This window comes from Punica granatum, chromosome 3 (assembly GCF_007655135.1).
Source record: "Punica granatum isolate Tunisia-2019 chromosome 3, ASM765513v2, whole genome shotgun sequence".
Taxonomy (NCBI): domain Eukaryota; kingdom Viridiplantae; phylum Streptophyta; class Magnoliopsida; order Myrtales; family Lythraceae; genus Punica; species Punica granatum.
This window is the reverse complement of record NC_045129.1, coordinates 28,793,373-28,925,781: the sequence shown is the minus strand read 5'-3', so window position 1 is coordinate 28,925,781 and position 132,409 is coordinate 28,793,373. Positions and strand designations below refer to the sequence as shown.

The 132,409-nt window shown below is 37.8% G+C and overlaps 7 protein-coding genes and 1 long non-coding RNA gene across 17 annotated transcripts; 6 read left to right on the top strand and 2 right to left on the bottom strand.

Moving 5' to 3' along the window:
* The first annotated feature begins 42,968 nt into the window (after nt 1-42,968).
* On the top strand, nt 42,969-49,274 carry LOC116201405 (lipid phosphate phosphatase 2). 2 transcript variants are annotated; one of them, XM_031532634.1, is made up of 9 exons: nt 42,969-43,276; nt 44,705-44,744; nt 45,563-45,783; nt 45,886-45,973; nt 46,074-46,183; nt 46,288-46,381; nt 47,993-48,181; nt 48,267-48,326; nt 48,884-49,274. In XM_031532634.1, the coding sequence occupies exons 2-9, from the start codon at nt 44,720-44,722 to the stop codon at nt 49,096-49,098; spliced, it is 1,002 nt and encodes a 333-aa protein (XP_031388494.1). In that variant the 5' UTR covers nt 42,969-43,276; nt 44,705-44,719; the 3' UTR covers nt 49,099-49,274. The 2 variants fall into 2 exon arrangements, with proteins under 2 accessions (XP_031388494.1, XP_031388495.1); XM_031532635.1 differs by lacking the exon at nt 44,705-44,744 and having other exon boundaries at nt 42,971-43,276.
* Nucleotides 49,275-56,464: 7,190 nt separating this feature from the next.
* Nucleotides 56,465-56,899, top strand: LOC116200505. The gene has a single exon (XM_031531354.1). It carries the CDS (start codon nt 56,465-56,467, stop codon nt 56,897-56,899), a length of 435 nt encoding a protein of 144 aa, XP_031387214.1.
* Nucleotides 56,900-59,197: 2,298 nt separating this feature from the next.
* On the top strand, nt 59,198-60,342 carry LOC116199030. The gene is made up of 2 exons (XR_004155458.1): nt 59,198-59,644; nt 59,747-60,342. It is a non-coding gene; the product is annotated as an uncharacterized LOC116199030 (long non-coding RNA).
* Nucleotides 60,343-64,699: 4,357 nt separating this feature from the next.
* On the top strand, nt 64,700-90,086 carry LOC116199459 (amino-acid permease BAT1 homolog). Of its 4 annotated transcripts, XM_031529806.1 has the most exons (10): nt 64,700-64,772; nt 65,266-65,392; nt 74,086-74,346; nt 86,941-87,201; nt 87,992-88,010; nt 88,102-88,321; nt 88,412-88,593; nt 88,734-89,023; nt 89,147-89,276; nt 89,583-90,086. In XM_031529806.1, exons 1-10 carry the CDS (start codon nt 64,751-64,753, stop codon nt 89,934-89,936), a joined length of 1,866 nt encoding a protein of 621 aa, XP_031385666.1. In that variant the 5' UTR covers nt 64,700-64,750; the 3' UTR covers nt 89,937-90,086. The 4 variants fall into 4 exon arrangements, with proteins under 4 accessions (XP_031385666.1, XP_031385669.1, XP_031385665.1 ...); XM_031529805.1 differs by lacking the exon at nt 64,700-64,772 and having other exon boundaries at nt 65,138-65,392; XM_031529809.1 differs by lacking the exons at nt 64,700-64,772; nt 86,941-87,201 and having other exon boundaries at nt 65,135-65,392.
* A 2,129-nt stretch (nt 90,087-92,215) lies between these two features.
* Nucleotides 92,216-93,697, bottom strand: LOC116199288. Its single transcript, XM_031529594.1, has 3 exons — nt 93,052-93,697; nt 92,855-92,935; nt 92,216-92,784 (listed from the first exon to the last, which is right to left on the bottom strand). Exons 1-3 carry the CDS (start codon nt 93,086-93,088, stop codon nt 92,447-92,449), a joined length of 456 nt encoding a protein of 151 aa, XP_031385454.1. The 5' UTR covers nt 93,089-93,697; the 3' UTR covers nt 92,216-92,446.
* Nucleotides 93,698-95,713: 2,016 nt separating this feature from the next.
* On the top strand, nt 95,714-103,283 carry LOC116198736 (amino-acid permease BAT1-like). Of its 2 annotated transcripts, none has more exons than XM_031528958.1 (8): nt 95,714-95,957; nt 97,287-97,547; nt 100,282-100,300; nt 100,382-100,601; nt 100,701-100,882; nt 102,036-102,325; nt 102,421-102,550; nt 102,768-103,283. In XM_031528958.1, the coding sequence occupies exons 1-8, from the start codon at nt 95,812-95,814 to the stop codon at nt 103,116-103,118; spliced, it is 1,599 nt and encodes a 532-aa protein (XP_031384818.1). In that variant the 5' UTR covers nt 95,714-95,811; the 3' UTR covers nt 103,119-103,283. The 2 variants fall into 2 exon arrangements, with proteins under 2 accessions (XP_031384818.1, XP_031384819.1); XM_031528959.1 differs by lacking the exon at nt 95,714-95,957 and adding an exon at nt 97,662-97,732 and having other exon boundaries at nt 97,370-97,547.
* A 7,154-nt stretch (nt 103,284-110,437) lies between these two features.
* LOC116200504 lies at nt 110,438-112,003 on the bottom strand. The gene is made up of 2 exons (XM_031531353.1): nt 111,113-112,003; nt 110,438-110,713 (listed from the first exon to the last, which is right to left on the bottom strand). Exons 1-2 carry the CDS (start codon nt 112,001-112,003, stop codon nt 110,438-110,440), a joined length of 1,167 nt encoding a protein of 388 aa, XP_031387213.1.
* A 7,598-nt stretch (nt 112,004-119,601) lies between these two features.
* On the top strand, nt 119,602-123,795 carry LOC116201937 (putative zinc finger protein At1g68190). 5 transcript variants are annotated; one of them, XM_031533407.1, is made up of 6 exons: nt 119,602-119,754; nt 120,559-121,258; nt 121,763-122,146; nt 122,306-122,539; nt 122,696-122,925; nt 123,502-123,795. In XM_031533407.1, exons 2-6 carry the CDS (start codon nt 120,716-120,718, stop codon nt 123,620-123,622), a joined length of 1,512 nt encoding a protein of 503 aa, XP_031389267.1. In that variant the 5' UTR covers nt 119,602-119,754; nt 120,559-120,715; the 3' UTR covers nt 123,623-123,795. The 5 variants fall into 5 exon arrangements, with proteins under 5 accessions (XP_031389267.1, XP_031389266.1, XP_031389270.1 ...); XM_031533406.1 differs by having other exon boundaries at nt 119,604-119,754; nt 120,537-121,258; XM_031533410.1 differs by having other exon boundaries at nt 119,606-119,754; nt 120,570-121,258.
* The last annotated feature ends 8,614 nt before the right edge of the window (nt 123,796-132,409 follow it).

Genomic DNA, 132,409 nt, shown 5'->3' with positions numbered 1-132,409 from the left:
GAAAGACCAAATGGGAAAAAAAATTAATAAGATATGAAGTTTAGAAAATATTCTTTCATGCAAAGAAAGAAAACCTGGGAAGAGAAACAATTGATTTGGTAAGTATGGAAATGTGCCCAAACCAACAATTGATTTGATAGAACCGGAAAAACAAATTCAATGCGCTTGTCTTTATGGAAAACGAAAAAGACTGAGAAAAAGCATTTGGATTTAAATTTAATCCCGATTTAGTGTTAATTTGAATTTAGAAGTTTTATTTTTTATTGTAAATTTTTGGCACATTGCGAAATAGATGGTGACGGTGAAAAAACAAAAGGCACGCGTAATTTTTCCGGTGCGGCATGACCCCAGGAAACTAGTTGAGTTGGCCGTTGAACTGTCGGGATGATCTTGAACTGCAGTAATTGACGACTTGATGTGCGTGATCTCGCTGGAATATGTGTGGACGTGAGAGCAGTGGATCTTGTGCTTCGGAGCAGGAGGTGGGACCACCCGACCCGGCTTGACTATGAGTATGACTCCTGTCTTGTTTGACAACCGGGACGGTGGAAGGAATTAGCTGGATTGCGGCTGCCTCCAATTCAATTCAATTTGCATTTTCATTTTCCTATGCTCGCATCACATGTACCCTTTTTTTTATATATAACAAAAAGACATTTTATCCTCATTCTTTGACGCTTTTGCCCTTTTGGTCTTAAATCTATTTTTTTTCTTTTTTTTTTGTCATTCTTTTTTCTAACGTTTCACATTTTGATGCAAGACCATGTGCCTCAATGCGTAGGATAAGTCCAAGCCTGACGAAGATCTAGAATAGCTAGTGGAGATATCATTCTAAAAAGAGAATATATTCATTATTATTGAGTTTACGAAGAGAATTTTATAGTTTCCTATTGTGCGTTAGAAGAAAGTATCTTAGATATCAGTTTCTTTTTTATATTAGGAAGTCCCTTACTTATTAATTTCATATCTAAGCGTCTAGATAGTTTGTCTTTAGTCTACAAATAGGGGTTTACTCTTATTATAAGAGAAGACATGGTTGATTAATAATATTGAAGTTTGCCTTTTGCATTATTTACGTTTTGCATCTCTTGGATTTTCCTTGGGTAGTGAACATCGTTACTATATCCTTGAATTGACCTCCCAAATGTGGTGATTCGGCTACACGATTCTTAGAGTTGTCACATATGTATCTCTAAGATAATGTTTTTATTCCGACTTTCTCTTTATAAGGTGGTGGTATCTATATCCTTAGAGTTTGAAGTGTCTACCCATTTCTATATCGATCATCCCGTACCGTTTCGGTTTCAATTTGGTATCAAAGTTGTGGCTACTAGGAATCCTATTCATGGGCACTATGTGAAGAATCAACCAGAAGAATATACTTGTGATTTGTAGATGGCCGAGCTGTGTCTTTAGATTGAGAGGCGGCAACGACGTCTCCAAATCACGAGCATCTTCTTTCAGTTGATTCTCCACAAGCGTCCACAAATAGGATTCCTAGCAACCATAGTTCCAATACCAAATTGATACCGGGATGGTACAGGATGCTCTATGTCGAAATAAGGTAGACACTTCAAACTCTAAGGATACAGATAAAACCACCTTAGAGATAGAAAGTCGTAATAGACACACTACCTTAGAGATACACATATCACCACTTTAAGAATTGTGTAGCCGAATCACCACATTGGGAGGTCAATCCATGGATACAATAATGATATTTACCACTCAAGGGAAACCCAAGAGATATAAAACGTACAAATTGCACAAAGCAAACTCCAATATTATTAATCAACCATTCCTTCTCTTACAATAAGAATAAACCCTTATTTATAGAATCAAGACAAACTATCTAAACACTTAGATAGGAAACTAATAAGTAAGAAAGGTCCTATCATAAAAAGGAAACTGACATCTAAGATATTCTCTTCTAATGCAAAATATGAAACTATGAAATTCTCTTCCTAAACTCAATAGTAATGAATAGGGAAAAAGATAGCAATGGTTAAAAGTTTGCTACTTTTTGAGTTTCAGTCCTATAAGCATGACTTTACAAAAATCAGTCCTAAAACATTTAGAAAAGTGATAGATTTGGTTTATTCAGTAACCAACCGTTAACGGTCGTTGACGTGGACATAACACCGTTAAAAAAAATCCCAATTGGCTGTAATCGGTACATGTGGATCAACCATCGCACGCATTGTCAATTATTCTTAAAGATATATAAAAAACAATAAAAAAATTTAGAAAACTAGAATAAAATTAACTAAAATTGAATACACATTATAAAAATGTAAGAAAAATAAAAAAAAAAGTAAAAAGTAAAAATAAATTGAAAATAAATAAAATTAAAAAACATTTTGGCATTTTTTTATAAAAATCGAAAAAATTCATAAAAATAGAAATATAATTTGAAATTTTTATAAATAAGAAAAAACTATGTAAAAAAGCAAATACAAAAGAATTCAGAAAATGAAACATTAATTTGACATTTTATAAAATAAGAAAATCAAATAAGAATTAGTAAAATGTAAAAAAATACAAAAATAAAATAAAAAAGGGATGACCTAGCCCCTTTGACCTCGCCGGGAGAGAGGGGAGGCCGGAAGGGCTCCCCCTTTCCGATCTTCCCTCCTACATCCCAGCCCCGATAGGATAGGGCTAGGTCCTTTTTTAAAATTTTTTTTAATTTATAAAAAATGTCAAAATTTATTTTTTCATTTCATGAAATATTTTGAATTTTCTTTTTTAAAATATTTTTTCTTATTTTATAAATAATTCAAATTATATTTTCATTTTTCTTATTTTTTGATATTTTTCATATAATATAAAAAATGCCAACATATATTTTAAATTTATTTATTTTGAAATCCTTTTACTTTTTTATTTTTACATTTTTCTATTTTTTATTTGACTTATTATGGTTTTTTTTTATAAATCTTTAAGAATTATTGACATGGCGATGGTTGATCCACGTATATCGATTGACGACTAGCTAGGACTATTTTTAATGGTGTTATGTTTACGTCAGCGACCGTTAACGGTCGGTTACGTAAATTCACCAAATCTATCACTTTTCTAAACGTTTTAGGATTGTTTTGTACATAGTCAAACTTATAGGACTCAAACTCAAAAAATAACAAACTTTTAGGATCATTGCTATCTTTTTCCCGTAATGAATATATTCTCTTTGTAGAATGATATCTCCGCTAAATATTGTAGATCTTCATTAGGCTTATGATCCTGCGCATTATGGCACATGCTCCCGCACTATACTCCCCTTGTTGGAAAAGACTCGACCTCGAGGCTTCCTTGATCTTTCTTGATCTTCACGAAAGAGAGATTAACACACTTCCGCTGCTTTCTTGCTTGCCACTTGAATGCCTTCTTCTCTTTGCAAACTCATTTTTTTATTTCTTCATAAATAAAGTTCTGTACACCTCTTCGCCAATGAAGACTTTCACTGAATCTTTACTTTCTTGATCAAGTCATGTGCACTTCATGTTTCGGCCATCCATTTTTTCGTTAAAAAAATACGCCCAAAAATCAATTTTTATAATAATTATAATTATAAAATATTAAAAAAGAAAACGGAAATTGAACATAAAGGAACAAGGGAAGAGGGTGAAGAGGGCCCTAACAAGCGGCAAACCACTGCCCCAATGAGGGTCGCGACGACCAAGGAGATTGCTGGCGAACCCTAATTGAGGGTGTGGTGCCGGTGACTTCCCCTATCGTTCGTAACCCCAAAGAGGCGATGGGATGTTGCCATTAAGTCCTCTGCCACCCAAATTAAAAAAAAAATGGAAAACAAATAGAGAAGAGGTAGAAAGGGGAACTGGTGGGGAGCCTCATTAGCTACCACCCCTCGAAGGCGATAGTTGTCGGTAAAGGCCCTCATTTCTATTCCCTTTTTTATGAAAATTTTAAATATTTTTAGATTTTGTAGTTATTATTAGAAAATAACTTTTAGATGGAAAATACATTTTTAATGGAAAAGTGGATAGCAAGGTCAAAACAACAAAAATACGAAACATAGAGGACAATAATGAAAAAAAATATTATCTGTCAGCACCCCATTTCGGTCCACCGGCTCCAAAGGGACAAAATCGTCACTTTGTCACCCCGTATGAGGGAAGTATTTCTAGTAAATTACTCGAGCATTCATGGCCTTTGAAAAATGGCATTTTTCTAATTTTATATCAATTTTATAAAAATATTTTTACGAGGTGTCTTTGAATTTCGCACGCGTCGAAGTCAATTTTCAAATCCGGGAAGAAAACTCAAGGCCGGAAAATATTTTATTGCATAACAGTGATCCGTAAATTTTTCTGAACACAATGCCGGTCCCGGATCAAATTTTGATCATCAAATTGCAAAGACAAGAATTTTGATTTTTACGCGCATTAATTTCAAAAAAAAAAAGGAAGTCAGAAAAGTCAGAGTCGATCAGAACCGGTCAGAGCCTGTCTGACCGACTAATTTCAAAACAAAAAAGGGAAAGTCAAAGTCTACCACCCCTTCCCCTAGCTTCTTCCGTTTCCTGTTCTTTTTTTTTTCTTTTTTTTTTTCTTTCCTTCTTCTCAGGATCAAATCTGCCAATCTCTGGCAAAAATCTCGCCGATTTCGATTCCCTTTCCTTCTTCTTCTTCTTCTTCGCGAAACCCTAGCAGGAGGCGGGGGGACGAAAAAAAAAAAAGACCTAGCCGCGGGGGGGTCAAGGATCCGAAAAACTCGGAATGAGGATCCTCTAAAAACCGGGAGAACTCCCACAGCTCGGGGCTCGATTCTCCTTCAGCTCGCACTCCGAAAAAAAACACGCTAGCTCTCTCTCTTTCTCTCTCTCTCTCGGGCGGTCTCGAATCCGAAAAAACCTGAGCTCGTGAGATCCCAACGGAACCCATAATTCCCCCACAGCTCGACCTCCGAACACCCAAGCTCGCAGATGGACATTCCTTCGGCCCTCATCCTCAGCTCCCCGTGCCACGACCCTGCGACTCGTCCCCGACGCCCACAGCTCGATTTTTCTCCCGGGACTCCGAGTCTCCCTCAGTCGATTTTTGGAAACTCTCAGTAGCGGTCCGGCCCAACAACAACAGTGGCCCAGCGGCCTAATTCGACCCAACAGGCCCGTTCGGCCCAGCCTAGCCGTGCCCAGCAGCAACAGTGGCCCAACTCGACCCAGCAGGCCCGTTCGGCCCAGTACGACCCAGCAGCCCAGTTCGGCCTACTCCCCAGCAGCCCAACTTGTCTGGCGAAATTTTCTTTATTTACAAATCTGCCCCTATTCTTCTCCAACAAGGTAAATTCCCGACTTAGTGGCATGTTTAGGGCTCCATTTTTGAATATTAATGTTTGCTTGGATGTATCTCACGTGAAATGAGCATTCTTGGGTTGTGTGGGTGATCGGATTTGTCCCGAACTCGATTTTACAAACTTTCCATTTTGTCTCATTTCAGTCCTGAGGATGCATTTTATTTTTTTTAGATCTGCCCCGAATTTTAAAAAATCGCTTCAGTCGAGTCCCGGCCATTTTTATTATTTTCCAATCACTCCTTAAATTTTTCAGAATTTTTCAATCATCCCAGGGAACTTTTCGAGTTGTTTCAGTTTAGTCCCGGGGCTATTTTCTGCCTTTTCATATCTACCCCGAAATTTAAAATTCTTTTCAGTCAAGTCCTAGCCATTTTTGCCATTTTTCAGTCAATCCCTGAATTTTCAGAATTTCTAAACCTATTCCGGGAATTTTCATGTTGTTTTAGTTCAGTCCCTGGGGCATTTTTCACTTTTCAGATCAGCCCTAACTTTCAAATTCATTTCAAAAAAATCATGGGACATTTTCAGTAATTTTTACATAGTCCTTAATTTTTCTAGAATTTTCAAATCAGTGCCCCGAACTTTATCCAAATTTTCAAATTAGTCCTTGTTCTTTTAAAATTATTTAATTAAGTCCTTGGACATTTTCTAAAGACACCCAATACTTTCCTACCTGGATTCCCGACGTGTGTGCCCCGCTCAAATAATTTTGTTTCAATAATCATATGTATATAACATGACAATGTGTGTTCTTTTATGTTTTTCTGCTTCCATGAGTCGGTGTCGTTTTATCGATTCCGTCAATATTATGTTTGTGTATGTTTGTATGTTTATCATGATCATGGCGGCACCGATTGTGTAAAAATATGTATGTTTATCGTGCTTGACGTGATTATGTGCTCTTGATCCGTGTTTTAAACGCTTTATTTTCTCGTTTTAATCGAAACCTCACATGAATCGGTTTAATCATGCAAACTCGGCCTAAAATTAATTTTTAAGACGGTCGGAAATTAGAGTTTACCGGGCGGTCAACTAATGGCTATTCCGACGACTCGAAATCCGTAGATTAAAGCATTCGGCAAATTCTTTAATTAACCTAAAATTCTACATATGGGATAATCGAGACGTTAAATTTGGCTAAATTAAATCACTTGACTTCTTTAAATAAATTGTACGAACTAATTAACAATCTGTAATCACGTCGACAGTTCAAGAACTGTTAGCTATGCCCTTTTCAAATTCACAATTTCAAAATCACTGCAACGTAATCTTGATTTTCATGCACACACATATTTACCGATTCAAGGGCATGACTACCGGTTCTTGTCCTGCCGTAACCCTAGCGTAGGTTTGTGCGTAGAATTGGTCAAAACATGGGAAAACAAATTAATCACAAACTCGGCATAATCAAACATGGGCAAATAGTCAAGTAGAGGGTTATGTTTCGGGTTTTAGGTGAAAATACTCTTAATCTGTAAAAGTCATATTGTCATGATACAAAATAATTTAAAGATAACCCACACATTCAGGACTTGATTATAAACATCATGTCTGTCGGGTCCGTTAAAATAATGCTGAATGCTACATACCCTATCCATCATCCCTTTTGTTTGTTTTAAGGTAGGATTTGTATGCCAAGAAACCTCATTGTTTTTTTATTTGAGCTTGCTTGTTACATTTTTGCACTTGTTTGTTATGCGGATCGAGCCCGATCCTTTAGGACTCGATTCACACTGGGTCCAATGCCCATAACCGTCGATCACGGGGTCCAATGCCCCCATATACCGAGTGCGCATTTAATTTAATTTTCGGTTTTTTCCAAAACCCTACGGTGAGCATGAGTGAAATAATGGCCGAATGCGAACCGACCGGGATTTAGTTATTGTAGCTTGTCTTTTATTTATTTGAGAGAACAATGTAAGGGTTTATGATGTATATTTATTCATGTAATAATCCCGGTCGGAGAGTGGACGGTTCAAGTGTCTCTTCGAATTTACGGTGTCAAAACGGGCGAGTCGAGTGCAACCTTAAATCATATGGTAAATAAATAAAATGGCAAGCCTAGCAAGCTAGAGTACCGAAAGGGCGTGTGGGATATAGGCTCACACGTAATAGAACCCCCGAATTCGGAATTTTCGGTTCCGTACAGACCATTGCCTTAACATACTAGGTGTATCCCATACCCCTAGACCCGGGCAACTCACCGGCCCTCGACCTTCGGGTCGTAAACAAGTAGTGGCGACTCCTTCTCACGTGCGTCCATCACGCGTCCCAGAGAAGGTGGACACTCCCAAGCCGCGTTACATTTAGGCGGGTGCATGCGTGCCCCGATGAGACGAAATTCGGGTGCGCACAGCTTGGCGACTCCACTAGGGATACTTAGAGGGTTCAGGCTCGTTTCCGCTTGCTTTGTTTGCTTGTTTATTTATCGCTTTCCGCAATTTTTCTCTTATCTACTTTACGCACTTTTATTACCCGCACACGCATTGCATATCATACTAGCTTCTAGGTACCTATGGGTCGCGTCCCACGACCAGTAATAGGAGCATAGGTTAGATAGGGGTTCGAAGTATGGGTACGGCGCGCAGTTCGACTGCTGCTTAGGCCTCGAAAAGAATCACGCTCGGTTTCAAGGAATTGACACCCTTGAGTCGGGAGCCTCCATCCTTACGTATATCGATTGACGACTAGCTAGGACTATTTTTAATGGTGTTATGTCTACGTCAACGACTGTTAACGGTCTGTTACGTAAATTCACCAAATCTATCACTTTTCTAAACGTTTTAGGATTGTTTTGTACATAGTCAAACTTATAGGACTCAAACTCAAAAAATAACAAACTTTTAGGACCATTGCTATTTTTTTCCCGTAATGAATATATTCTTTTTGTAGAATGATATCTCCGCTAAATATTGTAGATCTTCGTTAGGCTTAGGCTGATCCTACGTATTATGGCACATGCTCCCGCACTATACTCCCCTTGTTGGAAAAGACTCGACCTCGAGGCTTCCTTGATCTTTCTTGATCTTCACGAAAGAGAGATTAACACGCTTCCGCTGCTTTCTTGCTTGCCACTTGAATGCCTTCTTCTCTTTGCAAACTCATTTTTTTAATTCTTCATAAATAAAGTTCCGTACACCTCTTCGCCAATGAAGACTTTCACTGAATCTTTGCTTTCTTGATCAAGTCATGTGCACTTCATGTTTCGGCCATCCATTTTTTCGTTAAAAAAATACACCCAAAAATCAATTTTTATAATAATTATAATTATAAAATATTAAAAAAGAAAACGGAAATTGAACATAAAGGAACAAGGGAAGAGGGTGAAGAGGGCCCTAACAAGCGGCAAACCACTGCCCCAATGGGGGTCGCGACGACCAAGGAGATTGCTGGCGAACCTAATTGAGGGTGTGGTGCCGGTGACTTCCCCTATCGTTCGTAACCCCAAAGAGGCGATGGGATGTTGCCATTGAGTCCTCTGCCACCCAAATTAAAAAAAAAATGGAAAACAAATAGAGAAGAGGTAGAAGGGGGAACTGGTGGGGAGCCTCGTTAGCTACCACCACTCGAAGGCGATAGTTATCGGTAAAGGCCCTCATTTCTATTCCCTTTTTTATGAAAATTTTAAATATTTTTAGATTTTGTAGTTATTATTACAAAATAACTTTTAGATGGAAAATACATTTTTAATGGAAAAGTGGATAGCAAGGTCAAAACAACAAAAATACGAAACATAGAGGACAATAATGAAAAAAAATATTAGCAAAATAGCAAAACGTCAAAAGTTGAAGATCAAAAGATTCTTTTTCCTTTTTCTTTTTCGTGGATCATGCCTGCATCAGCACTGAGTAGCCGCACCTCCTTTGAGTTTTCTCAACTTCCCAGTGAGCTTCATTCCTCCATGACTTTGGTGAGTCGTGCCCACAAGCTTTGATGGGCCACCCACGGCTCTCTCTCTTCCTTTTGACAAGGACGTCACGATCCAAGAGTCGTCCCACCGTGCGAGCCATCTCTCAGACCCTCATATTCTCTCGGGCCTCCCTTTACCTCTCACTCGGGTCCCCCCCAATCGGGTCAGCCCGCAGCCTAGCCGCGCACATGCCTCCTCTAGTCGTGCTTAGGAGTCCCTTAGCAACCTCGTGCCACCGTGCACGGCCCCCCTACGGCCTCGCCTAGCATCCTTTTCTAGCCGAGCTCTCTTTCAGCTCAACCCAGTCACCGGACCCCCTTTGGTCCTCCACCGAGCCATCAAGCTCTTCTTCACGCCCTGAGGTGTAGGTATAATATTCCCTCAACTTAGAGGAGTTATGACTTTTAGTTTCTGAGTTTTGTGGGGTGATAAGGTGGTCCTCGATCGACTCAATCCTTTGTTTAAAAATGTCGTAAGTTTGTTTATATGACCATATGATAATGTGTTACGTGCTAGCATGACGGGAGAGGGTCAAAATCAAGGTCGATGAGGCCATCATGGCTCTCTTGAGCCTGTGACGGGTTCTTCTTCTTCGATTTTTATTGTTCTCCGTATTTTTACATTTCTTCGTTTCCTGTGCCGGTGCCGTTTTATCAATTTCGTTTTATCGTGTTTTATACATGTTTATGTTGTTGCATATATTTCCCGCTATCATGGCGTTACCGGCCTTGTGCACATTTGTCATTATCATGTTTAATGATTGGATCATACAAGAAACGATTAAAATCGGGACAAAGAGACCACACGAGACTTGAGGCGAGTCCATGGGTTTCTCAGCCATTCCCTAGGGGAAGTGGCCAAGAACCCCTTAACCTATCTTGGGTCATGTGGTGGCCTTCTCCTGATTTAACTTCCTTTCTCAATTTTTATGTAATCTTGTTTCCCATGCCGACGTTAGCTTAATGATTAATCGCACCGTTAACACGCTGTTAAGTAACTTGCATGGATTTGTGTATCGAAGACGGTCATGAGCCTATGATAGTCCAAGAGAATCTCGGTCATCATTGGCCGCCTGGTCCCGGTCCTTGTATCACGAGCCGCTTTCGATAATTAAAATGGTCGAGGATTAGGACTCCATTCGGGCAGTCCACCCATGATCGATTTGGTGATTCGGAACCCACAAATTCAAAGCGTTATGCAAATTCACTCAATTTAATTAATTTCACTTACATAGTAATCGGGACGTATCACTCGGCTAACTAATCCACATGACATTTCTAATGAATTGCATGAACCGGTTAACTTGTAACGGAGTCGATAAATCATAAACCGATAGCCTTGCCCTTTTCAAAACTCATATTTTTACAAAACATCGAGACACATGACATGCTTAGCATGGACATCTAGGTAGAACTCGGGCATCATGGCTCGAATCTAGGCCCGATTTGAGGTGGCTCGAGTCGGAATGCGGGAGTTCTCTTAGACTACTTCCAAGCAGATCAACTGCTCCCTTGGGGTCCCCACAACCCAGATGGGTATAAGGAATCGATCTACACCAGCTACCGACTTTGACAGTCCGCATCACACAGTCTAAATTTCTTTTCACGAAATACTTTTTCCATCATAAGGGCACGACCATCGTTTCCTGACTTACCGACAATCCTAGGGTTACATTCCGAGCCACAGAAAGAGATGGGATCCCATGTGGGCGCAACTTTCATCTGCACAATCCTCTCTTTCAGACTGAAGTGTTTCGATCATTCTAGCATAGATCGAGGCGCTTAGGAACGTGGACTAGATACACGAGCAGGGCAGGCCCGTGAAAGGTTGTCCGGTCCTTTATAGAATATGAGTAGAGACCTTGGCATCTCCGTGGTGTTTCACGTTCCCATTTTCCTAGGTTCATGTTTAGATCGATTTTATCCATCATAAAACACAAAGCCAGACTAATCCACACCCGACATAATCAAACACGGGGAAACGATTAGGCAAAACCTCAAGTCATAGGATCTTAGCAAAACACACTTTGTCATAATCTATTAATTTCTCTGTGTCACAAAATAAAAGAATTTAAAACAAACACACATTTAGGGCTTTACTACAAAATATCTTGTCTGTCGAGTCCTTTCTAAGCAAAGCTGAATTCTACATGCCCTTATAGGGAGGCCCATGGCTGGGTTTCACCGAATGCTCATTTTGTTTTGTCTATTTAGGATAAAGACATGTTTATTAAGTAACCCCGGTTCATAACCTGATAATCACGTAAATATGGAAATTAATTCTCACTACTTATTTGTTTTACTTGCTTTTATTTGTTCTTGTATGTTTTATGACGACTCGAGCCCGAACTCATAGGACGCACTTAACATGGAGTCCAACGACCCCACATACCAAGCGCGCAGGACTCGAGCGCCATGGTTGTTAGAATCGTGATTCGAATCGTAGAATCTTACGATTCTACGATTCCAGGGGTGACTAGCAATTCCGATTCCATGGCATAAATCAAAAAGGTAGAATCATGGTTGAATCGCGATTCGAATCGCAGAATCGTAAAATTAGACCGATTCTACGATTATGGTTTCAACCCAAAGTTGTATTCCTCCCCTCTCTCCCTCCTCATCTCTCTCATTGTACGACAGTATTGCTCATTGATTCTCTCATTTTATGAAAAGTTTGAAACTTGTCTTCTGGCTATAAGTGATAGGGATTTGGAAAGTTTCTAGAACTACTTCAAATTGGGTTCTGACCGATTCCTGATTGCCGTCTGGTTTGAGATGATTTAGGCTGAAATTTTTTTAGACCTTTTTCGGTGTAGAGGAAGATGATTCCAAGAAGGGACAGACCAAGAAGAAGTTAGGGAGGAAAAAAAGTTTCGCCTATAGGATCCGTGACCACGGTACTATATTAATTTTCATTGGAGGTTGTTATAGTGGGAGCGCTCTCTTGTGAAGACTAAACACCATCAGATTTTGACGAACGAAGTAGGAAGCAGCAAGATTTATCATTTGATGTTTACTTCTACTATTTCTAACATGAGATTTGGTATATATCTATATATGTTGTTTTTTTAATTACAGGTATAATATTACGATTCACGATTCGATTCTACAATTCACAATTCCACAACCCTCGATCGATTCTAGGTAGGATCGCGATTCTAACAACCTTGCCGATCGCGGTATGGGGTCTAGTCTCAAGTCATCGTTTCGACCCGAGTAGTATCTAAGCGGACTTGGGTCGAGACGCGCGAAACGAGTTTAAACATTCACCCGGGAGCTCGACCGGTCCCGCAAACATCTCGAGGACAACTCAGTCCTAATGGGACCCGCTGGTCGGGTTGAACCCGACCTCCGACTCTTATGAGTTCGCGTCGCTTTTATTTCAATTTTGGTAATTCAAACCTCATGGCGAGCGCAAGAAGAATATTAGCTGGACACAAACTGACTGTGATTCGGTTATTGTATTTATATTTATTATTGAGAGTACATTGTGAGACATTTATTAGTGATCCCAGTCGACAAGCGAGAAGTCCACGAGTTGAATCCAACCAAGAAGATTAACGGGTCCCCAAGAAGAGCGGGACCACATGAGTCACGGGCCCGGTCCACGCGGTGAACTGGCCATCATGGTTCAGCTAGCTGAGACGCGAGGACGGTGGATCGATCTCCTGACACGAGGATTCGCCCTTCTTTCGGTTTCTTAACCCGAATCGATTGCTTACACGAATTTATGGTGTCAAACAGGACAAAACAAGCGAAATCTAATCATGCGGTAAATAAATTTAAAACAACAAATCTTAAACAAACTCGAGTATCGACAAGGCATGTGGGATGTAAGCTCACACGTAACATAACCCCTGAATTTGGAACTCGTGATTTCGGAAGACCATATGCCTTAGAACTAGGTGTATCCCTTCCCTTATCCCTAGACCCGAGCAACTCACAAGCCCTCGATCTCTGGGTGGTAAGCAGGTAGTGGTGACTCCTTCTCACGGGTGTCCATCACGTGTCCCTCGGGAAGGTAGATACTCCCAAGTTGTGCGATTAGCGAGCACCCATTCAGGCCTCGACAAGAGAAAATTCAGGTCCGCACCATATCTGATTAGTTCTTAGGCACATCCCAAAGTCTCCACTAATATCCTTAATTATAAGGGTGGGCAGGCCAAGCCCTAATAGGCCTTACTTAAGCCCATGTCTCAACTTATCATTGGGTTGAACCAATCACATAGAGAGTAAGTACTAATGTACCAGTTGAGTATGAGGCTAGAGGAGTGACTTAGGACATATTTAATCCATCTTCTCGAATGACGAAAATGCCTCTACCTACAAATAGCACACTAAGGCTGTCCTAACTTTGGTTATTACCACTATGTAAATAGAGCTGCACTTCGGCGTTAAACATTGTGTTAATTACAGAGGCCTATCGTGCCAAGCACAACCCTTGTCCTTGACCTGTAAATGTCTCTGCATGCTGCATCTCTAAGCAACACTCGTAATCGAGGTTAGGTCCCATATGGCTATCACCTCTTCAATTATATCTTGTCATTGCAATATTTCATCCAAAGGGCGAACATCCCTAAGTGTATTACTCATCTCCCACTGGCCAACGACATGACCCGAAATCACGTCACTAAGGCCTTAGTTTTTGGATGATCAACTAGCACGACCCAAGGGGGAGATTATTCTGAGCCAGTATTCGTCAGTTTAAATTCCATATTGCATACGCATGTCCTAACTAACTATTCTTATATGCCCAACATACAGAGCTGTTGATCTATAAAAGATCTCACCCACGGTATGTCAAAGCATAAGGTCCTAACTTCGTAAGTCCATTCACATATGCTCAAGATTAAGAGCACAGGCTTTTTGTGATAGCGTTTAGGAATCATTTCTATGTGATCATGTTCAATGCTAGCCACCTACACTAGCTCTATGAGTCCAAACCTCGTCCGATGACCAAGGCAAACCATCCTCACATATGTAGAAGACCCTCAAGCTATAACCTTTACATGATGAAGTGTCTAGCTTTATGACTTGATTATGAACATTTACCTTAGGGACAAGTATCCATGACTTATACTTTTTGCACGTCCAGGTATATCCACCACCTGCATAAGTCACTTACTTGATGCAATGGACCTTATATCACACATAATAGTATCTAGTATATCTACTCAATTAATGAAAAGCACACAACATCCATAACTGAAATGTCAAGGTACAAATAGTCTTATCGGTATACTATACTTAATTGGGTCCGAACAATTACAAAGACTAGACAGTACCAGAGGATCAAATCCAACTGGTTAAAGATGGGAGGAAAAATTTAAAAAAATATTCTAAAAAGAAAAGGAAAAAGAAATAAGGGTGGCCCTTATTGGATTGCTTGTCCATCAAATGTGAGTAATATTTTGTAATTCTTTATTTTCTTTTTCGATGTGTAACCTAAAATTTGAATGCCCAACAAGTTTCAACGAATCCATGTTCATATCAGATCTATCCAATAATAGTTGAAACTCTCTAAATTATGGATCTTCCGCATTCACAAGATTACTTGGGCCGCTTTTCTTTTTTAATAGAGAAAACTAACAAAATGCTCATTGAAAGATTTTAAAACTAACAAATTACTACTTGAAAGATTTTTTCGAACAATTTAATCCTCCAAAGATCATTATCCATAACATTTTGGTCCCACCGTCAAATTTTCATTAAGTGCCATGACGAAAAAATGACATGGACGCTTATGTGGCATCTAGTAGGCTAACAACCCCCATTAACGTTGAGCTTCTTCACGAACAATGTCGTTTTTGGCCTCCCGAAAACGAGGTCATAGCCTTAAAAAAAACATTTTCTGGACTAAAACGACGTCGTCGTTTCTCATCTCCCGTCCCCCAACCGAACGACGTCATTGCTCCTCTCCCCTCCCCCAACCGAACAACGTCGTCACCATCATCTTTTCCCCACTATCAAATAACATTGTCACCATCATCTTTCCCCCCACCGAAGGGGATTTCCCGCCCTTTGTTCTTTAGTATTGCAGGTTGCAGAAGGTCTGATAGGCACAGAGATTTACTCATGTGTACTGAAATCGACCAGAGGAACTGTCGGTCTTATTTGTCCGCTTTGAGGTTAGTTGAGATTCCCTTGATTTGGTGATGAATGGTAGGTTTGACCAATTGGAATGGCAAAAAGTGTTGCTCAAAGTTGTAGTCCCATATTGCGTTGTTGTGTCTTGCTTTTATTATTGGTCTGCTCGAAGTTGTGGTCCCCTATTGCGTTGTTGTCTCTTGCTTTTACTGTCGTTCTATTCGAAGTTGTGATCCCCTATTGCTTTTTAATGTATTTTCAATTGAAATTGCTTTTTTATGTTTTTATTCAGCTTGTGGGCTCATGGTTTGTACACCATAGTCTTACACCATGGGGGCAAGTTTGTGTCAGAACCCCACTTAGAGTACGTTAGGGGAGAGATCGATGCATGGGAGATGGTGGACATTGACAAACTGTCTATTACAGAACTTCAATACTACTTTCTGCAGCATGTTCATAATATTGAGTCCAATAAAAAAGTTTATTGGTTGCAGTCTGTGTTTGATTTAGAAGATGGATTGAGAGTTCTTGAAACAAATGAAGACATTCATAGGCTATATGCTTCCATGAAAGCGGCAAATAAGAATGAACTTGAGTTTTACATTGATCATCACTTACTGGATGATACGAATTGTGAGGCTAGACTGGTGAATGGTACAAGAGATGATAACGGAGTTGTTGATGTTGCTATTGATATCACTAAGGTTGAAGAAGCAATTAAAGACCTTACATTGGATGTTACTGAAGAGGATGATGACAGTGAAGGGCATGGTGATGATGATGAGCCGGGTGATGATGATGACAGTGAAGGGTCATATGAGAGTTATTCTTATGGTTCTTGAAAACCAGGACCAGAAGATGCTGAGGATGAACATGATACGATTGATATAGAAAAAGACAACGCAATAGTTGGAACAGATCATCAAGCTAGATCTTCTCGAGTAAGAAAAAGACTAAGGGATGAGCAGGTACATCATGTTGAAAGGGATAAGGTTACTACAAGGGAAGAAGCTGATGAAGATTTCTTTGAACATGATGAATACCATTCAGAGGAAGAAGGAATTCTTAATGAAAATGATGATGAGAATGCTGAAGATGTTAAAAGGCTTATTCAATTCAACAAAGACGTAACTTTTGATTAGGTACATTTAGAATTGGATATGGTTTTGCCAACTTTGAATTTTTTCAAGATGGCTGTGAGATATTATAATATTGCACTTGGGAGGCCTGTTAAAATGAAGCTAAATGATAGCAATAGGTGCAAGTTTGTATGTGCAAAGGGTTGCCATTGGTTTATTTATTGTAGTTGTTTTGAAGGCTGTAGAGGTTTTCTAGTAAAGGGATTTAACCTCACCCACACATGTTCGACAAAGTTGAAGAACAAACTAACAAATAGGGAGTGAGTTGCTCAAAAGTTAGTCGAAGGGCTGAGAATGTTTCCTAAGATGACTATTAAAGATGGCTTCGATTATATGTCTCATAAGTATAAGGTTAAAGTATGTGAGATGAAGATCTACAGAGCCTTACACATTGCCAGAGAAATTGTGGAAGGGTCAAAGAAGGAGCAATATGCCAAGCTTCATGATTATTGTGCTAAGCTTAGAAAAAGCAATCTTGGTTCTACATGTGGGTTCGGGGTTCAGAGTGAACTTGTCAGAACCTCCACACTTAGAAAAACTATATATTTGCTTAGATGCAACCAAGAAAGGGTTTCTTACTGGCTGCAGACCTCTGATAGGTTTGGATGGTTACCACTTGAAGGGCTATTATGGAGGTCAATTATTGACAGTAGTCGCGCGATATGGAAACCATTCATTCTATGTTATAGCCTACGTCGTCGTGGAGAAAGAGACAAAGGAGACTTGGAGTTGGTTCTTAACTAGGCTATTTCTAAAAATAGGTGATCTTGTTATCCATGGCTGGGAATTTATGTTAGATATGCAAAAGGTACTAAACTCTTGATTTTGTGGATTTTGTCTAAATTGAATTTACATTTTATGGCTAAAAAGTTCTTTGTATTTTACTTGTAGGGGGTTCTACCTGCACTTAAGGAGTTAGCTCCATGATGCATTCATAGATATTATGTGAGACATTTGGAGACAAATCTATGAAAGAATTGATAAAGCAAACAACTCAATGAGAAAATGTGGGATTGTGCTAGATCAAGGACAATGCCCAACTTTGAAAGGAACATGGAATTGCTCAAGGCAATAAATGAGGAAGCATGGAAGTATCTGGGAAATTTTCCTGCAAAATCATGGACAAAGGCAGCATTTAGATCCTTTGGTAGGAATAAAAGCTTGACGAACAACATGTCTGAACAATTTAATAGGGCAATTGTGAAAATGAGAGGGAAACGTATCATTACCATGTTAGAGGAGATCATGAAGTGAGGAAGATGAATGCTGCTAGAACTCACATGACAAAGTACAATGGTCCACTTACACCTACAGCTCAGAGCAAGCTTGAAAAGGCTAAGATAGGTGGCCAGAGTTGGCATGCTACTTGGGCATGAGATTCTCAGGAGCTACTGTTTTAGGTGCAATACATTCATATGAGCAGTGACAAACATGTGGATGATTTGAAGCACTACACTTGTTCTTGCAAGGAATTGGATATAAGTGGAATCCCATGCAAGCATGCAGTGGCATGTATGACGGTGAACGATTCTGACCCTGAAAAGTTTGTGCATTTTTACAACTCAAGGGAAACATGAGAAATGATTTATGAGTCATATATTCATTCTATAACAGGGGAAGATCATTGGGAGAAGCAAAGTTTGGACCCTGTACTACGTCCTAATTACTCTAGGGTCGGTGGTCGTCCTAAGATGAAAAGGAGTAAGGGCAATGATATTTCACAAGATCCATACATGGCAAAAAGGATGTACATGAAAATAAGATGTGGAAAGTATGGTCAGCCAAGCCATAATAGGAGAATATGCAAGGGCACAACTGTGAAGGACAAGGGGAACAAGAAAGTTCCTGAGGCTAGTACTAGCTTAACCGCAAATGATCCAATGGTACTAGTTATTTCCTTATATAATTGTTGTAAGATAATGAATTTTATGTTGCTTTTTGTGCAGAAGAAGAAGAAGAAGAGAGTAAGGAATGTTGCTGAGAGTGCAACCAACATAGTATTAGATGTCCCAGTGGTACCATTTCAATATGTTTAGTTATGTCCTCTGCCAACTTAGTTTTTCAATATTTTTGGTTATGTCCTATGCTAACTATGTTTTTTTTTTAACTCAGATGAAAAAGAGAACGAGGGAATCTGCTGATATAGTTAGGCTCTTAGGCTCAAATGTTCTAAAGGTAGCACTTAGTTAAAACTCTGAACTTGTTTGCAGCTGTTCCTCAGCTGAATTGTGTCTATTTAATGCTTTATGCAAGGGAAAAAAGGAGAACAAAAAACTGCAGAAATTCCTGCTCTTTTAGGTTCAAATGCTCAAATGCATAGGAGGAAGAGAGTAAGGACAACTAATGAGAGTATTGCCACTGAAATTCAACTATCTAGGCCTCAGTCATCTTTGTCACAAGAGAAGTGCAGTAAGAAGTGCACATGAGGCTTTGTGTTGGCTGCAAATATTGTCGCTTTGTTATGATGGTTTTTGTATAGAGAATGCAATAATGGTTTAAGTGCAATTGTAAATATGAGCTACTATTGGGATTTGTATAGAATACATCAAAATTTTAGGTTGTTGATAATGAAAACTGCTTGACAGTGAATGATTATGAGAAATTATTATTTTGGCCATTTGGTTTGCTATAACTATCATTTTGGTTGTGGTATTTTGTTACAGCTATCTTGTCATTTTGGCCCTTTGATGGTTCATCGATTTTCATGTTCGTTCATTTGATTGTTGGACAGTTGATCGCAAGTTCTTTTCCTCATCTTTCTAAATTTTTGCTGCCTGTTTTTTGAGACCTGTCTGCCTCTGTCACAGAAGAAAGGTAGGAAGAAGTGCTTATGTCCTAGTTCTTTTACTTACGATTTGCTGTTCTTAAGCTTTTAGTCAATACTCCTTTATCCATTTACAGGGAGGGCTTCATCAGCCTACTTGGTTCCAGTTTCTTCCCCTTGAATCATATTAGAATTCTCTAGCAGATAAAATGTATGAATATAAAAGCAACGAGAAGTTTCATGAAAAATTGGAGTTCAGATTGAAATTAGCACTGGTCTAATCTGTTCTATGTTAATGGATATGGGAGTATCTACAATAGCAGAAGAAAGGATTTCTAAGTACTTGGAAAAATTCTTTTGTCCAGACCTTGGGACCCCACTCAGGGAGTTCATAATCTTGGAAAAGAATTCTGCTCATAGTTTCCACTTTCACTTCACAGTTGTGCCCTCATGGTGTCGTTCACCGATATCTTTGATCTTTAGCTAAGGAAAGAGTTTTTGGATGTCAAATCTAGAACCCATTTGTTGCTTCTGCATTATCTCTCTCACAGTTCCTCTTATCCATCATTTTGCAGCTGAGCTTGCATCCCAAGCAACAATAGCTAGTTTGTCACATTATCTCCCATTGCACTAAAAAAGCATAAAGCCAAAGCATAATATAGAACAAGGGCAACAAACAACAACCACTGTCCAGAACATCGAAACCATTTTCATTATAAGCAGATAAGCTAATACAATCAACATATCTAAACGAACACAAACAACAATTACTCTCCATTACATCATAAAGGAGCACAAACCACAATCACACTTCATTTCATCATAACCAAGCACCCTAATACAATCACTGTCATAGCTAAAACCAAAGACAAATGCCTACATCTCTTTAGCTGCATCTCTCTTCTCTCTAAATTCTTACTTAACTTACTAATTATCTTATGTTCTTGGGACAAGTTTCTACTGATATACAACTCATCCTCCCACTGAAAATACTTACACTTCCTTGCATCATCATTCCAAAAAGGGTACTGTCAGCACCCCATTTCGGTCCACCGGTTCCGAAGGGGCAAAATCATCATTTTTGTCATCCATCGGAGGGAAATATTTTCGGCTAATCGCTCAAATATGCACGACTCCTAAAAATAAGGAATTTTCATAATTTAACACCAATCTTATAATTTTTCAAGAAAATAATGCTATTTGGGGCTTCTTTAGATTTTGCGCACATCAGCGTCAATTTTCATAATCCGGAACTAAATTAAGACCAAAAAATATTTTATTGCATAACATTAATCCATAAATTTTTCTGAACACAATGTCGGTATCGGATCATTTTTTCAACATCCAATTGGAAAGACGAGAATTTTAGTCTCTACGCGCGTCAAATTTGAATTTTTTATCCCATTTAGAAAGGGCGAAGGGGTCAGGGTCGGTCAGAGCCGACCCTTACCCATTAAAAAAAAAAAAGGGCCAACGGTCAAACTGACCGTTTCCCTTCATCCTCCCCCCATTTTTTTTTGCCATTTTCCTCCCTATTCTTTCTCCTCTTCTTCTTCTCTCTCCTTCTCCTTCCTTTCTTCTTCTTCTAACAGACCCGAAAAGGAGCAAAAAAAAAAAGAAGGAAACGCTAATGGTCTGAACGAAAAAAGGAGGATCCGAAACCCTAAGGACGCCGCCAACGGCTCGAAAAAAACCCCCAGCTCTTCCTCCATCCTTCAGCTTGCTTCCAGCCTCCTCTCTTCACCCCTCATCTCCTTCATTCACCCATTCCTCTCCCTCAGCAGCTCGACGAAAAAAAACCTCAGCTAGCCTGAGTTCCCTTGAGCTCGTGAGCTCACGGACGAACCCCCACAGCTCGGAGACCTCTCATTCCATGAACCCTCACGGCTCGGAGACCCCATCTCTCTCTCTCGGCTCGACCTTTTCTTTCCGGAGCCGCTCACTCTCCCTCAGCTGACACGCCCCTCACTCCTTCACCTCTCCTTCAGCCGCAACATTCTTTTCTTTCTTCCAAGCTTACGGTCACTTCTCACCACTGCTGAGCTCCTAGTCGCCATTGCTGGACGCTCGTCACTGATGCTGATCGCTGGTCGCTGCTACCAGAGGTGCTCATGTTTACTGCAGGTCATCTTTGTTGGCGCTTACGTCGATGCTGGTCATCGCCACATTTCGGCATGTCGTAGTCACACCGACGCCGGTTACAACCACATCCACGTTGGTCACCGCCATACTTTTGTAGGTCACTGCCACATTTTGTAGGTCGCAACCATGCCGATGCCGGTCGCAGCCACGCCGATATTGGTCATCGTCACATTTTTGCAGGTCACCGCCACCCTTTTTGTAGGTCACCGCCGCATCTTGGCAGGTCATGGCCACATCGATGCTGGTCACGGCTACGCCATTACTGGTCACCGCTGCTACTGGTGTTCATGTTATTGCAACCCTTTCCTGGGCTTTCTCCGAGACCTCAAATCACATCATAAGGTTTTCTGTGCCATCCGTCGAAGCTTTGAGGGGTTTGCGAGGTTGATGCGATTCCTCTTGATTAGCTCGATAGAGGTACGATACTCGATCTTAGTGGCATGATTAGGGTCTTATTTTTCTTATATTAATATTTGTTTGGATGGTTATGACATGAAATAAGCATTCGTGGATCATGTTGATGAGTGGAATAATTTCTAAACCCGGTTTTATAAACTTTTCCAACTATTCCAGTTCAATCCCTGCCGTTGTCTTTTCATTTTTTTCGGTCAGCCCTAAACTTTCGAATTTGTTTCAATCAAGTCCTGGGCCATTTGTAACACTTTTCAGTTCAACCACAGAATTTTCAGATGATTTAAACCAGCCAGAAAACTTTTAAATTTGTTTCAGTTCAGTCCCTGTGACATTTTCCACTTTTTCAGATCAGTCCCGAACTTTAAAATTTGTTTCAATCAATCCCTGAGCCATTTTCAACATTTTCGGTTCATCCACAGAAATTTTAGATGATTTAAACCAGTCTAGAAAACTTTTAAATTTGTTTCAGTTCAGTCCCTATGACATTTTTCACTTTTTCAGATCAGTCCCGAACTTAAAAATTCGTTTCAATCAAGTGCTGGACCATTTTTAACACTTTCAGTTCAGCCACATAATTTTCAGGTCATTCAAATCAGCCCAGGGAACTTTTCAAATTTGTTTCAGTTAAGTCCCTATGATTCTTTTTTTTTTTTATTTTTTCGGATCAGTTCAAAACTTTCAAATCTGTTTCAATCAGGTCCCAGGTATTTTTAATTCCCATTCAACCACAGAACTTTTCAGATGTTCCAAATTAGTCCAGGAAACTTTTCAAACTTTCTCAAATCACTCCCCAAAATTTTTAGCCGAATTTCCAAATCAGTTTCTGTTTATTCAAAATTATTGTTAATTCGATCCTTGAGCAATTTATGATATGTGCGTTATGATTGTGGGTGAAATATGATCGTATGCAACCGTGTTTTATTTTATTGTGATCATTTTGTCCATATTCATGTGCTTGGAATGTTTAAATTTGTCTTTGATTAAAACCTCACATGAATTGGTTTAATTACGTAAATTTGATTAAAAATTGGATTTAACCTCAAGACGATCGAAAATTAGAGTTTATTGGGCGGCCCACTAATGGCCATTACAACAGCTCGAAATCTGTCAACTAAAGCATTTGGCAAATTTCTAATTAACCTAGAATTCCACACACGGGGTAATTGGGACATTAAATTTGGCTAAATTAAATCACTTGACTCCTTTAAATGAATTGCACGAACCGATTAATAATTTGTAATTGCGTTGACAGTTCAAGAACTATTAGCGACGCCCTTTTAAAATTCACAATTTCAAAAACACCGAGATACGTGTCACGTGATCTTGAGTTTCCATGCACACACATATTTTCCGATTCAAGGGCGTAACTATCGGTTCTTGACCTGCCGACACCCTAGCGGTGTCCCGTGCTACCATTTCCCTAAGTTTATATTTAGAACGAATTAAAATACGAAAAAACATATTAACCTCAAATTCAGCTTAATCAAACATGGGCAAATAGTCAAAGAGTTAGGTTTTGGGTTTCAGGCAAAAACACTCTTGTCATAATCTGTAAAGTCACATTGTCATGATACAGAACAATTTAAAAATAACCCATGCATTTGAGACTTGATTACAGACTTCATGTTTGTCAGGTCCACTAAAATAACACTGAATGCTATATGCTCTCTCCATCACCCCGTTTGTTTATTTTAGGGTAGGATTTGCATGCCAAGATACCCCGGTTAATAATCGGCTAACTCACATAAATTCAACAATAACAAAACCCCATTGTTTGTTTATTTATGCTTACTTGCTACATTCTTGCACTTGTTTGTTATGCAGATGGAGCCTGATCCTTAGGATACGATTTACACTGGTCCAACGCCCCTAACCGTCGGTCATGGGGTCCAATCCCCCAATCACTGAGCGCGCATATTAATTTCAATTTCATTCTTTTTAAACCACATGGTGAGTATGAGTGGAATAATGACCGAATGCAAACCGACCGAGATTTAGTCATTGTAATTTGTATTTGTTTGAGAAAACAATGTGAGGATTTATGTTGTACATTTATTCATGTAAGAATCCCGGTCGGAGAGTTTCTTCGAATTTACGGTGTCAAAACGGGCGAGTCAAGTGCAACCCTAAATCATGCGGTAAATACATAAAATGTAAAGCTTAGTAAGTTAAAGTACCAAAAGAGCATGTGGGATATAGGCCCACACATAATAGAACCCTTGAATTCGAAATTTCCGTTTTCGTACAGACCATTGCCTTAACATACTAGGTGTATCTCATACCCCTAGATCCGGACAACTCACCAGCCCTCGACCTTCAGGTCGTAAATAGGTAGTGGCGACTCCTTCTCACGTGCGTCCGTTGTGCATTCCCGGGAAGGTGGACACTCCCAAATCGTGTTGCATTAGGCGCGCACATGCGTGCCCCAACGAGACGAAATTCGGGTGCGCACTGCTTGGCGACTCCATCGGAGATACTTAGAGGGTTCGGGCTCGTTTCCGCTTGCTTTGCTTGCTTGTCTATTTACCGCTTTCTGCAATTTATTGCTTATCTACTTCACGTACTTCTATTTATGCACTCGCATTGCATATCATTCTAGCTCTAAGAACCTATGGGTCGTGTCCCACGACCGATGATAGGAGCACAGGTTAGATAGGGGTTTCGAGTAAGGGTACGTCGCATGGTTGGACCGTCGATTAGGCCCCTAAACAGCCTTGCCTGATTTCAAGGAGTTTACGCCCTTGAGTCGGGGGCCCCCATCCTTAGATAGCACGGTCCCGTTAGTACCAAACCGTGCATCATGCTAAGCCTCCATGCACGCCTTCAACCCGGCTTCAGCAACAGTCCATCGAGTTGGCCTGCGTGCCACTTAAGTCTTTTCTGTTTCAAGAGCGATGTACCTTGTAATTTGCACTAAACCGTGGACATTTACTTTCATCGCACACATGCATCATATGTTTTACAAAATTAGGGTGTCATTCATATTGAAGAGTCTTTAAGTCGGTCTTCCTTTCGTCTTAGTAAGAGACGCCTCACTCAGCCTCTTGCTTGCGCCTCGATAGAGTCCGCCAATCCACGAAAACCTCACCGACTCGCCACAAGATGCAGGCCGTACGTCTTCCAGAACATTCTTCCCTTCGAGCACAGTCACCATGATTGACCTCACCAACACTATGATCGATCACCGAGAGATTGCTGAGAGATGAGGAATTCGTCGGCCAACCACAACTTCAAAAGGAGCTCGCTCAGACCCGAGCCAAACTATAGAAACGCGATCCGGAACTCGCTTGAGCGAACGCCGCCCTGGAGAGGTCTAGGAAGAGGGCTCGTGGAGGCCCACACATGCACTCTAGGATAGATGTCTCCGCAAGGCCCTCGCATAGAACAGATGCTTTCCAAGGCCGCGCTCGCTCAAACTCCGTGTACAGTGAAAGATCAACTTAGGACTTCATTTCGCAAAATTTGCATTGTACTTTGAACTTCTCGGGTTAATGTGAATGACAACATTACCTTTTGGGAATTCACGCATCATATGCATCCTATCTATTTATTGTTTCGCACGACGGCTAACGCCCCACGTTAACAGGTGAGTCGAGACAACTTTCGCAGATAGACTACTTGCGTCTTCACCCTTCCACCATGGTAAGGCAAGCCGTGGTCCGAGGGTCGACCCACCTTCATAGGCGAAGCTAACTCCCCACTCACCCGACACAACCGAGTGCGTCACCGCCTGACTAAGCACACGCCTTTATGAGCAACCAAACACGTCTAACTGAGCGCGCCCTTTTGCGTCGTGCAAGCATACATCCACATTACCCATGCAGACTCCCTCAACGCACCTTGTGCATGTCCCTCGGGGTGCTTGCACGACGCCTGCCAGGCTAGTTCGCTCCCCTATGCACTTACTGTCAAATTACGAACAGTTCTTGTTTCTTCATTGCTTTTCCTCTTCCCATTGCAGGAAATAACCGACAAGAAAGCAATTTGAACCTTGAACGACCACAATCAGGACAATGAACACTCCCCGTCCAGCTCCTTAGAGTTTTGACACCGAGTCCTAACCCTCCTTCCACAAAGGTCGCAACTAACTGCCCCAACAAACAAAGCATGGCCTAGCCTACCCACCATGAAAGTCATTTGCAGGGACGCACCTCCTACCGAATGATGGTCCACGCCCGCCCTCCGCTGTGTCCACATAAATTTGGCAATAACAAAACCTCATTATTTGTTTATTTATGCTTACTTTCTACATTCTTGCACTTGTTTGTTATGTGTATCGAGCCCGATCCTTAGGATACGATTTAACGGGTCCAACACCCCTAACCGTCGGTCATGGGGTCCAATCCCCCAATCACTGAGCGCGCATATTAATTTCAATTTCAGTCTTTTCAAACCACACGGTGAGCATGAGTTGAATAATGACTGAATGCGAACCGACCGAGATTTAGTCATTGTAATTTGTATTTATTTGAGAGAATATTGTGAGGGTTTATGTTGTACATTTATTCATGTAAGAATCCCGGTCGGAGAGTTTCTTCGAATTTACGGTGTCAAAACGGGCGAGTCAAGTGCAACCCTAAATCATGCGGTAAATAAATAAAATGGCAAGCCTAGCAAGTTAGAGTACCAAAAGGGTGTGTGGGATATAGGCCCACACGTAATAGAACCCCCGAATTCGGAATTTCTGGTTCCATACAGACCATTGCCTTAACATACTAGGTGTATCACATACCTCTAGACCCGAGCAACTCACCGGCCCTCAACCTTCGGGTCGTAACAAGTGGTGGCGACTCCTTCTCACGTGCGTCCGTTGCGCGTCCCTGGGAAGGTGGATACTCCTAAGCCGCGTTGCATTAGGCACGCGCATGCATGCCCCGACGAGACGAAATTCGGGTGCGCACAGGTACCTATAAAATGAACGCCCTGGATTTGCTGTAGTGTTTGATATCATCCTCAATGCTCGCATTTTGCAATAACATAGGGTGATTCGACATCTATCCTTGGTCGAATCGCCACTATCCATGCTCGAACAACTATAGTTGAAGCTTGTTGAGCCTTGATCAGGATTCATAGGGAAATTATCATACTCGCTGTGCATTTGCAGCAATGAGACTGTGAGCGATGGGAATGCAAACTCATCTTGAGCCTTGTTTGACTTTCTTCTGCACCCTCAACTCATCTGCTCATTCCCTCACCATTTTCAATCTTTGCCCTAATTTTGACGGGTGGATTGCAGTAACATTTCGAAAGGATGGGGGGGGGGGGAGATGATGGTGACGATCTTGTTTGATAGGGAATGGGAGAGGAGTAATGACGTCGTTCGGTTGGGGGAGGGGAGAGGAGCGATGACGGTGTCGTTTTTGTCTATAAAAAGTTTTTTTTTTTGAAATCTATGACTTCGTTTTCGGGAGGCCAAAAACGACGTTGTTCGTGAAGAAGCTCAATGTTAATGGGGTATGTTAGCCTACTAGATGCCACATAAGCATCCATATTATTTTTCGTAACGACACTTATGAAAATTGACAGTGAGGCCAAAATGTTACGGATAATGATCTTTGGAGGATTAAATTGTTCCAAAAAATCTTTTGAGTAGTAATTTGTTAGTTTTAAAATCTTTCAATGAGCATTTTGTTAGTTTTCTCTTTTTAATATACCAAATATTGTCTCCATCTGAGGTTGTAGGGATTTACTTAGTCAATCAATATATGTATATATATAAGCTGGGATGCGCTTATGAAGAAACGCCACGACTCCACTTATTTAAAGCTCTCAGCTTGTGGTTTATCGACTTTTGATGTACTCGAATAATTTAATTCATGAATGGAAGATTCGTGTATTATCTATAACTCTGTGAATTAACCTTTCAATTTTGGTTAAATGAACTTTTATTATATTTTATTCATATTATATTCAATGAATCGTGGATATTTATCTATACTATTTGTATGAAGTGATATACGACTAAGGAGAGTTTTAAAAATAAAACATTTTCTCGATAATTGAAAAGAATTTCTTGTTGAATATTAATTCACAATCTTGTGTGATATGTCATGATCTACAGTTCAAATTGTTGATCAAATCTTCAAACGATTTTTCTCCTTTCTTGTTTTCATCTTGTTGATAGATAACTATATTTTGCTCCTTTTTTTGTGAATTAGGGGCCAAAACTCAATTGCATACTCATTTTTTCGATATGAATTCTAATATCCGCAAACCCAATTGGGTCCCGATTAGTCTAGTCTAACTGGGTCGTCCCACTAAGGGTAAAGCTCTCTCATCATGGATTTCCTGCATTCACAATAACTCGAATCATAGACCTTGCTTAAGCGAAACAAGTGCCGAACTGCTTGAACCAACCCATGTTGGTATATGTGCAAACCAAAATTTTGTTTCGTCAGGGGCCTGCTGCGTGTGCAAGATTGCATGGCCTGGGAGTATCCACACTCTCTGGGAACGTGAATGACGCAGGCGAGAATGAGTCACTACTACCTGTTTATGACCGAATAATCGAGGGTCATTGAGTTGCTCGGATCTAGGGGGTTAGGGATACACCTAATTTACAAAGGCATATGGTCTTGCGGAATCAGGGGTTATGAGTTCGGGGGCTCTATTACGTGCATACTTAAATCTAGCACTCTGTCGATATTCTAGTTTGTCTAGGGTTTGCCATTTTTAGTTTGTTTACCGCGTTGATTAGGTTTCGCTCGTCTTGCTCGGTTTGACGTTGTAAATTCGTTGAGAGGCGATTGATTCGGACTAAGAGCCTGTGAGAGGGGCAGACCCTTGCGTCGAAGGTTTGGCTAGCCACCCTCGCATCTCGATTCGCTAGGCCATGATGGCTAGTTCCCCGAGCTGGCCTGAACCACGAAACATAAAGCTTACTCATCCCTCGGGGTGTAGACCTGCTCGATCGGTTCGACACTCGAACCTCTCGCTCGCTTACGGGATTATTACATGAATAAATATACAAATAAATTCCTCACATTATACTCTCAACATAATACAAATACATCAATCGGATCCCGGTTGGTTTGCGTTCAGCCAAATCCTCTCTCGCTCACCGTGAGTTTAGACGACCAAAACTGAACTTAGTACAACACGGGCTCCAGAGAGTCAAGAGTTAGGTTTGATTAAACCAGTGGGCCTTGGGAAAATCGAATAGCTCTCGAGATAGCCGCGGGATCGGTCAAGCTCCGGGTGATTATCTAACCCCATTTCACACATCTGGATTTGAGTCATCCTCTGCTTGGATTCTACTCGGATTGAGATGGGTGACTAGAGGTTACACCCCATGGCCCATGCCACCCTTGGGTCATGCGCACTCGGTGTGTAGGGTCGTCAGACCCCGTGATCGATGGTCGAGGTGTTAGACCCCGTGTTGTTCATGTCCTATGGTTCGGGCTTAACCCGAATAAGACAAAATAGATCGGACAACCCATTTGGGCGCATGCAATTTAAAGATAGGTCGTGGGCCATCGTAGGGCGAATGTAACATCCGGTCTCTATTTAGTGACAACTCGAAGGACATAGAGTCTCTTCCTCGAGTGTGATGACGTGTGAATTTGTTTCAAATTTGTTTGATATGTGGCGCTAAAAGATTAATCAATTATGATCGGAGTTTGATTTTTACTTGAAGCTTAGGCCTAGGGTTTGGCCCGCCTATTCCTGTGTATTTGATTATGTCTGATGTATGATTACTCTAGTTTTGTGTTTTATGACAAATGAACCCGTTCTAACACACTGACTTAGGAGGTGGGGAAAGTGAAAACACCATGGGCCCAAGGTCTCTACTCATTTCCTATGAACGATTGGACAATTGTAGGAATTCAAAATTTTCTATTGTGTGAAACCTAAAACCAGGATCATACTAGAAGAATAGAGGCAGATAAAGCGTACCTGGGCGCGATCTTATCGCTCAGAACTAAAGCCGGTTCGCCAAACCAAGCGCTCTATGTCTACCGGTATCCACGTCAACCACATCGATGGAACTCAAGGACTAGTGGTGCTAACGGCCTATACCCAAAGGAAGGTGCTCACACAAGATAAAACATTTAGACTAATGGATCCAAATAGGGCCCTTGAGCAAGTTGTAATCATATTACAACTTGTCGTGGTAATTCCTGAACCCGAACATCGATGCCCTTAACCAAGGCCCTTGACCCCTATTTATAGGTTTGGAGGGACCCCATGGAAGGGCTGTGGAATCAATGTGGGATAGCTAACGTTAGTTATACTCACGCCACGTGTCCGCCACGTGTCGACTTTTTATTGGTCCACTTGTCATCATATGATTGGACCACTTGTCAAGACATGATTGCTCCATGTGTCATCATATGATTGGACCAAGTGTCATCGCCCAATTCGATCCCCTAGTCGATCCATTAAATCTAATGATCGTAATACAATCAATCGGGAAGTTTAATTTCATTAAACTTCCGACGATTCTGTCTTGTGCTTAACCTCATCTAATCTCTATTAGATGCAGTTGCCTTCATCATCCGTCGATTCGATTGTTGTGTGTGACCTTGTAGGTTCTCGATTGCATTTGCAGTAATATCGAAATCTCCACTTTGACATTACAAACAGTGAGTGGCATTTAGCAATGCATCACTGTTATCCAAAGAATCGGAAGGTCAACTATTTGACGAACCTATGGACTATGTTACAGTGAAACAATGTCCATTTGTCCTCTATATCTCGATCGAGCCCAAGGTATGGTCGATGTCATCCTTTGTGTGGCTCAATCTCTTTTCTTAGTTTTGAGTAAGTCTGTTAGAGCAAATGAGCTCGATATCTCTATATCGATTCATTTGAGTATGCGCACACACTTCCAAGCTTCTCCCACCAAGGGGCCCAGTGAGATATCGCTTCGTTACGAAGGAGAGACAAATCATATTTTGGTCACTCACATGCATCTCCATGTTCTGTGACATACCTAATAACTGTCTTTATAAATAGCCTGTTACACTGGCATTTGACAACATCAAAGTATACGGCATTATATGTAGGAATCCATGGTGACCTCAAGTCAAAGGACCTATGCACTATAGTCACTATGAGAACTGCTAATGACAATCTCGTAACGACCCATGTAACAGTCTCATAGCGAGTCAGTCCAGTACGAATTACCCCTAATGCATACCTGTGGTGTGACTTGATGTCTCTACATCCATGACCCGTTTGACTTGGTCATCAATCGCCACCACACTAGCCTTACTGCATTATCGTCGTCCTAGTTAACGATAATACCTCGATTAGGGACGTTTAGGAATAGTATTCATCATTGATAGGATCTCACAATCAAGTCATACTTAATATCTATTGAACCTATTATCCAAGGACGTTATCGTGTAAAACGAAAGCGCAACCACACGATAATAGAAATGCCTCACGGTATATAAATGTCATAATACAAAATTGATGACAGATTGCCTCTAGGGCACACATCAATCCCCATAACAAGATTTTACGGGTTTCCCCATTCGTGTCTCTAATTTATACTCCTAAGCGCCGGATTTAAGCTACAATGATCGAAACACTTTGGTCTAAGAGAGAGGGCTGTGCTGATGAAAATCGCGTCCGCACGGGCTGCCCATCTCTTCCCGTAGTTCGGAGTGTTTCGATCACTCTAAACCCTGAGGTTACTAGTAAAACAAGAACAATCATCGTGCCCTTGCGACGGTAAAGTTGTTTTATGAAAAGAAATCGAGATTGCACGATGTAGGCCATTCTTGGCCTGTAGTCAGTGTTAATTGATCCCTGGGATCCTCCAAGGTCGTATAGTCCTTGAGGGATCCAAAAGACGATGGATCCACCCGCAAATGGTCTAAGAAGAACTATCGCGTTCCAACTCGACCCGCCTCAAATTAGGCCCATACTCAAGTAAGGACGCACGAGTCCTTCATAGATGTCCAATGTACGTGGACCACGTGTCTCAATGGTTTATTAAAAAATTATTGGTTTTGAAGAGAGCGCAACTATCGGTTCGTGATTTATCTATTAGATTATAAATTATTAACCGATTCATGCGATTTGTTTAAATGTCTTGTGAATTAATTAGCTAAGTGGATCGTCCCAGTTACTACGCTTCTGAGATTGATTAATTTGAATGGATTACTAAATGCTTTGGGTTTTACGGGTTTCGAATTGTCGAATCGATCATTGATGGACTATTTGAATAGAATTCTACTCCCCGATCGTTTTACATTTTGAAAACGACTCGCGACAAGAGGACCGAGGTAGGTCTCCTAGGGCCAAGGAGGCTCGATCCATGATGGTTGAAAGTCCCTTAGACCCTTGTGGGCTCATGATGATACTTGTTACGCAAATTCGTACAAATATTAGATGATTAAACACGAAAATTACGGAAATCATAATAATTATATACATGAAATGTACGATAACAAACAAATATATACGAGGCCGGTACCGCCATGATAAACGAAGAACCTATAAAACCATGAAATAAAGCCGAATCAGGGACAAGGAAAGCACCGCGGACCCGATTCGTGTGGATGAGGTCTCGGTCAAACACCCTCACGGGTTGGTCGAGACCCTATCAATCATGGTTCGAGGCGGTCTTCTTGACTCCAATTCACATGCAATACCCAAATAAATACATATATAACACGATATTAAACGGGAGCCGATAACATGGTACTAGCAAGGAAAACAAGGTAAGTCAAAAACGCGATAAACACAAAATCAAGTCGGATCAGGGCTGAGGAGTTCGTTTTGGACTTGAATCGGGTCAGGGGAGGGCTAGACCGAACCCTCTTAGGTTGGGCTGAGACCCCTTGTAACCCGACTTGGGTCTGAGCGGCCTTCTTAGCCTCGAGCCTCGCTTTAAGGGTCGGGAACATTATACCTACGCCCGAGAGTGAAGAAGTTGACTCGGTGGTCTTAAGGAGCCTCGGGTGGAGGAGACCAGTGATGAGGGGCACGGGTTGGAAGGCTTGGGTGAGGAGACCCCGAAGGAGGGAAGCCCAAGAGGAGATGCTTGGGACTTGGGAACCTAAAAAGTAAGGGAGAAATAAGGGGAAGACATCGAGAGGGAGTCTCGGGTGGAGGAGCCTAGGTGGGAGCTGTGGTTCGAAGGACCTAAAGAAGATACCCAAGAGGGTGGGTGTACCGTTGGGAAGGATCGGCCTCTTGGTCTGGGACTCTCCTAGTCAAGGGAAGAAAGGGAATTACGGGTGGTTCGTCAACGGGTGTAGGCATGACTCACTAAGAGTCGAGAGGAAGTAAAATCGCCGAAAAAGAAAGAAAAGCAAGGGGGTTGTTGTTGTCCACTGCTGTTTGGGGTAGTTTGAGGCTTCAAATGTGCGAAACAGACACGGTTGGATTCCGGAGGTTGTAAACACGATGGGTATGTAATTTGTTTGGAGTTCGGGTTCGGTCGACGGGTGACATGGTAATAAAAAACCAGGGTGGTTTTCCGGTGAAAATGGGTGGTCTTAGGATGGGGGAGTGAGAGAGAGAGAGAGAAAGTTGAATGGAAGGCGATGTTAGAGAGAGAAATTGATAGTATAAAGTGTGTGTTGATTGGAAAGTGGAAGAGAGGAAGTAGAAGAGATGATGAGTAGTTTGTGAATGTATGTAAATGGATATGTGGGAGAAGTGAATGGAAGAAAAGGAGTTGGTGAGATATATGTGTATGTGTATGTATGCATGGTGGTGGATAAGAAGGAGATGGGAAGAAGATCAATGGATGGTGATTGGTTAGAAGAGGATTTTGGTTAGTTCTAATTGGAGGAAGAGGGATTAGAAGAGGATAGGATGTTGGGGATGGATGGTAGAAGTGTATGTAGATGTGTAGGGTGGTGTATAGGTGTATGAAAAGCGAAGAGGAGAAATGAGAAAAAAAGAAGAAGAGAGGACGAAAGGATGTGATGGGTGGATTGTAAAAGTAGAAGAAAGGAAAATAGAGTCGGAATGTTCGGGTTCCGATTGAGCATGCGTTCGATTTTACGAGAATGAACGGACGATGTGTTGTTGATGCTAGTGAGGAGATGAATTTTTAGAGCTCAATATTGATGAACAAATTATTTTTATAGCAAAGCGAATAATGGAGTAATAGTGAACAAATTTTTCTAAGGTCATTTTTTCTCTTCCCATATGTAAAATTATTTTTCTCATACTTGCATTTTTTGAACTATTGGTCTAGAGCAATTACTCTTTATGACTTCACAACTCAGACTAATTAATTATATAACTAAGTTGCCAGAAGAGATGTATCTAAGAATGTGTAAGTCTAAGTTCTAAATAGCATATATTAACAATAAAGTTGCGCTAGTAATAGTCCATCGAGTTGATATTGTTTTTATGTTTGTTTTACAGAAGCTAAAGGAATTAGGAGTTTACAAGCTGGTCTTGCCTGCTACTCCGAGCATGCAGGATATGTGGACTACTTCATTTAGGTTCACGAAAATGACAAACTCTAATAGATTACAGTTTTCGAGCCATATTTTTCCTAATTTCCAGGATATTGTTACGTGCCATAAACAGTTATTGGAGATGCCTCAACGGGAACTGAAACTAAACATACCAACAGGTGCAAACAATTTGATTCTCTTGATCATTCAAAGAAAAGCATTGATCATCTTTAGCCCCATGAAGTTTTTTGTTTTGATGATGCATAAAATTTCCAGTCGGCTATGACTCCCCCGAATCTAATAGAAAGCGGCCCAACAAACCCTGGGCCACTATTCATAGCAAGGTCAACAGGGTCAACCGGACAATCCCGAAGCATAGTAATGTAGAAGGTCTCAAGGTTCCCCATCAACTTCCAGAGAGTAACCAGAGAGCCCAAGCGACGCGTGATCTCAGGCAGACAAAAGTAGACTCTAGCAGTACTATTCATTGCCCGATCACCGAACCATTTGAAAATATCAAATATTGAACTCCAAAGATCCCTCATAGTGCTAAACTGATGAGGAAATCATTTGCTTGACCCAAGACTCCCGAATAATAGCAGACTACTTCCAACAAGGTTCTCAAGTTGTCGACTCATCAGGCGAATCGTGAGGGCTCGAGGTCAAGCTGGCCAGACCCAGGGGTTCTTAGGATCATGGAGCATCCTTCAGACTGCTCTCCAATCATCTTCACTTCACGAATGACTCTCAAGTAGAAAAAGGGACCCTTCCAATAAGGTTCTCGAACCGCCGGCTCATCAGGCGAAACGTTAACAATCAGGGTCAGGCCTAGCCGGTCCCATTAACCCCAAGGATAAACTCCCCGACTAGCTCCGGAAGGGTTCTGAATGTCGTTTGGCAAACCTTCGGGGCCAGTTTTCAACAAACGAAGAACACATTGAGTTTTACATACCTCGAGACATTCAGGAAAATGTTAGAAAGGTTCGACCGTGAGCCCTCTAGTCATCTTCTACTTGCATTTGTAGTAGAAGCTGCGAAGTCAATTGTTCTACCCCGACAACAAAGCATATCAAAGCGACCGGCACAGGACACTGGCACACAAGGAGACGACAGAAGCAGTTAACTCTGTTAAGATCTTCTAACGGAATAGAAACGACTCTCGAGCGCTCAAGCCCTTATGTTATTGGGATAAGCAAAACACATCGATATTGGGCTCAACGGAATCCTCTCATCGCTTACGTCGACAATAAGTCGTCCATTCGAGTTACAAAAATCAAACGCACACCTGATCGAGACCTGAGCCTCCCCGACTTTCCATGACCACCGTGGGACCTGCGGCTCAAGCTAAATGGCTGGCTTCTCCCTTCTCATTTCTTCTTCTTCTTTTCTTCAATTGATGAAGCCTTGCCCCTTATCTTGAATACCGAGTACCCCTTTCCATCCATCCCATCTCCTCCTTTCTACCAAAGGTGGATTTTGCTCCCCCATGGTCCCTTGAGTTTTCGGCAACCACCTCCACCTCCCCTCTCTTCATTTTGATTTTGCTTTGCTTCTTGAAAGATACATAAAAGAAAAAAGCAAGACAAGAACTTTCACTCTCTACAATCACTTTCTTTCTCAAGCTCTCGACTTTCTCTCAACTCTCTCAAGCTCTCAAGCTCCTTCTCAACTCCCCTCCTTTAGGTCAGCTATAGGATCCCTCACCCCATCGAAAACCGCCTCCATTTACGGATATACCATCCTGATTTTTCGGTGACTGCTCCCCGACCAGACCCGAACTCAAAACAAACCACATATTTCACACGTAATCGACCTCTCGATTCCAACCATGATGTCCATTTCATCATTTGAGACCTCTAACAGCCCACACCATCTATACACAGTAGCAGTCTCCCTCGAGTTTTCCTGTTTTTCGACGAGTTTTCTTCCTCCAGATCGAGCTAGTTATTCTTGAGAATTCCTACGCTTGGGGGGTCACGGCCAAGCTCGAGGCCGTGACCAAGATACAGCATATCATCCGATGGAGGCTCTGGCTTGCAAGAGCCAGACATCTCAGCCTTCTATATCCACATCAATTTCGTTAGGTACCATGGTCAGCCGAAAGACAAATGTGTAGCCGATCCACGGCTAGAAGAGTGATAAATGCATAAGCTGGCCACATGGCGACTATACTATCTTCAAAGGAAGTTCAAGCTAATGGCTGAACCACGGCTATTAAAGGAAAAGTGTCCACATAGTTCGAGCTAGGTTCATGAGGCAAATTATAATTACATGTCTAGCCTGATACTCTCCCGCGGTTAGACATACTTGGGGTATTATTTACACTCATTTTTCACACTTCGCGATAAATAGGGCCTAGACATGTGAAGTCAGCGAGATCGGCTCATGTGAGGAGGATAGGCCGCAATCAAAGCCCACGGCGAGCCCTGTCCAAAATCACGGCAAGACCCGTCTTGGACAACCGTGTATGGTTACGTGGCTCATAGAGGGAAATGATGGATTATTTCCAAGCATAGATGGGAACTAACGTTGACGAATTTTTGGGCATGTACAAAGATTGAGTGCACATCAAGGAATTTCCATTCGAAGTTGATGTTAATATGGCGTCCTCAGTGTCAAATTGGACGATGAATATTCCATAGGGTTAAGATTGAAAATGACAATTTCTTGGAGAGTTACCATGGCAAGAGGATATTTTTTCTGCTTTCATATAAGGGACATGCATATATTGCACATGGACTTTCCTTTTTATTTTTATTTTCTTTCATTGATCTTTAGCTTTGTTACGAATAATGGAGAATTATTCTCCATGTTAATTAGCTTATTTTCTTTCTTTCATTAGTTTAGGCATTTAGATAATGAGTGGATGATATTTCCGACGTAGTTTTAGGGTTAGCTAGTTACTAAATTTAGTTGTTTATTTCCCAATTTCTCGTCTTGGGCGATACTCATATGTGTTAGCCTATAAAAACTAGACCCGTCTATTGTTATTACCCGCAAGGTTGTTAGAATCGCGATTCTACCTAGAATTAGTTGAGGGTCATAGAATTGTGAATCGTAAGATTTTACCTATAATTAAAAAAAGAGCATATATATATGTATCATACTTTCATGAGAAAAAAAATCAATCCTTGTATGACCACAAGCTCTTTGTCATGTATATATATATATATATATGTATGTATCAAAAGAAGAAAAATAAAACTTAAAGAAAATGGGAAATTACTCCAAATGGCCCATGGTTTAGGCTTTTTGTCAAATCCATCATATGTTTTTTTTTGTCAGATATATCCCATGGTTTACATTTTGCTCGAAATTTATCTCGCCATTTTTGTTGTTCGTTACTGAAACGTTAGTAGGCTCCAAATCTATCATATGGTTTCAATTTTATCCCAAATCTATCATATGATTTTAATTATTTCCTCAAAGCTATCCCATGATTTTATTTTTTTTTCTCAAATCTATCTCGGATAAAAGGGATTACTGTAGCAAAACTGTTAGACATTGACGGAGATATAATAGCGGAATAAATTTGAAGCAAAATGTAAACTATGGGGTATAGCTGAAAAAAAAACATGTGATAGATTTGACAAAACGCATAAATTATTGGCCATTTGAGGTAAAAACCCTTAAAGAAAAAAAGAATTAATTTTTAAAAAATCAAGAACAAGAAAGCTAATACAAGGAAACACTCCAAGGAACAAGAAGACGACATTCATTCATACTTCGTCACATTTTCTTGCTCTTTGCTTACGACTTTGGTCATTCATTTGCAGAGTCGCTCTCTTCCCCTCTCCAACAACGCACAGAACTCAGAGCCCCTCCCCCTCCCTCTCCCTTGCTCCTACCACCACCCCTTCTTCTCTCCTCATTAGCTGAAGAAAACCAACCCTAAAAAGAAATACTTCCCCCTTCACCCAAAGACCCAATTCTGCCTTCTTCTTTCTTTATTCAATCTATCTCACTCTCATTCTTGCCTTTCTTGTCTCAATTGAATCTAGGGGAACAATTGAGGAGGGACAGGGCAGTAAGAAGAAAGAGAGGAGAGGATAGAGCTTCCTACCCTATTCATAGAGAAAAGCCACTGTCCTTTTGCCCCACTTTTGCCTCATCACGCAAAGCTGTTTCGCTTTCTCTTTTGTCATATGAGGTTTCTTTTTTCCTCTGGGCCTCTCATTTATTCTTCCAACCTTTTCACACAGAGACATTACTTCGAAAGTTCATGCTTTGTTTTCCTCCTTTGTCATGCATATATATATATATCATACTTTCCTCGGACGGTCGAAGCTCGGGTAGAGCAAGACTCTACCTGGCCTGGTCGATGCTTGGACAATGGCAGAACAAGACTCTACTTGGTAGGACAGAGAAGGTACATGGTCGGAGGTTTAGGGCAAAGTCGTCGATCAATGAAGAAGAAATGGGCGATTGGAGTCTAGACAAAGGGGGAAATGCCGGAGAAGAAGAAAGGGAAAAGAGAAAAAAAAAAGTGTTGGGCTCAGGGCTAATGGGCTGGGCTTCGGCTCGACTCTGGCCTGGCCTTCGCCCGAGGGCCCGAGTTTGGGTTGAGCTTCGCCTGAGTCTAGGCTGAATCCGGAATCGTAGAATCGGTCCGTTTCCTTGATTTTGCGATTCACGACCCGATTCACCAGCGATTTTACGTCCCCAACTCAGCCCATTGAATTGGAATCGTATACTCCTCTTCAAATCGTAAAATCGTATTCGAATCATGATTCTGACAACCATGATTACCCCCAATATCAATCACAAAACAGCTCTACGCCACGCACCTTTATCTTTATTTTTACTTTATCGCACTATACTTCAATATCTATCTTACCCGCACCATTATTCTTATCATGCAATAGTCTTCTGATGCAATCCTGTTGATCCGTCGGCATATCCTTTTACCCGACTTGGTTCCAAATCAAGGAGGTCTCCATGAGTTAAGGTCCCGACCCGAGCTCACCATTTTCGGCTCTTAGTAGTCGGACCCAGCGCTTCATTCTACTTCCAGCTAACTCAGCCGTGAAGTTATCCAAGTCTCTCACGAGCCACTAAGATCGCGAGCTACACTAAAGACCAACTTCTAGCTGTCTCTCTCAATGTTATCCTATTGTTAGCACTGACTCGTATTTAAGAAGAATCCTGGCGGCCAAATCCTCGGGCCACGTAATCATTTGATCATCATCGTCAACTACTCCAACGATATCTCTTCTAAACCAAGCTGCCGACTAGACCTACGGATCTCCGGGGCCGTGGTGCTACGCTCTAGTACAGTGAGGTCGGTTGGTGGTTTCGCTACAATCCTTGGAACTGCGCCCCAGCACGTATGGGAACCTTAATCTAGTACGAGATTCACCTAGCCGATGCCGAAAGTGGGATTGCATGATTCTACGCAAAACAAAAGTAAATTGTTTTGAATCATTTTTCTAGTTATCTATCTCGATGGAAGTGTGTTCTAGAGCAATGCTTTTTACGGTTGTGTTCGATGAGATCTAACCAAAAATTTTAAAAGCCGTAGTTTTTAGTTTCTTGAGTACGATATAGGGAATAGCTAGTATCACTATTTATATTTCTTTTGATTCTCAACATATTCTAATCCTAGATCCATGATCGTGACAACATGGGAAATGGAAGAGAAATGGAAAAAGGAAGATACTAATTCGAAGGCAAAGTTTGACTAGATCGTAGGATTAGCATTTATTTAATTAGAACATGATGGCTCCTTTTTCATTTTTTTTTGGGTCTGGAACATGATGTTTTCAGTTAAATATTCTAGGGTAAATTACAATAAAACCTAAATTTTGTAAAAATTCTCAGTTTTGTCCTAAATTTTACTTTGGAACAAAAAAACCACATTTTTTATAATCGTCTCAGATTTAGCCTCCGTTATTATTCTGTTAAGATTTCTATCTATTTGCCTACATGGACTTTATGAGACCCACCAAATTGGCACATCATTTCATCATCTTCTCTTTTCTTTACAAAAATAAAAGTCTCAGTTTTGTTCTAGATTTTGATTTGTAATTAAAAAATAATATATGTCAGCACTCCGTTTTGATCCATCGACTCCAGGAGAGAACATTAACAGCATTCCTGACTACATCCCAAAAACTATTATAGAAGAAGACCCAACAAACCTCGGGTTACTATTCACGGCCAGGTCAACCATGTCAATTGAACAGCCCTGGGAGCGATACACGGAGGATCGCAGCACAAGGAAAATTCGAAATCGACAACCTAACATGATGACAAGGAGGAGGGGCAAAATTGCCATTTTTGTCATCCATCGGTGGGAAATAATTCGGCTAACCCAGCTGCTGGGTCTTCTTCTGTAATCGTTTTCAGGTTGTAGTCAAGAATGCTGTTGTTGCTATCTCGTGGAACCGGTGGACCAAAATGTGATGCTGACATATATTTTTTTAAAATTATAAATCAAAATTTAGAACAAAACTGAGACTTCTATGAAAACTTAGGTTATTTTTGTAAAGAAAATAGAAGATGATCAAATGATGTGTAAATTTGGTGGGTCCCATAAAGTCCACTTAGGCAAATAGATAGAAATCTTAACAGGATAGTAACGTAGGTCAAATCTGAGACGATTATCAAAACATGTGTTTTTTTTGTTACAAAGTAAAATTTAGGACAAAATTGAGAATTTTTACAAAATTAAAATTTTTTTTTGGTAATTTGCCCAATATTTTATTAAGACATTTGATCAACAACTTGGGAAATGTCTAATAAATATTGGAAATTTGAATATTAACCTTTCTCAACTGACCTTCTTCTTCCCATGTGTCTCTTATATCGACCATGGTTGTATTATTATTTTCTTGGTTAAGATATGGAAATGAGTCCTGCAAGAAGTATTTGCATGCTCTTTAATGATGCTAGTGCGTCCCCATTGTTTTCTATTTGCTCGCCGGTCGCACGGCCCACTAACCTGTATGAACGTTCTTTCTCTAACAGTTTGAGCATCGACATGCTTAGGTCGGTCTTCAAGAGCAAGTGGGAGATGTAGGATTTTTCGGGTTGAACCGAATAGGATCCACCCTTGTGGGACCTGACTCGATTTGATTAACCACATGAGATATTATCTCATAATTGTGGTTATCTGAAGATATCTAGAGATATTTGTGAAATTCGGTATCGGATTTGTAACTCCTGAATATAAATAGATAATTCCAGTGAATGTACAATTAATCGATTTAGAGAGAGAGTTCTTGCTCCCGAAAAGTGAGAGAGTACAAGAGATGATTTTGTGTCGTGAAATTAGCAGTCTTTGTTCAACCTAGTAGCAAGGCCTACTGCCGGTGTTTATTTATCTTACAGGACGTAATCATTCAGCCCGACTCTGGAGGCCTTAATCGAGAAATTCGACCAAGTAAGCCTAAAACCTTACCGGTTCGGGTCAATTCTTTAATTTCCAATAGAGAGAATTTTTTTTAGAGATTATTTTGAATATTTATTCATGAATTAGTAAATTTTTGTTATTTTTCGAAGAAAGTATTTAACATTTATTCTCAAATTGGGAAATTTTTTTTCATTATAATATCTTCTAAAAATGATCAAAATTTCATCAATAATATTAGATTATCTGATCAGTCAAAAAGACAATCAACCATGACTTAAAATTTTTTAGAAAAATAATGTTGTGGCATTTTCTCTGTCGTTCTCTGGATTTTATATATTATAATTGATTGATTGATTTTTGTTAGTGGATGTCAATGATGTCTTAACCTTATTTTTATGGTTTTTTTGAGATAAAATATAATATAACCTTTAATCCCTCGATATTTAGTTGGTAGTTTTTATCTTTCATCTATAATTGTAATGAATTTTTTATTTTTTTGCACTGAATACACGTACTTTTCCTATAATCGGAAAAAAAAAATCCACTACAACCAAAGATAAGGTTTATCCGACAACAACTCCATTGATAGTGTCGAGAGGGATTCATGGCAAGATACATTCGCTCCTCTTATAATCATAAAAACAAATAATAATAATAAGAAAAAAATCCCCTGCAATTTCATTCTAAACATTATAAATATTGTTCACATTTGTCCTCAAAATTGTCAATTCACTCATGAATAAGAACGTTTCTGGCAGGGTCATTGTCTCCGGATCATAATGCGGCCACCACGTTCGCTGCAAGAATTCGCTGGCAATTTTTTTATTGTTGTTATCTCCAAGAAATCAGAAGATATGAAGAAAGCTCGACTCACAAGAAGTTTCCCCGGGGAACCATCAAACTACTCCACCACCAATTACTTTAGTCCAAAAAGAAGAGAAAAACATAATTAAAGAATTTTGAAATTATCTCTTATTTTCTGACTTTTTATTTTTTAAGATTTAAAGAAAGTTGAATAATTTGAAATTCGAGTGACATAGGATGAGATGACATAGGAACATGATAATAAATAATTACCTAAAAAATGAATATAATAAAACATGAAAAGGCATCAATTTAATAGCCACCATATGAATTACCAAAAACGAATACACCCAATATGAAAAATTATCCTTAAAATAAAAGCCATTATAGGTATATTGTTTTTCGATGAGTCAAGAAAATAACCCAAGATTAGTTTTCCTTTAAGCGTTAGCTTGACTCTGATAGCAATTCTGTGAGTCACAAACCCTCACATATAGAGTTCTGTTTATCGCTAAGTCACAATCTCGTGATTTAGGCACTCCATATTCTATCGGTCAATGCTTTAACTTTACATTAAAAAAAAAAGAATAAAGAAAAAAAAGGCAATACTTTTTCTTTTTTGTTTATTAATAAAAGCCAATAAAGTGTTGGCTTCTTTTTGTGCTCTCTCGGCCCCTCCGCGTCTCTCTGTTTGGTTCCGAGTCCAACTTTTTCTAGACAGATCAGAGTGGAGAAGACGGAGAGACGATTGTCAATTATCAATTTTCAAATTGGTTCTTCATCTCCTTCAACAAACAGTAACCTCCCCAAAATCTCTCCGCCTGTCCCATATCCACGCAATACCCTTCCACACTCCGCGTGTAACCTTCGCGCGCTTCTTCTTCTTCCTCCTCCTCCTCCTCCTCTGGTTTCCCTTTACGGAGCATCGCTTAACCCTCACTCAACCTGCCTCCCCCTTTCCTCTCCACTTCAGGTACTGTCGATCTTTTTCTGACTGCCGAATTTTTCCATCCTCTTTCCCGCTGAATGTGAGTTCCGATATTCGGATCTCTGCGTTGCAGTATCTTTGATTCATCGTGTCGGCTGTATCGGAAAACCGAAGTGAAATCTAAGGCAGTGGCGGTTTTTTTTTTTTTTTTTTTTTCTGTTTCCGCCGAGAATGAATGGCGAGAGAGATTGCGTGTTGAGAGTTGAGAGTGGGGAGCCTGCTGATTATGATGTTGATGGAGTGTGTAGATTCTTATGGTGGTTGTTTTGTGCTTTGACGAGGTCAACCAGAAACCATAATCAGTAATACAGGATTTTGCCCTTTGACCCTGCATTGCATGCTTTGGTCTTCTCAAGAAGAGTTATGCGACTTGTTTAATGTACGATGAAGAGCAGGACAGGGTCTTTAGATGGACAAGTCGGTAGTAAAACTAGAGTATTACATTAACTGTGATTGTTTGTCTTAATGTGTTCATTGGCGTGCTGGCTGTTGCAATAGATTACTCGTAGTTTACATGCTCTGTTTTCTATTCCTCGCTTCAAATTGGCCGGCTTTCTCTTATTCTTAGTACTCGTCTTACTAGGCCCTCTCTAATTCTACGCATCAGTGTTCATGGATCCACCCATCCACTCACACTGAGTTATGAGGGCTTGACTAGCTAGGTTTCAGGAGCCCTGCCCATTTCGTTGTTTAGATCAGCGTGTCGATTGTTCATTGAAATAGAATGTGTGCCTTCCTACAAGTAATGTGGCCGTTTGATTGTTTACCAAGTCTTTTTTAGGGTCTTTTACTGTTGGGGAATGCCTGATTGATTTTAATATCACTGACATTGTCTTTGACTGTTGGTATCGATAATTTTAATCGTTCTGCATTTTATGAACGATACCAAGCAATTAGTGTTCGTCTTCTTTTACTTTGTCCGGAAATGAGGACCTTATTATGAGTTGTCGTTAGCATGATAGTCATAAGAACATGAACTGAAATACTTCCAAGGAGAAGTGACTTGATCATGTAATATTTTGGTTTTGACATTCCTCCCATTTCTTCCTAGTATATAGCTAACATTTTGAATGATATTCTGAACTTAATAATGCGGCTTTTCTGATGCCTTTGGCATTCCTCTATTTTCGCCTCTTGATTACAAGGATGCCGAGTTGTTGAAAATATGGAACATGATTTGGACTAGTGCTAATATTTTTAGTCCCTACTTACAGTGATAGACTTGCATTTGTTACTATATGACTCCCTTATTTTAAGGTTGAGGTGTCTCTGAATTGGAGTACCATTTCTATTTAATTTTGGTTGATCAAGCATCGAAATAGTGAATTAATTGTACTTAAATTCTGAAAGGTTAAAACCTCTTTGCTTTTTCCAAGCAAAACTATAAGTGGCACATAATTGTTTCCATTGCAGTGCTTCGCCATTTATATGAGAGAGGTCCTGTATCTCCAAGGTAGGTTTGAGAAAGGTCATGGAAGGCTTCAGGATCATTTGTAGCTTGGTTTGGTGATTCTGTGGTTATGATGGCTTCTTAGTTGGCCTTTGGCCGTCTTCTCAAAAGATGAAGCAGCAGAATTTAAGTACATTGAACAGCAGGGGTCTTAACATGGATATGCAGATAGTAAAGCTAGAGTACTGCTACTTATCCAAAAAGGAAACTAGAGAACTGCTGTAATTTGTTTCATCTTAATGTGTTCATTTGTGTGCTCCAATAGATTATTTGTACTGTACATGCTCTGTTTCTATCTGTGGCTTCAAATTGCCTGGTTTTCTCTTATTCTTAGTACCCATCTTACGAACCCCTCTCTAAATGCTTAGCTTTGCTCTATGAATCAGATTGCCATTTCTAACTAGTTTTGGTTGATCAGCCATCAAAATAGTGAATTGATGCTTCTAAAGTTTTGAATTTCCCATCTTAAAGGTTAAAGCCGTTTTTATTGTCAAAGTAAACCTACAAGTGGCCAACTGGTTTTGCTGGACTGCTTCACCAATCACCATTGTTGTTTTTTTTTTTTTGAGAGGACATATATTTCCAGGCTCCAAGATTATGTATAGTTTGGTTGAATGATTCTGTGGTTATGATGGCTTGTTAGTTGGCCTTTGGTAGCTTTATTGCAGAATTCTAGAAAATGACAGTTGACATGTTTTGTAGGCATCAAATCTTTTACGATCCATTATAGATTATTAAAATTGTTGCTTGTGATTATTTTGTCTTGTGAGTTATCCTTTCTTTTCATCTAATAACCTTTTCATTGGTCTTCCATCATGCAGTGAAGATGCCAGAAATACAACTTGGTTGTCATACAGTTAGGTCCCATGGGATGAAAGTGGCAATGACACATAAGCATGACTGGCTAATTCTCTTACTTCTTGTGATAATAGAGGTTGTCCTGAATGTCATTGAACCATTTCACCGTTTTGTTGGGGAGGAAATGATGGAAGACTTGAAGTACCCGTTGCAGGATAACACAGTTCCCGTTTGGGCTGTTCCAGTGAGTTGCGTAGAAGAATTTAAAACAATTTTAGGAACATGTAGAAGTTGCATATATATCTCAAACGATTAAAATAACAATTCTTTTCTGTTCTTTTTACAGATAATCGCAATGCTGATACCTTTTACGGTCTTTATCATCTACTACTTCATAAGGAAAGATGTTTATGACCTGCACCATGCAATATTGGGTATTATCTTATTATTCAATGTTGCAAGATTACCCTTGCTTCAAATTTATGCTGTTGCATTCATGATTGAGGACTTAATTGGTCAAATATGTATTTGTAGGCCTTCTCTTTGCAGTGCTTATAACTGGAGTTATCACAGATGCAATCAAAGATGCTGTTGGTCGACCTCGCCCGGACTTCTTCTGGCGCTGTTTCCCTGATGGGAAAGGGGTAGGTCTTCTTTATTAAGTAAAGATTGCCTTGTTTTCCCTTGGCGCTGCCTTGATTCTGTTCTTGTCCTATCATTACTCAGTTCTATAAGCATCGATTTGCAGGTATATCAAAATGTCACACGGGATGTCATATGTACTGGAGATAAGGGTGTGATTAAAGAAGGGTACAAAAGCTTTCCAAGTGGGCACACTTCTTGTAAGTAAATCGGTGATTTCCTTTGCTTTCACCAATACATTATGAATCGCTGACGGTCCAATGTTGACATCTTTAGAGCTTCCCCACAGTGGTATTGCTTGATTCCATTTCGAAAGGGCCATTCCTATAAAAAAAAAAAAAGACAGTGGAAATAACTTAATAAGTTTTATTTACATTTAGGACTTACCTGACAATCTGATGTTTTGGGAGTTTTATGCAATAAAACTCCCCAACTCAGGATACAAATTCAAGATTTTTTTTTCTTTTGTTATTTCTATATATAGAGGGCTGGTATATAATTATGCTTAATGGCTTATTTAGTCTGTTTTTCTTCATGTGAAATATAGAATAACATTTTATAGTTTCTCAAAATCAAATTGAAGCTGTTTCATTCAGTATTACAAAATCAAATTATTTCTTGATCTGTATATATTTGTAAGAACAGCTAGTAAATTTCAGAATCTTTTTACCCGGACCTGCAGTTTTATCATCAATAATTTCTCTCTGCTATGATACTTTTTATTTTTTTATTTTTGCATCCAAAACTCTTGTCTCTCTTCTGTTTCTTGTCTGGTGAATTTCAACTATTATCTCAGGACAAAGGCTAGACAGTTGATCTGGTATGATCAACTGTAATATCGAACTCTTATCACTTTTCATATCAAAATGAGTTCAATTCGTAATGTATTTATCAATATATAGCAGAAAAAGGTATCCACTTAAGGCTATCATTATCTTATTTAAGGCATGGTTTTGTGGGCCGGGATCTGAGTGTCCTTTATTTCTTTTTCTGCTTTTTGGGTTGAGATAGAATGTGTTTTCTCATCTACAAGACATCTGAGTGTCCTTTATTTCTTTTTCCGCTTTTTGGGTTGCGATAGAATGCGTTTGCTCATCTACCTAATTGTAGCTTTATGGAAATTTAAGTGGTGTTTGGTAAAAAAACCTAATTCATTAGTGTTTGGTAAAACATAATTCGTTAAATGCCTAAAAATTTGTCACAAATTAATTAAGAAAAGAAATGTGTGGGAGGGGAAGAAAGAGCAGGATGAGAAGATTTTTTGTTAAGGCCTGGTTATACCAATAAGTTATATTAACTGATTTCCATCAAGTTTATTCTTATTTACTCATTATGTGATTTTTGACTCACTGAGTACATAGATTACCAAGTGTTTTCCATCTCCCACCTTTCTCCCATTCATTTTTCTGTATAATAATCTATAACTAACCTTTGACTGAAGTGAACTAACTTTTATGAAACACCACCTTAGTCGCAAAAGAGTTGCTTGTTCCGAATGCACAATCTCTACCCTTGGCTTTTGCTTTCATCAAAGAGTTAGCTGAGGCAGGGCACGAGTAACGTGGTTATCTTTTGTTCCAAATTTGCAATTTTTCATTTTGTCAAGAAATATTAGTTTATCACTTGAAAGAAGAGCCTCTTATGAAAATTGATTTGAACCTGGAATTTGCTCGAGTGGACTATATTGTAATGGCACATAATCTACATTTTTTACCAGCCTTTGCAAGAAACCTTCTACTTTATTCTTATGAGCACATGATTTGGGAAGCTCTTTTGCATCATGGAAAGTAACTCTTCTGGTCAAAGTGCAGGGAGCTTTGCTGGGCTGGTGTTCCTTGCATGGTATTTATCGGGGAAAATCAGGGCTTTTGATCGTAGGGGCCACATTGCAAAGCTCTGTATCGTTTTCCTACCACTACTAGTTGCAGCCCTAGTAGGAATTTCTCGGGTTGATGACTACTGGCATCATTGGCAAGATGTGTTTGCTGGGGCCCTTCTAGGTCTGCTCTATCCGCACCTTTATACTATTCACATTGCTATGTAACGACCAATTGTAACTGACCTTCTTTGTTGAACTTTCCTCAGGGTCGACTGTTGCATCTTTCTGTTACTTGCAGTTCTTTCCACCACCTTATGATGTTGATGGTATAGCTTGCTTTCCTCTTATCCTTGTGTTAATAATGTCCTTATTTTTGTGATTTCTGTGAAAGCTACGACCATGTCATCTCACAGGCCATAGAAATGAATAATAAAGCAAAACATGGTAAGAGCATTGCTATTACCCTATGTTTGGGACTTGGGAGGATGGGAAATGGAGGGAGAAAAGAGAGGGAGATGGAGGGATTTCTATAGAAATTTGTGTATAAATCTCTCCATCGCGACTGGATCAGATGTTTGGACCATAAAGACTGAACCGGCCACAATGTGGTTCATTTATACCACCGGAGAACTGTTGGCAAAACTGCCATCTCAGGGCCTTTAAAAGCATATTACGAAACCGCTGCTGAGGTTCGATCCTCAGTTTGGAGATTCCTGCTTATTCATGAGGTTCAACCTGCTTAGTGCTTTGGCCGATGAGAATTATTTTAGCTTCATTTTCTAACACTTTTTTCTCCTTGCGAGAAGGCAATGGAATAATCTAACATGCATCCCATAACTCTGTGTTTGTAATTGCAATTGTCATACTGCAAATGCTCTTGCAGGTTGGGGACCACATGCGTACTTCCAGATGTTGGCGGAATCGCGGAATGAAATGCAATCGTCATCCTCAAATGCGAACAATCATCATCTGACGGTACGGCAGCATGAGCTTGAGACCGTCTACATTGATCCTCAGCGTGGGGTCGAGGAGTCCCAATTCAATATACGGGACACGAGTCCCATCTTAGAAGGGAGGGAAGGCAATGGGAGACACTGAAACACTGGTTTCAGGTTCTTAAGACCAATGTAGAGCACAGCAGATCAGATGTAGAGATTGTAAAGAGAGAGAGACCCTGTTGTGATACGTTGTTTAGTAATCTGTGTTCATAACTGCGGATTATGGTACTAATATGGCAGGTTACACATTTTAGATAGTTACGTTGCTTCATCTTTCCTTCGCATCCAATTTCGTTTTTGCAGTTAATATTGATCGAGATTATTCCTAAGGGTAGATTTTCCGGTCACTTTACACCCTTTGTTTTTAATGTAGGACCACCACGACCTTTTTAGAGGACGCTGAGGCCACTGTACTAAGTTCACAGTGGTATAGTTTCCTCTGAAACCTAGCGCGAGTATTACACTCCCTTTGGTTCGATTTTTAAAATTTTAACTCTAATTTTAACTCTACTCACTACGCAATAAAAGTTAACAATATAATTATTACTTCTCATTTTCTTCAATTTTTTTAACCATTCAATTTAATTTTTAATATTAAATTTTCTCAATTATTTAAAACTTTTTCACTATCCAACAATACAATTATTACTTTTTTTCAACTATTCATTACTTTTTTACATTTTTTCTCATAATTCAACAAAACAATCATTATAAATCAATTAAAATCAAAATTTAACTCTAGATTCTAAACCAAACATACTATTAATGTCCAATCAAATCTTTCAGTGATGTAAGCATCCATGGATACGTGTAGTCGTCGTGCTCGATCAGCAGCATGTACAATTGGTTAAGCTTGTACAGTTGATTGATCACCATAAATACCGGTTGTCGTCAATGAGTGTGTTTACCATAGGAAGATTCCTTAAAAGTGAACTTTAAAAGATAATTTAAAAAATAGTAAAATTCTTGTTATTTCATAAGAGAATTTGTTATTAAAAAAATCCTTGTTATATTAAAATTAACAAGTTTTTTGTAAAATAGTACGTCATTTGTCAAAAAAGAAGTTTCTCAATTAAAAAAGATAATAGGATTGTGTTTGCTTGGGTTTAAAATTTCAGCCCTTACTAAAATAAGTACCCAAAGAGATAAGTTTATTTTGTTTGGCGAAGTGGAAAAATTTAGATACTTAAAACCTTCATGATATTTTTCTAATTCTGCCACAAAACTTATCTTTTTAAAACTTTTGCCACTTTACATTAATATTATTTTAATTTAATTTCAGTAAATAGAAAATAAAAAAGGATAAAAAAATAGATCAAAGATGAGGAGGGCGCAATGGTGGCCACTGTACTAGCCACCGCAACCTCAAGTGACATCACTGACGTCTTCAGGGGTTGCCGGTGACGTTGCCTGGGCTGTGGTGTCGGCGATGAGTAACTGCAGCTCATATTTGGTACCCCTTCTTTCTTGAGAGAGGACGAGATTTGGGTTGTCGTGGCTTGTCGCTCGCCAGCGCAACCCAGGCGATGTCGTTGGCGATCCTTGAGGACGCAGTGGCAGGCGATGAGCCATCACAACCCTGGTTCTCCTACCCCCTCTCTCTCTCTAGAGAGAGAGAGAGAGAGAGTAGAAGATCCAAGAAAAGAATTTCACCATGGTGGCTCGTCGTTGACCACCACAACACCGTCTTAGTCTCGTCAATGCTCTGGTGGTCAATCAATGAGACGCCATGTCAACTTATCTGCTATTGTCTCGAAATCAAAATGAGATTGATTTGCAAATTATGTAAAATTTTAGGGGTATTGTTGAAAATATTATCAACTTATCTCAGTTGAGCGATTTAGGAAAAAAATAACTGAGTGATTAAGTTTGTGTTTGGTTTTAGAGCAAAATAACAATTATGCTCTACTCAACTTTTTGAAATAAGAAAGACAAAAAATAATGATTGCAAGTGTTAACAAATATACTGATAAGTGAGAGTATCTCTATGTATATATAGATATGAAAGTAGAAAGGAAATTTATTAATAAAAAAATTAAAAGGTTTGTCCATTCTATGCTCAAAGGGCATAGGATAAGCCAACCAATATTACCAGATTAAAACAGTACCTCATTAATGAAATTATTTTAATTTTATATTACCAAATATACCCTTAATCCTCTCTTACCGAACAAATCTCATAACAGTAAATCCATATCTCCTATCAAATAAATCCAATGGTAAAATAACAAATTCCGATTGCAAAACCCTATAACCCTAAAACTTTAAACCCTAAAACACTAATGCTGCGTTTGGTTTCATAATAGAATTTTAAAATCAGATTTTGATTTTGAAAAAGAGTGATATAAATGGGACCCACCCTTTGACTTTGTATGAGTTATGTTGTTTTGTTGTGAAAAAAAGTGGTATAAATGGGGCCCACTTTTTGACTTTGTATGAGTTATTTTGTTTTGTAGTTGATAGAGTTAAGTTAGAATTGTGATTTTAAAATTGCATCCACAAACCAAACAAGGCCTAAACCTTGAAACCCTAAATTTTGAAACCCTAAAACCCTAAAACCTTGAAACCTTAAACGTTTAACCCTAAAACTCTATCTCATTAATGCAATGATTCTTATTTAGTAAGAGGTATGGGTTTAATATTATACGTAATTTATTTGGTAAGAGAGTTTTAAGGTTATATTAGGCACTAAAATGTAAGAATCATTGCATTAATGAGATGCCGTTTTAATTTGGCAATATTAGTTGGTTTATTCTATGCCCTTAGGGTATAGAAAAGAAAAAACCAAAAATTAATTGTAAAACTTCATAGGAAAAAATATAAGTGAGAAATTATTACTAAATGGAAAAAAATAAGACAACCAATAATGATTATATTGTTGAATTTGGGGAAGAGCATTGTTGAGTTGAGCATGATAAAATCTTTATTTGAAAACCAAATGCGGATAACTTCCCATCTATTTAATCATTCAACACTTTTTTGACTTACTCATTAAGTTAAAGTCAACTTTATTTTGTGTTCATCAAGCAAGCTTCTCCTCAAAGCTCAAGGACCCCTAGGATGCCTTGTGTTAACGATGAGATTAAATGATGAACAACTCTTCACTGATGAGCTCGCTGTCCATAAGCAATACCGACAGAAATAGAGCACTTGATAGCAACGTCAAATAGGCAGGTCTTTAGCAGACCAATAACAAAATCGTAGGAAAAGACTCGATATAAGCTCGTTGTAGATGACATGATACGATCATAACTAAAAGATACTCTTAAATAGTTACACTTTAAGCGTTAACTAATGTATTTGACAGTAGGACAGTAAGCAACAGCATCCAGATTTAAAAAAAAAAAAAAAAAAGCATCCGGATGCTTTGTTAAATTACCACAAAGAGCACTTCAATCCACTGGCTCAATTGATCATGAAAATAAGATACCGGTATCTTAAGACATATCTAATTGTGAATGCAACGACCAAAGGATAACCTTCATGAAAAGGTGATGCACGAACTCGCCCTCTAATGTGTAATGGATTAAACAGTGATTCCTGAGATCCTTTGGTTAACCCGTTTAAAGAGACAGATCTAAATCGAGGCTCTGCTTCATGGCAAGACACCAAAACATTTTTCCTGAATCTAATTGTTCACATTGCAAATGAAAACCCGACCCAATGAAATAAATAATTTTCTCCTTGTAGCAGGGTACCAAAGTCATCGGAAGCTTTCCACATGTACATTGCACTTGATTTGTTCGTGTTGATGAAAAAGCAGGCGATATCAAGGAATAATTGTTGGTGATCAGGCTCCCATGCATCATAACTTATTTTCAGTTTTCTCTTAACATCTGGATTGGGCACATTCTTTAACTGTTCAATGGTCGCTTTCCACATTTCGTTGTCGCGTTCATGAAGCATGGAACCTATGATTTCAAGGGCCATAAGTAGTCCTCCAGTAAGAGAAAGAACTTCATCTGAAAGAATTTGGTAATCACTTGGAGGAGAGTCTTTTCCAAAGGCAAGCCTACTAATAATACATCTCCACCATTTCAAAAGCCCGCATTCCTGTAAGAATGCTTTTATACCTTGTCGTTATTATTATCCTACTTCCGGAACCGAACCAATCCAACATTCCTGCTATCATCTCTATGTGTTTCCTTTTGTTGACATCATCAAGGACGACAAGAACCCTCCTTTTGCAAAAATTATTTTTGGAGTATTTTGATTGAGTTGATACCTGGGATGTTTTTGTAGCCTCGGTTCGAGATCTTCCAACAGCTGCTTTTGCAAGTATTCAAGACCTTTGCATCTTAAAGACTCTCGAATGTCCTCAAGGAAGCTGCAACAGTGGAACCTGATTGTGAGTTGGTTGAAAACGACCTTGGCAAGAGTCTTCTTAGCAATGCCAACCATTCCATGGATGCCAACAAGTCGTTTATCATGTGCGTCAATGTGTAATAATTTCATTACAGCCTCTTCCTGATCAGCTCTTCTAACTAGCCAGTCAGGGACATGTTTCATTTTCTTCTCTAACTTGATCAGAAGTTCTCCGACAAATGATTTGCTGAATTTTGCAAATCTGCAACCATACAGTGATACTTGGAGAAAGAAGACTTCACATATATACAGGTTGCAATATGCCTGCATTTTGCATTTATACTCCTATATTTGTAAACATCAATATTATTAGGGAAAATACAATGTAAGATATATTTCTTAATGCGATCCATTTTCTAACCTCTGTTGTGTTTATGATCGATATAGATGGCAAAGAATTTGCAGTCCCTAAACCTCACAGGATGTTGTATCTTGACAAATATGCCGATTTGTCCAACAACGCCATCTTCGAGGAGTTGATTCTTAGAGGATGCCGGGATTTAGCTTAAATACACAGCTCCATTGGCATGCTGAGAAGACTGAAGCGTCTTGATCTTGAGGGATGTTCCTCTAAGATAGAGGAGCTGCATTTAGAAGACACGAAGATAGAGGAGCTTTCCGACTCTTTTGGGGAATTGAAATCGTTGAAATGGCTGTATCCGGGCTCATCCAAATTTGAGGATTCAACCAGGTTTTTTAGATTTGTCCTTTGCAGAGTTAAGGGTGCATTACCCAACTCTATTGGACGACTAATAAACCTTGAGTGGCTGTTATTAGAATCAACCAAGATAAGAGGAGCTTCCTGACGCTCTTGGGGATTTGAAATCGCTGGAACATTTGGACCTATCCTCATCCGAGCTGAGGATTCTGCCAGATTGGGTGGGAGATATGTCCGAATTGGTAAGCTTGCAACTGAAGGGAAGCAAGATAAGAAAGTTGCCGAGTTCTATTGGGAAGTTAGCGAAGCTCTGCAGATTATCTGCACCAATTGCTGAGGAGAGTTTTTCCTTGCAGAAACAGGCCTGTGGGTTCGGCATTCAGGGGATTGAGAACTTGACAAATTTGGAGTACTTGGTGTTGGGTTGTATGGGCTTGAAATGCATCCCGCAATTTCCGTCCACACTGAGGGAGTTGGAGCCATGCTATGTCACAACAGAGATGGAATTTCCAGATTTCTCCAACTTGAAGAAATTGTGTAGAATTGAATTCGAATATTGCTCCCTAAAAGAAGAGCAAGCTGGAAGGTCTCTGCGGCAACCGGAGGAGTTGAATGAGAGACGTCTTTAGAGAAATGCACAGGGAAGGAGCTGGTCAAGTTCTGTTGTGGTCAGTTGGGAAATTTGAACGAGCTGAGTATTATTGAATCCACTACTGGGACAGTGCTTGATGTGTCGCGTTTAGAAAATCTCTGGACATTGCGCGTATGCAATTGCAAGGAGCTAGCCGAGATTCGAGACTTAGGACGGGATTTCAAGACATTTCATCTAAATTTGTACATCGAGGACTGCCCTTCCCTGGAGTTGCAAGGAGTTGACGGCCCATATATAACTATAGCATACGATGATGAATGAATGAGAGCAATTGCATACACGAATGGATGAAAACGAGGAGGAAGAGGACGAAGAGGCAATTTGCAGCTGAGCTGGCAGATTTGCATGTAAGCAAATAGTGTGTTGATCTTACTTGCTTACCGTCTGTTCTGTTCTTTAATCTTGCGCCTTTCGTTATTTAATTCACATCAAATCCCTTCAAGTATTGAATCCGTGCAATGAATGTTATAAAGACAATTTATTATGAAATCTTCAATATTATTAAGACAATTATTAATATTGATTAATAATTTATATTATTTGTGAAATCAGGCTTTATATGTGAAGACGGAAATGATAGTATGACTCTTAACAAAAGGATTATCAATGTAGAATTTGGGAGTCCCCAATATTCTACTCGTGTCCTCAAACAACCAACAAGTCCCATTGATTTAATAAATCCGTAGGCGTTCAAGTGTGTGTAAGTGGACATACCAAGGAATTGGACGCGCAAGGAGAGATTCAAATCCATAAACTCTTTTCTAATCGCAAAACATATGCACGTTCTACGTACTAACTTGCCCCAACTTAATTAGGTTCGAAAATTCAGTCAATAAAAAATTAGGCTCGAAAATTATAGTAAAGAGAACAAAAATCTGGCAAAAATCCAAATAGTGTACGAACGTGTCCTCTGTTCAGTTAAGTGGGACGGGGGTAACCGTAAAATTAGCTTTGTGGAAATCAGTCAAATCATTCAGTTGGACGGCACAATCAAGCCATTAATCACACCCCATGTGCTTCTTGACAAGTAACGACGCAACATACATTAGAAGCCAATTCTTGACTTTTTCTAGTCAACGAAATGCCAGAGTAATTGATCATAGTTTATGCGATCTCATCAAACTCGTCCTGAATTTAGGTCTACACACAACATGCCTAATCCTTGTTCGATCATACGAGGATTTAATTAATATTGATATCATAAACTGTAACTGTTCAAATCACATGTTATGCACATAACCAAGTTACCTTTAGTTTCGCTAGTAATAAAACATGTCATAAACAAAAAGTCGTACAACTGTACTGTCGTTTGAAACCAGCTTAATCCATTTGATAGAGAGACAATTTTTTTCTTTGAGACAACGATGTGTTCTCATGCTATTAGTTAAGACTAGTCTACAACTTGCACGTCCGGCTTATAGTAACCATAAATTGCTGTTATTTCAAATCCTTATATTACATATAAAGTTCATTGGCTCACGACGAAATTTGCCAACTGTACTATATGTTGTGTAGATAAATTAATTGCAAATCAATCAAGGTGGGCTCGCCTGCAATAGAAGGCTCATTAATGAGATTTATTCAATCTTCGCGTAATAAGACCATCAAATAAATTGGCCAGGTCAAACAGCCAATATTGACCAAAGTAGAAGTGTGTAATGCCACTGTTGTATAGCTTTGCCACTTAATATTCAATAACAACAATCTTCCATTCAAAGTACTCTCTATATATAATCCCTTTCCCTACACCACCTCCTGCACACTTCTCTCTGTCATTCCAAAGAAAAATTAATGGAGATTCTTCCCGGTCCTAGTTCTTATTATGAGAGCCTCAAGAGGTATTGGAGGAGAAGAAAGTACCATAGGCTTGATGGAGCACGATACGGCTCCATCAGAAGGAAGCTGAAGATCACACGGCTCGGAGGTACAACAGGGCACCGTCCAATCCGTCGGGAGTACTCTAAGGTTAGGACAGCGCCGAAGCTGAGGTTGAAGATACTGTCGCCAGTTAACCTTCTTGCTAAGTTTCACGAGGCGTACACGGAGCTCATGATCAGGCTGGCCATGGGCATGGACCGATCGGACAGTTCGAGTGTCATTGGAGGAAATAATAAGATCAAGAAGGGGCAGCAGGTTTCTCTTGTGTCCACCGGTGAGGAGGTTGACAGCAAACTGGCCATGGAGATTTACAAGAAGTTTGCTGCCTCAAGACAATTGGCTGCATAAGGAAGAGGATTTGAAGGGGGGGGGGGGGGGGGGGGGGGGGGGGGGGGGGGGGGGTGGGCCTCTAAGGTTTATGATTAGTCGATGGATAGTATGTGTTCGGTTTACTTCCGTATTTTTGAACTATTTGTACATCGGTAAGCATTCTTTCTAGTCGTTCATACGAGCACAATTATGCCCTTCGATTGGGTCATGTTATGTCCAACATGTAACGAAATTGATTTGCACCTTGTTCAAATGATCCATATACAGAAAGTTATGTATAGGTAAGATCACTTTGAAATGATCGAATAACACATGCAAAATGAATTACTTCAGTTTGTACTGCTCAAATTACCTTAGTAAATTACGTTATTTTGACTATATTACATATAGTTTAAGTACATTACTTGATTATCTGGTAAAAATTATTTGCAAAGTAACACATAGTTTAAAGAGTTTGACTTAAAATTTTTAGTCAATTATATGAATTTAAAAGAAATTTACGTGCATTTCATAAATTAGATTATACCATGACATAACTCTTACTGATTACCTTACGAAATTTTTAAGAGTACGTTAAATACATCTCAATGATTTTTTTTTATGATTGCTCTCGCAATTCCACGAAATCGAGTATTATAAGTTATTTCCCCTTCCAACAAGTACACTTCTTGGGATTCAAATTTGTGCAACACTTTGTAATTACATCTCAATGATTTAACAAAGTATATGTATGCAAGCAGACAGTAAACTGCTTGCCTTTCCCGCCCCCTCTTTTTTATGTATTCAGAGTTCTCTAGATTTAAAATTTGGCCTATCTAATTCTTCATCAGGCTTATTGAAGCAGGCTATTAATAAGATGGAAGTTACTTCCTAGGCTTCACCCCAACCAAAAATAAAAAAGTTACTTCTTAGGCTTTTCTATAGCTATAATTAAACTCGAGATCTAAAGAAGAGGAGCAAACTATCTTGTTATTAGAATCAACCTCTTAATAGTACGAATGTCATGTTTTTGTTGGCCAAATGGCACTAAATCAAAGAAAAACAGTTTAGAGATGGACAGCATGCAACAAGAGGAAACCTGGAACCCGGAAGTAAGATGTCGGTCATGATCGAGACATAAAATCAGATGCTCAAAGAAAAGAGGCAAATGCTTTGCTTGCCTTCTAGTAGCAATATTTCTTAATTTATATGAGCAGAGTCACAAACGAAGAGTAAAATAAAAATAAATAAAAGAAGGGACGGGATTAGCGGAATCCTTACAAAAAGATACTCCTTATTAGACCACTTATAGAAAAGGTGTGATCGAATTAATACGTCTAGTGAACTGATAAAATGTTAATATGGGCGGACTAGTCGGACCCGAATATTCCTCGTTATGAAAGGAAAGAAAGAAAGAGAGACCAAACATTATAAATTCCCACAAAAAAAAAATTCTTTAAATTTTAACACAAACTGATTTGTCTTTTTTTTTAACTAAAAATATATCAAATCGGGATTTGATATCACGTTTGGCATGACGTGACTTATGCCGACGTGGGAGTGGTACGTGGTTCATGGAGACTGGCCGAGTGGGCTCAAAGTTTTTTTAATAAAAATATATTTGAAAATTGAAAAATAAAAATGAAAAAAAATAAAAAAACCTCACTGAAACAGTACGGACAAAGAGGAGAGGAGGGGCCAACAGTTGGTGCCTTGCCGTCGACCGCTACCTCTCTTATGAGAGCAAATATTCGGTGAATATTTTGATTAGTTATTACTCATTCAAGTCAGTGAATATTTTCTCATCTTACAGGCCTTCGAAGATCCTTGTTAAGTTCGATCAGAGGAATCCCACAACGGCAACCACACCCCCCAATAAAACCTCGCCAATATCTTTCCACAAATAATTTTTTCCAACTAGACAAGCGAGCTCTTATTATCCGTTTTTATAGTTCTTTTAAATAAAATTAAAAAGTACTTTGCAAGTAGTTGATCATATTTATAGTTTATATATTGTATTATAGATTAATGAATTCATTAGTAGTTGGTTATTATAATTATGTCTATATTATGTATATATATATACATGGAAATGAAGAATCGATGAACTAGTTAGAGAGTTTCAAAAGATATTGACGTGGCAAATTTTCGTAAAACGAACAAAAGCTTCTCATATTCTATGATACCAGGGAGCCTATTTTAAATTAATAGAAAAGATTAGCATGAATCATTTTCATGATCTGTACATGACAAGCATTAATGATAATGATTCATGCTAATCTTCTCTATTATAAATACTTATAACAAATAGAGTAGCAAGAGGCGTGAGCCACTAGATGTATGATCCTAGTGAGATACTCCAAGAAAAGGTGGAGTGGTCACTTCTAAGCATCAAGTTCACGCTTTTACTGGGTTTGGACCCACGTTGCTTGAAACGACCTCGTTTCTTTTTTCTGTTAAAAAATTCAATCTCAATTACAATTCTCCGAGAACACTTCCATTTCAGTTAAGCAGAATGTCGTCAAACGACCTTGTCTTCTTTTAATGAAATTCAAACTCCCAGGCATTTTTTAATCGAATGTAGTTGTTTTCTCTACCATCAAGCTTACAAAAGGGCATAACCGATGGCGTCATCCTCTCCCCCTAGCGACGGATTCTCTTTGGCGGCCCTCTGCCCCTCCTTAGCGCGTCTTCTCCGCCCTCTTCCGCGAAAGGAACCGTTTCCGTCTACTCCGACCAGACTGCTGCACCATCATCTAGCGACGGGAAATGCTTTTGGTTCCGGTAAGTCGGCTCGGCATGAAGCCCGCTGGTAGGAGCGTCGTCCCAAGCAATAAATATCTGCCTTTCGTGGCTTTGAGTCGTGTCACTTTGTTGTTTCTGAAGGTGGCTGCTCCGGTGGAGGCACTGCGAGCCCCTCCCGGATTTTTTTGTGTCGCTTTTTGCAAGCGTGGTGTGGCAGTGGCTAGATTGGTCAGCCCATGGTGGCTTCCCCAACTCCGCTAGATTTGTCGACTGTCTGATGTCTTCATCGGCCTAGGTTTCTCGCATAATCTGTTGGTCCCACTGTGAAGGGAACCTGCCGCATCAGTATAGCTCAAGACTCCTGTTTTGCTCTTCTGTCAATGTTTCTGTGGAACATCTACTCCAGAGAACTAAGATCTACATGGATTAATGGATTGAGGACACTCCCTCCTAGTTCTTACGGGGGTCTAGGTGGGATGGCAAGAGGTTTTAATCGGGATCTCGGAATGGCTACTGCATTTGTTTTGCGGCTATTTGCTTGGTGTTTTTCACCTAGTACTTCCTATATACGTAGTTTGCCAAAGAGGATCCATCCGATTGTTTCCAATCTTGTAGTTTTCAGTTTCTTGAGCATTTTGTCATATATTCTTTTCATTAGTGAACGAATCCTCATTACTTCCTAGAGAAAAAGGAAAAAATAATTTAAAAAAAATACAAAAGGGCATCGCTTTGCTTAATGAGATTTGGATCAGCGGGCATCTATGAACGCGGTGGTTTTGTGTATTAGTAGAGGGGCTATGTCTTTTACGTACATAACGAGGTTTAGACCTGCGACCACATGCAAGCACTCGCCTTGTATCATCCAGGTAACGTATTTCTTTTGTTTTTCTTTCAGTAGAAAATGGGCCGAAGTTCAAAGAAAAAAAATGGTATCGTATTCACCAGGAAAAAAAAAAAAGGTAGCGTAATTCATTGATCCTTCGATCCATATTCTCGTTTTCACCTTTTGGAGTCCGAACCAATTGGATAGTCCAAATCTGTCGAAGGGCATTAAAAAAAGAAACGCACGCTTCTCCATGAGATAACATGCAACAAATTTATTTTGTTACAAGGCACACAACTCCCGCACCTTACTATGAGCCAAACGATCACTCACTCAATAATTAGAATAAATTTTTAACTTAATTTTATTAATCGTTTGTGAGTATCATAATTATTCAATGAATAGATCATATTCTATAGCATGATCGATCCAATATATAAATTCACTATAATTGAAGTTTTGGCATCTTTTGACACATGAACTCTTAAGTTATAATGAAGAGTAAATATGTAAACAAAGAAAGATCATTAAATTAAATTATATTTCTAAGGTATCGATGTTATATTTTTTCAAAATTTCAAGTGTCTTACTTAATTATCAAGTAAAATGCGATTTGCTCCCAGCCTTTGAGACTAGGGGCAGAGTGCCCTCGAGTTTTGAAAATTTACACTTCACCACCTAACCTATTTAAAACATACTACACTACTTTTTCCAGCAAATTTTCAAGTTCGCTAGAGTAAGGAAGCCCTCACTAGATCTTTTGTTATTAACCCCTCCACGACCGAGCTCATTATAGCAAAATGCATTGAAGCCTCCATCATCTTCTTTCCTACTATAGAGTGATTTCTCGGGTTCTGCTCCCGCCAAAGAAGAGCCATGCACACACTGATTGAGATTCAACTCCTTTCTCTTGAAATTGGCCTCACCACTAACAGTTTCATCACTGTAGCTCTTGCTGGCATCATCGGAAGGTTATGCCAGGGACGACGGTTAAGGCTCATGCCCTTCAACGTACAAGGAGGAATTGGGCCGAGGTCTACGCACACGATGGCTTCTATTTCTCCTCACTGCAGTAGCCATGACATTGAAACGATTGCCACTGAGTTCTTCCATGATCAAAGAATTTTTCCAGCAAAGCTGCAGTTCACCACCCAACATATTTTTATCATTATTATTTTACAATAATGATGATTTACCATTATAATGAATAAATTAATTCTTGGTCGGAAAATTTGCCAAAAAAAGTAACCTAGGCTGAACTTTGCTCCTTTTTAAATAAGTCGGGTGGTGAAGTGTAAATTTTCAAAGGTAGGGGGCGTTCTGCCCCTAAACTCCCAAACTGCATTTTACTTTTAATTATTTAATTTAGTTAATGAATTGATGGCTCTACAAATATGATGCAATCCTCTTAGAATGGAATCTAATATATTTGAGGGTAAAGTCAATATTGGTCTTCAACTTTTTAGACATTTGCCTTCTTTGGCCCTGAATGATTTCTCTTTGTCCTTGTTTTCAGCATTTCGTATTTCTCCACTTCAGTCGGAATGTTAATTTTTCGTCAAAAAATAAGTTTTCTGTTAAAAAAACAGTTCAACTGACGAGGGTGACACCGCGTCCCTTCACCGTTGAATGCCACAGCGCCCGCCAGCTCCACACGCATCCGACGCGGGGAGTGCGTGTCCCAATGACCCAAGGTCACTGTAGCAGCACTCCACCCTTGTCGCATTAATGTAATCCCCTTCTTCTCTCCTTCATCTTTGATTACAACCCCCCTCTGGCCATGTCTTTCAACGACATTCTTTCTCACGGCCATTGTTCTCTCCATCATCGTTTTACCTGACGGTCGTCCTCTCTTCTCGCGACCATCCCCTCACATAATCATCTCTCTACCTCATGGCTCTTCCTCTTTGCCGTCGTCAGCTCCACTCAAGGATTGCGGAGTTGACGCCGGTGAAGGTGCTTGGCATTAGTCCGAAGTCGGAGACAGAGAAGAAGTAATTGGGGGAGAGAATTAGACTAAAGTTGCGGAGAGAAAGAGGAAGAGAGTGTGGGGGCAACAATCGAAAGATCATAAAATTATGGGCAGTTTCTAAATTAATGTATGAAATCGCTTTCTGGTGGGAGTGCGCATGTCTATTTCCTATTGGGGGTGTTCATACCCGTGTGACGAGCCACGTTCGCATAAGAATTTTTCGATGAGACTGCGAGGATCAGTCTATTGGCTCAGCTTCGGTCGGCTCCTTCCGTCCAACGAAGTCCATCCAAAATCCAAACAGTGAATGGGGGTCCACTGTTATAGCCTCTGCAGTATTTTTTTTTTCCTTTACTACGAATACAAAGAATATTCATGAATTAAGTATAAGAAAATCAAAATTCTATTAGTCGATAGAGAAACAAATTTGGCAAAAAAAAAAGAAAGAAAGATACAAATAGTAAAGTTGAATTTAAAATTTATTAGTTATTAAGCAAGTTAGTGCGCGCTACTCTCTCTTTCTAAACTATGACTAATTAATTATTGATTATCGAATTCTTTTCAGCTAATTTTGCGGATGTAATCATTAATTTACAAAATCTCTTTTGCAGTAGTGGTGGCAGACCATACTTTTATTTTACGGATTATTTATTTTATACTTTATATGTACGGAAGAATATGTGATTAATTCTTCTGTCCATTGAAAATATGCTGGATGAAGGGAAAAAAAATAATATAATAAATAAAGTAAAATAAAAAAGAGAAAAAGATACTAAGGGCTTGCTTATGGCCATGCATAAACGGTCAGAAATATGAAGCAGATTTGCTAACGTCATGCATATCATGCACATCGGTAGACAAGCGAAGATTATCCTATGTAAGAGCAAAGTGTCAATATTAAAAAAAAAAAAATCATATGAAATGAATTTCCCGTATGGCGCATTATGCATATCGCCAGCTCTAGGTAAGGGGTTGTTTTCTGTAAGTGCATATGATGTATCTATAGCCTATAGACAACAACTTCGAACAAACTCACTAAAAGCTCCTCGAGCTCTATCTCTCTCTTGGTTTCACGACGATTGAGGCATAAATATTCGGCCCCAGGCCTACTATCACCATGGCCGATGAGACTCACCCGATCGGGCATCACAGTCCGGAAATTATTTTTTTTTTTCGGTGTATACCCTGATATTCAGAAGCTTAACGGGTTCTGATTAATCCAGTCGGGAGATCGAATATTAAATGTTATTCTCCCTCCCAACAAGTGCGCTCCCCGGGTTCGAACTTGTGTTCTCCTCCTTAAGGGGGTAATCTGCTTACCACTCAACCAACATTTTTGTTGGTAGTGCTGAAATATTATGAAAACGTTTCCCGGGCTCTGGCCGCTGAGGACCACCCCACGGCCCTACACTAACCACACATTTCGGTCTTGCAAAACATCCAAATGTCAACAGCGCCTTTTTCTACCCGCGCAGTTGATGATTGTGAAACTACAAAACCTGGATTAAATTGTAGTGGGTTCACACTTCAACATCCAACCAAAAGTCAGCCTAAATGATATGAGAAACTAAGCCAACATAGTGGACGAAGTGGTCTTACTACAGTGATATAAAACATCAATTCAAAATCAAAAGGTTATGTTTTCGATTCTCATATGTAGGATATGTGTCATTTAGCTTAATTTCATATCATTATATTAAGATAATGGACCTCTCTTACGATCAAATAAAAAAATTTAACTTGGGTTAATATGGGTGATCGAAACATATTCTCTTTAAGCTAGATTTTAATTTTGAATATTGTGAATTGAAAAAATCTATAATCGAAATAGTTTTACCAAACCTAGATAATATAATTACGACCTATTGTATTTTCAGATATTAGATGGTGCACACCAAAAGAAAAACACGAGGATTACTAACGGAAGAAATGAATTCAATAAAATGACACTCACCTTTTATCTGGAAAGATAGTGAAAATTTTACTATAAGATAATGATACTCACCTTTTAGGTTCAAATTTCAACTCGATTAAACTCACGTGCTTCCTTTATTACGTAGGAATAAAAACAAAACTGAAAAGATAGTGAAAATCTGAAAGAAACTGATAGAAAAGAAAAGAACCCAAAGCCAACGCGTCATCGACCCGTCCAGACATTTGAGACTGCCAGTTTGAACTCCTTTGACTGTTAGATTTGATCCTTTTCCTACTCAAAAAGTACATGAAGAGCCAATGCCATCACCACAGTACATCATATCTTCTGAATCGGAGCTCCATAAGGAAAATAAAGTCAGATATTCGGCTCTGATCGTTGTTTGATCTTCTATTTCCCAAATCGAAGTCGAAAGTCATGGCAAGAGACGGAAGCAGAGATGCACACCAAAAGAAAGACACGAGGATTACTAACGAAAGAAATGAATTCAATAAAATGATACTCACCTTTTATATGGAAGATAGTGAAAATTTCAGTATAAGATAGTGATACTTACCTTTTAGGTTCAAATTTCAACTCGATTAAATTCACGTGCTTCCTTTATTACGTAGGAATAAAAACAAAATTGAAAAGATAGAGAAAATCTGAAAGAAACTGATAGAAAAGAAAAGACAATAAAAGAACCCAAAGCCAACTCGTCATCGACACGTCCGGACATTTGAGACTGCAGTTTGAACTCCTTTGACTGTTAGATTTGATCCTTTCCCTACTCAAAAAGTACATGAAGAGCCAATGCCATCACCACAGTACATCATATCTTCTGAATCGGAGCTCTATAAGGAAAATAAAGTCAATTATTCGGCTCTGATCGTTGTTTGATCTTCTATTTCCCAAATCGAAGTCGAAAGTCATGGCAAGAGACGGAAGCAGAGATGAACATGAAGCACGCCCTGGTCACTACCTTCTTCTGTCGGAAACTGAAGTTGTTCCGGTCTCAGATGATGATGATTCACGGCTTCACCAGCTTGGTTACAAGCAGGAACTCCGCCGTGGCCTCACGTACGTTACAATCACCCTCTTGAAATTTTATTCCGATGTTTGCCTATAGTAATCAAAGTTTAAATAACTGAATTAATCATGATCTATTTATCTTGGCCTCCTCTACTGAGTCTGAAGGATGTAATTTTGTTTTGGGGGTCATTCTTCACTTTCGTTATCGTAGACCAGACATAGGCAGAGGAGTCGGTTTCTTCATTTCGTGGGTTTCAATATATTCGAAGTAATAACTTTAGGAAAAGCATTACTAAAATAGTCAACATTAGAGAGGGTCAGATCCCTCAACAATTCCTCAATAGTCCCTCGATATTTGTCCCTTCCTAAATCAAGCCTCGGCAAGGGATTCCTTCGCTAACGACAACGGGGTCGCTAATTCTCTCACTACCCTTTAAAAAAAAAATTCCTCCCGCCCCTCTCTGATACTTTGCGCTTTGCTTGCCTTGAACCCAAGACCTCCCGCTGCCCCTTGCACATCCAACCCTCACCCGTCAATGTCAATCTCTTCGACCGTTGAGTTATATCAAATTTCACTTGTCATCTTACTACACTTTGAATACTTTCTGATGCTCGAATCAATCACTGAAGAATAGCACTGTAGCAAGCAGTCTTTTGTCGTTTTGGAGTATCTTGCCTTTTTGGTCTCTTTGGGCCGTCTTCTAAGACCTGCAAGAATGTCTTGATGCTTCCTTTGCATGGTTGCCCCCCATACTAACTTGTCTACGAATAGTGGCCTGAGGTATCACTGAGCCTTGTCCTATCATGTCTGTCGGACGGTGGCCGGATTTGCTGCTGGTTTTTCTTTGAATTTCACTTGTCATCTTATTACACTTTAATATATTTATATTACTTATAATTTTGCATTTATATTAATATTATTTATTTTTATTTCCGTAAATACCGAAAACATTTCTTGTTACAAACCTAGTCCACTGATCAAGAAACAAACCAAACATGCAAACCATTATCCAAATTAACACCATATCCACTTACATACCACATATACGTACAAACATTATCCACATGCAAACAATTATCCACATACAAACCAAGTCTACCAATCGATAAATAAACCAAACATACAAACCATTATCCACTTTATCCACTAACAAACCAAATACACATATAAACATTACCCGTCCACAATACATTATCCATGTACGAACCATTATCCACTTAAAACATTTTCAAAAGAAACCGACCTGCTCACCATCACCATCATCATCATCATTAACGAAATCTTCGAACGAGAGTGCGAGAAGTTTACGCATAACATTTATAGCACTATGCAGAAGCCCAATAAAGAAGTACGAAAAGCCTTTGTTTTTCATTGTGCAATGTGCGATTCGGAAGTCCAATGGACCAAGCTTATTCAGTTCAAGTCGGGTTGGTCCATTAAGGGGTAAAACTCTCCTAGTATGGATTTTCTCCGCTAAGCACTGAATCACTCGAATCAATATACGTTGTGAGAAAATCAACAAAAAAGAATAAAAATTAGAGAAAATTCAAAATGTTCAGAAAATTTGGAAACAAATAGAAAAAATTAAATTATTGTGAAAATTTAGAAAAAAAATTACAATAGAAGAATAGAAGAATATTTAATGAAATTATGGAATATTCATAAAGAATTCAAAGAGTGTCAGAAAGTACATTAAAATTGCAAAAAAAAAAAAGGAAAAATAGAACAAGTAAAATTAATGAAAATTTGGAAAAAAAATAAAACAAGGGAAAATTTAAAACAGTACAAACAATTTTCAAAACGCTTTTAAAAAATTTTAAAATTAAATGATCTAATTAAGAAATTAAAACTTTTTTATTTTGATTTTTTTGAAGTTTTGTAATTTCTTATGGTTTTGATTGTTTTAAGTTTTGAACTTTTCTATTTGTTTTCATATTTTTCGATTTTTTGAACTGTCTTCTAATTTTAGTATTTTTTGAATTTTCTATGATTTTTCCAAATTTTCTAAGTTTTCTATGGTTATAAATTTTTTTATAAATTTTAAAATTTTTTATATTTACTATTTGTTTTCGTATTTTCTGAATTTCTTACTAGCTTTTTAACTAATAAAATTTTATTTTATTTTATTGGATATTTTTATGAAATTCTCTTTGATTTTAAAATTTTTCTGAATTTATATAAATTTTTATATCATATGGTTGGTTCCGAATTTTTATTTTTTCTGGTATCTCTTCATTAATTTAATTTTTTTATGAGGTGACTTAAACAGTGACAAGTGTACATCTGTTGGTCCACTCGGAATGAGCGAAAAATGTTAAAGGAGTTGGACGGCGAGTGATGTTTGTGACAAAATAAAAAATATGAGTTCTTTTATGAGATAAGATTTAAATTTGACTAAATTTAGGACAATCGTCAGGACTATGACTTTCGGTGTAATTTGTCCTATCAATTATCAGTATTCTTCATATTTATATTTATCAGATCAATACATTAGATTTTATTTCAATATATTATACTTATATATATTTTCATTATATAATGTAAATATATATTTAGTAAATGTTGTTTGCCTCCTAATATATGGGCCTTGAAGCATATTGCCCCCACTTTTTAATTTTTTGCACAATATCACCTAACCTATTTAGAAAGAAGAAAAGTGCTTGCGGTTAATCTTTAAGCGAAAAATTAATTTATTAATTTCAGAGTTATAATAATAATTTTAAAAAGTTCAAAAAAATTTTAGGGTAAATAACCAAGCAAATCACAAACTTTACATTCTTTTTTTTACGTTTTATTACAAACTATATTTTTTTACTAAGAAATATATGAAGTGCCATTCTTTTGTCCCATTTAGCATCCATCCAAATTTTCGTCAATTTTACTGACATGGCCATTAATAGATGACACGTGGCAAGCAGTCACTCGCTTTGATTGATGTGGTGAGCCATGTTATCAAAAAATATTTAAAAAATTTGAAGCTTGGATAGCCGGAGGTAAGGAGGAATGCGACAGTCTCTATAGCTGTCATCCACGAAGCTTCATCGGAGAAACCATCGAATCCTCTTTGTGCTTCGATCAAAGCACGAGATCTCAATCGAGTCCTCCAGGATTCTATCAACACCACACATGGCTCGATCAAAGTCTCGAAGCCATAGTGGGCATGATCGAGTCCTCTGTCATGCACACAGAGGGCTCCATCCAGACCCATGTGACTTCAACTGAGCCCCCTAGTGCTTCGTCTTTATCATTATCTTTAGTCTCTCTATTGATTTTTTTTTTCGAGCACAGCAACATCAATAGTCCTCTCTGATGTTTCTTGAGCCCTCTATGCATAGAGGGATCGAGCTGCAATGATTTAGCCCTTTGGGGCTTTGATTGAAGCTGGAGATTGAGCCTTGTTTAGTCTTGATCGAATCCTAAAGGACTCGATTGAAACCTTTGTGCTTTGATCGAAGCACATGAAGGGCTCAATGGCTTCTCTGATGAAGCTTTATGGGTAGCAGCAATGGAGGCCACCGCTTTCCGCCCTAACACCAACTGCCCAAGCTTCAAATTTTTTAAATATTTTTTTGATAACGCGGCTCACCACATCAATCACCATTAGTGACCGTTTGCCACGTGTCATCTATTAACGACTAAGTCAGCAAAACCGACATAAATTTGGACGGATGTTGAATGGAACAAAAAATGAAAGTTCATGTATTTCTTAGGTAGAAAATACAGTTTGTGATAAAATATAAAATTTGTGTATTTTTTAGCAAAACAATATAGTTTGTGATAAAACGTAAACTAAGTTTTTTAGCTAAGAAAATGGTCAGAAATATAATCCGAAGGGGGTAGAGATTGGCAACTTGTATTGGCGTTCTCAAATCCCCACCACTGTTGGATCTCATTTAACTGATCCAACTATTATAGAGCAGCTACTAACCTTCAACCATTGGTCTGTAGAATTTTCAATATATATTATAATTTTAATATAGGAGTATAATTTAGACGATTCCATCTTCAATTGAGAAATCGGGTTTAGAACAGTGGTGTAGGTTCACAGAGAATGACAAAGAGATTTCGGATTTGATTCTTTTTGTGGAGTTATTCATATCCATTTATTAACTATTATGATTTCTAGTTTATTATATTAAATTTATGAGTCTCTTTTGTAAAATTAATAATATGTTTTAATTATTTATTTATAACACTAATCTGGCTGGATTTGTCAGTGTAAGTCAAACTTCCACAGAAATTTGTGGATAGTAACAATGGAAATTTCGACGCAACTGGAGTGATTGCATACCACCATCCTAAAGTACAAATATTTTATTCCCGTAATAGTCCTCAATTTTTCAACTTTTCTAATTCAATCCAAAAAAATGCCCTACTAGGCTATGATATCAATAAATGGAAAACCACGCCCCAACAAACTAAAATGCACTTAATAACACAATAAGGAGAATAGGGAATTCAGAGACTACTCTATGACTTGAGGATCTCAGAGAGACAACGTACATTCTTTCCTTCGTTATCGTGCCTGAGTTAGTTTTTCGTACTCATTAGAATAGAAAGAAGAGGAAACAAATCCAAGATCGGATTTGCCTTGAGGAAGAGTTCTCCAACTCACTTTGTCTTAGAGTCAATTCCTCTAGATTCCAAGGAAGATCTTCTATCTTCTCATATAGTTGTTCCACCTTAGTGGTTACAAAAGTTAATCGATCCACTAAAGAGTTTTAGTAATCTTATAACTAGATTTCTACCTTCTCCGTGTCTAGACGTAGACACTCGGGATTAGGACAGAGGTCCAACGATAACTATCAGAATCCTTGATTCACGTTTCTTGAAATACCGTGCTCAGGCACTGCTTCCTTCGATTTTCTTGAATTAAAGTCTCTCATTGGTTAATTGAAGACGATCCAATCCTAAGCAATGCCACTTGCTCAACCAACCCCATGTATGTAGTCTTAATTTCAATCTCAACACAACAGTCAACTCTTCTATGATACCTTGATCAAGAGTTATTCTCCTGAACCAAGCCAGGTTAAAGGGCATAAACGATGAAATTGTATATAGAAATATACCTTGTTGAAGTTTCAGAGTCCACTAAACTTCCACTCCTACTTCAAGTCCGTCACGAGCAATGGTGGAGGTTTTTATGTGTTACTACTGCCTCACTTGCTCGCTCACTCTCAATAGGGCTTATTAAGCTCATTCCTCACACTTGCTAGGCCATCCTAAAAGCAAGGAAGGTATATGGGATACGAGAGGAATAAAAAACACGATTTGTTATCACCACGCTTCACTCTACCTCACTGAACTTGGAAAAGGGAGCATTTGCTTATATAAGAGGTAGTGCCTCTAGTACTGTTAGCTAGCTTGTACATAATTATTACATCATGACATATACTTAAAATCACTCTTACAATCATAAAGCATACTAGTGCAATAATAGAGCATCAAATGCTCTCACACTCACTATACACCACACATTATGCATTATTGGTACGACAAAGTTTAGTATTAGTTACCAACAAAAGTGTTGGTTTAGAGATAAGCAGCTCATCCCCGTAGGGAGGAGAACACAAGTTCGAACCCCGGAAAACGCACTTGTTAGAAGAGAGAATAACCTTTAATACTCGATCTCCCGACTGGATTAGTCAGATCATATTGGGCTCTGGATACCAGGGTACACACTGAAAAAAGTTTATTATTAGTTGCCCTATCAGCAGGGAATATTTCCCCTTGCATGTTGCACCTTTTTGCCGATGCTATATGATCAGTCCATTAACGCTTGGGCCTTTTGGGCCTTCGTCTTTTAAACTCTCTCAAGGTGCTCATTTTATATCTTCACAATTGCTTGCAGAGCCTGAAAGTCTTGGGCTTGATTTCAACTCTATGCTTCCACCTTATCCCACTAAAATTTGCCTTCTGGGAATTTTAAATTCCTACGCTCCATATGAAATTCACTCACCGACAGCACATCACGTTTCATCATTAAACAGCAGCGACTCATTTAAAGTGACAAGAGTAAGAGTTATTGAGAACGAGTGAGACAAAATCTTATCATGTTTGTAAAGGTTCACTTTCACATTAAGAGGGATGGAAGCGGAAGAAGCGGAGCCAAGGAGCCAAATTGCTTGTCAAATTTGAGTTTCATGATCATCTAACCCAACAGACCAAAAGCGATGTCACTGTGATCGTTTTATGATCTTTCATTTGCTTTCCCGAATATTCATATAAACGAAAGAAGCCAACGTCAGAAGAGAAATAATTTGTACCTAATATAGTATGTGTCTGTCAAATAGTTGGGCCAAATACAACTTTCTGCTGAATTTATCGCAATCAAGCTTACAAATGCAATGCACGAACATAGAAGATAGAATTTGGACAGTCTAGTTGGTTAGGATGTGACTTCAGTTTAATTGCTCAGAGTGCACAATTCAATAGTCATGTGATGATATATGGAGAAACCTGGGGACTATTGTGGGAGCCATCAAAAAGAATTTGACTAGAAAGTCAAATACCATGCTCCTCCTAATTTCTTCATGACAGAATCTGTAGTTCCAACAGGATGGGGATCTATAAGAAAGTCCTAAAAAACTAGAATTGGCTACGAATGAAAATACCACAGAATTTGAAGTTGTTGATGGCAAAGGCCATGAAGAGGACTAAACTCCAAAGTATTTCCAGTAAATCAACGCTAATCTACTCTAGGCCAAGAGGAGGTTTGTTTTTAAAGGACTTTTGTATGATCAACGAAGCCTCTTGTATTATCAGAAATTTCGAATGGTATCTCCACATGTATAAGTTAAATGAGGAATAGTTGGTTGAGAAACACTCTCAAAGACGTCGCATCCTGGATGACGTTTAACGTCTTATTCCCCTTGAATCAAATGGGCCGAACATGAAAAGGAAATGGATCCCATTTATTCATAGCTGCAAAAAAACTTTCTTCCCAAAATCAGTCGATAAAGGGAATGGCTAAGAGTGAGATTCGGTTGTTACTCGATGAAGATAGGTCTCCCTTTCTTAGAGGTAAGCCCGGCAGATGAAGTACAGATTGACAAATCTAATCACGAGCCGAGTAACCAATTGCCCGCTCTTATCAAAAGTGCACTGTGTTGCTTAGGTTACTCCCAAAGTAATGTGACTACGTTGATCTACAGCACCAATAAGGTGTAGGAGGCTGAAAAGACACATGATTCCTAACAGTATTGGGATCTTAACCCTGTAGAGGCTATTGACTTGTTCAAGCCAACATAGTGAGACTACCAGTATGGTGGTCTAGTGGTTAAGCTCCAAGCATTTCACTTGAACATCACGAGTTCAAACATTACTGAGGACGTAAAACTAGCCACTATGTGGGTGTATTATGTGCTGGCGTTGGTTGGTCCATAATGCCTGATCCAGTGAGCATTGGACTTAATTCACTAGTGTGCTTGTGGAGTTGCAGTGACCAAGTTGGGCTAAGTCTCAGTGAGTTATGGCAAAAGGAACATTTCGTGGCAGCCAGATTCCTTTAGTTTGGGCAACCACAGCGGGCTAATAACCCAACCTAGTCTTTAATTCATAAAAAAAACCAACATGATGACATTCGGACAAAATGCAGGATACGTAATGGAACGCCAATTTAAGTCCGTAAACTGAAACAAAAGGCTGTGTGCATTGAGTTCCTGAAATTTGTCTTAGAAGACATACACTCCAAACAATGAGAAATTTCCCTCTCTTTTTTTTTTTTTCTATGATGGACCATTAATTGCCTCGGTCACTGTTAAAGATGTAGCTAACATGGATGAGTGCATGGCCAGAACCCATTAGGATAAGGAAGAAGATCATTTATTACCGTTTATCGAAAAAAAGGGGGACGATCTGCTCTCACAATTCCGAGATAGAAGCCCAGAGTTGAGAATCAAGACCAAGGCCTTTAGACTCTAGAAGCAAGTTACTAAAATCCAAGATGAGCACTTTGAAAGGGTCTGAAAGATGAAGGCCCAAGCCTAGCTGGACTGACCAACTTCAGCCATGATATCGGCAAAAACATGCAACATGAAAGGGAATATATCCCTACTATATTCCCTACTGGTGAGAGGGCAACAATACTAAACTTTGTTGAACCAATAATGCATAATGTGGGATGTGTCGGGAGTGTTAAAGCATCTGAAGCTCTATTACGGTACCATTATGCTTTATGATTGTACGAGTGACTTTAAGTATATGTCGTGATGCAATAATCGTGAGCTAGTTAGTTAACAGTATTAGAGGCACCAGCTCTTGTATAAATAAAGGCTCCCTCTTCCAAATTCGGGGAGGTAGAGTAAAGTGTGGTAATAACAAACAGTGTTTCTTAATTCTCCCGCCTGCCATATACCTTTCCTATTTTTAGGACGGTCTAGAAAATGTGAGGAGTGCGGTGAGTAAGTCCTCTTAAGAGCGAGTGAGGCAGCAGTAGCATAGAAGAACCTCCATCGGACCACCATTGCTGGTGACAGGTCCTCTTGACAAGCAATTTGGCTCCTTGGCTCCTCTTCTTTCGCTTCCATCTCTCTTGATTTAAGTGAAAAAATATTATCTACAAGTGATACTTTTCCTTTAAAATTCAGTGTAGGCTCGCTAAGCAGCTATATTGATGTATGCTTCTCATGATGGCTGATATTTAAAGAAGTCATGCAACTAATTTAAAAAATTAATCTTATTATATACGGATTCATTATACATTACTCAATATTGATCGTTAATTATTTGCATTCTGAAGGGCAATAGGCAGTTTCTCGGTAACGTTCTCCATCATATCGATACTTACTGGTCTGAACACGATGTATGGGAACGGACTAAGGTATGGTGGGCCTATGACGATGATATACGGGTTTCCGGTGGTGGGGTTGCTAAGCCTCGCCGTTGGCCTCTCGATGGCGGAGATTTGTTCGGCATACCCGACGTCCGGGGGCCTTTACTTCTGGAACGCCAAGCTTTGCGGAAACCAGTGGGGTCCACTCGCTTCTTGGCTCACGGGCTGGTAAGTCTTTGCTCTATGCCGCCCTAAATTAATTTGTTCGGTTACGTAGATTATATGACCCACGTCAAAACCTCTGTAGTTTGGCCGACGTATCCTACGCAAACCTCTTTAAAAAAAAAAAAAAAAAGTTGTGATACGATTAGAATGGCATTCAACTCAATCTATGCATTTCGGCTAGTTTACTTTTTCTAATGAGTCAAAAGCAAGTCATCCAAACTCGGATTGGGGAATTTTTACTAATAATTGCGCGGTTTGAATCTAACGATGATTTGAATCTTAATCTAAGGCGTGATATGCATTCCCCCTACAGATATTTGACCTAAGACTCATAGTAATGGCCCAATGTTTGCCGACGTGAGTTTGAATTAGCTGGCGTCCATTTCGCTTATGGATACTTAGAATTTCATTACCACAAGCCTAGAGCAACCTCAACTAGCTAGCCCATGATTGACCATGGCAAAATCTGGTCAAACATTCAGCTGAGCGTGGCTTCAATAAATGACTTATTAGCTCCATGGTTATGTGCTAGCTAGCTTGGACATTACCCATGTCTTTTTAATTGTTCCGGCTGGCTTATACATTTCTATCTGGCCCACTACCAGTCATAGCCTCTCATAGGTGCCACATGCAAGATGATACATTAACTTGGATCCTAGACGAGATCATCAATGCGAGCGCGCAATAGAGCAACGACTAAATACATAGTCAGGTTTCTTTTATCGATTACTCGGTTACTCCTTAGATATCTAATTAAAGTAGAGTAAATTGCTCAATTGGTACACAACCTTTTAAGACCGTAACACTTTAGTACAAAAACTAAAAATTGTAACAATCAATCGCAATTTTTTTTTTAACTATAATAATGCTATGAAATTCGTCAATTTGGGGCTAATGAAGTCAAATCTTGCTGACGAGACTTCTTATGTGGTTGTTGATGTGTCAAGCATTGTTGATATACATGTTATGTGGTGCTTCAGTGACATTTTCACATTAAAAATAAAAAAAAACATAAAAATGAAATTAAAAATAGATACTAAACATTAAAGTACAATGAGTAAAACACTAAAAATAAAATTTTCAAAATTGAAATAAATAATTAATTTAATATTGAATATCAAATAATTAGATAAGTAAAAAATAAATAAATATGAAAAAAGCAATTAATAAAGAGAGATTTTTAAAAAATATAAATATAAATTAAAATAATTTAAAAATTAAAATGAATAAACAAAGATAGAAAAAGATGAATTAACAATAAGTATGAAAATTAAATGTTTAAAACTAAATAAGTGAATTATAGAAATATTTCAAAATTAAATCAAATAAATAAAAACAAATAATAAGGAGAGAGAATCTAGTCGGAGAAAAGGGTGAGGACGCCCTCACCGACCACCACCCCTCATGGTGAACTCCGTCGGGGGAGTGGTGGCCGAAGACGGTGCCTCCACCCCCTTCCAATGATAGAAGATCTCTCTAGAGATCTTGACTAGGGATCTTCACTAAGGGTGGGGGTGGAGGGTTGGCCCACCATGAGACTTATTTAATATTTTATTAATATCTCGTCTCATTTTATTTTATTCATTTTTTTATTTTTATTTGTATTTGTATTTTAATTTTTGCTATTTAATTTTAATTTAATTGTTTTATTTCTTTTATCTTTAATGTGAAAAATACCACTCAAGCGCCTTAACAATGCTTGAAACTAGGGGTATGCGGGTCTGGGTACCTTTTTTTCACGATATTCGGACCCTATCTTGTAGGGGATAGGTTCTAAGATTTTGAAATCAAACCCTATCTTGTTGGAATCTGGAACCGAATCTACCCGGAACCTGAATTATACTACAAGTTTCGAAGGAAGCAAGTTATTGATGTTCAGACTCATACCAGAATGGCTAGCCTTAGTAAGGTTGATGTCCTCATTCTTCTTGAAAGGCAGTTTGACATAGAACTGTTTATTCTTCCACAGTGGATGAGACCACTTCTTGAGGAACTCTTGGTAAGAATCTGCACAAGACCTTTGTTTAAGGCCTTCGACAGGAGCTCAATCTCGGTTTGTTAGGCCATGAAGAGTCTAGGGGTTTACACGTACGGTTGAAAGTACTGCTTAAATCGAACTCCTTCGCCGTCATTCTGAGCTTGGCCATCTAGGTAATAGTATCCTAGCCAATCACGATATCCATCTTGGGCAAGGTTGATCCTAACACCTTTGTGATGAGAGAGCATCTGGGATAAACTGGATCTTTATTGGCTTGCTTATGAAGTGAGTCAAGAACACCTCGCTTGCGACGGCTTGCAGCAATCTTTGGAAAAAACTTCTAGATTCATGATGATTTGGGCAGCTCCAATGTCTAGGAATGCAATAACCTCGATAGGCTTTGCATACTTTGAGGAGTATATGGAAACTGAAACATGTGGGATGAAGTTTACGGGGTTAACTTCTCTTGTCACCTCTGCCGCCATGTAGAAACTATCAAACTCTAGTTTTGAGAAATCGGAGTCTAAATCTGTAAGAACTTCCAATGCCGCAATGGAAACTGGTCCAGCTTCTTCATCCAAGGGGAAGAGTGACTCCACGTCATCTTTCTCCAAAGAGATGCCGGTAGCAATCTCTAACTGTTGTACCATCTTAATCCCCTTGCTTCGGGGCATTTAGGCAGTTCTTAGCGAAGTGGCTTGACCGGTTGCAAACATAGCACTTAGAGGACTTAAATTTTTTCCCAAATCTCCTTTTCTTCCTCAAGTACTTCCTTTTCTTCCAGAATATCTTATTCATTTGGCCTTGGACATTTTCCACTTCCATTTCTTCTAGTGGAGCGGTTGTAGTTTATGTCTTTCTAAGAGCACTTGATGCATAGCTCTAGCTTTCCACACGCTCGATCCATGACTTTGTCTCCCTTTACATACTCTCTTATGACCTGCTTTTTTCTACAAATGTCATAGAAAGCTAAGTGAACTTATTGTTGAATTTCACCAACCGTGCAGTCGATGATTGTTCTTCTCCTAGTTTACTAGGCTCTTTCTGTAGCTCCGGCTAAGGGAGCTGGAATGGAAGAGAGGAAAGCTTGTTTTAGGGAGATATCTGCGCCAAGCTCGTAGAATAAGCGAACCATGTGTTTAAAATGGAAATCCAGGTGTTTCCCATTGTAGGAGCAACATCTTCTTTCAAAGAAGTCTCTTCTTTTGAGTTCTTTGAGATCATTAAGATTCCCAATGAACGCCACGTGCATTAATCTGATGGCTTCAACGGGATTCTGACATAAGAGATAGACTTGGTTTGCTTCTCCCATGATGGTCCGCCAGTTGCAGAGTATTCAAGTAAACCGAGCTATGAAGTCTGCTAGAATATTATGATTATTTGGGTGGCAAGTGCTCCTTGAGAAAGATAAGCTCGAAACTCTTGGAGTCTGTCTGGCTACTTAGAATATGGGATATCGTCAAGTGTGAAGACAATATTTCTCCTTGACGGTGGTCCTGCTACCGCTACATGTCGTCGGTCAGAAACTTTAGATCGAACATCTTTGTCCTTGACAGTGGTTCTATTCATTTTAATATGGGTTGAGTCCTATATGGGCCACCCCACCTAATTCTACATTTGTTACTATCTTCTTGTAATTTGTTCTACAATTTATTCATGCATGTTTCCCTATCTCCTCATGCTTCTTCTTTTTCTTGATTTTTCATGTTATGATCCTAATCTAAACGCAAACCTATAATTATGCTTCTTTATGCTCACACTACCTCTTATTCATGCCAAGTGAATTAAAACTAAATGCAAACTAACCATTCTCCTAAACCCGTATCATATAACCAATTCAACTCTATCGACATAACCTGCGCAAGTACTAACCCCGGTGATCACTCCATGTGATCGGGCCGACCGAGATCAATGAAAGGGGGTCGTGGACCTGTAATCCCCAAGGCTAGCACACGCAAGCATAATCACACTCGTTTACTGAGATCATATTCCCAAAACGTGTCCTATTATCTAATAATAGCGGTCATGAATAATTATCTAAATAAAATGCGTTAAGGTACGATTTTACATCGAGAAAGAGGAACCGAGTCAGAGTCGGATTTGAAATCCCAGGGATAAAGCAAACCCAAAGATGCTGACTCGTTCAGGACGTGGACTGGGAGGACTCGAGTTATTGGGCCAGTACGCCTAATGGGCCGAGTCCCCACTTGAGCCTCTCGCTCGTGAAGGTAAGGAAACTCGTGGAGGTTTAGTCCCTGATGGGTTGTGGCCCTCCCAATTCACTTATGCACCTCAATTCCTTTTTCATTCACTATCATTTTAAACCTAATCATTTGAGGGTTCAGGCTCGAACTTTAGCCTTATTCATCCGATTTTAAGTCCGTGTTTACATTTTTTAGCATTTTCATGCAAGATCTCATAAGAACTCAAACCATATAGCACCCATCAAATATCAAGACAACAACATGGCAATTTTTAGGCCATTTTCAGCTCTGGTCACAATGGTTAGTGCCCGTTCCATGTTCGATTTGAGCTCGATTTGTCATTTTAGGCGATTATAGGCCAAGTTAAGGCTTTGCTGGATTCGCGTGAGTCTTTTTTCCTTCATCACAAGCACTTTTAACTCATTTTCAGCCCTTATTAAGTCCATGTGGAGGTGCATTTAAGAAGCACTCAACTGATTTTAGATGTCTAAGTTCATATATTACCGGTTTCTTGCATTTTCGGTCCTAAACAAGAAAGAGCACACATCCAACACCTAAGCAAGAAGAGGCCTTAAGCATGCTTCTAAGTGAAATGGATATATCCATATATCTCTGATTTCGACAATAAAGTATGGCAAAATCTATAGCAAGAACAGGTTCACGTAGGAGTGGGCGTAGTGGTTCACGTAAAAGTACACGTAGAATACCAAAGGGAGTTATTCATGTTTTCGATCTAATGTCGAAGGGACCACGCGAGATGACAAGAGAAGCACAAAAGGGGATTTCGGGTCTCCTCCTTCGCCACTAGCTAGAGGGATGACCAGGATTGGAGTAGCTATTTCGAGGGCCTTCATGGAACTCCTTAGGTTTAGAGAAGATGACCTAGGATGGTCGAAATAGCTCCCTTGCATAGGAAGCTCGCCAAAGACTCAGGAGAGGCGTTGAGAGCCTTTTCGGTGTTCACAGCTGCAGTGGCTGTAAGGGGCTGTTCAGAGATGCCATGATAGCTTACATGGATCTCCAAGAACTATAGAGAATGAGAAGAAAGGGGGCGAAAGTCGTTGTGCAGCTGAACCACCATAGAGGGACCAATGAGCCAAAATGAACCACAAAGAGGCTCTCGGGTCTGCTAAATCTTCAGGGCTGTAAAGTGGTTGTTTGGGGTGTTTCCGGTGAAGGGAGCAGCTAAGATGGGTGGCTAAGAAGGGGGAGAACATGATGGTGGTGGTCGAAATGACGAGGGTCGCTTGAGAGGGCCATAGAAGTAATGGTAATGGAAGGAGGTTGAAGGAGGAAGATGGAAGGGAAAGGTTAAGGGCTTGTTTGGTTTTAGGATATTATTTTAAAATCACAATTCTAACTTAATTCTACCCACTATAAAACAAAATAACTCATACAAAGTCAAAGAGTGGGCCCCATTTATACCACTTTTTTCCACAACAAAACAACATAACTCAAACAAAGTCAAAAGGTGGGTCCCACTTATACTACTCTTTTTTAAAATCAAAATCTGATTTTAAAATCCTATTATGAAACCAAACGCAACATAAGGTGTGTTTGGCAAATTAGTAATATTCATTACTCTACTCTATTTTAACTCCACGTATCTTCAATTCAACAACACAATTATTATTTTTTCATTTTTCTTCAATTTTTTTAACTACCATTTAATTCAATTTTTAATATTAAATTCTCTCAATTATTCATTACTTTTTCCATAATTCAACAATATAATCATTACTTTTTCTCAACTATTTATTACTTTTTTCCATATTTCAAAAACACAATCATTATTTTTTTATTTCATCCATCCACCTTATTATTACAATTACAATTAAATTATATGTATATGTATATATATATATATATATAGTTGGAATGAACTCCATTTCTAAACAGGGTAAATTGCACTGGTAGTTTAAGAAGTTTTATAAATGTTTCAATATGGTACAAAAAGTTTTTTTTGCTACTTGATGGTACAAAATGTTTCAAAGTTGTTTCAGTATAGTACAAACCGTCATCTCACCATTAACATCGTCAAGCCGTCCTTAACAAGACTGTAAATTTTGCACCATCATGTAATTTATATAAAACATTTTGTACTATTAAGTTACATCTTCAAAACATTTTGCACCATCATGTAATGTCCCACAAAAACTGATTTTGCATAATCAGCGTCGACTTGACGGTTTCAATGGCGAGATGACGGTTTGTACTATACTAAAACAACTTTGAAATATTTTATACTATCAAGTAGCAAAAAAAATTTTTGTACCATATTGAAACATTTATAAAACTTTTTGGACTACCAGTATAATTTACCCATTCTAAACAATCCCTAAGTGAGTAAGAGCCTCTTCAATCTTTTTGAGATCCGAAAATTTCGTAGGTTTTAGGGCTCCAAGAATGATGCCTAAGGATTGAAAATGGGAAGTTTTTGTTTATATATGGTTCTGAAAGAGTTTTGATCGTGTTAGATCAAGAGAAGAGAGTGAGGATGCATAATTTTCACTGTGGGACCTCATTTGGCCGAATTTCTCCACAATGACATTATTAAGAAAATATTTCTTCAGCCAAGAGACAGGGCCATGTGGTTATGTGCCATGCATGTGCCGGTCAACTTCAGATCGTTCGACTTTGGGATGCGCGTTCGGGACGGCTCTGGCTTCGTTCCTTGCGTCTTTCCCGCTGAATGCTCATGCGTTCGGGACGGTTCTGGCTTCGTTCCTTGCGTCCAGTGAGTTAGGAACGCTTGGGCGCAAACGACTCGTAAATCGAAATCATATTAAATTTGATTGTACTACATACATGGACTATCTATGTTATCGAATAAATAAAATATAGAATGCAATGCTTCCACGTTCGCACATGGATATCTTTTGGAAAAAGAATGCAGTGGTCGATGTTCCATTATGATCCGCATTACATCCACTCCATGCAAGGTTTCATGGGGCCTGGGGCATTTGGCTATTTGGTCCATTTTAAGACATTATGCATACCAGTGAGCCCGTTATGGTCCTCCGAATAAGTGAATTTCCTTCTCCTCCTTCAGTTTAAATTGTTTGCACTACTTTAATAGGGAATCAATTCATAGTTCGATTTTTGTGGATTGACTCGAGTAGTTCAGCGCCTTCTTAAGTAAAATCTCTTATTTGAGTCTTATAAATATAAAAAATCTATTATTCAAAGAATTTTACCTCTTAATGATTGATCGTGCCTGAACTTAGATTAGTTAGGGCCCCTTAAACTTCTGCATATCAAGTGATGCACGCTGGTAAAATTATATCCGGGTTGAAGCATATCTCTTCTTCTGTAGTATCCTATATATGTCTGTCTTTTTCTCCACTCGCTCATTAATTCTTCCTTTGACATCTTCTAATTGCGCGCCAACGTCATTTAAAATTAGGCTTCGAAACATAGAGTTTTTAGATACGAACTGTGGCCAGAGATCTTTCGTATATTTTCGGCATAATCATCATGTTGGCATCCTTCCGAGTTAGTCTCTCTATCTACCACTATGACGTCAGTATATCCATCAACTGAAAGACTTTTCTTTTCTTTTTTGGGGAAAAACTGAAAGACTTTTCACTTTCAGGAAGCTACCAATTGCCCCCCCCCCCCCCCCAAAAAAAAAAAAGAAAAAGAAGGAAAAACTACCAACTCTAACATGCAATTTCCTATATATTTGGAATTTTGAGAATTAATAACGACAGGCTAATTGAGAAAGAGCATGTGCACTTGTGCAGCCCTTACAATAACTAAGAAATTATATGTTTAATTTTCGTGGTGAAATGATTTGTACATTTTATTAATCACTAAAATTTTTATTTTATTATACTAGATCCGTAGCCTTTAGTGTAACAAAAAAATAAAAATAATAATAAGCTAACTAGCTTAAAAGGCAAAAGAAACCAAATACTTTTTTTTTTCAAATTAGAAAACCTCCCATAACTCGCTTCCATGGCTCTTATTCCTTTTTATACTTTTCAATCAATTAATTTAAGACACATCCTTGCCCCGATTTTCTGAATAGAAATTTTGAGGCCGTCCATGTGAATTTAATAATAATCAAACAGCAACTCAGGGTTCAATGGTAGAAATTTCGCATTTGACTCTTTCTATAATTAGCACGCAGCAATATAAATAATAAAACACGTGGTCAAAAGGCAGAAAGATACATACGATCTCTAAAGGCACTATCGTTCCGCAAGGTGGACGAATAATTTTTTTAATGTTACCGACAAGATAAGGTATTTAAAAAGACCAATCAAAATATTTTGAGGTCGAAATTGAGCCATGGAGGCGGTTTAGAATTATTTGAAAAGTTAAAAATTAAGTTTTTTTGAAATGAACAAATAAATTGTCTAGGATAAGTCCACGATGTGTTATGGACTGACAATCGATTTGGGGACGTGCCATTAGTCGCAGTGGTTGGCATACGGCATGGGGCTCAAACGGGGAGGGTAAGACTAAGGGGTGGACCACAATCTTAACTAGTCTATCCATGCAGCCTTCATACTCAGCATAGTCGATTCCACGCAATCCAATTTTATTGTTCTTTTCAAAAGAAGCTGTTGTGTTTTTTTTTAATCTTTTTTTTAATTTTATACTAAAAATAACACTTTAGCGCTTGTCATCTTCGTGCTTACACAAGTGGATAAGCAATAAAAACCGACTATCATGTTATTTTAAGTAATTTTACATTGTTATTATAATATATACCAGTTTTCATCATGTGCATTACATGGATTTCTTTTAATATATATTTTTATATGATTTCTTATTTTAATTATTTGCAATTTGAAATACCAATTTTCTAGTTAAAATAGTAATATGTTCGATTATTAATTTTTAAATTATAAAAAATAATATTCAATAATTTTTAGTTAAAAAGAGTAAATTAAATAGTTAAATATTGCAGCTAATCATGTTAATTAATGTGCATCATGCGTTATATACTTAAGTTAATTATTAATATAGAACGTTCACATATATTTGGTTTAGATATTACAATACAATTTTATTTTGACTTCTTTTCAGAATATTGTTTATGAAATAATTGTATAATGGCACACTCCATTACAAATATTAAATTTTATTTTATTACAATGTGTTCATAAAGTTGATGGCCAATGATAATATAATTAGTTTTAGTGATATATGTAATTATTATTATCTTATAAAACTTCAGCACAAACATTATTATCTTGTGATAGAAATTATATTAACACTCAGTGGAGTATCTATGTGTTATATTCATTGATTAATTATAATTTTTTTGATATTATTTATATGTTATCTAAAAAATTTATTTATAGCATTTATTTTGATGACTTTTTTTAATGAATTATTGCATGAATAAAATACAATTTGCCCTCAATCTTTGAGTTCAATGACAAACTGTCTCTTGACCTTTAAAAAATTGCACTATATTACCCAACCTATTAAAAATGAAGTAAAGTGCCACATCGGATACTTTCCGACCACTATTCTAGCCAAAACACGATTTATTACTTTCAGATTTTAGAAAATGATTTCAAAAATTGAAAGTAAGAAAAAAATCCAGAACAGATTTAGGGAGGGAGAGGAGGGGAGAGATAGAGAGGGTCGGGCCCTCCGTTTTTCTGCTGCTGCTGTTGCTTGACCGCTGCTCCCCTTCTTAAGACTACCTTGCCTGCAATGAAACCATCATCAAAGAGAACACGGACATTAATTAGATGAATCAAGGACATCCTAGGACCTAGATTTGATCTACTATCAACACATATACAACCCCTGTGGTTTCTTGCGGAGAAAGGGAGGATCTTTAACACGGGTTTCTCAAACTATTTTCATTTACAAATTAACAAGAAAGATCAAATTTCAACCACAGACCCAAATTTCTCACCTCTTGCTTGAGTTGGAAAAATGGGTCTTGTCTCGAGGCCATTTCGAAGAAACTCTGATTAAGATTTCGGAAAAGACGATTCCTTTTTCTTCTGGATTTGGGGAGAGAATGAGGCTGCGGTATGCAGAAGAAGAATGGAGGGACCGATCCTTTCTCTCTCCCTCCTCTCTCTTTTTCCCTCCCCCAAACTTGTTCTTTTTTAAAAAAAATTTCAATTTTTGAAATTATTTTCTACTATCTGAAAGTAATAAATCGTATTTTGGTCGGGAAAGTGATCAGAAAATTATCCGAAGTGGCACTTTACTTTATTTTTAATAGGTCAAGTGGTATAATGTAATTTTTTAAAGGTGATGAAGCACTATGCAATTGAATCCAAAAGTTGAGGGATAAGCTGTATTTTACTCATCATTGCCCATGTAGCTTATTTTACTATATTATTATTATTATTATTATTATTATTCAATTTCATGGGTATTACTTTTTTTGTCTTGTCCAACTAGTTCACTTTTGCCCAACCTCTGGGTACTTGTGCCCTCACGCTGTCTTTTTCTTTATAATAACCTCAAATGATTAGCCTAATGTTCACCGAAAAAAAAAAAATATTAGCCATATATATATATACTCTTACAAAACAAAAGAAGTATAACCAAAATGTCTTTAGAATTGAGATCCACATATTTTTCAAAAAAATAATTGAGATCCACAAGTGCGTGAATAAAGATTTTTCTGCTCTTCCATGTTTCCTGCAATCACCAACCATCCCAGCATTGTCGGTTAGGTCAAATATTGAAATTTCATAAGTGCTAACGACCTTGAGGTCCGGCATGAGCCCAAATAAGCTTTTAAGACGCGATAAAATATGATTGCTAATATGGACTTCTAAAGAGAAGGAAATCAAAGAGCACAAATACAGATAGCGAATAATCTTGAAATCTATCCATCCCTCATAGACAGCTAAATTCATTGGGCACAAGTGTAGATAGCGAATAATCTCGGAATTCATCCATCCTGCACAGAGCGCTAAATTCACCAGAAAATTTTAACTGATCCTACCTCAAATGACGTGATGAGGAAAAATCAATAAGAATTATTTAATGAAGAATAATTATGACAATTATTCGAGTGATTAGCACCAAATTTTTAATTTCATGCATTTTAATTGATGTTTCCTTAATTCACGTGACGAGATAAGATCATCCAATAACTTTTCTAAATTCACTGGGTACAAGTGCAGATAGCGAATAATCTCAAAATCCATTCATCCCCCAAAGAGGGCTAAATTCATTACACCATACTTTCTTTCTCAAGATCTCATTTTATTTATTCATCAAAATTTTCACATTTATTTAATCATAAGACCTTTCTAAAAGGAAATCTGATGGACCCTTTCCTAAATATTTTCCAATTTCTATATCCTGTTGGGCGACGTTGACAAGCCGTACTCATTCACACCTCAAAGTTTTCCTAATTGCAAAAATTAGTTGAGCGATTCTATTTTGCCACGTGTCATGAGAAAGTATTAATTAAATTATAATAAAAAAATAGCATTAATCATCCAAATAATTATCATAATTATATTTAATTACTATAAGTTTATTGATTTTGTCTCTCTACATCATTATAAGATAAGATGATTTCTCAGTATGTATTTTGATTTCTGAAAGTTCAATAATCCATGACTAATTCAATTCGAACTGTATTGACCCATCAAGGGTAAAGTTCACCCTATCGTAAATTTTTTGTAATTTTTTTCATCCATAATAACTTCAATTCGAGGCATTACTTAAATAAATAATCGTCAACCGCGTTATTTAATGAATTCTCCTCCTTCCTCCTGTCTGTTTACTGGTTGGCTGACTGCTCCTATGCTTGACCCTCATTCCTAATAATATATAGTTGGAAGAAACAGAGCAGATTAGAGATCCACAGAACAGGAGAGCAGAGAGAGAGAGAGAGAGATTCTTCCGTGATTGGAATCTCCTCTTCTCTCCTAATTTACGGTCATTTGTTGACTTCTTGGATGCAACTCATCGGTTGAGCAGAGAGACCCAACCAAACCAAACAGATTGATCCCAGCCCTGTGGGTGTTCTTGGATTGAGCCCTTCGTCCCTCTTCCTAGGGGTCTACTTCCCGCTCTCCCCGATGGGTTGGGATCACGAAAACGGCCATGCCCCAGGTCCGGTCGACTCCGGCCACGCCCGGCTGCACGAGCTCGGGTACAAGCAGGAACTCAAGCGGGACCTCTCGTAAGAATTCTGTTCCCCCCCCTCCAGTTCCCTCTCTCCCTCAGATCGAAAAAAACTATCAGGCGATCCTTCCGACACAGTTACGTGTCCAAACAACAGTGGGGATTCGCGTGTCGTTTCTATATGCTTCATTGTTTCGTGTTAACATTCTGTGTCGAAGCTGTAGCATTATTGCAATTGAAGAGGTCGCCTGAACTTTCTGTCTGCCCCTTGTCGCATTCCCACTTCTTCTCAACTCCTTCGAAGAGCGAAATAAAGACCATTTCTCAATGATACTGCAGGGTGATATCCAACTTTGCCTTCTCGTTCTCGATTATATCCGTGCTTACGGGTATAACCACGCTGTACAACACTGGACTTACATATGGAGGCACGATCTCGATGGTTTACGGGTGGTTTATAGCCGGAGTGTTTACTATGTTTGTGGGATTGTCGATGGCTGAAATTTGCTCGTCTTACCCGACTTCGGGCGGGCTGTACTATTGGAGCGCCAAACTTGCGGGCAATAACTGGGCTCCATTCGCCTCTTGGTTGACTGGCTGGTAACTTTCTAGTGGCTTGTAGTTGCTTGCTTGCTTTCGTATAAAATAATTCTCCGTGCTTTCCCGATTTAGATGGCTTGCTAGTTCGTTCTTGATTTCCATTGCTTTGTGTGATGACACCCTTGGAATAGTTTACCAAGGCATAGAAATCGAAACCACTCATAGGACGCGTAGGGATGAGGCTTTCGATTCAGGATGCCTGTTTTGCACTATAATGGGGCCTATGTTTTGTGTATGAGGTCAGGTCCTATAACCCCGATAGAAATGCATAATGACTATGGCCTCGTGGGCACAATGTTGTTGCGTAGGGGAGTCGGATTGCAGGAGAGTCAACGGAGCTCAATGGTGGAAGAAGTGAGAAAATGTTAGCAAAATCTAGGACGCCTAAATTGAAAACTGCACTTCAATGGGCGGGAAAACCGTTGAGGGACAGCCGTCCATCTCGGCTCCTCAACAAGTCCATCTCTTTTCATAGAAGAAGTGATCTATTCATAGAACCTATGAGATGCACTAAGCGGCATATTGGAATTCTCTCAAAGTTGAGTTTGGCTTTTGTAAGAGCTGATAGAAACATCAGCTCCCATCGATGGCTGATGTTGTTTGTCTGCACTTATTCCTGATTTTCTCATCTGCACTTATTCGAGTTTTGTACGAGAGGAAAACAATAGGCCCAAAGTACTGTTTTCTCTCTGATTGAACAACTTAATAAAACACTTTCATAATCCTCTATTTCTTTTAATTCTTTCACCGATAACTTGGTTCTAATTTATTACCCTTTTATCCCCTGCAGGTTCAACATCGTTGGTCAGGTACTTCCTCAAACTTCCTGCTCTGCCAGTTTATCTATTTTGATGCACGGTTAACAGCTCCTAATGATTACAACCTTTACTTTATTTGCAGTGGGCAGTCACCACAAGCGTAGATTTCTCACTCGCGCAGCTGATTTCGGTGATCATCCTCCTCAGCACGGGTGGAAAGAACGGTGGAGGATATGAAGCATCAAAATATGTGATCATGTGTTTCCACGGAGGAATCTTGCTCCTTCACGCAATCATAAACAGTCTCCCCATCTCAGTGCTGTCTTTCTTCGGGCAGATAGCTGCTGCATGGAATCTCCTAGGTAAGAACGTGCAGATCTTTCTGTGTGTGATCGAGTAACCTTACCATTTTCTTACACGTAATTGTGACACGGTGTTTTTCTGTTCTTCAGGGGTCGTAGTTCTCATGATCCTGATTCCTTCTGTTGCGAAGCAAAAGGCTAGTGCAGAGTTTGTGTTCACTCACTTCAATACTGATAATGGGGAAGGCATAGACAGCAAAGCGTACATATTCGTTCTTGGACTTCTTATGAGTCAGTATACTCTGACTGGGTACGACGCATCTGCCCACATGGTAAGTATTTTGTATAGTTTTCTCGAATAAGCTAGTCAGAAGTTGACACGTTAAGAATTCAAGTCTAGAGCTATGTGGAACTTGAATAACTAACTTTTTGAAATATGGAGCTAAATTATGCTCTTCCTATTTCTACTTAGACAGAGGAAACCAAGAATGCTGACACGAACGGGCCTCGAGGAATCATAAGCTCGATTGCAATTTCCATCATCTTCGGTTGGGGCTACCTTATTGGAATCTCCTTTGCAGTAACCAACATCCCTTATTTGTTGAGCACAGACAATGACGCTGGTGGATATGCCATTGCTGAGGTATTCTACTTGGCATTCAAGGACCGTTATGGTAGTGGAGTCGGAGGAATTGTCTGTCTAGGAATTGTCGCTATTGCGATTTTTTTCTGCGGCATGAGTTCAATTACTAGCAATTCTCGGTAAGGATTGTTAAATGACAGCGTGGCTTTCTTTGCCCTTCTTTGCCCCGTTCATATCGTATTCGTGTCTGTGTAACTAAATCTGCTGATCTTAACTCTTTCTTCTTCTTTTCGTTGTTTCAGGATGGCTTATGCGTTCTCCAGAGATGGGGCAATGCCATTTTCGTCACTGTGGCATAAGGTGAACAAGCAGGAGGTCCCAATAAATGCTGTTTGGCTCTCCGCTGTTGCTGCCTTCTGTATGGCGCTGACGGTAATTGCTCATGTCCTCTTTTATTTAAGTTCTACGTTTCGTGCTTGTGTGGATCCATATCGATAGTTTATGAGAGTTAAGTATTTGAAGAGACTTCTTGTGATAGCATGTGTCCTAGATCGGGTTCTAAAACCTGATTATTCGTTGTTTTTCGCTATCTTTTTCTGATAATTTTCATGGGAATAGCTGATCGATTATTCTTCTAAGAGGCTCTGATCGAAATATATCTCCGTATACCGATGAAACCATTCCCCCGTGCTGTTCAGTATCACTGCATTTTCTCACAGCATATACGGAATTGTGCAGTCTCTCGGGAGCTATGTAGCATTTGAAGCGATGGTCTCCATAGCAACCATCGGGCTTTACATCGCATATGCCCTGCCCATTTTCTTCAGGGTGACTCTGGCCCGGAAGTCCTTTGTCCCTGGGCCATTCAACTTAGGCCGGTTCGGAGTCCTTGTAGGCTGGGTCGCAGTCCTCTGGGTCGCTACGATCTCAATCCTCTTCTCGCTGCCCGTCGCCTATCCCATCACCAAGGAGACGCTAAACTACACGCCAGTCGCAGTTGGCGGACTGCTAATTCTCACCATTTCAACTTGGATCTTTAGTGCCAGGCACTGGTTTACCGGGCCCATTAAAAACTTAGATGATTCGAATTAATGTGCTTCTTCTATCTGTGATAATTGCTCAAATTGATATGCTTTCTTCCGTCTGTAAAAATGCTGTAAAAAAACATTGTGTGTCGGATGAAAATATTTAATTTTTTATGTGAAATTTGTTCAATCAAAGAAATTTTCCTCTATTGTTGCAGATTGAAGTTCATATTCTTGAGGAACAATACTCAACGCGCTACAATTCCTTGTTTGATTTGCTTTGATTGTTTCAACAATAAATATCTCTTCCAATGGGCTGCAACACTAAAAAAAATCAGCTAATTAAAGATGGGCTAATCCGTCTAAATTATATCTATATCTTTATGCCTTAAAAAAATAAAAAAAGAATTCATTTTTAAAGAAAAACCAAAATACTGAAAAAATAACAACGGTCCAATAAATTTACATTTATGTCTTATAAATTTTTTTTAAAAAAAAATTTCTAAGAAAAGCTCAAAAAATCGAGAAAATAATGATCAGTTCTGCAAATTTATATTTATATATATTTTTTAAAAAAATTATAATAGCGATTGGTTGCACAAATCTATATTTATATATTTTAAAAAAATTAAAAAATCAAGAAAATAATGATTGATCTTACAAATACATATTCAAAAATAATTTTTTTAAAGTAATATTTAAAAAATTGAGAAAATTTCATTCAGCAACTAAGCATGCTAAGAGCATGTGACTAAGTTTACCACAACTTCGCTTCACATAATAGATATACATCGTAGAGCTCCATTTGAAAATAACTCAAATCACAGTTATTTCCATTCTTACCAAAAATTGACACTCCCCTCCCTCGAGGTTAAATGACTTTTAGTCCCATTCTGGGGAAAATTTGACACTCCCCCATTTGACTTTGACTAACATGGTTAGGATATTTCATAGAATATCTCTTAACTTTTATCTCTATTTTTTTCAATCAACAATAATAATAACAAAATACATAAGGACAGAGAAGTTGTGGGCTTCGCCAAGCAAGGCGGAGCTGTTGCTGAGCCCTCAGTGGCCACCGCCCTGAGTCAAAATATTCTTAAAATATTCTAGTTAACATTTTTAGTAATTTCAAGGATTTTAAAAATAAAAACAATAAAAATAATAAATAATAAATAAAAGAGAGAGAAAACGTGTCAGTTATGAGGGATGGTTGTCATTGATGAGGCCACCACCTCCATTCCTCAATCAAGAATCTAGAACACTTTTAGGATATTTAGTGAAATATTCTGATTAAATTTTTAAATGACTTCAAAAATTTGAAAAGAATCCATAATAAAAATAAGAATAATACATAAATAAAGATAGAGAAATCATCGTGGTCACAACCCTCTCTACAACATTGTCAATAGCTACAGAGGGCTCGCCAGCGGCCACCATCCCCCTCAGCAAAGCCCATCGCTTCTCTATCTTATTTGTTATTATTGTTGTTGTTATTATTATTATTATTATTGTTGTTGTTGTTATTGTTTGATTTTTATAAAAATTTAAATAACTATGAAAGTTAACGGAATATTCCACTGAATGTTATAACATAGTCAAGGAGGGGGATATAATTTACCCTAGATTTTTCTTTATAAGTAATTCCGTGTCAATAATGGCTTAATAATGTAATAATCTAATTTTCAAATTACTTTGCTTAGCAGAAATATTTATTTTTTTTCGGTTACAAGCAGAAATGTTTATTTAGATTGAGTGTTTCCTACACTTAATTAAAAGGTGTTAGAAAGTTTTTTTTCCTTTTTTTTCGGCGTGTAACCTGATATTCAAATATCCAATTTTTTCCTTTGAAATTGAATTATTCATCAAATTTCAAATTATATAATTTTCGATTCCTTTGCTGATCTAAGATAATTAAATTATTCATGTGAGTTCGACCTACGATGCCAGAACTCATACAATGTTGCTGGAAGAACAGCCAACTTGCACTGAACTCATTTACTACCGCATCGCCGATGTAAAGCCACTACCACCCAAAGAAGCTCATGGAATTACAATATAATTTTTATCAAGTCATCGAAATATAAACTCCGCTATACAATCTAGGATACCAATAAAACAACAATTACTGTCAGTAGCACGACAACAATACATTCAATTTCCAAGCAATATCATCCTTCTACATGATGTATCTAATTATTTCATATAAGTTGCTACTAAAAATTAATCATCCTTGTGCGCGTTCTAATTATTTAAACTTCTACTTCCTAAATATTATCCAGCAGTTTTAAGATATATTAGTCATTGTTACTGAGAAGTGAAACCCCCAAGGCTAGCTAGAAAAATTCATATGCACAGTTGAATTGACATTTCTACCTTCAATAAATCGTTTTTCAAAATATTACAGCTTGTTCACATGAGCTTTTCGACTAGTATCAATGAGAACAATAGCCTTCCCCATGATCAGGAAAATGGAGCCAACTTTCGGTGGAGACCTTCGCTCCTTTCTTTAATTGTGAACCAGATTCTGTTATCGTCATGCAGATATTTGTGATTATTGCGACACGAAAAAGGTATTCAGGCATATATTTGAGGTAACAAAACACCAACCATGACATCGTCTCTATGCAGTAACCGCAAGTCATCATGTGAAACTGGCAATGCTTTAGAAAACTGGCTTCTCATTCTCATTTCAACTCTGCAAATCAAATCACGTCCTCTCCTTTGGTACAAAATCTGAAAATCATCGTGGAATTTCAGCCAAAAAGCCACCCAGGCCCACATCACACATCGGCCACTGCAGTAATAATTTTTCTTGTTCTTGTTCTTGTTCTTGTTCTTTTCCACAGGCGGCTTTCCCCATTCATTAGTACCACAACTCCCAGTCACAAACAATCTTCCCACACCAAAACGAACTGTTGCAAATTCTCCATAAGTTACAGCGCGTTGAAAGTCATCCAAGCTGATGCCAGAAATGAGACTTACTCATCAGTGTCAACGAGAATGCTTTCGCTTCACAACATGAGCCTCTCCCTTTTCTCGGCTGCTCTTCTGCAAGATGCTTAACTAGAAACAGAGAAATCCAATTGCAGCAAGGGGTTAGAATATTCCTGTAAGGAGCCGAGGCCAAATTCTCCGGGAAACAATAATACACAGCAACCAGCTAGTACATGTAGTGCAACCTGGTACATGTAGTTCAACCTGGTACATGTAGTACATCAGCACCACCGTGCTTCCCAAACCTGGGAAGCAAAACAGGAAGGAGTTGGAGTCCGGCAACTGATTGCAAGTACTGCGGAGGATAGTATATGTCGTGGTATTCCAAACTTCTCGACTCTGCAGAAAATCATTAGTAGATGCGATTGACTCAAAAAAACAGAATGTCTGCTGTTGTTGCTTTTGTAGATAGGGTTCAATATGGGTTCCACGAGTTGTTTCTGACTGAGGTGTGTACAGCTTTAATATATTCAGGGTCTCCTAGCTATGGTTCCATTGCCGCTTCAGGATTGTGTCTTACCTTGTCCTTTCCATATTTTCACTTAATCCACTTCATCTATACTTGAAACGGATGAAGTAAGCTTACTTTTGTGACAGTAAAAGCAACTTCAATAGAAGCTATCTTTTGTGATAGGAACAACTTCATGAGCAACCAAACATTTGATCTCCTGCAGGTGTGCTCAAGGGTGTACTCAAAATCTGCTGAAACCTATAGACAATATCAAGCCTCAATAGACTCCTGGGATGGAAGAGAGATTAAAACCTCTAGAAAGAACTTGAATGAGAGGAAAAGTAATACGAAATTCGCAGTTATGCATCACAAATAATATGATTGTATACTATAAGTTAAACAATATATAGGAAACACCATACATGAACTATTTCATTCTCATCCTCAAATTAGTAAATATATTATATTATGAATATTTCGAATTTTTCTTATAATTTAATAATGCTGAGATAAGATATACATGCAAATTATTTCTTTAATAATTAAATATGAAAATTTTCTTCCTATCCATTAAAATATTCCACTATAATATATATATATATATATATATATATTAACAAACGGCATCTATGTAAATTGTGTATAATATATAAATATAAATATATATATATATATATATATCTTGTTGGGTGTAATATATATATACATATATTCCATTGGGTTATATGTTGATATAATCTATGTATTCTACTATATAGATTAAATAAAGAAAATATTATGAATACATTTTTTTTTGGTGGCTAAATATTTCTTGATAAAAAAATACTAAAATTTCCCTACTATATAAATGATGATGACGTTACATCGCGAGATAGCTCCGTTTTATATTTTTGATGATATGGCGGTTTGAGTATTTAGCTCGAAACTTTATATACATATATATATATATTTATTTATTTATATATAGATACGGATATAGATTATTGATTTCGTCTTCCTAGCTTGAAAATTTTGCTTTCCTGTTCGCTTATTATTGAACTATTTAACGCACTCTAATTTTTAATGAAAATGAAAAAATATTATTTGAATCTTAAAATTAATAATAATTGAAAAACATTTTTTATCTTAATAAAAAATGGTGTTTCAAGGCAAGAACAATATAAAAATTATTAAACTGAACACTTTGCAACCCACGGGCCAAAAAAATTACTTTTTATCATATAATTATATGCATTAATAGTCGAATGTGAAGAAAACTGCAAGCATATTCAATTTGGAAGGCTATATATTTGATCATATATATGGAATTTAAGTTAATAAATAGCAATAAATTTTATTTGTTGAAAGTCTCTTCCTATTTGTGTTATTTCTTGATTGACATTTAACTTTTGGCCCTATATCGGGAATTTATGTTTATAAATAGAAGTAAATTATCTATACTTTATTTTGTAAGTTAAAGCAAAGTTATAAAGAGGTCTACAAAGAGAAGTAGCCAAAAAAAAAAACTCCCGAGGATGGATTGAATTGACTCACTCCCCTTTCTTTTATTATTTTTTATATGTACTTACAATATTAAATATTCGCTATTTTACCTATTAAAATACAGATATGTACTAGCACCAACTTCTTTTCTTATTCATTTTTAATATTGTTGTACTTTTTACAAAACTGCCCCATTCTCCATCTGTTCACCCACAAAATCTCATAAAATTATCATAACTGCTCCATTTTGTTTTTACTTTTATTTTTATTTTTATCTTTATTTATTATTTTGGTGAGAAAAAATATCTATTTCTCATTAAGAGGAGTCCTTAAAACACACCTTATGTATTTACAACTGAAATTTCGATAGATAGTATTTCACATTTTTCAAATTGAATCTCATATAATCATCTCATCATCTCTTTTATAATGTATAATGGTTTATTTTCTAATTCTTCCATAAGTTCCAAGATATGTATCAATTTAGAATAAGAAATTATAAGACTCAATTTTTTTTATCAGCAACAATGCACGCGGATAATTACCAGTAGCGGTTGAAAGTGTTGTCGTATTTTTGTTATTTCTTCATTGACATTTAATCAATTAAGTGCATTTAAATAAATATAAATTTTATTTGTGGAAAGTTTTATTCTATTTATGCTATTTCTTCAACGACACTAAACTAATTAGATGCATCCGTATTGATTTTAAAGGTAATTTTTACTGTATATATAGATTTCCCCCCTCAAAGCCAACTGATGATGGAGAAAATCCCACGTCACACTTCATCGACTCGTCCAATCAATGAGAGTATTATTTCGATTTGTTTGACTGTTAGATTTGTAACCTACCCTACTTAAATGTTGAATCTATAAAAAGCCAAAAAAGCACCATCACATGAGACCTTCGAAATTATAAGAACTCGAAAAGAATGGGTCGGAGAATGGAAGATCTCAGCAAATTACTTTTCCTCTGATTATTTGATATCTTTTTTCCGGGGTCGAAGAAAGTAATGGCAAGAAACCGCATTGACGAACATGAAGCTCGTGCTGGTCACTATCATCTTCTGCCAGAAACTGAAGTTGTTTCGCTCTCGGATGGTGACGATTCACGGCTTAACCAGCTTGGCTACAAGCAGGAACTCCGCCGTGGACTCACGTTCGTATCGATCGCTCGCCTAAAACTTAGTTCCGTTCTTTGCCTGTATTAATCGAATTTCAGCGGAATAATATGCTCCGTTTCTCTCCCCCTCTTCCATACTAAAATTCAATCCTCATTTCATGGGGTTCCAACGTTTTACCAATAGAAAAGTCAAACTTCCATGGGAAATTGTGATTTATAGACTTTCCTTCAATAAGAAATAGGGAAATTATGGCTCTTAAAATGTTTACTTATTTTTTGCTTTCATTTGCTGAAATATTTTTGAGTCATTCTCGTGGTCTATTATAAGTTATTGAATCAATGCGTGCTGATAACACATTGTGATTTTATCGATAAAAAAATAGTAGATCTCTCCTTCAGCTGACCCGAATATGAGATCAGTCGTAGTTAACACCATGGCTTTTCGTCCTCTGTTACACCATATTACGATCAAGTTGTTTAACATATTAACAAAAACTTCTGCCTTCTGGTTCCTTGGATTTGTTTAAGTTGGCTCTTCATACACAGTTCTCTCAATTTATCTCCTTTCCCTTCATTTCCCTCCAACACATGTATTAAGAAATCGAGTTTCATCTTCAGTCTTGCGCTCCCATAGCTGTACTAAAAAAAAAACAAATTAGTAAGTATAGAATAAGGTCACAATGTTTTATTACTTTTCTCTTTCAGGCAATGACGTCGCTCAATTTTTATGTGGTTATACTCCAACATTTCTTCGAATGTTTGAACGACTTTCAATAGTTTTTTTTTCAAAATATTTCATCTCACTATATAAAAATATAATTTAAAATTTAAAAAGAAGGGCCCTGATGGCTTTCCACCGCCTATCTCCAACCTTCTATGGTCTCTGACAACCTGGTTGAGGGGCTTAATGACCTATCCGACCACCTCATCGGATCTGAAGAGATCGGCCCTGGATCTTCAGAGATTCAATTGTACCGCAGTCTCATGTATGCCTAAGCCTGTGGCCTGGACTAGACCAAGCAACCAATCTAAGAAGGCCCAGTCTTCGGACCCTCTCGCTGAAAAGATTGGGCGAGAAGTGCTCGATTGCACCCAAAAAAGAGAAGGAAGGGAAGGATGCCAGCTTCTGAACTATGCACCCTAAGCTGTTATTTTTAGCCATTAACCATCAACTCTTTTGTCCTTCGTATTTGCATAGTATTTATTTATTTATTTTGGGTGAAGAATTTAGGGAGTATTAGTTCATTGGATATTAGGTAAGAAGCAAAAGCATTGAACATTTCTTTATGTTTGCATGTTAGATATACAGCACTGTTACATTACACGCAGATGTTGACTGCCATATTATCTATTTACATGCTGTAGGGCAATAGCAAATTTCTCAGTGTCATTCTCCGTCGTATCAGTACTCACGGGTCTCAACACGATGTATGGGGATGGACTAAGGTACGGTGGCCCTCTGACTATGATATACGGGTTTCCCATCGTGGGGCTGCTGACCCTCATCGTTGGCCTCTCTATGGCTGAGATTTGCTCGGCGTATCCAACGTCTGGGGGCCTTTACTTTTGGAGCGCTAAGCTTTGCGGAAAGCGATGGGGTCCACTCGCTTCTTGGCTCACGGGCTGGTACGTTACGTCCCTACTCTGCCATAAATTTTGCCGGCTACATATGGTCTCTCGTTGTTTTATTTTCAGTAAACTCAGAAGCTCTTTATTCATCACTAAAATGTACACAAATAGAGAAGAGAGTCTGGATCAGTAACATCTTCCTCATCCTGGGTCCAAAGAAGTCTGACCTTTGATCTTCATCGGTGAGAATCTCGGTAAACCTTTATTTCTCTTTCTCCTTTATCTTTCTACAACCACGAATCTCCTTTTTTAATGATAGAAAAAAATGCACGTAGATAAGGCTAGGGATGTAATGTTATTGATATGCTCTCTTTTCTAGAATCAAGAGGTTTTTTTATTAGATTCTTGATCTTGTGACTATTTTTTCCATGATTTTCTTATTTAGATTTTCCCTCTCATTTACTAGGTCCATACTCTTACTCGTAACTGAGAAAATATAGGTTCCTGTCTGTAACTATAGCCTTTTGTAACCTTAGCTAGTCAATGGCCATGTGCGGCCAGATCAACTGACATGTATAGCTGAATGTGGCTTCATATATATCCTTGATTTGCTTCAACACTGAGAGTACGGGTGGGTGAATGCTTCCACATCTGATGTGGGACTAACCTTGTTTTTCGGTGAACTAAGTATGATCTTTCCGATCGAATCCTCCAAAATTTCAAATTAATAGATTTGTCAAACAAATTCGAAGCGTTTGTGGTCGTATTTGGGTTGTTCCATGCGCGGAGCTAGATGCCTATAAGTGGCATTGAGCAATGATGGTTGCAGCTAAAAAAAAAAAAATAACGTATATATTTCTCTCAAATATGATGAAATTCTATTAGTAGTTGTTCATTTGAATGGTCAGCGAGAATTTAATGTGTTTTGCGAAGATACAAATTTAATATGGAGGGTTTTTCTATTCTGTGCCCTAAGGGCATAGGATAATCCAACAAATATCACCAAATTAAAACAATATTTCATTAATGCAATAATTCAAATAATTTTTTAGTGCCTAATGTACCCTTAAATCTCTCTTACCAAATAAATTCCCTAATATTTAATCCATGTCTCTTACCAAATAAATCCCAACCATTTTAATTAGAAGACCTTCAGGATTTCCTTGTGGGGATTTGGCTGATTTCATTAGTTGGCCCGATTTTTTTTCAGAGTAGTTGACATGAAATTTGAGTTCCCCTTTTTTTTAGTAGGGTTTTAGAGTTTTACAATCGGAATTTGTTATTTTACAATAGGATATATTGGGTAAGAGATATGTATTTAATGTTATGGGATTTATTTGTTAAGAGAGGTTTAAGAATAATATTAGGCACTAAAAAATTAGAATCATTGCATTAATTAGATATTGTTTTAATTTGGTAATATTTGTTGGCTTATCCTTTGTCCATAGGGCATAGAATAGTAAAAACCCACTTAATATAAGCTCAGAAAATGGGCACCAAATGTTATTCCCAATTCGTAATATATAATATAGGTTAGGAAAATTCAACGAATAGAGTATTTAGTTTTCAATCATATATTGAATTAATATAACATTTAAATGTTTAGTAGTTTTATCAAGTCAAAAATTTGTGCATTTTTAGGTTAAGAAAAAAAGTTCGTGTTACAATTGTTAAAATGTGAAAAATTTGTGCTTTTTTTGTTATTAGCCCAAAATTTTAACAAGACATACTCCTAGAGTGACATTTTTTATATTTCAGTTCTAGCGTTTAGTATTTTAATTTAAATGTTTAGTGCTTTTACTATTTTTTTCAATGTGTATCATGGTATCTGGAAACTCAATTAGGCCCTGACTAATCCAGTTGAGCTGAGTATGCCCACTAAGAAGTAAAGCTTTCTCAGCATGAATTTTTTACATTCACATAAATTTTAAACCTTATTTAAGCTGAATAAGCGTTAAACCGCTTGAATCAACCTACGTTGGTAGTCCTTTTACTATTTCATTTGGGTGTTCTTCTATTGCATGAGCTGGCAGCTTATGTGCGACCTGTAGCCCACCCCAAGATAAGTGCTTTCCTATTCCGATTTCCGTGAATAATAAACACTTAAACTGAAAGTAGAATTGAAAAGCAAAAGCACTTGAACACAAGTACTAAATACTTGAAATAAAATACTAAACACTTGAAGTGAAAGTACTAAATATTGTTACTGTGACTCTTTATCATGTTAAACGGATCCTTAAATAAAATATAGACAAGTTAATGAAATTGTAGGTCGATATTGAACTTTGCCTTCATGTTCTCGATCATACTGTGCTTATAACCATGCTATCCAATGTCGGGATTGCGTAGTTGGGGGATAGGTATCGATGATAAATGGGTGGTTAATTGCTGGCGTATTAACGTGCTCGTGGGAATGTCGATTGCCAAAAATTCCTAGTGCAAACCTTGTAGAGACTCAACACCGAAAAAAAAGAGCTCCATCCGCTCGAGGCGGCGCTTCCCAATCTGGTGGAGCTAGCTGTACTCATTGATGTTGATTTCATAATAAATAGATAGTTCCCCATGTAGTCCCAGTTTTGATTTCTCGGTGGGTCTATCTTATGTTTTAGATACAAAAGGTTTTATGTTAGATTTTTGTGAGCGAAAACTTCCTTTGCTTGTTTATTTTTATTACCTTTTCATTTTTACTAGACCCATCAACTCCTATATTACTGAAATGGTTCTAATCTGAATTTGAATTCAGCTGTTCTAAGCAACAACTTCTGATTCATTTAACTTTTTTGCCTCGCAGGTTCAACATTGTTGGTCAGGTACTCAAACTTGACACCGGCTTTTTAATTGATTCATCATTAACAGCTCTTAACCAATTACAATCACTACTTCATTTGCAGTGGGCAGTCACCACGAGCGTAGATTTCTCCCTCGCACAGCTGATTTCGGTAATCATCCTCCTCAGCACGGGAGGAAAAAACGGCGGAGGATATGAAGCATCAAAATATGTGATCATGTGCTTCCACGGAGGAATCTTGCTCCTTCACGCAATCATAAACAGCCTACCTATATCAGTCATGTCTTTCTTCGGGCAGGTAGCTGCTGCATGGAATCTCCTAGGTATGAAAATTTTTTAAACTCCCTATATACGATCGAGTTACCTTATCATTTTCCATCCTACACATAACTGAGGGACTCGGCGTTTTTCCTGTTCTTCAGGGGTCCTACTTCTCATGATCCTGATTCCCTCTGTTGCGAAGCATAAGGCTAGTGCAGAGTTTGTATTCACTCACTTCAATACTGATACTGGGGAAGGCATAGACAACGGAGTGTACATATTCGTTCTCGGACTTCTTGTTAGTCAGTATACCCTGCTCGGGTACGACGCATCTGCCCACATGGTAAGCATTCTTTATAGTGCTCTCGGATAGGCCAGTCGGAAGTTGACTTGCCACGTATTCCATCGAAACCTACACCTACGTGGATGTAGACACTCTACTCAACTTACGAAAAGTTCCAGTTTAGTATGATGATCTGAAATGATCGTATGATTAATTTGTTGTTCCCATTGAATTTTTATCATGCTCATATGGGCTTGAGCCTATTTTGATTTAAAAGTTTAAACTGATAAGTGACGAATCACAAACCACATATAAACTCATGATTTTCTCTTTGATTTTTCAATGTAGGATTAACATTCTCAACATCCGCCCTCATGTAGAACATATTGTCATTTTCTGCCTACAAGTTGTCAAGTGCCCTTAAACACATGCCGTCAGCAGCTGACATCGAGCCAGGCTCTTCTTCCATGCTCAGCGAGGGCGATTAACACGAGACGCACTTTGGCTGCACTCAACATTAGGTCAGCATGGTGTGAGCCCACGTGGGCATGCAAAGGCGTAACGTACTATGATACCATATTAAATTTCCATGGGCTCATACGAGCTCATATCCATCTTCACATAAAAGCTCAAGCTGATAAGTGATAGTAACCAATCCTCTTATAAACTCATAGTTATTTTTTTTATTTGAAAATGTTAATCCCACATTAGAAATCAAAGAGAAAACCATGAGTTTATATATGGATTTGGATCCATCACTTATCAACTTGAGTTTTTAAGTGGAAAATGAGCTCAAGCCCTTATGAGCCCGATGAAGATACAATATAGTATCAGAGCAAATTACGCTTCTGCGTGTTCACATGGGCGTCTATGCCAACCCAATGTTGAGTGTTAGCCAAAGTGCGCCTCGTGATAGTCCCCCTCGCCCGAGCACCGAAGAAGAGCTCGGCTCGAGGTTAATTGTTGAGGGCGGGTGTTTAAGGGCACTTGACAACGTGTAGGTAAAAAGAGACCACATCTTGCACGTGAGGATGACTGTTAAGAATATTAATCCCGCATTGAAAAATAAAATAGAAAACCATGAATTTATATGTGACTTGAGTTCCACTACTTATGCTTAAACTTTTAAGTGGAAATGAGCCCGAACCCGTATGAGCCCATGGAAATTCAATAGTTCCCATTATTCCATGCTTCCTAAATACTGCCTTACTAGACGGAGGAAACCAAGAGTGCTGACCTTAACGGGCCACGAGGAATCATAAGTTCGATCGCGATTTCGATCATCTTCGGTTGGGGCTACCTTATTGGAATCACCTTTACAGTGACCAACATCCCTTATTTGTTGAGCGAAGACAATGATGCTGGTGGATATGCTATTGCTGAGGTATTCTACTTGGCATTCAAAGATCGGTATGGGAGTGGAGTCGGAGGAATTATCTGTTTGGGAATAGTTGCTGTCGCGATATTTTTCTGTGGCATGAGTTCGATTACTAGCAATTCTCGGTAAGGATTTCCTTTCCCCCTTTATATCTTACTCCCATACCCGTTTCTCTGAGTCCGCTGATCTTAATTCTTCCTTCCTCTTTATCTCTGCTTAGGATGGCATATGCATTTTCTAGAGATGGGGCTATGCCATTTTCGTCGGTATGGCATAAGGTGAACGAGCAGGAGGTCCCGGTAAATGCTGTTTGGCTGTCCGCTGTTATTGCCTTCTGCATGGCGCTAACGGTAATATATTGCATGTTCTCTTTTATTTTAGTTCGTGTGATTCCTAGCTAGATCGGGTTGTAACACCTAATTATTCAAATAGTAATCATCGTTGATGATCTTATACGATTAGGTCCAAGAAAAAGAAAGGGCTGATTGATTGTTCTTCTTACAGACTCACAACAGAGGATACTAATCTCCCCGCAAATCTCACAGCCTATGTGCAATTCTTTTGCAGTCTCTGGAGAGCTATGTAGCATTCGAAGCCATGGTCTCCATAGCAACCATTGGGTCATACATCGCATACGCCCTGCCCACCCTCTTCAGGGTAACCCTGGCTCGGAAATCCTTTGTCCCTGGTCCGTTCAACTTGGGTAGGTTTAGCATCCTCGCGGGTTGGGTTGCAGTTCTCTGGGTCATTACAATCTCAGTCCTCTTCTCGCTGCCTGTGGCCTATCCCATCACCACGGAGACGCTCAACTATGCGCCAGTTGCAGTCGGGGGACTGCTCATCCTCACCGTTTCGGCTTGGGTGCTTAGTGCTAGACATTGGTTCACTGGCCCCATTACCAACATCGACAACTCTTAAACAACTGTAGGAACATAGCGTTCATGAATTTATTTATTTAGTATTGAAAGTTGTGAATTACTAATAATCAAACAACTGAAGGTGAATTTTACAGATTTGCGCTTTTTATGATTAGCACGCAATGCAAATAAAAAAGAAAAAAAAGTGGTGACTGAGAACAAAAAACAAACAATTCTTTTGAAAGAGTTTTATAACTAGTTCAATGATATTTGCACTTGACATTAACATCAGGCAGAAAATCTTTGCGATGCAGAATCATTGCATGAGGCTTAAGTGATTAACCGCTTAAGAAATGTGACGCAGGTGGATGGACGACACGCATTAGCATTTATCATAGAACCACACATTTACCGGATTGATTTCTAGAATAATTTTCCTTGATAGTGTATCCTCAACAAGTTGGAAACTAAATATGAGGTCTTTGGGGACTTTCATCTAATTCTTTAGGGTTGCTCCTCTGCCTGAACTTGAGTGTTTGGGCAAATCACAGGCAAAAGAAAGGAAACAAAAAATATCCTTGATCAGATCTGTCTCTCTTTTTTTTTTTTTTTTGGGGGGGTGTGGAATAATGATTGGATCTCTTCAATTCATGATCATTGTTATTGCTTTTATAAAAGAATAGTTATTATATATTATTGTAATTTAATACCGGTATGCACACCATGAATGGACCAAGGGGACTAAGGGAGGCAACCATCCCCTAAAATTTCAATATACTAAAGTATATTGTTCTTCAAATTTTCATAAAACTACTATTATTTGTCCCCTAAAAAAGAAAGTTTAAGTTTCTATTGCCCCTCCAAGGATCTCGTCCCTCCTTGATCTAAATCTTGCATCCGTCCCATTGCACATGTTTTTCTTTGGATCAATCCCGGCCCGTTCATGTATTTAATTAAGTTCCAAGACCGGATAATAACATATATCATAATGACAAGGTTCAGCATCGATTTCGAGCCCAATAAGCATTTAAGACGAGATAAAATATGAGGGAGTTGCAACTTGCGGCACTTAAAACAAGGACCCACTTCCTCCAACCCGCCTCCCCCCCCGGCGGTGAATCAAGGACCCTTATGCAATTAATATGCATGTGACTTGGAACATTTAAGTAAACAAAATTTCACATATTTTAAATATGAAAATTTACTATTTTTCATTTTCTTATGTTTCTTTGTTATTTCAAGAAAATCTGATTGGCCATTCATCCAAAAAAAAATCTGATTGGCCTTTCCCAAACATTTTGCAATTTCCATAATCTGTCAAGTGGCCGCTCTCTAGTTCCTTTGTTTGACCTTCATGCCTCGTATAAGGAGGAACATCGATCAGAGATTGGCTCTTTGTTGACTTCTTGAATGCAACTGACCGTCCAGTTGAGCACAAACCAACCAAAAGTGTTCCTGGTTTGAACCTTCTTCCTTTTCCTGCCAGACCCGCTTCTTCTTCCTTCTTGACCGGTCCGAATGGGTTGGGATTGTGAAGATGACGGTGTCCCGGTCCATTCCGGTCATGCCCAGATACTTGAGCTTGGTTACAAGCGGGAACTCAAGCGTGACCTCTCATAAGAGATCTCTCCATCCCCATCTCCCTGTTTTTTTTTTTCTTTTCAATCCCCATCTCCCTATTAGATCAAGAAAAATACACAGGCAAAATATTCAATGAAATTTCATAAAAATTGCCCGTGCAACGCACAAATAAAAAATACTAAAAAGGGCCAAACCAACATTTGGAAAATAGATAATAAAATCTTGAAAAATAATTTTAAATGTCTAAATAATAGGTATGACAAAAAATTACTAATTTGCAGGAAAAACTTTAATGGAACTTTAAAGGAAAATAGATAATAAAATGCTAAAAAATCATATTAGTAATTGTGGATGGACACATAATTAAATAATTATTTATATTATTTGGGATTTATACAATATATTCTCAATCAAGTTTAAAACGGAAAGAAAAATTTGACGTCAAATTATTTTTAAAAAAAGAGAGAATTAAGAAAAAAAAACAAATGTTTAATAGCACTCTCAATAAAGTCTAAATCAATGATAAATTCAATTTATTGCCAGAATTAGTGGGGCAATATCTTAAAATAAAATACTTAATGCAATTTAAAAACACGACGTTTACTAACATCAAAGTAACTGATGCACTCAATGCATAATATTCAATGATTTTTTGTGATTACAAGTGATTATGCAAGCAAATTGTTATTTTTGTCTTGGAGCTTCATCTTTCGATATGAGGTGCCAGAATCACCCCACCCCATTTTCTCTAATACCCCTGCTTATCTACATGGTTATGGAAATATCTAATCTTCATTGTTTGTATTAATGCTCTCATTCTTCAATTTTCTAAAATTTTATGTTTATTTTCCGAAGTTTGGATGATATTCGATCTTTGTTGTTTGGTTTTTTATTCATATTGAACGAGAGGAGTACAATGCGGTGGCAGGAGTGCAAGAGAAAAAGAAAGAAGAGATTATAGATGTCAATTGATTACTCCACCTTTTTCTAATACTTCCTATTATTTTATTCAAGACTGGATGATATGTAATTTCGTTGTTTGTATTCCTGTTCTCGTTCTCCAATTTTCTAATATTTCATGTTATTCTTTCCAAGGTTTGGATGGGATCTAATGATCCTTATTCGTATTCATGTTGACCTGATGGGCCAGTGAACTAAAGGCCCCTCAAGGCCCATTTAGAAAGGGAGCCCACAGAACCTACTAACAGGCACGAGTTCGGTAGGAACGGTTACTCGAATTCAATTTTAAACATCTTTCTAGGTAACTTGTCTACACTTAGAAAACGTTAGGTAACTTTTTGGACTGTTCATTCATTCATTCTAATTCCGATTTCTCATTTATGCATGGGAGAGAGAAATCGAGATCCCCCGATATTCCTTTTCTTACTGGTTATCAAAGCATGGAGTCCTTTCCGACGATATCAGGCACCCCTGTTCTCCGATCCATATCATTGGCGCCGTATGTGGGAAATGTGACGAAAGGCAAGGATTTTGGCTCTACCATCATTGATGTCTCTGATTGTCTTCTTGGAATCTGCTAGCGTTCGCGTGGGGGAACTTGCGAAATGATTTGGGGGCCTCATCCAGTGGAATCTCCGAGAAATCAGGGGGTCCATCACTGCATGCGGGGGAACAATCTTCAGTGGTTTTTGTTGTTGAAGTAATTGGTAGTGCACCAGACTAAGGCAAGACTATCGAGATCGAGGGATAGAGCGATGCAGTCTATCGGCCCGTTTTTGTTTAGTGTTTGATCAAGGGATGCCTAAATTGAGTCATCACCTTTGGAAAAATCCACATATCAGGAACGCCAAAAAGTCGCTACGGTTTCAACGGTGCAGCACTGATTTCCAGGGAAGATTATCTCATGCCTTTCATTTATTAATTTTTCTCGTCAACATGAGTGTGTTAACTTTCTCTTAATTGGGGCTTCAATAAAAATTAATCACCAATTTCAATCAACATAGCAGTATATGTCAGTTCTCTCCCGAATTGATTGGCCGTAGTATCCATACTTAAAAGCAGTTCGTTAGTATGAATTTATAATTCTCTCGAACTTGTGTGTGCACTTAATTTGGAATTATTACGTAGGTGATATAGATTGCTTCCTTTCTTGGCTAAATACATGATTTTGAGCAATTCAAATAGAGGGATAATCTGGCGATCCGATAACTAGAGACAACACGCAACGCGACATGGACAGGAATTTGAATGTTACTGACTGCGAAGTATTGGCTGATGTGTGAAGTGGCTGCTAATCCGATGATGGCTCCTTCAATGAACATGACCGGATGGAGAGAATCTGGAAGAAAAGTACCAGAAGATAGCAGGAACATTGGATCCATGAGAACTAAGGCATGGATACACTGAAAGTGCAGCAGAAAATGAAAATCCGAAAACCCAAAGTTTTGTCCAACTGACTTTCTACAGTTGAAACAACACTGACGTGGGTGGCATATTCCGTTCTATGTCGACTTCCAGATCTTCGAGATGATCACCACAACACTTGCCATCGCAGACCAGAACTCTTTCTACGAGGCCATTCTTAGAGTCTCTGCTGCAGCGTGGCCCTTATCTTTCTCTACCTAACCGATGTGGACAGACTGTTACATGCGGTTCCTCAACAAAAGAGCACAGAACAGAGAGATTCTGGTTTTCATGGGATTAATGTGTTTTGTTCTGCATTGCAAAGTGAGACCGAGTATTGACGAGGGAGAGCAAGTTTACAAGAGAAAAACATCACAAGCAAGGAGAAGCACCAAAAAGGGCTCCACTGTTCACTTGCAGGGTGGACAAAATGGAAGCATGCTCGTGACGAGTGATTATAACGACTTTCGCAAGATGGATTATCATCCCTTTGGGACGTTTTGCTCCGTGATGTAGTATCCACGACACAGTTCTCTGCAGCCGACTGCCGTGATGGCTCCATCGATATGAAAATGCAAGTAGTCCACGGCAGACCAAGAGGATAACTAGCAACTGATGAGAGTTCATGGAGCAACTAACGTGGTCTCTGACAATTTCATAATACTCTAGAAGTTTTTCCAGCGTATATTGGCTTATTCAATGACGAGCCTACAATGTGAGTATAATAGGCCGTGATTTCTTAGAGAAGGAACCGGATGATCTTCTCGCAAATCTGATCGACAATCCCAAGAAGGCATGTGACTAAAGGATCAATGACTTGTGAAGTCTGCCCGTAACTGATTGGATATGTGACGAAGAACCAAGTGGCGATGAATCACCCAGAATACGATGTTCGATGCCAAGTGCCAAATCGGGCAAGTAATTAAGCAGCGGATATTCTAATCAACAACTCCGCCTCATATAAGCAATTCCTTGCTCCATTCAGATAGTTTCAAGTTGTTGAGCTTTTTGAAGAATTTGAGATTTTTTAGTTGGTATATTATTATTTGTTATATAAAATCATGTCAATCTGCTAATTTTATTTTGCATTAAAACATATATATATATAATACACATATATTATGAGATTTACCATACCTATATACATGCGTTTGTTATATGCAATTGCGCTTCTCTTTTGCTGAAGCCTTTATAAGGATAAGCATCTTAGCAGTTTAATAATATCAGTTTTGAAGCTAAATGAGAGCAACAACAGAATAGTGGAGAAAAATATTTATGGGATCAACGATTTGCAACAATTTGTGGAATCACATGGGCAAAGCTGTTGTGTAATTTTACTGTTTCTGCAGCAAACTCACTCACACACTCACACAAGGATAGAGAGATAGAGAGAGAGGTGAAGGAATAAAGAAAACTATATTCACTAACTGCAGAGCAGAGTTTTGAGCATGGTTGTTAGAATCGTGATTCGAATCGTAGAATCGTACGATTCTATGATTCAAGGGGGGGTCACCGATTCCGATTCAGCTAGGTGAGTCGGGATTGTAGAATCGTTAACGAATCGCGCGTTGAATCGTAGAATCGCAAAATCGGACACGTTCAGGCCAGATTTGGCCCAAGCTCGAGCCCAATAAGCGGGCCGAAGCCCAAACCCGAAACCCCTCTCCCGCCCACCCTTTCTTCCTTCTTTCCAGTCTCTTGAACCCTAATTTCTCCCCTGCTTCGTCCTTCTCCTTCCAATCCGACCATCGACCATTGCCCCTAATCTTCGACGAGATCTTCAATCCACTTCTACAAGCTTCGATTGACGGTCCACCACCTGCTTCTTCCGAGAAGCTAGCTTGTCCGAGCTTCCATCCTTGCGGTTATTTTCTCTGCATTTTCCAGGTACGGGAGGGACCGTATATATCCTTCGATAGGGGTCGTCCATCCCTTCCAATCTAATCTATTTTTCCTTCGCACTTACTGGCCGGTTGTTGAATGTGAATGGCTCGGTTCGAATCTGCTGATTCACATTTTCCAGAATTGATATTTGCTTGGCTTGTTACATGAGTTTGAATTTCATATTTCCGTATGTGAAAAGAAGTATAAATATCTTCATATTTAGAGGTTGTATTGTATGAAATTTTCTCTTTCTGCTTTGGAGAGATTATTTTGGTCTGTTCATTTTAATTGAAACAGATATAAGGGCTCCAGAAAACCTAGTGGATGTTGTGACCTGGTAACATACTCAGATTCTCTTTTTCTTTTGCGCATGATTTCAATTTGTAAAATCCCAGTCAAATTCTTTACATTAGCTTTGCTGAAACAGGAAAAGCACTTATATCCGAGGTTCAAGTATTTGTATTGAGATTGATCCGATCATATCATCTTGGCTAACTCTTTTAATTTCTTTTATGGAATATTTCTCTTTGTTTCCTACAAAAATCTAACAAATTGAATGCACTAATGGAGTAGGTAAATCTACTCTATTGCAACTATGAAATTTCTACAAACCTATCATCTTGATTATACCCTAATAGTTTCGTTTTTCATTATGCCCCTTTTATGTGATTATTTTGAGATCATATTGGTGATGCAAATGCAGAGAATATGTGCACACAAGAGCATGGCACGGTTGATGACTTGGAGCTTCCTGAAGAAGATGAGTTTGATACTTTGTATGATGATGACGTAGGTGATTATGAAGATTTGGATGAGATTTGATATGTTTGTTCATTTTATGTTATAATTATGACATATGTTGTTAACTTTTTATTTCGGGAGTTTGAATTATGATTTGGATTTTGAATCTTGAATTTCGATAATTTGTAACGATATTTTGTGTTTTTATGACTTATTGTTGGTTTGTGTTTTTATTTGAATGAATAAGAATTGTTTTTTCTCAGGAAAGAATGTTACATATATATATATATATATATGTTATTTTTTTAATTACAGGTAGAATCTTACGATTCACGATTCGAATCACGATTCACGATTCTATGACACTTGACCGATTCGAGGTAGAATCGCGATTCTGACAACCTTGGTTTTGAGTACAAGAAACAAACATAAAAAGGAGAGAGTACAGAAACTGCCCTCACGTACAAGATAACTGCAGAACTGCTTCTGCACACCTGTCCTACAAACCTTAAAAATAGCTACTAAAAGTAACAGTAAAAGATAATGCAACCTAATAACTTAAATGCATATTAACACAACTGCTTAACAAAGCAGAACGATAAAGATAAAATTAATTCAACAGCACTGAGACAATACTCCAACAAACTCCTCCTTGGATCATATGCTGCTGCAAACTCCAAACTTCTGCATGAAACATTTGACCTTATGTGCAAGTTGGACTGCACCAGCTTCCCTTCTAACCTGAAATGTCGACTTACTCATGCCTCTTCCAAAGCCTAGATTCAGGAGGTGTTCATCCATCTTGCTGTACTAAGCTGTAGGAGTCTCTTTTAATTCATAAACTTTATTCTCCTGCTTTGGCACTTGAAAGACTTCTGGTGAGCCCTCAAGATCAAACTTTGTATTGGGCTCTAAAATAGCCAACTCCTCCTTGATTGCAACCATCACTCTTTTATCAGCTTTGCCTTCTTCTTCTCCTGCAACTTCTAAAAATGCAACTGCATCTGCAATATTGCAGCTTTGTTGCTTGTCTGCAAGCAATGTAATCCCTTTAACAGACTGATTGTCATCCACCTTAGACTTCATCTTCAGTGGATCCAAAGAAAAAAACTTATTCTTCATTGGAATCTCAAATAACTTCCGACACTTTGAATCAGAAATCAAACATTTTTTCTCCTCAAACATCACTTTGTATCCTTTCTCTACAAGCTGACCAACACTAAGTAAGTTTTGGTCGATTTGAGGCACAAACAACACTTCAGTAATCAGCTTAGTACCACTAGGACCCTCAATCAATATATCTTATTTCCCTTCAACAGCAATGAAATCACCATTCCCTATTCTCACTTTTGACTTTACTGATCTGTCTAACTTACAAAACAAGCTTTCATTGCCTGTCATATGGTTAGTACTACCACTATCTACAAGCCAGCCATCCCTAGATGCATTTGAACTAAAGCAGGAGACCACAAACAGATGCTCTACCTCATTTGCTGCTGCAGTCTGTGCTTCTCCAAAATGATGATGCTGCTCCCTGCAAATCCTCTCTACATGCCCCATTTTGTGGCATTTTCTGCACTTTACATCAGGTCTCCTCCAGCATCTAAATTGAGGATGACTCTTCTTCCCACAGTGCTTACAAGGATCTGTATAAACCTTGCCATCTCCAGCATCTGAACTCATGCTCCCTTGGTTGTTTGCAGGATTGCCTTGCTTCACTTTGGCTTGCAATGCACCCTCTACTGGCTCTTCTCTCCTCATCATTCTCCTCTGTTCTAGTGCTTGTAAAGCACTTAGAACTTCAACAAACTTCAGATCTGACAACTCCTTAGTATTCTCAAGAGAGGCAATTGTTGCCTCATATCTCTCTGGCACTGAAACAAGTAGTTTTTGTACCAACCTGCTATCACTTAAATCAGTCTCTAACACCCTTATCTTGTTTGCTATCTCCACAAGCTTGTCTGCAAACTCTTTCACAGTCTCTCTCTCTTCCATCTGAAGCCTTTCAAATTCTCTCAACAAATTTAACACTTTCATACCTCTAATCTTCTCATCTCCTTCATATTCTTCCTTCAAGTAATCCCATATAGCTTTTGCTGACTCAAGCCTCATGACTCTGGTGAAGATGGTGGGTGACACAGCAGCATAAAGACACGATTTTGCCTTTGCCTTCCTGGTCTTCTTCTCCTTGTGCAGCTTGATCTGAGCCATGGTTGGATTGTTAGGAAGGGGAGCCACCTTGTAGTCTTCTTCTACTGCTTCCCACAAATCACAACCTTCCATAAAAGCTGTTATCTTCACAGCCCATGCTTGATAATTCTCCCCATCAAACACAGGTGGTGCCATGGCAGAGAATCCACTCGAACCTGCCTCCATCTTGCCTTGAACTTCAACGGATGTAGCCAAAACACTCAATTAACCTCACAAGTCTCTCACCCACACAGGTCCCTTAAGATCAAGGAAGCTCTGATACCACTGTTGTGTAATTTTACTGTTTTTGCAGCAAACTCACTCACACACTCACACAAGGATAGAGAGATAGAGAGAGAGGTGAAGGAATAAAGAAAACGTATATTCACTAACTGCAGAGCAGAGTTTTGAGTACAAGAAACAAACATAAAAAGGAGAGAGTACAGAAACTGCCCTCACATACAAGATAACTGCAGAACTGCTTCTGCACACCTGTCCTACAAACCTTAAAAATAGCTACTAAAAGTAACAGTAAAAGATAATGCAACCTAATAACTTAAATGTAGATTAACACAACTGCTTAACAAAGCATAACGATAAAGATAAAATTAATTCAACAGCACTGAGACAATACTCCAACAAAAGCAAATCCCACCAACGTAAACGATGGAGTACAACGGGAATGGAGAGCATCACCCGAGCAACGTCTCCTCATGTAATCAATAATATATTGAAGACCTCTAGCAGCTCTATATGGTATCAAGAATGAATTGTTTGACCAACTACAAATGAAGAGGCTTCAGCCTACGCCAAGAGAAACATCAATTATAAGTGTGAAAGGAGATATAAAAGGGAGAAATGTCATCTACTAAATCAATGTGTTATCTACTAAAGTCATGAGGCTGTCAAAGCCTACAAGACTATCGAAGCCATGAGGTTGTCGAAGCCTACTGGCTGTCAAAGCAATAAGGCCATCGAAGTCTACAGGCTTTCGAAGCAATAAGGCCGTCGAAGCCTACAAGGCTATCGAATGAGGTTGTCGAAGCCCATGAAAGTTCGCGGTACATCCCGTAAATTGATAATGTTTACCAGGCGTTAGGAGTTCACCCGTTTAGGTGACACCATAAGAATCACCCTCCTTCAATAGTATGTTGCGACATTGACATGACTAACCTAAAAAGTGGGACGTGGGCACAGTGCATTTACGGGCTAAATGAGTGAAGCCCAGACATAGGGGTGACGGGAACAAGCTTGATGACGAAGTCTTGTGGTACGCCCACATCGAGGTGAACGCACGACTTGGACCTAAGTCTACGACAAAGTGTATTAAAATGAAATATAAGTGCATGAAACTTACCATAATACTTGTGGATTTCTTCCTTTCTCCAAACCGAATAGACAAGTCAATCTTGCCTAAGGGCTCTACAGCAAAGCTCAGCAAGGCGAAGGCTATGCTACTTGACAAGGTGAAGGAATTAAATGGAAGATAAACTATCGAAGCTATAACGCAAAATACGCAACCTGTGAGAAGCAAAGGAGGAACAGTCATCAAAGTAGCCATGAAAAACTCCAGAAATCAGTTCATAAAGTAGGCAGTAGTCAAAGCAGCTTCGAGAAATAAAGTGGTTAAAGCAGTTTTAAGAAATCGGAGTGGTCAAAGAAGTTTTAAGAAATCGAAATAAGCAAAGCGGCTTCGAGAGATCGAAGCAGCTTCTGAAAAAGCTCGATGCCAAAGCAACTCCGGGGTACCAAAGTAGCTTAGAGGAAAACGCAACACCATTGCATTTTAGAAAACGAGAACTACGAATCGACTTTAGATGCTGTAAATGTATCACCTGAATGTCGTGCCGAGAAATAAATAAAGCAAAAGAAACTTGAAGCAAAACTCGAAACCAGTGGCAACAAATATATCGACAAGCATGCAACATTAGATGTGACACGTTGAAGCGCGAAGCGAATCAGAAGAACAACATGGCAAATAAAATTCAAGCGAAACAAAATAAGAAAAGTGAAGTGAAGCAGAGAACGAAATGATAAGCAAAGTCCTAGGCTTGCTACCTTCTACTAACAACTACGAGTAATAAGGTCGCATAAATCTTTGTAGAGCCAAGAAGCCATCATGGCAGGGGGGGCAATGCCATGTCCTTCAAGCCTAGATCTGTATGAACGCTCAAATCGGTAAAAACGTCAACAATTCGCTAGGTTTATTACACTAAATGGGGCAATTATGACGCCCCACAAAACATCCACAAGAACGCTCAACATAAAAAGGAATTTGAATTAGTGACATTAATTAGTCCCATGAGACAATTGCGAAAATGCAAAAGATATGCGACTCGCATGTGTATAATCAATGCGCCTTCTCCCACCCTACAGGAAAAGACGCTAAGGGGGCAAATGATGGGCCCGTGAATTGTAGGCCCCAAAAGGCCCAGTTAGAAAGGGAGCCCACAAAACCTACTAACAGGCCTGACCACGAATTTGGTGTGAACAGTTACTCGAATTCAATTTTGAACATCTTTCTTGGTAACTGCCAACACTTAGAAAACGTTTATATATACTCCACGTACGTAACTTTCCAGACAGTTCATTCATTCATTCTAATTCCGATTACTCATTTAAGTATCGGAGAGGAAAATCGGGATTCTCTCCCGATATTCCCTTTCTTGCAGGTTATCGAAGCATGAAGTCCTTCTCGACGATGTCCAGCACCCCTATTCTCCGATCCACATCATGACCAAAAGGAATGCAATGGGGAAGTGGGAGCCCAAGGAACTAATATGTCAACTAATGATCAAGCGACTTCAGATTAATTTTATGAATGTGGTTCTGTTTATTTCTAACTCTACATTTTGTTCAATTTTTATTATTTTATGTTTTTTTTCCAATATTTGAATGATATCTGATTTTCGTTATTTGTTTCATGTTGAACGATGAGGAAGCATGAGCACGAGAATAAAGGAATACAATGAGGAAGCATGAGCACGAGAATAAAGGAAAGAAGAGATTAAAGATGTCAGTTAGATGACTTCTTGAATTCGGTTGGTTTTATGGATTTGGTATGCTTATTTGGGGAAAACTTTAAATGATCTTACCTCAAATGATATGATAAGAAAGAACCAATAAGAATTCTTTAATGAAGAATAATTCTAACAATTATCCGAGTGATTAGCACCAAGTCCCTAATTTCATGCAATTTAATTGGTGCTTTCTCACGGCAAGTGGCGAGGTAGAATCACCCAATAACTTCTCGTTTATTTCTAATTATGGATTTTTTTTGTCATATTTCACAAAATAAACTCAAATGATAAGATTAATTCTAACTTGTAGAAACTTTAGCGTAAAAATCATCATCTTAATCATTAATAGAATTTGCTAAATGATAAGATGAAATTAGTTTGAGAACAATGTCTATATCTTGTAACTACTGGAGTCTTTATTTTACAACAATTAATTATTATTCCCAAAAAATAAGGTCCCAGTCCTTGCACATACTTTAAATAGACTAATAGAACTGATGGTAATTGATCGACCAGCGTACTTCATATAAAGAAAATTTGCATTCTTTTTTCCCCTTAATTTCTTTATATCTTCCTTCTTGTTGAATTATATTTAGTTATGAACAACCATAATATTGATATTTCAAGTGCACACTGATATATATATGGGATAAAAAAAAAAGATACGTATAGTTATTTAGAAAGTATCTTTTGTAGCTTTCTCATAATGATGATTTAAGATGTGAGATATTTTGTGGTGAACTAATATGTGAGATATTAATTTATTGAATATAAATTGAATTAGTCAAACTAACTTTATACATATTTGAGAATCATTGCAGGTGTCTCTTAGAAACGATTTCCCTTTAACATTTTTTAACAAAACGGGAATTATTCAAGCACGTGTTATAATTATATTTTTATATAATTAAAGTCAAAATTATAAGTATAATAATAATAAATGTCGACGACCACGCTTTTATTATTTCAAAATTTTATATTTATAATGTTTGTTGTACTTTTATATAAAAGAAATTGAAAAGTATAAACATTTCTATATATTTGATTGAACAAAGTAATTGTCATTTATATAACCCGTGGAAAGCACGGGTATTAACTAGTTTCTCTAATATTCCATGCTCCCCAATCTTTGGAAAATATCAAATCTTACTGAGGAAGTGAGAGACCACGATAATAACAAGAAGAGATTACAAATGTAGAGTAATTATTAGGTAAGTTCTTGCATCTAATTGCTTAATTTGCTTTTATAAACGTGCTCTTCTTATTGTTAAAACTGTATGTTGGTCATATATTAGCAAAATAAACGGGAACAAAAGAATTTTATTAATGTATACACGAAACACATAAGAATGAGAGAAACAATAAATTTATATAATATCTCAATGGAAAGAAAGAAAATTATATCATATCAAAAGTATTATATTGGAACCACTATAATATACAGTTTTACTACATTTTTTCCATCAATGGTCGTACATTTTTTATTCCACATTTCTATTTTAAAATTTAGGGAAAATGTCAAATTTGGTCATTAACCTTTAACTCTTTTTCTATCTTAGTCCTAAACGTTTTCTTTGGTTGGATTTCATCCTCAATCTTTTTTGCACGGTATAAGTTTAGTCCTTCCGTCCAAAATTCCATCCATTTTCCCTGACTTTTATATTTGTCAAATGAGAGTGCGCCACGTGCGCAACAGATCACTGCTACTCTAAACTAGTTGTTATAGAGAAAATCCGATTCTTTTTTTAATCAGACCCGTAAACCGGACTAAGATATTTTCGATTCTTTTAGGATTCCAGCCATCTGTCAGTGCGTGAGATGATGAAAGAGAAGCGATAGCTGGAATCGTAAAAGAACCGGAAATATCTTAGTTCGGTTTACGGATCTGATTAAAAAAATAATCTGATTTGCTCTATAACAACCGGTTTAGAATAGCAGTGATATGTTGCGCACTTGGCGCACTCTCATGTGACGAATATACATATCAGGGAAAATGAACAAAATTTTGGACGAAATGACTGAACTCATACCGCACAAAAAAGATTGAGGACGAAATCCAGCCAAAGAAAAGGTTTAGGATTAAGATAGAAAAAGAGCTAAAGGTTGAGGACCAAATTTGACATTTTTCCTAAAATTTACTGAGGAAGCGAGAGATAAAGGAAACAACAAGAAGAGATTACAAATGTAGAGTGATTATTAGGTAAGTCCTTGCATCTAATTGCTTAATTTGCTTTTGTGAACGTGCTCTACTAGTTGCTAAAACTGTATTTTGGTCATATATTCGCAAAATAAACACGAAGGAAAGAATTTTATTAATATAAACACGAAACAAACAAGAATGAAGAATCAAACGAGAAATTTATATAATATCCTCAATGGAAAGAAAGAAAATTATATCATATCAAGAGTCTTAAATTGGAACCCCTATAATAAATAGTTTTATTACATTTTTTCCATCAATAGTCATATATTTTTTTATTACACACTAGTGTTTTTACCCATGCGTTGCATGGGATTTTTACATAAGTTATTACTAATAGGAGTCAGTAAAATTAATTGTACTTTTTTTTATCAAATATATAATTTCTATGCTTGATTATATGTCTCATAATGCTATCTATACCCTTTTTAGCATCATTTTCTTTGTATATTAGCAATAAAAAGACATATATGATTTGTTACAAACGTTTTTCATATGAAAATATATCATGTTTATATGTGAGTGATTCTTTTAATATAATCATATGTGATCCCTTAATTATATATAAGTGAATCATTGCTTTTCTAAAATTAAATGAATGTTCTGCACGTGGTTTTAATAGGATTTGTGTTCTCTTGAATTTTTTCCAAATTTTTTGGACATATTTTCCAATTTAAGCTTTTTTTTACCTTTCAATGTAATTAACTTGACCTCATATATAATTATATAAATATAATAATAGACTATTTTAATTATTATAAAAAAATTTACTTTTATTTTTGGATAATTACCATAGTCATATTTTTTAAACATATTAAAAACTATTCTAATGTGGTTCACTTGATATAAATATAACATAGTTATATATGTTAATAAATTGTATATGTTAATATGATGAATATTCATTTAAGTAGAATATAAAAAGTCGATTTACATTGAGCTGAAGTTATTAAATAGAGCTTCCAATTTCTTTTGAATCGATTTATGTGGAGCTGAGGGATATGAAATATAGTTTTCACATTTCCCGTTTCGTCTTTTATATTTTATAATTGATTACAATATGGATGCATATGATTAGTAATAATTGAAGTACATAAAAAAATTATTAATTTATATATGTTAGTTTTTTTGGATAAGTGATTCATTGGACTGCAAAAAGGCATGTACAAATAATTTCACATTTTAGTATTTATTTAAGCGAAAGAGTCGCGTGATACACGACGGTCATTGGCTAGTTTTCCAATATTTCACTCATTTTCATTGAAGATTCTAATGCCCTGTGTACTCATTATTCGAAGAAAAACGTGTCTGAAAGTCTCAAATCAACGGAGGTGTGGATTCATCCCAGCCGGAATTCTGATATATCAACGTTATTGGCTTTGAATTGACACTTCAATGGATTTAGGGGCAAAATCTACCGCGAAGATGCTTGTTCAATCTTAAGACTACCATACTAATGTGTGTGGTTGGTTTGGAGCCGATTCCCATTACTAAGATATCACATTCGAGTCCTACAAATAGAGAAAATCTATAAATTAGGAGATTTTTTTTTCTATTAATAGACCGATCATGTTTGAACCTGAATTAGTCTAATCTTTCTTTGCTTTATTTTAGCCCGTCCTTTTTGTCTTCGGTGCGGCAGTAACGTTCTTAAAAGCTCTTTGGTAATATATTATCATGAAACCTTCTTAAAAGAGTTAGTCCGAGCAATTTAACATCGACTTAATAACCAAAACCTTCATGGATAATTAACTCAAACAATATTCTAATGAGAGAGATTCATCGTCGGCCGGGCCAGCGTATCCAGTCATTGGCAAGAAGAAACATTCAGCTATATTACGAGAGTCCCCGAGTGAGCCAAGAGTGACTCCTAGCGACCTTGATGTTCAATGGCAAAGTCTCGTTACAATGCGATCACAACCCGATGACCGAGTGCAATATTGACTATTGACATAGATAGATGATCATAATTAAAGATTTGAACAAAATTGATAATTATGCACTTCGGCATACGCGTGCTTTACATTGGACTAAACCTGCGAAAAAATGGGAAGCAAAGAAAAGAGGGTAGTGTTGGGACGGGATGGAGGCTCTCGTGAATACCGTTGCAGTGGGTTGACTCCGCCCATGTGGGCCCCACCGCTCGATAGCAACTCTAGCCATTTCTAGCCACGTGGCGGGCTCCCATTGGGAAGGGCGGGCGTACTTTTGGATAAACAAGGGCGGGTTTCCCATGTGCAGTGGTGATAACGTCAGCGGGCCCAGTACTTCTCTACACGTGTCCCCAGCCACGTAGGAAAGCTCACGACTCTCAAATTGGACACCTCAGCTGGAAAGAGGTTGGGAGAAGGAAAGCCAAATACAAAAGGAAGATTAGAGGGGGGAGTTAAAAAAAAAAAAGATATAGTGTAGTGACAAGTATGCATGTAATTAATTCAAGAGATTTTGTATTCAATTCATGTTAATAAGACTTTTCGTATCCGTTTATTTGGTTTTTCTTTTTTTTTTTTTGCGAGTTTTATTAGTTTCTTTTGTAATCGGAAAATTATGGGCTAATGAGTGTGTGTGAGAGAGAGAGGCCAGAGGGGGTAGTGATTGATGATGTTACATTTTATTATAGATAGAAGATATAATAGATAGACAGAGAGCTCCACACATCATCTTAAAGCTTTCCATCTCTTGTTTTTCCCTGCAAACCAACCAACCATTTCCAACAGGTAAAACAATCTCTGCATATAATAATCCTCCTCTCACTCTGCATTTTTCTTTTCCTTACCATGACCAAGTTCATGGTACTTTACTTACATATGCTTGATCTTTAGCCATGATCCATGGGGAAGGTGGATGGGCTTTCTTTTTCTTTATCGATTTAAGTTCTGTTCTTGATGCTTCCATTGAGCTCTAGGTAAATTCAGATGAGGTCATGTCTAGGTAATTGATCGAACCAACCCGAGATGTGCTGTCACGCCTTTGTATATCAGCCCATCGGTTTTTTCGAGTTTGATGATCGAGTCTCAACTTTGTTCTGGCTTCTGAATGGATGTTTTCCCTTATGTTTGGGGAATTTGCAGGGTTGGGTATGGGATGGATCGAAGTTCTTTTAGTTCAAAATTTGCCTTTTGTTTTCTGGGGCGTATACATTTGGTATTCTGGAAAGGAAATATGGAGCTTGGGTCATGGAGGTAATTTTTTGTAGGGTAGACTTTATGTAATTAACTTTTGAGAAACAGGGCGGGTCACAAATGGAATAGGACTAATTGTTGGGTTCGTGTTAAGTTCCTTGATTATCTAGATCTAAATCAAAAACAATTCTCAGTCTCACCGGACTCGTGTAATGGAAGAAAAACGTTTGCTTAGGAAATAAGGTGTCTTTAGATAAGTCATATGCATGCACTGAAACATGGTTCTGTTTGCTTTTAGTTAAAGGATGATTGAAATGGAATCACTACGTAAAACGGTCACATTTTATGTGGTACTAAACAGTGATGATTTCGTCCAGTGAATATCAATTGAAATCGCAGATATACTTCAGGCATTGAAGAGCAAGCATCGGGATGTAGCGACAAGGTTTCTTATTACGAAGACAGTTAAATTTATACCACGAGAAACTCGATCCAACTGAATCAGTTGACTACTCCACTCGACATCAAGAACCACTTGTGATCGGGATTTCCAAACATGGAGAAAGTTTGTGAGTTCTGCATGGCATTGAGGCCAGCTGTTTATTGCCAGGCCGACTCCGCTCTCCTCTGCCTCTCCTGCGACTCCAAAGTCCATTCAGCCAACGCCCTCTCGAATCGCCACCCTCGATCCCTCCTCTGCGACTCGTGCCGAGTACGCCCTGCCTCAGTTCGGTGTAAGGACCACAGGATGTTCATGTGCCAGAGCTGCGACAGGAGCCTGCACAGCAGCAGTGGCCACGCTTCGCAGCAGCAGCACCAGAAACGGGTCATCAGCAGCTACATTGGGTGCCCTTCTGCCAAGGATTTTGCAGCAATTTGGGATTTGGACTTAAATGAACTGACCGATGTTTCTCGTTCGACTCTAAATGTCTCTTCCTTGCAAGAGTTTGTGGATTCGAGGGATGCGAGTTTGGATGCTCCGATGCAATATCACTGGCAGCAGAGGAGAACCTCCTCGGTGGGGTCTATTATGAGCTGCACGACTTCTGCCTGTGCTGGGATGCCTAATGCTAATACGAACAATCAACAATCTAACAAGGTAAAAAAAAAAAAAAAAAAAGTCCTATCATTTTCTCAATATATGCTTCATTGATACACATTCTCTTCATACTGCAATTTTATCTTGTACATCACAGCTCATCATTATGATTGAATATCTTGTCTTTTCCGTGTATGAGTTCCTGTCAGGTTAGTCGTGTTAACTTATATATTCATTAACCCAAATAAAAGTGTATCCTTAACCGATTAATGAGCATGCTGTCTTCATGTTTTGGTTAGTTGAATTAATAAACATATTCCTTGCTCGTTACTAGTGTAAAATGCCATAACCTGTCAAACAAATGGAAGACATGATTTCACTAAAGGTGGAAAATGGCACTAATTAAAATCTGACGACACCTCAAGATTGATATGATACGCGATAATGCAAGTTGCAGTCCTTAAATCCAACGGTAGACTTAGAGGGCACAATTTTTTGGGGTCGGTGCGATAATAAGTTATGTCCAATATGGCTCACGATCTGGTATTCTTTTTTATCTTGCAGATATCACATAATGGTCAAAACCAGCCACAGCAGCAAAATCAATCATCTCAGTTTATTCTGCAACAGATTCTTGACTTGAAAAGGCTTCAGCTCAATGAAGGGAACTGCTTCTCGCCCATGATGCGCAGGAAAGAAGAAAAGGATGTGTCGTCTTCATTGGGTAAGGCTCTGAGGAGAATTGATGAAGCCACAAATGAGAATTCACAGCATTCCCGAGACCTCGAAGCCGAGTTCCTACAGAGTGTCACTCCGCTTGAGGAGCTGAGATCAGAAGATTTCGCTTCACCATTTTCTTCGACAGAGAATTATCCTTGTTCAAATGCTGGCGTCTCTCTGCTCGGAGATTCATTTTGGCAGTGCAGGAGCCCCTTACAGACTAGTCAGGTCCGATAACTATGACCGTCTACTAATTTACCACAACGCCTTAGACGAGTCTCATATCACTTGAAGATGAAACTTGTCAAGTGACTGACTCAGCTGAAATCTTAATCATGGCTGATAGCTGAAATCTTAATCATGACTGATAACTCAATGTATGTGCAGTTCATGTCTCAAAACATCCAAGATCTCGGGGTGTGCGAAGACCTTATGTGCCGGGATGATTTCAACAGCATCCCCGAAGTAGATATGACGTTCCAAAACTTTGAAGAACTTTTCGGAGGAGACCAAGATCCTGCCCGAGGACTTCTCATGAGAGATAATGATCTGTCCTGCTCCTCATTGGACAGGACAATATCGCTCGACAAATCCGAGAATAGCCAAGCACATGTAACAGAGGTTTTAACCGTAGCATAACTTGTTATGTTCCCACCCTTCTAACAGAACTGCCGATCGGGAATTTTCAAGTCTTTGCTGCCTGAAGGAGTCGTTCCCAGTTAAAAATTTCTAGTTTTCTCGGTTATCTTGTTTTAGTAAAATTGTATTCCTTGACAGGATGCGTCGGCTTCTTCCTCCATATATTCGGGATCGGTTGCCCATGTGAACTCTGACACGACTCTATCAAAACATCGACCCCAGATTCAACTGTCTTACTCGGAGCTGTCATTGTCCATTTCACAAGAAACAGAAGGAAGAGCATTTGGTTCACCTGACGACAGTGCTGCAGATTTGGAAATAAAAGAGAATGCTGTGAGAAGACACCGAGATAAGAAGAAAGCCCGGCTGTAAGTATCAATCTGAAGTAACTACAGTACCCGCATTAATCCGTCGAGTGGAAGAGAATGATATCGATGACAAGGGCCGGCTTAGAAATGATTTCAAAAAACGCTTTCGGATTTTAATTGAGAAAACACAAATCAAATATGTGAATGCTACACAATATCCGCCTCTGGGTTCAAAAAGTGTCCGGAAAATCTTGTTTCCGAACACAGTTTTTCTTCTGATTCTTAAAAAGTAGAACTGTTGATTCAGCATACCGTGGCCTCCTCTCTCACTGCGGCTAGCAGCTTTGCCCTGATTTTGCTGGGTCGCCATTCAGTTAATGCTGCAGGTTACTGGTCAGGTCATCGATGTCATTCAATGCACACACGAGTTTAGAAGCCCTTGAAGGCAATTTTAAAATTCAACTTCCAATGAGTTTCATTGCACACAGATATTTCTTTGAGTAAGCAATCGATGTAAAAGGATTTACGGGGCTCTTTCCTTCTGCTGTAAGGCAAGACACAGATTTGTTTTCTCGACTGACCACGGCGATGGTGCTTTGTCATTCTCTGTGACAATACATGTGATTTTAATTTCAGGGATGGTGACAAAACTTGGCGCGCTTTACCGAGAGAGAGAACCGGTGTAGGGAGGCGAGTAAAGGGCAAGATGGGCAAGTCAGGACACAATTCTGATGACATATCGACACGAAACTATTGAGCTAGTTCTTTTCTCCGTGCTGGTGTACATATATCAACTCTAACCAACTGATCAAAATCACCGATAATTATCATACTGTCAATTCAATTGATTTTTTCTGTGTTTATATAGTGGTTGTGCAAAACAGATGAAAGTTTAGGCATATTATCCTCACTAGGCTACATTTCTTCTTCTTGTCTCGTGCTTGCTTGGTTCATCTTGATCTCTAAGATCAGCCCCTTTTGGCAAGTTTTGCCTTTGACCAGAACGTCAAAACCATATTAGAAGCCTTCTTCTTCAGGTAAAAGCATTAATTTCCCTGTGAGATTACAAGATGTTCTTAGCTTAAGCCGCAAGAAGCCTTCAAATTCACTTCATTTTTTTTTTTCACGGTGAATGCACTACATCCCTATAACTGATTAAGGTTATTTCACGAATATGAAATCAAGCATATTTAGCTGTTACCTAATTAATTGTGATCACTTGTTTCGTTTGAACTAGATTTGAATAATCAACAAACTTTATTAATCCGTTGCAGAATAAACATCTTTTTTTTTCGTTTACAGCAGAAGAAACAGTAGTAGCAATACAATACCTATACCAAATTAATTAGCTAGTTGATCTTTAATCGTTATCTTTCAACCAAACGAGAAGAATTTCTTCATGTTCATAGAATCCAGCATATATGTACATGTGAAATCATAATCTAATGATATTCAAGATCTACGCATATGGGACTGTAAGACGTGAAGTGCACAATGAGATTTAGAATTACTTCATAATATCTAATGGGCGATGATAACATGCAATTCATGCTTTGTGAGATTGACCGAGTTAGAGGCCCATGCAGCATGATCTAGCTATTTAGCTAGCAAAAGAGCATAAATCTTTTCTTCAAGTTCAATCCTCAAATTAAGTCGAAATATGAAACCGGTATATATTGATGTTATGGGTATGTTAGTCGATCGGATGATCATTGTGAAAGTGGGAGACATTACTTTGTTAGTGCTAAGTAGTGCATGTCACTTTTTTCACGAAATCGAGTGCTCGATCGTCAAAAGTATACATGGAAGCCCACCCAATGTCTAAACACCTCATTCTTCTTTCCCGACAATACACGCACTTCACATCAACCTAACATATTCACCACAGTAGAAAAAGCAAGGGATCCAATGTAGATGTGTATCTTACCACTTTCTACTTATTTATTTATTTATTACTTGGTTTCCTTGTAAGTTTGTTTACTTATTTTGTTGGTTTGCTTATTTATTTATTTATCTACCGATTCAACTGATATAAAAAAAAATTTTGAGAAATGACATCATTATTGTCTTTTTTTTCTTATTTATTTAAAAAAAAAATTTACTTACGTCTTTCTCACTTTAGCCACTAGAGTTCCAATCTATGCATTGCACGGATTTGTTTTGAATAGCAATTTTTCACAATTTTTAAAACTAGAGTTACCTTTTAAGAATATATAAGAATTTTTAACAATAACTGAATTTTTGAATAATAATGCTAACATATTAGACTAATTTTAAATAGTTCAATGATAATTTTGCTACTAACTCTCTTATTGGCATTGAATAATTAGTTAATCGCTAACATAATATACATTTACTATAGATATTAAATGCAAGCGTACGAACTTGATATGCTTTTTTTTTGAAAATAATGTCTTCTTATATTTTTATTTTTATTTATTGAATTTTAAATTTTTATGTAATCCACTTTTTATTTTTCAAATTTTGGGTATTATTCTGTTTAATAGACATTGCATATTTATTAAATTATCAATATAATATATAAAAGTACATTAAGCTCATCCCGTTTACATATACAAATTCCGTTTTGTATTTTATGAAATATTGCTATTTAAAATCCATGATTTCGTAAGTTCAAAATCATTTTTGATAGGGATATTTACCTAAAATGGCCCATGGTTTGCCCATTTTATCAAATCTATCCTATGCTTTTTTTTTGTCAAATCTATCACATGGTTTACTTTTTGCATCAAATCTATCCCGGCGTTATCTTTTCCGTCGACTTCTAACGGCCGTGCTAACGTGGCGCCTACGTGGCAAGTGTAGCCCACTATCTCTCCACGTGCCACGTCAGCACGGCCGTTAGATATTGACGGAAAAGATAACGCCGAGATAGATTTGATACAAAAAGTAAACCATAGGATAGATTTGATAAAAAAAAATATATGATAGATTTGACCAAATGGACAAACTATGGGTCATTTTAGGTAAAAATCCTTTTTGATATGCTCGTAACTTTATATAATTAGTATCTTGTGATAGCTTATATATGCTTGATTCATTAGTTGAATTAATTTTTAGTACAAATTATTCTAAATTCTAATTTAATATTTGTTTATTATATAATTTATTATTTTAGAAAACTTTTAAGTATAACTATTGCACTTATTGATAGCACTTACTGCAAAAAGTAGTCAATTGAACTTATTCAAAATCCTTATTTTCACATTTAAATTTTTATTTTTATATGCTCATAAATTTATATAATCAGCATTTTGTGATAATTAATATATATGCTTAGTCGATTATTTTCAAGAATAAATTATTCTAAGATATATTTTCATATTTTTTTAATTAAATTTAGTCTCTATTTTGCACGCTGCACGGAATTCTTGCTTATATCTATATATCTATTATTTTTCTTGTAATAAAATGGAATATTAAATTATGAGGAATCCTAAGTTTATGAGAATCGTGAGTTTATTATTATTATTATTACTACTACTATGATCATCATCATCATTATTGTTGTTGTTATAATCATTATTACTATTATAATTATCATTATTATCATTATTATTATTATTATTCCTTATTACACAATGGAAGTGACTAATCAACACAATTAGCACCCAATTAAGCCTAATCGACCCCAAAATCAATCAATTGGTTCTCAAATCAATTCAGCAAAAAAATTTGCATCATGCTTAGGAGATCAATTTTAAGCTAATTAAGTCAAATTAAACTTAATTAAGCCGATTCTCAAGAAATAGAAAGTCAATCAACACTAATTAAGCCTAATTGAGCCAGAAAGCATCAAATTGACTCATCTAAGCCTAATTTACCAAACATTATAGAATGTACACAAGTTCAATTTCATGCTAATTTCGACTAATTAAGCGAATTCTGGCCTAGTTACCCGTAGGAAATTCGTAATTAGTCTGATTATACAAAATTTAAGCCAAATTACACCCAATTGACCACAAATTGAATCTAATTACTAGATGAGTAGAATGTTGCCACAAGTAATTAAGCAATTTTAAGCCCAATTAGAACCTAGTAAGCATATTCACAAGCTAATTACAACTAATTACACCTAATTATACACAAATTGACTCGATTAACACCAAATCAAGTCCAATTAACATGCAATTAGTCTTTTTCCGAAGACAATCAAGCTTGATTTAACCGATTCATATCCTAGTTAAGCATGATACTACTTGATTAATCCTAATTAGGCTCTAATACACACAAATTAGAAACCTATTAGTCTAATCTACACGTATACACATTAACTAAGCACATGTCAACCAAAATGCAAGCTAGCAAGCTTGATTTCGAGTCTGACCAGAGGCGTATGACTTAGTTTACCTTAGTTCCAAAAAGGTTTCGGATCTTCGAGCTCGGATTCAAATCGGGACTTCAGCTCTCCAAAATCCTACTAATTATGAGAACTATAGGTATAATTAGGAATTTTAGGGTTATTTTGACTGAACCTCGCACACGAAGTTGGCTAAAAGTCTAATCTTCTGAAAAATAACTCTCTATTTATAGACAAATGGAGTCGAGGATCGTTTTGCAAATAATAACTGTTCAGGGGTGAGAATGAAAATTTATTTCGAAATTTGAGAACTCCGGACGGGTCTAGATTGTCGGTTTGGACGGTTCACCCACGAGTGCAGTTACTACTTGCGCAGCGCGGTTGGTAGTCAAGCCTCCGTAAAAGGACGCAGTTGACAATCGCACCCCAGTCCTAAACTTGTTAATCTTGATAGAACCAGTTGAACTGAATTGGTTTGGTCGAGCAAAAATAACATATATGCCCTCAAACTTGTTAAAACATTTCATTTTCACCCTTTTCGGGATTTTAAAGTGCATTTGAGCGGAGAAAAATTATTGACAAATATCCTCGGGTTTATAAAACAACTTTTAATTGGAAACCACCCCTACATGAATATTTTTCGCTACATGACAATATTGATTTCTCCGTCTCGAACTATTATCCTATTGAATAAAATGTATGAATCAAAGGGCTTTTAATCAAATAAAATTTGACGTATCATTTTTGTTAAAAATACGAGCAAATTGGCTCTGAAAACAAGATTTCAAGATAGCAGGCCTCACGTTTCAAAATTTATTTTACACGCACATCCTTAGAGAAGGAAATATTACCAATTAATCCGTGTTGTTTTGAAAATCGGCATGGATAATTGAAACTAAACACTTAGCACTTGAGGACTTATCTGTTTATTCTCAGGTCCATCCTCTTACATGCGATCCCCAAGTGCTTTGTCAGTTCTCTGATTCGATGTGCTCTTCCTTAACGATTATCCTAGTCCGAGCTGGAATGAGGTGCTTACACAGGTGGGCGTATCCGACACTCTAATGGGCAATGGATTCATGCAGTCGGATGGACGACGCCCATGGTTGCCAAGCTTTGGGGAGTAAGAAGTGGACTCAAGTTGAGTGGAACCTTGGATCAAGAAAGGACTATTTTCCCAAGACCTTGTACCGCTTAATTTCTTTTATTGATGGATTTTGGCCTCCGAATTAAAATAATTAACCGTTATTTAAAAAGAGTAAATTGCACCGGTGGTTCAAAAAGTTTTACAAATGTTTTAATGTGGTACAAAAAGTTTTTTTTGCTGCTTGATGGTACAAAATGTTTCGAAGTTGTTTCAATATAGTACAAACCGTCATCTCGCTATTGACATCGTCAAGTTGTCATTTACAAGATCTGTAATTTTTGCACAATCATGTAACTTACGTAAAACATTTTGTATTATTAAGTTACAACTTCAAAACATATTGCACCATCATGTAACGTCCCACAAAAACTGGTTTTGCATAATATAGTTCATACTTTCTATTAATCACTAACAAAACCAGAATTATGAGAAATCTTAAATAATTATTTTTTTCCGGTTACAATGGAGATTTATGAGTCAAATATAATAAATTATAAATTATAATATCTAATAAAGGGACACAAGTAACTCCACCGATTATCGACCCTAGAATCTCTTAGTTACTAGGTTAGTGCATGTGTTACTGCGTTACACCATTTTTTGATAAATAGTCGTATTTTCACAATGATATAAAGGAAATAAAATCAAAATTACCATAATTAATAACAGTTATGGTAATTATATTAGTAAATTCAGTTGTGATATTGGGTTGCCCAAGCTAACAATTTCAAAAAATTTCTCATTGGTAGCGGACGTATTAGTTCGCGATAGTGGGTTGCCCAAGCCATTATTTATTATATATTAAAAAAAAAGGAGAGAGAGAAAATAACAACAACCACCCGCTCTGTAAACGATGACTCCATCAGGTAAAAGCAATCCAATTACCCGAGAGAATTCCACTATTAGTTTGACATGGGTTCGATTCAAGGATGAAAGAAGAAATATAATCCGACCGCTGACTTATAATGTGCATGTGGACTTTTTATATATCTTTTGCCTTTATTGATCAAGTCTTAAGACAAAATCATGCCGAAGTGATTAGCCCATTCATTTATATTCTTCAATCAACAAAAGGATTATTTCCTACTAAAATGGATTAATTCAATCAATTCGACATTTATTCTTATAAATATAAAATTTCATGATTGTGATAAAAATTTTACCTCCTAGTGATCGATTCGGCTCGAATTAGAATATGCGGAACCCATTGAATTTCTTAATCCTATACTGTACTCCCACGAAGGGCAACTTCCTATTTCTTTTTCATTTATCATAGAAATATTAGCGGAGACAGCGACAACTGTAATTTTTGCTTTGACAATATGTAATGCGGTCGTCTACCCCACCTCATTTTCACAATATATATATATATGTATGTATGTATGTATATATATGTGTGTTATATATATATATATATATGCGCTCTCTCTTTATCTTGTCTCTTTTTCTTCCTTTCTTTTAGTTTTTTTCTTTTTTTATATTCTGTATGTTTCAAAAGTACTTAAACTGATATAATTTTATTGTTTCATTATTATCTAATGATAGACCCTTCTGGCTAATTACGGAAATATTCAAGTAGTCCTTTGTAACCTAAATTTAGAATATACAACTCACCCAAAGAAAAATAGAATATAGAGATAGACATAACCAGATTTGGAGAAGTTATTGCATTATCCTTTATCGCCACATGGCGTGAGGAATCACCAATCAAAATGCATGAAATAAGGTGTTTGATTCTAATCATTCGGATAATTGTCATAATTATTTTTCATTAAAGAATTCTTATTGATTCTTCCTCACCACGTCATTTGAGGTAGGATCATCTAAAATTTTCTCATATGATAGGTATTTCAAAGAGAATAATGGAATGGATGGAAACATTAAAGAAGAAACGTATGAACAGATATAATTCAAAGAAAAAAATAAAATGAATTTATCAAAATCCATAATATATAGTAAAATTGACTCCACTTTACACTAAATGGGGCCATTATTCAAACCATAAATATATAAATATATGATAAAATATTGGCATGTGAAAAAAATTAAAATATATGAAATTGAGTATAAAAATGTATAAATCAAATTTGTAAGACATGCTTTAAATACGGTCATTATTCAATCCATAAATATATAAAATATGTAATTTTTATTTAAACCATAAACTATTGGCATGTGAAAGCAATTATAATGTATGAAATTCAGTACAAAAATGTATAAATCAATTTTTTAAGAGAAATTCCAAAAAGAAATACTGAATAAGTTAATTATTCCAACTTCATCGAAGGTTCTATTCAGAGATTATTGTGTGAAATTATAAACTAGTTTTTGATATTTTTATGATTCTTAAAAAGGAAATTATTTTTAATATATATATAATTATATATTTATATAAATGAAATAAATGTCTGAAAAGATTTAACAGCGTATAATATAAAGATAGAACACTAAAAAGAATAGCTTTCCAAATAAAATTTCCCAAAAAGAATAGCTTTCCAAATATATTTACTTCATTATCCATTGTTCATATATAAATGATTTCTCATTAATGATTTGTTATTATTTTATTGGGAAATTTTATTTGGAAAGCTATTCTTTTTAGTGTTCTATCTTTAGTTAAAAAATGGATAATGAAGTAAATATATATGAACCTATCATGAGGATGTCATCTACAACAAATCTCTCTAATGTACTTACTATTAAATACATGTATAATATAATGCTTACTAACTGAAACTGTTTGTTGCAAAATTAGTCTAATTTTATTATATAATTATCGTATGAAACTTGAGTTATTAAAAATATTTTATTATGTTAAGTAGCCAATATGTTTTCCAAAATTCATAATAATTATTATAAAAATTATATATTTTAAGCTTATAAATAAAAATATAATTTTTAAAAAAGTTATGCTCTTATAAATGAAAAATATTATGATATAGCGCTATGAGATTAAACTCATAAACAAAGTAAAAGATAAAATTTTAAAAACAAGAGTCTCGTGAATAATGTTCAAGAAAATGAGCAAAATGAAGTTTTATTCTAATTACTAAACTTAATATATTTCAATCCATATGGATAATTAACAAGTATCAATTGAAATAAATAGTTTCAAAATATTAGTATTATCATTAACTTGCTTTGTGGCAAAAGAATAATTAACTTACTCTAATTTTTAACAAAATATATTAAGGTAAATATTTGAAATTATAACTAATTAATTTTTTATTATTTTTAATCTAAACATTTGTGTTTTAAAATGTAAATAAGTACAAGAAGAAATGATATTGGAATATATAAAAGCGAACTCGTGCAATGCGGATAAATAACTAGTTATAATGTCTCCTCGATTGATAGAGAAATTAAGACGCGTATAAGATATCATTGAGGAGAATGTGTTTTATTTTTTTTAGTATGCACCACTTGACATTTAGAAGTCTAAAGGACCTCAACTAATATAGATTCGAGTTAGGTCGACTCATCATAAGGTAAAACTCTTCCAATCGTGAATTTTTTTCCCTTCACTAGACTCAAACTCAAAACTTTACATAAAAGGAAAAGCTGTCTAACCATCGAAACCAATCTTTTTATCTATTTATTTATTAAACCGTAGAATGAGAACTCTTCGTTGATCCTAAATTGATGCGTGAAGTTTTTCCCTCAAGGATGGTAAATTTACCATTTTAACCTCAAGTTCTATCTAATTCAGGGTTTTTTTTTTATTTTCTATCATCTCATAAAAAAATGAATGCTCCATTAAGATCGTACAAAATTTTCTATAACCTAAATGCAAACCAAGTGATATTTAGGTGTGATCGAGAGAACCATGATATTATAAATTTTCAATAATTTAGTTCTATATCTTTCATTTTCTTGATAATTACTATTCTACGTTTCTACCAATTTCTATACGCGTCTTCCAAATTTTGAGAAAGGAAAATCCTTGTCAATCTGGATAACTTGGTGTATTTGATTTTAGAGTTGAGTTTTTATTTTAATTGGGTTGTAATGATTGCGTTATTAAATTATGAGAAAAAGTGTAAAAAAGTAATGATTGCGTTGTTAAATTATGTGAA

Coding starts and splice junctions, on each gene's coding strand:
- LOC116201405 (XM_031532634.1), top strand. CDS start 44,720: ATGAGAGAGGTCCTGTATCTCCAAG. Junction 45,974..46,073: donor CCTGCACCATGCAATATTGG/GTATTATCTTAT, acceptor ATGTATTTGTAG/GCCTTCTCTTTGCAGTGCTT. Junction 46,382..47,992: donor TCCAAGTGGGCACACTTCTT/GTAAGTAAATCG, acceptor GTCAAAGTGCAG/GGAGCTTTGCTGGGCTGGTG.
- LOC116200505 (XM_031531354.1), top strand. CDS start 56,465: ATGGAGATTCTTCCCGGTCCTAGTTCTTATTATGAGAGCCTCAAGAGG.
- LOC116199459 (XM_031529806.1), top strand. CDS start 64,751: ATGGCAAGAGACGGAAGCAGAG. Junction 74,347..86,940: donor GCTTCTTGGCTCACGGGCTG/GTAAGTCTTTGC, acceptor ATGATACTGCAG/GGTGATATCCAACTTTGCCT. Junction 89,277..89,582: donor CCTTCTGTATGGCGCTGACG/GTAATTGCTCAT, acceptor GGAATTGTGCAG/TCTCTCGGGAGCTATGTAGC.
- LOC116199288 (XM_031529594.1), bottom strand. CDS start 93,088: ATGTACTACATGTACCAGGTTGAACTACATGTACCAG. Junction 92,936..93,051: donor GGTTGAACTACATGTACCAG/GTTGCACTACAT, acceptor CTCTGTTTCTAG/TTAAGCATCTTGCAGAAGAG. Junction 92,785..92,854: donor ATTCTCGTTGACACTGATGA/GTAAGTCTCATT, acceptor AATTTGCAACAG/TTCGTTTTGGTGTGGGAAGA.
- LOC116198736 (XM_031528958.1), top strand. CDS start 95,812: ATGGCAAGAAACCGCATTGACGAACATGAAGCTCGTGCTGGTCACTAT. Junction 100,602..100,700: donor TGCTGCATGGAATCTCCTAG/GTATGAAAATTT, acceptor CCTGTTCTTCAG/GGGTCCTACTTCTCATGATC. Junction 100,883..102,035: donor ACGACGCATCTGCCCACATG/GTAAGCATTCTT, acceptor CTGCCTTACTAG/ACGGAGGAAACCAAGAGTGC.
- LOC116200504 (XM_031531353.1), bottom strand. CDS start 112,003: ATGGAGGCAGGTTCGAGTGGATTCTCTGCCATGGCACCACCTGTGTTT. Junction 110,714..111,112: donor AGACTGCAGCAGCAAATGAG/GTAGAGCATCTG, acceptor GATCCACTGAAG/ATGAAGTCTAAGGTGGATGA.
- LOC116201937 (XM_031533407.1), top strand. CDS start 120,716: ATGGAGAAAGTTTGTGAGTTCTGCATGGCATTGAGGCCAGCTGTTTAT. Junction 121,259..121,762: donor ACAATCAACAATCTAACAAG/GTAAAAAAAAAA, acceptor TTTATCTTGCAG/ATATCACATAATGGTCAAAA. Junction 122,147..122,305: donor GCCCCTTACAGACTAGTCAG/GTCCGATAACTA, acceptor ATGTATGTGCAG/TTCATGTCTCAAAACATCCA.